At 42.1% G+C, this 144,179-nt stretch overlaps 4 protein-coding genes and 1 long non-coding RNA gene across 6 annotated transcripts; all 5 read left to right on the forward strand.

The window, feature by feature from the left end:
* Positions 1 to 21,559: 21,559 nt before the first annotated feature.
* MDM1 (Mdm1 nuclear protein) lies at positions 21,560 to 57,755 on the forward strand. Of its 2 annotated transcripts, XM_067564067.1 has the most exons (15): positions 21,560 to 21,685; positions 24,018 to 24,132; positions 31,047 to 31,420; positions 32,044 to 32,178; positions 33,619 to 33,798; positions 36,995 to 37,134; positions 38,900 to 38,999; positions 44,774 to 44,812; positions 45,191 to 45,366; positions 46,989 to 47,273; positions 48,687 to 48,835; positions 48,936 to 49,060; positions 51,862 to 52,111; positions 54,544 to 54,612; positions 56,613 to 57,755. In XM_067564067.1, the coding sequence occupies exons 1-15, from the start codon at positions 21,668 to 21,670 to the stop codon at positions 56,720 to 56,722; spliced, it is 2,265 nt and encodes a 754-aa protein (XP_067420168.1). In that variant the 5' UTR covers positions 21,560 to 21,667; the 3' UTR covers positions 56,723 to 57,755. The 2 variants fall into 2 exon arrangements, with proteins under 2 accessions (XP_067420168.1, XP_067420169.1); XM_067564068.1 differs by lacking the exon at positions 44,774 to 44,812.
* A 16,501-nt stretch (positions 57,756 to 74,256) lies between these two features.
* Positions 74,257 to 77,739, forward strand: IL22 (interleukin 22). The gene is made up of 5 exons (XM_067564059.1): positions 74,257 to 74,457; positions 75,083 to 75,148; positions 75,244 to 75,387; positions 75,697 to 75,762; positions 76,966 to 77,739. The coding sequence occupies exons 1-5, from the start codon at positions 74,257 to 74,259 to the stop codon at positions 77,092 to 77,094; spliced, it is 606 nt and encodes a 201-aa protein (XP_067420160.1). The 3' UTR covers positions 77,095 to 77,739.
* Positions 77,740 to 81,234: 3,495 nt separating this feature from the next.
* Positions 81,235 to 93,578, forward strand: LOC137163632 (uncharacterized). The gene is made up of 3 exons (XR_010922743.1): positions 81,235 to 81,324; positions 91,451 to 91,681; positions 93,104 to 93,578. It is a non-coding gene; the product is annotated as an uncharacterized lncRNA (long non-coding RNA).
* A 6,374-nt stretch (positions 93,579 to 99,952) lies between these two features.
* On the forward strand, positions 99,953 to 107,717 carry IL26 (interleukin 26). Its single transcript, XM_067563942.1, has 5 exons — positions 99,953 to 100,123; positions 100,548 to 100,604; positions 101,607 to 101,738; positions 107,177 to 107,242; positions 107,327 to 107,717. The coding sequence occupies exons 1-5, from the start codon at positions 99,953 to 99,955 to the stop codon at positions 107,411 to 107,413; spliced, it is 513 nt and encodes a 170-aa protein (XP_067420043.1). The 3' UTR covers positions 107,414 to 107,717.
* A 26,063-nt stretch (positions 107,718 to 133,780) lies between these two features.
* On the forward strand, positions 133,781 to 138,075 carry IFNG (interferon gamma). The gene is made up of 4 exons (XM_067563943.1): positions 133,781 to 133,897; positions 136,311 to 136,379; positions 136,871 to 137,056; positions 137,941 to 138,075. The coding sequence occupies exons 1-4, from the start codon at positions 133,781 to 133,783 to the stop codon at positions 138,073 to 138,075; spliced, it is 507 nt and encodes a 168-aa protein (XP_067420044.1).
* Positions 138,076 to 144,179: the final 6,104 nt, after the last annotated feature.

The following is a 144,179-nucleotide window of genomic DNA, read 5'->3' on the forward strand; positions in this document are numbered from 1 at the left end:
CCCGGGGCCCGAGCGGAGGTGGCAGATGATGGAGGAGGGGCAGCCACAGGGACCGCATGGCTGAGGGGGGGCGCTGCCGCTGGTCTGGCTGGCATCCCCCCGTGTCCCGGGGGTCCCGGGCTCCCCGCTTTGCCGGGCCAGGGGGCAGTCCCTCCGGACGTGCCCCATCACCCGGCAGAGGAAGCACCGGGCCTCACCTATGCTATAATGGACCCTATACTGGGCCCCTTGATGGGGCATCAGAAATGACCCCTCTAGTGCCTCTCCACCACGTGCCGCTGTCGGCAGCTGGAGCTGCACCCGCCGGCAGAAGGAGAGGATGTGGCGGAGGGCGGGGTCCTTGCAGCCAAGGAGAAGCAGGCTGATGACAGAGATAGGCTTCCCCAGGGCAGAGAGGAAAGGCAGAAGGGCGGCATTGGGGAGGAAGGGCGGGACGGAGGTGAAGACCACCCGTACGCCCAGGTCTTCCAGGGGCTCCACTGGGACGTGGACGCCCCCTACCGCCAGGCCCATCACCACCGCCTCCCGGGCGGCGGCCTCCGATGCCAGGAAGAAGACCACCTTCCTGTACATCTTGGAGGCCACCACCACGGCCGTGGGCCCTACCACCCGTGCCAACGCCAACACATAGGTTTCTACGTGGGGCGAGGCAGGCACCAGGAGGCAGCGGACCCCATGCCTCCTGGTAAGGGTGGGGAAGGGGCCAGGGAGGCGGTGATCGGGCCAGATGACGGGGTGGCGTGCGGAGGACTCTCAGTGACCTGGGCGTACGCCCTGGGAGCGGCGCTGCCCTCAGAGATGGTGGAGGGAACAGCGGGGGAAGGAACAGCGGGGGAGGGAGCAGGCCCCATCATGGGTGGGGGCGCCGCCCGGGCAGGGCTTTTGCCTTTTTTCTTCCCCTGGCCTTTCTTCCCGTCTGAGGGCGCTCCCCCCTGAGCGGGGGGGCGGTAGCTGGAGCAGTGGCAGAGTCCCTAAGGCAGAGTCCTGAGGTTTCCGCCGCCGGGGCCCCAGGCCCGCCGGCCGGTGGCCCGGTAGAGGTGGCGGGGTTAGACGCCTTGGGCGGGAGGGGGGGCTCGGGGCAAGGGGCAGGGGCATCCAGGGAGGGGGTCCCAGCCCCAGACACGCACGCCATCCTGGGGGAAGGTAGGAACGCAGCGGGAAGGGCGGGAGTTAAGGGGGGGGGGGCGGCAAAGGAGGCAAGAGGGAGGGGAATTAGAGAGGGAGAGGCGTGGGAGCAAAGTCGGAGGGGCGGGGGGGTAAGGGAGACGGGGCGGTTGTGGAGCGGGGGAGGAGAGAGGGTGTGGGGGGAGAGGGAAAGGATTGGGTAGGTGGACCGCTCCTCCCCGCTAGGCTGAAAGCAGGGGAGGAGGGCACCAGGGCAAATGAGTATTGGGGGGTGGGGGGAGGCAATCCAAGCAAGGACGCAAAGAACACACTCACCAGCCCAGGTGGAAGCACCGGCTCCTCCGGCTGCACTGGGGACAAGGGCTATTTCAACTCGGGGGGGGGGGGGGGGTGCAGTGCGGGGGGGCAACAAAAACAGGGGGGTGTCAGGTAAAGGGGGCCATGAGCACCACGGTGCGGGAGTACTGGGCCAGGGCAGAGGGGGAAGCTGCAGCAGAAGGGAGAGGGGGTCGGGGCCAAAGCAGGGCTGGAAAGGCCCAGGGGCAAGCCCACTGAGCCTGGGCGGGGCAGGGAGCAAACCAAAGCAGGGCCAGGGCAAGTCAAAGAAACAAACAAACCAGGGCAGGGCAGGGCAGGGCAGACAAACAAACCAGGGCAGGGCAGGGCAGACAAACAAACCAGGGGAAGGGCAATTCAAACAAAAAAACCAACAAACAAACAAACAGACCAGGGAGGGAGCTACAGGGTGGGGAGAGCTGCAAAGGAAGCAGGGGGCAGTAGCAGGGAAGGGGGAAGAGAAGGGGCAGGGGTGCCCCAAAGGCTGGGGCCAGGGGGGGGGCAGCAGCAGCAGCAGGGGAAGGGTGCTCACGGCAGCAGGGGAAGCAGCAGGTCGCCACAGCCAGCTGGGGGGCAAGCAAGCAGGGTGGTTCTCTGCAGGCAGAGGGGTAGAAAAGGAGACAACCCTTGGCTGCAGCCTGCAGGAGGGAGCCACAGTAAGGTACCTCCCCTGGCCCTGGGGGCATGCTGAAGGGAAAGGACAAGAGACTTGTTCAGCCTGGGGAGATGGGGTAACTGGTGACTCCCTGGCCCACTACAAGGGGTAGAAGTGTGAGACCCACTAGGGTGAAGTTGGCTGTTTGCCACACCACCTAGAAAGATGATGGGGATAGTGAAGTGGATAACTTACACTCAAATTGATTTGTTATTTGACATGGTTGTGATATTCCCTTGCTGCCTAGTGTGACTCCAGAGCTTTCAAACTGAAATACAGTGGGAAGTGGTTCATCAGAGAATGGAGATAAAATATTTCCCAATGCATTAATAATACTTAAAGAGCTCTCAAAATATTTGCATGTTCAAGGAATTCTTTTTAGCTTGCAGTGATCCTGTAACAACAGAGTAGCCAAGTTATGAAATTCTTAGTCTTTATTCAGGCAGATTCTCATTCAGCACATTGCAAATTGTCACAGAATTAAAACTCCAGGCTAGATTGTATGGTGCAATTGAAAGTATTCAGGACTACTTTTATAGTAAAATATCTGAGTAATAAGGAATTAGTTGTTTGGCCTTAAGTGTTTTGCCCAAGATAATAATTTATCTACACAACCACTAGAGATCAATATGTATTGGAAGATAATTCAAACCTCAGAAACAAATATTTAGAATGAAAGTATCAAAATTCACCAATTGTCCCAATTTGAAATATGCAGAGATATACAGAGAATGTCAACTCCTATACACTTCTGCTTCCCCCTTTAAAATGTTTCATTCTCAATTAAATTACTAGCAAACCCAGTAAAACAATTTTATTTAGTATAAGGCAAGGTTCCTTCGCCACTAGTCACAATTAGAAAAAAAAAGTTTTAATTTTCAGCTGGACAGATTGGTAAAAACTGTTGTGTACACGTTTGATTTCTGATTCTAGTTAAACATCTGCTTTCTTTGTTTCGCAGCACTGTCACAAATAAAAAATCTTGGTGCTACAAACATATGCATATGCAGGCGAGCCGTGGCCCACAAACATTAAGCTTTGGTGTTATTGTGGAAGCATGGCAGTATGAATGGAAGAAATATATTTCCTTTAAAAATCTATTTTAAACTATCCCTTATTTAAACAACTCTGTAAAAAACAAAAACAAAAAAACCCCCACAATACTACACTATTCACCCAAAACATTTCAGTATCGCTACAGTGAGTTGCTGTATTCTGGATCTTTATTGTACTACAAACATTAAAGGCCAATTCTGCTCTCAACAACAGATAAATGGCTTTTTACATTTTTTTTAAATGTATTTCTGTGTCTATATTATTAGTTGGGGTAGCATTCTATGAGGAAGAGTTTTTACCTTAGTTCTAAATATAATCTTATGAAAGATAAATGACAAATTAATCATATGCTATAATAAAAATAAGAATGAAACTAAAGAGGTTCTAAAGAAACTGATTTTGTGTGCACCCTCATAGTGCGTGCGCGCACACACACACATGCTGGTGTAACTCCATGGGGCCAGATTTTTTGGCATGGTGTGTTGGAAGGGGGCATCAAAAAGCCGCTTGAAGGCTATTCTACTCTCTCTCAGTACTAGTGCCAAGGGATCATCCACAAACTGAGGACTATAGCACAATGCACTCTGGCCACATTCCTCCAGATCCCTTCTCATGTACTATACTGGGTTATGCATGTATGAGCAAAAGTCAGGTATTTGGGCTTTCCGTCCGCTAGGTACTTCCATACACTATGGGAATTACAATTGGGGGAGAAGAGGCTAATTGATTTCTCCTTTGTGCCACTAGAATGACACAAAGCAGGGGAGAAAATCTGCACTCTTGAGTTCAACAGAATTACCCCATGTTTACATTGGTCTAAATGAGAGGAATTGGGTCCATAATTTTTAAACAGCCTTTTGAAAGATAAAGAATATAGTCTCTTTTGTTAACATTAGAAGAACAAATACATTTTCCTTCCAATTAGTTTGACACAATGGCCTTTGCCAGTTGTGTCCAAATTGTACCTTGTAGCTGTAACTTTTTAAAATTATGGCACAATATCATGCATAAAGATGGGCCTGATTCCCAGCAGTCTTGGGTTGGGTCTGAGTTCACAATGTGAGCTTCTCTCTACAATGGGTCAAATCCCAAAGCCCCGAACTCTAATGGAGATTCTGACCTCAGTTACACTGGCAACATCATAGCAAGTCTGGACAAACTCTGCTGATATCAATGGAGCTACCCATGTAATTGAGAGAACAATTTAGCTTGTGGAATTTGATTCTGGTTCCAGTTTGGATCAGGAGTTTTGTCCTCAGGTCCATATTTAATTTTGAAGACCTGAATTTCATTAGATTTCTGCCATTAAAGAAAATCTTCAAAGTCATGTTTATCCATGCCCCTAAACTTATTTAATAAAGTAGCAGCTTGTTGGTCTGCTAAGTAACTATTCTGGCAGTTCTTTCTTTCTGCCTTTGTTGTTGTTGTTGTTCCAAGGTTTTGAATCATTAGAACAACATTGCTCTGCAGAAGAGCAGCAGATGAAAAGTAGCTGTACTAAGCTAGGGCCAGTCTGATATTTACATATGCATTAGAAACTGGTGGGTAGGGTGAGAATAATAGGTGGGAAGGGAATTAATTGGAGGTCAACACAAGCCAGACTTACATAAATGATAGGATGCACACAAGTAGTTTTAGGAAATTAAAGATGTTCGGGTAGGGAGGAGAGTTTAAATTGGACTTGACCCTGGATGTTTCCTTATGTTCATGGGTGGGCTGGCTGGGCTATTTAAAAATGCCTGGTTCACATTAACCCCACCCAGTGTTTGGAGACGGTTCTCAGTGCAAAGCAAATGAGCATTTGAATACTGATCCAGCACCTTAGCAGTTAATGGAAACAAGTACAGATGTTTCATGTAGCACTTCAGATGTCCTTATCATGAAATGTTTTGACATTGGAAAATATTTTCATTAAGGAAAATAATACTAATAAAAACAACTCCTGCTACTAAGGCAACAGCTTTCCAATTGCCTAGCTACATGTCATTTTAGAAGAAACAAAAACTGAAATACAATAGTATCCATTAAACAGGGCAGTTCTCACACAATGATCTGATTAAAGTTAATCCGTGTTCGTAAACGTGTGTCAAAACAAAAGCCCCATCAATAATAGATGAGCCATGTTGTCTAATAGATCAGGAAGGCTGCACACAGAAATAAGGCATACATTCACTCTACTGCTTATTTTTGGAACAGCTGAGGTTTAGGTGGGGGTGAGGTGTGTGTGTGAAAGGACATGGAACTGGCACAGACATAACCTGATTAGTCAAGGAAGGCTAGGACTGTGGTTTTAAGCCATAGCTACTGCACTAGGAGCCCTTCACTCAGCTGGAATTTCTCCTGGCTCTCTAGGAGAGGTGCATGCAGGAACATGAACTCCAACCTCCTTTAAAAAGGTTCAGCACGAGTACTGGATATTTTAAATTCAAGCTGATTTGAGTTGCATAAAAGTCACGTCACGGGGTATGCTTCTCTCTCCTAATTGGCTGGCTGATTAACTGTCAATCAGATTTCCAACACACGTATTTGCAGTTACCAGTTCAAAAGTGGCTGGAATTATTTTCCAACGTCAGCTTAAAATGTGTTGCTTCATGAAGGTGTGGTGCAAGATCCACCCCCTACTATAATTAACTTCTGTAAGGCACCATTCTCTTAGCTCATCTGGAAAAGCTGCTTCCTGTGAATGAACTGGATCTTGTGTCTAAGTTCAGCTGCAGTGGCATGTATTACAAACCCAGCATATCTAACCACAAATTGGGCGAAACTGATGATTTAGTGGCTAAGTCCTTTCACAAGGTCTCGCTGTTGCAAAATTCATTAAACAATGTTTTCTACAATCATCAAGATATGGGTATTGCTTTTGTGGGTATATTGTGTGATCAAAAGTGATATGCACAATAAATTAGTACAAATTAAAGGGCATAGAAATCCAAATTGCAAGTGAACGAGATGTTTACTTTCTGTCTATCCAAGTACTTATATTAGGGATTGTCAAAAAGTTTCCATTGAAGCTTTCTTTTTGAAGGAACACTGAGGTTTTGATTAAATGAAAATTCTCATGGAAATTATCAGCTTTCTGTGACCAAAATAAAACAAACAAAAAACCCCCAGTCAAAACCAAGAACCAATACCCACCCAAAAATTTCCCCTTTGGACCAAAAAAATAGGGAAGTTTTTAGTTCTTTGGCAAAAACTCAACGTTCACAGTGAGAAACCTCCTCCCTGCCCTCCCATTTTCTGACCAGCTCTAATCTACAGAGTACTCATCACTACAGCATCTGAACATAGCATCACTTCCAGGAAACCAAACCAAACTCACATTTGACACAAATGACTCAGGATCTTGCATAAGAGTAATTTATAAAGACGATAAAGCATGAATCAAAACTGGGGAATTTTGTTCCAAGTGTTACAAAAGTTCCTTTCTGATCTTATGCATCCTGCATCCTCAGATTCTTCTTTAAAATCCATCTATATGACTCACTATTTACAGTCAGCTTTGTATTGCTAACCTCCACCAAGGCCTTTTTTGTGGATGCTGTCCGGAAACCTTATTCCTCTCAATTTAATGTATTAAAAAAATCCAGAGAGGAAACAACATATGGCCATATCATTGTTTGACTGTTCACTCTTGCAATCCTTTCAACCTATCCATTTCTTTATTGTTCGTTTGTCTTGTTAAATCTCATTTAAATTGTAGGTTCCTTGGAAAAAGGACCAGTCATTTTCTGTAACTTTAAACCTACGCAGCTGGATAAATAATAATAATTTGTTACAAAACCTTAAATAGAAATTGTATTAATGAATTGAAATATATTTCTGTAATTTAAAAAAATGCTCTACAGTAGCCAGGTAGGTCACCTTCAATGTATTTTTAAAAGGAGTGTCCACTGTGTGCACAAAGCTTGGCCAACAGAAACTGTGAAATGTCCAACTCCAGAGTCGCAAAATGATTTATAAAGTAACAAGTTAGATACTGTTAATGCAGAGACTGTCTTATACACTTAGACATACATTGAACCAAGCTTCAGAGATTGGATCCCACTTCCCTGTGGAAAAGGAACATTAACCAGAACTTTAAACTATCCTTGATCTTTTTGAAAAGATCTTTAACATCTACCTGGACAGTTACCTGGAACTTCCAGTTTAACATTTCATTCAAAAGACACTACCTCTGTGAGATTAGTACTCCTTAGAACTGTAGCGCAGTATCAGTACAGGCTTGGATTCCAAGTTTTGGAATGGGACTTAAATTTACAACCACGAGGCCTTAAAGGAAAGGTTGTACCAAATGAGGCATGCTGACATGACCATAGGGAATCAAATAGTCATAGTGGCCAATATTCCTAATTTTTATGGCGCAGCCCCAGATGTCCACATAATTGGGACAAGAGACAGAAGAATTTACTTGTTTTAAAGATTTAGCTACAGAGAAATAGAAGAGAAACTTGATTGTAGCAGTGTTTTTTGTTTTATTTGGAGGGAGGAAGTCATACTTCAGTTCAGAACAAATTCCTCTTTTTCTATTTGTCTAGTAGGGCTTTTTTTGCAAAACTGAGTAGGAACCTTAAATGAGTCTAGCTTGATGACTTTGTGTGTAATCTTTTTTGACTTACGGGATATCAGTTGTTCAGCAGTGCATTAAGTATTGAAACATTTACATATGAAGTATTCCATGCTGTATCAGGTTCATGCCACCTAGTGGTGATAGTACATATTTGGTTTATCCTAAATCTCTTCCTTCATATATATAAAAAGTATATCTTTGAGCAACGGAGAAATACTTCCAGAGGGGTAGTCGTGTTAGTCTGTATACAGCAAAGACAATGAGAGTTCTGTGGCACTTTAAAGACTAACAAATTTAATATTTGTAGACATAAGCTTTCGAGAGACTTAGCTCTCTTCTTCAGATGCAGTAATACAGAAAATAGGTAACACAGAGGTATCTTATAGGTATCCAGGTGCATTGAGAACAATGGAGGAGGTGGAGTCCAGTACTTAAGACCTAATGACAACCATTGAGTAGGAGGTGAGAATGGGTGAGCAAAGTAATTTACCTTCGGTAGTGAGATAGCCATTCCAAGTCTCTGTTTAAACCCAGTTTGAATGTGTCAAGTTTGCAGATCATTTCTAATTCAGCAGTTTCTCTTTGAAGTCTGTTTTTGGAGTTTTTTGGAGAAATACTTGTTATTAGACCCTAGCCTGCACATGAAAATCTTGTCTTTCACCCTCAGACACCATATTAACTCTCAGAACATTGAAGACAAGGCCCTCAGTAAAAAGAACTGAAGGCAAGTACAAACATTTGTAAACTGATCTGTCCACTATAGCCTAGACTGTACTCCCATCTTAGTTGCTGAAGCCATCAGCAACCAAGGTAAGAGAGAGAAAGAGAAAAAATGTCAGTGCTCTACACAGGCAATTCTCATTTGTGTTGCCCACAGCTGAAGCATCCCTCACTTGGCCAAGCCATAATCTAACCCTCAACACCCCAAGTGTTCTTTTGAACCGTTCAAGAATATTTTAATAGATATATTTTGAAAGTGTTATAATTGGAATTCAATTGGATTTTAACTTGTCATTTAAAGTTACTAAAATTGATTCTGAATAGATGAATCCAATGACAAATTGCTAGCAAATGTACAGTAAGTTTTAAATTAAATTTCTCCTTTTGTCTTTATCATATGAGATTTTGGCTTTGCTTAAATAAGGTTTTTTCAAAGCCTTGCTATCCTTTTGACCATACAGTGTCATTTCTAGGTCTGTCTGTTTCAGAATTAAGTGGCCAATTGCATTCCTGACATAAATCAGTTGACTTAACTGGAGTTAAACCAAGGATGAATTTCGCCAGTCTGTTTATTGATAAAAGCAGTATAATCAAGGTTAACTTTAACCTTCCTCTATCCAGCTGTCCTTCCAGATGCTAAATAGACTGAAATATCAATCAAGAGATTGCATTTGGAGCTTTGTGGTAAAGTACATTTAAGAACTGCTGGTTTAATGGATTCTTTCTGATGTTGAAAAGAAATGGAGCAGTGAAGTCTTCAGAGAAGCCCTGATGCCGTGAAACATTGCCCATATTCAGAGGCTGATTTTGCCTGGTGAGAAGATGGGATGCAATTTGAAACTCCTAGCTCTTTTAGTTGCTGTTCCCACACAAATGGTGGGATGGTTGTAGTGCTTCTGCTGTCATCCTTCCCTGGGAATTCTGCTGAGGAATATAGAGGAACCCAGCCTTAATCTAAGGCTAAGAGTCTTGATGAAAGAGGCAGTCAAGTAAAAAGATTGAATTAATAAATATCCCTTCTCAGCTGGGCCTGCCCACTTTGACACGCACAGGCTTCTACTACTAGTCCGTCTTCCAGGAGTCCTTTCTGCTGCTGGGTCCTGTGGTTCTGCTGGTGCCATTCAGGGAATAAATCAGGCTGCTGGCTTCAGCAGAAGAGAAACTGAGCAGATTCTAGATCTTATGCCTGATTCACAAATAATTGAACCTAAAACAAAGACTGCTGGTGGTACAAACCTAGCACTTGGCCCTCACAGTCATCATAAAGACATGTTTTTGGTTTTTTTTTTAAAAAGCAAGATTTATTTAGCATTAAATGTCCCATATACAGAAAAAATAATTAGAGCAAGCACCCATTTTTAAAGTATATAAAACTTGCTCCAACCCCTGACACTTACAGAAAGTGTTAAAAGCAAGGACAACTAGAAAGGCGGGAGCTGCAAAAAGTGACTGTGGAAGAGCTGTTGTACTAGAATCTGCCTGTTTGGTCTTCATCAGTATAGTTGTGTATTATATTTAGGACAGAAGCAGCATATTACCTACAGGAACTAAAGGCACCATTTGTTTTGGATGAGTTGAATCTTTTGGTACTCGACAACAAACCATATAGCCTATCATTTGTTTGGTGTGGGGGTGGGTAGGATGAGGGGAGTGGGCAAGATGCTGCTGTGAGTGGAGAAAAAAACAAACAAAACACTAACTCCCAAAGCATTTTGCCAAACCTCAAAGGAGACAGCTGCACAGAGCCTGCCAGACACAGTGTCTGTACAAAGTAGAGACAGAGAGAGGAAGAGACACCAGGAATATTGGTTACACAGCTTCCCTATGTTAGTCCAATATACTAACAATGCCAGTGGAATTAAGAAAGATTCCCTTGTGGGATAGCATGAATACTGGTCAATGCAAAGTGATTCTCATATTTGCTTAAATACTATTTCTAGTGTGGCTCGATTCCGAAAGGTCCAGAACTCTACTCCCATTGACAGGTTTTAATGTAATATATAGATTTTACATCAGAATATTTTTAGAAAGAAGTCCTTCTTTGTATGAAATTGGGTTTTAAAAGTGTAAACAAGGACACCAGTGTCTGTATTTGCATCCATGATCCAGCCAGACTCATGATCTGAGACTTAGGGAAGTGTGAATTTTCCCCATTACTTTAAGGATTGTTAATTCTGAAGTTGAATTGTGACCACTTAAATGCCAACCCTGTTAATAATTTTTGTAAGAGGGCCAGTGGAGCACTGTATGTGCAAATCAGGGCCATGCTCACACATATGGCCTCGCATACCTTTAAGGAAAAACAGGATGTGGCAGGGCAGGGCTTAGACTAATGCCAGGCTGAGAAAATAGAGACCCAAAGGAGACCCTAGTAATAGTAACTCAGGTTCTACAATTTCACTGCTTACAGTTGTACAAGAAATATCCAGCTAATGTATTTGTCTAGTGAGGCTGTCACATCCTGATGTTCCACTAATTTGAAAGGATACTGCATAAAATCATAGAAAATAGAATTCGGAAATACCTATTAGGAAGAAGGCTGCAAGTTGTGACTATGCAGATGGGATATTCCATTATCAAATCTTCTTTTAGTTATTCAGAACATTGAAACATTTGTTACAGTCATTACAAAATTAGGGTCAATGGACTGGGCTTGATGCTGATCTCACACAGATTTTACATAGAGTGATGTAAAATTGACTAGGCTAGAAGTTCTTCAGGGAAACCAGGCTGAAGGGGTCCCAAATAGGTTTTGGGAAAAGGAGGGTCATGCCCACCTTCTCTTTAAAAAATGTTTCTAGCCCTTCTGGTTATCTCTGAAAACCTTCAGTTTCATGTTGACCAAAGCCCAATATATATAATATAAAACTATATTTGGAACTCCCAGATCAGTTATTTGGGCACCTGTTGTCATGATTCTGAAAATGTGAACCAAGCATTAACTGACATGCTGATGCTTATTCAAATCTGCAGCCATCCTGAAACAGCTCTAAGAGATGTTAACTGTCCCATTCATCTCAGTCGTGGCCCAGTGGGCTCTGCACTTCTGCACCTACGAAATATGGCACACTGGAAAAATACCACGGAATTCACCAATTTGCTACAGCCAGGAACTCAGGGATTATCTACACATACAGTGCTGCGGCAGCACAGCTGTCCCAATGCAGCTGCACCACTGTAGTGCTTAGTGAAGACGCTATCTACGCCGATGGGAGAGCTTCTCCCATCCGCATAGGTACTCCACCTCGCCGAGATTTGGTAGCTCTCCTATTGACATAGCACTGTCTACACCAGGAGTTTGGTCAGTATAACCATGTTGCAGAGGTGTGAATTTTCCACACCCCTGAGAAATGTAGTTACACTGACATAAGTCTGTAGTCATGGGTTACCAGCCCTCCAGGATTGTCCTGGAGTCTCCAGGAAATAAAGATTAATCTTTAATTAAAAATCATGTCATGTGATGAAACCTCCAGGAATACATCCAACCAAAATTGGCAACCCTAAGTGTAGACCAAGCCTCAGTGTTTTGTTTTCTGTGTCCCAGCCCTGCTGGGACCTGCTTACAGCTGCATCTTGTTTTCCAGCTTCCTCCACTAGGGGGAGTAACTATTGTATTATACTGCATGCTCCCTGCACAGACCCTGGAGCAAAGCATCAGGGCGGTCATGACAACGGCTGGCCAAATAACTGTTTGTCAGATTGCTGGCAATTCCAAATGTAGTTTTATATTATAGGTATACTGGGGTTTTGGTCAACATGAAACTGAAGTTTTTTCTGTGAATCAAGAAGCTGGGAAAAAATTGTTTCAGGTTGGACCCCAAACAGAACACTTTTGATTTTAGGATTGTATTTATTCATTTATAAAAGCAAGTGAAATTTTGGGCTAGATTCATAAAACCAAGGAGGAGGGGCAAGATGCCCTTTCACCCAATAGCCTACGGTATGCACCTGAGATGTGGGAGAATTTTTTCCTGGGTGTCTTGCTGGTGAGTCCTGCCCACATGCTCAGGGTTTAACATCCCCATATTTGGGGTCAGGAAGGAATTTTTCCCCAGGGCAGATTGGCAGAGGCCCCGGGAATTTTTCGCCTTCCTCTGTAGCATGGGGCACGGGTCACTTACTGGTGGATTCTTTGTATCTTGAAGTCTATAAATCATTATTTGAGAACTTCAATAACTCAGTCATAGGTTAGGGGTCTATTACAGAAGTGGGTGGGTGGGTGGCGTTGCACAGGAGCTCAGGCTAGATGATCATAATAGTCCCTTCTGACCTTATAGTCTGAGTCTATAACAGAGGACCCTTTTGCCAAGGTGTCTCTGGGTCACAGTGAGTCAGGACCAGCTTGCCCCTCCCATATTGCTACATTAGAGAGAGAGAGAGAGAGAGAGAGAGAGAGAGAGAGAGAGAGAGAGAGTGCATACATGCACAGAGGAGGATTAGAAAAGACTGAGAACTAGCGGATAGTTCTGAAAGTTTTGGCCTTGATTTTTGGGTGTCCAATTTGAGACACTGAAAACCTCACACAGTTAATGGAAACTTCTCACAGTGTTTGGCCTAAGCCAACCTAAGTTTATTTTTTAGGTTTCTATTTGTATGGAGGGAGTAAGCTACTCCTGCAATTTCAGCCAATGATGGACTAGAATGCTAAAATTGATGGGATGTCTGTGACTTAAGACTTAAAAACATTATATTTTCCCCTTCCTTGTGAATAATCTATTGTTATTATAGGCCTGTTCCTGCTCCTGTTGTTATCAATCAAAATTTTGCCCTTGATTTCAGTGGGAGCAGGATAGAGCTTTAACTGGACAATCTAATTAGAACTTTATTTTATATTTCTTCATCAGACATAGTCATCAGGATAATTGTATTTAGATAGCTGATTAAGATCTGTAAACTTGAGATCCAGCATATTCACTGGTTAGGGAATCTACATTTTGAGGATATGGACAAACCCCTTCATTGATATCCCAGATTTTAGATAAAACAATTGAAGAAATTCCTTAGTATTTTTTTAAAAGGAGAAACTTGTCAGAATTTTCACAGACTTTGATTGTCCCTGGTAATGGCATTCAGCCACCACTAACTTTAGCCAGGTTCATGTCGGGGCCCAAGACATGAAAGGTTCAGTATCCCATTATAAATCCTCTAGGTCATTCTATCTTCTACGAGGCTTATAGTTATGGTGTATTTATGACTTTTTTAGTTTAGACATTTTGCTGAATATTATAACAAAACCCAAAGGCAAACACAACCAAGGGCTCTCAAGTTATAAAAAACCCCACAACTACAATGTGATGATAGGGCTTGATCCTGTAGCTCAGTAAAGTGGCATCGGTAATTTGTCTCTAGCAAAAACAGAGATCTTATAAACATCCATGTGATCAGTCCCACCGATTTCAATAGAAACTACTTACAGGAGTAAAATTTGGAAGAATTGGCCCCATTATTGTTACAGACAAAGAGACTTCCTAATAAAATTAGCTAAGGAAACATTCAACTGCTGACTAGATAGAGGTAAATTATGAAACGACTCCAAATCATGATATTTAATATTTTCTCAAATCTGTGAAATGTTGTAAGTGCTAGTCTAATTGAAATTAAAAATGCATCCAAGATCGAAAACTAACTGAAACTTGATTCTTGGGCTTTGAGAGACTGAGCAGCTGTGATGTGGACCAGACTCTGGCTGGGTAGCACTTTTATTTCCCAAAATAGGTAGGAACTTTAGATTTTGCTACAAATATAAAAAAGACAGCAGAAAAGATTACATCTGCAGAGAAAGAACACAAGCTTGGCAATGTCTATTCCCCACCCACTTCACTCTTTCAACTGAGGTCATATGTGCCACACTATAAAAGGAACAAGTCCTGCGGTACTTTTTCTCAGGAAAACCTCCCACTGAGGACAGAGGTCTAGAGTGCTAGTTTAAGCAGTCATCCACATTCAGGGGGAGGAGTGATTGTACACCAGCAGCAGTTCTGAGGGATTGTGCCCAAGACAAACAGAATATCTCTGCAAGTGCTGGGAAAGAATACACCACAGTGGCTGCTGTTGCATCCTCCAAAAGACCTCCTGGTCTTTACATGCAACAACAGTGGCTGTGCCTGGCATCTGCACTAGTCCACTAGGGATAAGAGGAAGGCTCAACTCCACAACTGTGCCAAGCTAATTCCCACTCCCAATCCCACTGAAGCTGATTGAAAGATTCGTAATAATTTCAAAGGAAGTTGCATCAGACCCCCAGGGAAATATCGAGCTTCTGTCTATTGAATTTATCCTGGGGTTTTATCTGGAAGTTTGATATTTGTGTTACAATGATGATGATTTTGTCTTAGTAAGGAGTGCATCATTTAGCTCAAATCCTGTTGATACAGTACTATATTAGAGAAGTGTCTGGGAGAATGGGAGGGTGCTAGGAAACAGTCCTGCTGTTTAATATTAGATTTCTTTGTACTCATCTGCACGTGCAGACCGAGTATGTGAGATGATCAAAAACCATGGTTACACTAACATTCTCCCATCTCAGGGAAAACTAAGCCTACTTTTCTCTCAAAAAGTGTGCTTCTTCTAGATCCTCTAGTTAGTCTGGCATGAAGCTATGACATTCCGTGTCTGAGAACAACACCCCTGAAACTCCATATTCACCAATGTCTGTAATGAGGACAGGTTCTGTACAAGGTATGCCTTGTGTGGTTTTATTTTGGAAGTCTTGATCTGCTGAAAATTAATATCTTGTTAGATTGTGTCTGCTACCATAGTATGTGAAGTTATAAAATATTGCTGAAAATGCTGCTAACACAGGTTGCAAGGTGGGAAACTCCCAGAAACAGTTTTCAGGCACAACAATGGAGTAGCCAGATAGCGTTGATAGCCATTCCATTAACAGGGATTGTTTACAGTGGAACTTCACCAAGAAAGCATGTACATGATGAAATACTGACTGACCAATGAGGATGACCCCCTTTCCCCCAGGTCCCAAACATCACTTGTCCAGCAAACTGGAAAAGATTATAAAAGAAGGGGAATGACATCATGACTTGTTCTTCTCACTCCTCTCGTGACTCAACACCTGGAAGACAAAGACTTGGAACTATGGGAGGAGATCCCAAGCTATAGGAGAATTCCAGCCTGTGTATGGAAGGTCTACTATAGCATGCTTGAACTGTGTAACAGGGTGAGACACTGCTTGATTCAAATCCAGTCTAGTTAATAGAACTCAGATTGCGACTTTACCTTTATTTCTTAGGTAACCTACTTTGATCTGTTTGCTTATTACTTATAACCCCTTACAATCTACATGCTTTTAAAAACACAAAAAGATTACTATATTATATGGACTCATGTGAAGGGTAATGAGAGAATATCCTGTGTTGTGCGAATATCACATAGTAGTGCTTCCCACAAAATTAGTGATTATGTGTTTTTAGCTACAAGCTGTGTATGTGCTTATTTGATGGCGTACGAGCAGCTGCTGTTTTGCTGCACTCCCAAGGCAAACATTAGCACAATAAATGACATATCACCATTAGCTGTCTTACTTCCCTCATTCTGCTAGTCCTCAGAAATGCAGCCAGCCCCTACCTTCTTTGTAGCATGGCACACCATACACATGTGAACTTTATCCTATGTCATGGGGTGCACTCTGAATTGCATGGTTCTTCCACTCTAACATACCCTTGTCTGTCCGCCTGGTTCTGCAAGAATCTGCTACTTCAAGCCTCTTTAGCTCTCTGGCCAAGTCACCTCTCTGACCAGTTCCCTTCTGTGGTTAACAGAAGAATCCAAAAGATTTCATGAAAACCTGCCAGTCTAATAGACTCTATGGCAGACCATCAGCCCCCATGTGAGACTCATCATTCTTGACCTCTTTTGCTCTTGAAGCCTGTACTTCCCCACTTGGTCTGGGTGAGAGGCAGGGGAACTCAGACCTGGCCTCTTCTCTTGGTTCTAGCCCAGGAACCCAGCTTTAAGTGGTTAAGGACACTTCCTTCAATCCCTCACCACTTCCCTGAGCCACTCCTACTTCTCCCTGCTTATCAGCATCTTCCACTGGTCTGCAGACTCTGTTGTTCCCGCCATGGATTTGTGGCTCCTCATAGCTTCTTCCCAGCTGGCTGCAGAGGAGCTCTCTGCACACTGCATCTAGCCTCTCTGGCAGCCCCTGGGCTGTACTTCACACACTCCCTTTGGTTTCCCTCTGTAAAATAGGTGTCCCCCCCAGCACTTCCTTACAGCTGGGGTTGTGGTTCAGGCATTTAATAACTCTCTCCCTCCCTGAAACAACCCAACCCTCCTGCTACAGTTGCACTTCAGACAGCCAGTCCCTCCCTCAATTCAAGAGTCCCCCTGCTGTCCTCTTCAGAGATGGAGTTGTAATTTAGGCCAGCTGTAGGACCTTAGCCAGCTTCTCCTTCAGCGCCCCCTGAGCTACTTCCCAAACTCAGAGGATTGGGTTCAGCAAGGCCGCTCTCTCCTCCTATGCGGGAAGTGGCAGCATATATGCTGGTCTCCTTCCTAAAGTTCATCCCAGTCTATTGGGAGAGAGGGGAGCCTTTCCCTACTCACTTTCCCAGGCTCCTGGTTCCAAGCTCTTAAAGGAACAGTAATGGGATTTCTTCCCAAATACTGCTTATTCCCCAGAACAATTTATCTCTATCAATGTCTCTTAGGTTCTTGTATATCAGACCTCCCAAAATCTTAAAAGTGGCATGCCACAGGCTTGGTGGACTAACTCCTAGGCACCACTACCTTTAAGGAGACAGATCATCCCATCACAGCTTACTTCCTCCTTATTCCAGGCTCGTACTGACTCCACTGTTAATACCAGTTCTGCTTTTCTTGGTGTGACGTACTTTAGAAATAAAAATAGTTGAGCCACAGATGACAAAGTATGTTACAAGAGTAAATAAGCATTATCACCCAATGCATCTCTTCAGAGGTGCTAAACACTCCTCTCACTAACTTTTGGTGTTACAGGTGTTCAGCGCTCATGAAGACCAGGCCCAAGGTGTCTCAAGTTGGCCACCCAAAAAATGGAGTCACCCAAAAACAATAGCCACTTTCAAAAAATGTGGCCCAATGGACTTGCTCAAATTATACAAAACGTTAGTGGATAAGTTGAGAATAGAACCAGGGTATCCTTACTTCAAGCCCATTTCTGCAACCAGAAAGGGGGTATAGTGGGCTCCCCCAAAACTCTGAGTCAAACTATCTATCAGCTGGAAGAGAGTGTTTTAGGAGTAAGACAGTTTGCACTTTCCCCTGAAGACCTAGAACAATACTGAGGCATCAGGCCAGGATTACCGACTACTGAGGCTATTTTTGAATCCGGAGTCCTACATGGCAACAAAACCCACTCTTCTGATGACCAGTGGAGCAACTCCACAACTTAAAAAGAAGTGTGACATATAGTAAATTGTAAGTTATTAAATGAAATGTAAAATAAACTGACAAGCTTGTCTGAGAAACATTGGCTATTTAAAGTATAAAACTATGGGCCTTAGGACAGCCAGCTGTGTTATTGCTTTTCCTTTTCTCCTGTACCAGTAAGTGCTGGAGGCTACAGACACTAGAGGAAGAGAACATGTCTCATTTGACCCCCCTGAGGTTGACACATGGAGTGGAATTGACAGGCTCCAGAGCAAGCTGTGTCTAACCCTCTTTAGCTGGAGGATTACTGAGACATGGTGCGTTTGAGTAATGGCAAGAGGGGCCACCTTCTGTGGAACTGATCTGTGAATTTCTCTTTAAAGAAGGTTATCTGTAATTTATAAGCAACATGAGTAATAGAGAAGCTCCTAATAAAGATAAGCATTTTGCTATCAAAAAAGCTAACAAGCAAGTGAAAGGCAGCTCAGGGCAGATCTTGCTTACTCACAAATCTTGTCAGTTATTAATGGGCCAAATGCTGGGAGACTTTGAGCACTTGCAAACCTTATTGAAATCAGGACTCTGGAGGCAGGTCAAGGTCAGAAGATAGACCAGAATAGAACCAAGGCAAGCGTCAGAATATGCAGCAGGAACCAGTGATGCTGACAGGCAATCAGATGGGTGAATGTTGGGGGAAAAGAATTTGGACCAGAAAAATATCCATTATATAGTTGAGAGAGAGACACACACACACACATAACAAAATAAAAATAAAGCTTTATGTGTGATTCATCCATAGAAGCTGAATGTTGATTCTGTGTGAGAAAAAGAATCCATCAGAATCATAAAATCTGTCCAAACAAAATAAAATGTGTATGTGTATATCATAGAAAATAAAAGGAAGGGCTGCTGAGATTTGATAAACGCTTGGAAGGCAGACGTGTCTTGTATTAGAAGATCTACAAGTCCAAAAACACCTAATTTTATCATGTACTAAGATAGACAGGGAATAATCATACAAACAAACCATGTGTGTATATCAAATATAGTAGCGGCACACTATTTTTTATGCAACTAACATATTGATCCATTGAATATTATAGGCATAATGTATTCCACGTTTTCAGTACCATATTTCTGTAAGTTTTGGGATGTATATTACTGTTCTAAACATTTGGATCCAGAAGACCATAAATCATTTGTATGTTTCCAGCATTCATATAATATCTGACTAGTCTGAGTGCTTCAACACTATTGCATCACATTACCTTGTATAACCATTTTATTATTTACTACTGTTTATGGGTTATTCAGAGGCAGATACTTTGCATCATGAAGCCTAACACAGTTGCCTAGTTAATAGCATTACAGAAACAATTATGATGATTCAGGAGGTTCAGGGTTGGACATATAGCTGCAGGACTTCCTTGGTTAACTGAGAATAGCCTTGATAGATATAATGAAAGTGATGTTTTGATCCAGTTTCAATATATTTGAGGAAACAGACACCTGGTCACACTTGAGGTCTGCATTTTGAACAAGGAACCTGTTGACCAATAGGAGGCCATACATAACCCACAGATAGGTTAATGGGTTTCAGCCACTTAACTGGCTCTTTAAGAAAATATACGGAGGTGGAGCTTCTCCAACAATACAAAGAATCATGACAGCAGAAAACCAAGTTGTTTGACTTAGTGCACCTCCTGGTTTCAAGTGACTAAAATATCCACTGGGTATATTACATAGGAAAATTAGGATTTTTTGGCTTTTGATATCCTTTAATACAAGACGTGAAACTTGCTGAACATTTGGAATGCAGAACATTTCTTCCTCCTTTATTTCCTTGAATGTACACAAATGCTTTATTTTGTTCAGAAGGTACTTATTATAGACTGATGAATTCCCCATCACCCTACACCAATCAACAGTTCCAAAGGAATTAATGTTATTTACCTTTTATACACGGCCGCCCTAATCTAACTTCCAGTGAAATCAGTGGGAGCTGGATTGGGCCATATTTAGCTGGATTGCAGGGTGCTTTACACACATATAGACAAGGTCCTTGCCTCAAGAAGCTTAGTCTACATTAGACAGACAAATCAGTGAATAACAGCAGCAGATCATGCTAGGTATGGAGGTGGAGAGGGTCAATAGTAGAGGACAGAAAGGGCATGAAAAAGACTGCATAAAACTTTTTGTTTAATATTTCTAGTATATTGCCTTTTTCCCCCTCTCCCCATGTTCTTTTTAATTCAATATAATCAGGCACATATAGTGCCACAATGGAGATTAGCAGTGGAAAGCTAGTCAAAAGAAGTGACCCTTTAGCAGAGATTTGAGAAGAGATGGATTAAGCTCTGCTGGCTTCGTAAAGTACAGCAAAAGGCCCTGAAGAGTGGAGGAACAGCAATGACACAGTGTCTAAATAGGCTTCAGAAAGACACAAAATACAATTTTGTTCTTTATTCTAAAACCTGGTCTACTTTCAGGTTTGGTAGTGATGTAACTATGGGTTAGTCTACACTTAAAACTTACAGCAGCACAGCTGTACCAATACAGCTGTGCCGCTGTAAGGGCTTGTCTACACTAGCGCTTATGTTGGCAAAATTTATGTCACTCCAGGGTGTGTGTTTTTTCACATCCTTGAGCAACAAAAGTTTTGCCGGGATAAGCGCTAGTGTAAACCAGGCCTAACTGGCAGATTAGGGATGTGATTTTTTTACCTATATAGTTAAATAGGTATAACCCCCAGTGCTGATTCAGGGCAGGTCTACACTTAAAATGCTGCACCACTATAGTGCTTCAGTGAAGATGCTACTGGAGAGCTTCTCCCATCCCTGGCTGTAGTTAATCCACCTACCTCAAGAGGATGGTAGCTATATAGATGGGAGAAGCTCTCCAGTCAACATGGTGCTGTCTACACAGGGACAGCATAACTACATTGCTCAGCTATGTGGATTTTTCACACCCCTGAGCCATATATGGACGTAAGTTTACCGTGTAGACCTGGCCTGGGTTGCAATGCAGACCAGTGCACCTTGGTCCAGTTACAGCTTATTTCCTTTCCCGGGTGCACGTGCAACCTTGGGACCCTCTTTGGTACAGCCTGGGATCCCCTCGGCTTTCTTTGACGGGAAGCCGGGTGCCACCTATCTGCACCGCGCTCCCACCCCACCAGCAAGCCGGCTCGAACGCCCGCATATCCCAGCGTCGAGCCTTCCCATCCCTACCAATCCGCCAGCGCAGCGCAGCGCGAGCGGCGGCGCGAGGCGAGCGCGCGCCTGGAGCCCTTCGGCAGCCGGCGGCCTCGCTGGGGGCGGGAGGGCGCGCGGCAGAACGCACAGCTGGGACGGGAGCCAGCCGGGGAAGCAGAGAGCTGGGCCGCAGGGCGCTACCATCTCCACCCGAGCAGCGTCTCGCGCGGCTGGGCGGGCGCGTGCTGGGCGCTGACCTGCCTCTCAGGCCTGAGCAGCCCGGCAAGCGGCGGGACCTGGGGCGGGAGGTCACCGGGCTCCAGCAGGCCGGGCATGGAGGGGCGGGGCCCGGGCAGGCTGCCGGACAGTGACGGGGCGTAGACTGGGGAAGCCCCTCCCTGTCCCTACCCCCAGCCTGCAGCGGCGCCTCCTCAGGGCCGGGCGGGGCCGGGCCCCTCGGCTCCTCCCCCAGCGCAGCAGGGGGAAGCCGGCTCCAGCCCCAAGCCTGATGGGGCCGCTGTCCGCGCAGGCGCCGGGGGAGGGAAGCCAGTCCGGGGGCTTCTTCGCCAGGGAAACGGGGAGTGTTTACACGCAGTCGCCGCCTGCGCCGGACTCAGCGGCCACGGCCTCGCCGCCGCCGCCGTCATGCCCGTGCGCTTCAAGGTGAGGGCGGCCGCCAGCCCGGCTCCCCCGGGGCGCTGCCTCCGGCCTTGCCCCCGTCCGTGCTAGTCTCCGGCCAGGCGCGTCCCCTCCGCCGGGCCGGGCACCGGCGCTGTGAGAGCCGGGCGGGTGATGAGGGCGTGGACGGGGGGCGGCACACGTCCCGCATGGGCACTGGGCGCGGCCGGCTGGGGGGCGGCACAGGTCCTGAGGGGGGCCCGGGACAGGCACGGGACAGTGGGGTGGTATAGGACATGCATAGGTATGGGGCCGGGCCAGGGAGTGGCGGTACAGGACCTGAGTGGGCACCGGGCCGGCTTGGGTCGGGGGGGACGGTACAGGGTCTTTGTGGGCACTGGGGCAGGCCAGAGGGAGGGGGCAATAGAAGTCCTCTGTGGGCACTGGGCTGGCACAGGACCCGTGCGGCTGCTGGGCTGGCACTGGATGGCACAGGACCCACGCAGGCGCTGGGCTGGCACAGAATTGTGTGTGGGCACTGGGGTACTGAGCTAGAGTGCAGGATGGCGCTTGCGTGCCGGTACAGGTACTGCGTGGGCACCAGGCTAGCACAGGATGGGGGTGGCGTGTGGGTGCTCACCCAGTAGTGGGTCTCTTAATTGAGATGAACTAAGATGCCCCAGCACCCTACTTTTATTTTACTCCTGAGGGAATTCTGCACCAAAAAAAAAAAAAAAAAAAAAAAATTATGTGCATAATATTTTAAAATTCTGTAAAATTCTTCAGATTTTATTTGTTAATATATAAGTGTGGAGGCTCCAGCATGGCAGCAGGGAGCACAGGCCACTGGCTGCATGGAAGTGGGAGATCACTCTGCAGCTCTCCGCAGTGAGGCTGCATCTGCCCCTGACACAGTGCAAGGGCTGGGCCTGCCCCCAAAACACCCTGGGGTGCTGCTCTTCTGTGCCAGGTGCATCAGGTGTGGGCAGGCAGGCTCAGCCCAGCAGGATCCAAGTGTAGAGTGGAGGGATCCAGGTGTGGAGTGAGAAGGTTTTGTGTGGTGCAATCTGGGTGTGGGTGGCTAAGTGGGGGATGTGGATGCACAGGAGCTTGTTGGGGAGTCTGGGTGCAGGGAAAATGGAATTCTGCAGGGGGATCCAGGTGAAGCTGGTTAGGGCTCAGCAAGGGGTATATGAGTGTGGGGGGATAGGGCTCAAAAGGGGGTGTCTGGATACTGGGGGAGTGGGGTTTGGTGGGGTGGGGGTCCAGGTGCAGCTGGTTGGGGCTCAGTGGGGTAGGGTTCTGGGTACAGGGGGCTTCTTGAGTGATCCAGGTTAAGGGGGGTGGCACTCTTTGGGGTGGGGGCTTGATGAGCCCCAGTTCTTGCTGCCGCTGAGGGGTGCCACATGGTGGGATCCCACTCCCCCCCGATTCCTCATTCCCTTTCTCTCCCCCATCCCCTACCCTCCCCACAGTCTCCTGCCCCTATTCCCCTCCTCTCACTCCCACATCCCCCTGCCCTATCCCACCCTCTTCTCCACTGCCTATTCCTCCCCACCACACAGCTCTGCACCCATTTCCCCCATTCTCCTCGCCCTGCCCACCATGGGTACTCACTGTTATACAGAAAACAGGATGTCTCCCAGCACACAGAAAGGGAGCACAACTAGCAATAAGACCCAGAGCTGGGCAGTACTCTCCTTCAGCTGGGCAGCTCTGTGCTCACATAAATGTGGGGGGAGCGTGCAGTGGCACGTGACCTCCCCATGCCCTTCCCACACCTTGCCACTGTTTGGGGGGCAATGCCCCCTCTCAAACTACTCCCATGGGGGCTTCCCTTTGCTTTCCCCTCATTTTCTGCAGGGAAGCAAAGAAATCTGTGGTGGGGGGAGGTACATGCATTCTGCATGCGTGCAGTGGTGCAGAATTCCCCCAGGAGTATTATTTATGTAGTACAAGAGATGTACAAGGTGTTCATGTTCTGCAGAATACATTGAAGCAAGAACATTATTTTTCTGTGAAGATTGATTCGGACAAATATGATCCAAGGAACAAGTTTGAGATGAATTGGACCCATAATCTTTATTTGTAAAGATGTTAAAACTTAAAATATTATGCAGATTTTACGTGGTATCCTTGGCAGGTGAAATGGTTCTATATTTGCACTATTTCTGACATTACTGTCAGAAAACAGAATAAAAAGTTTTTGCTTACTTTGATCAAGATTGTTTTAGAAGATGCAGAGTTACCAACCTGCTTATGTAATTGACTGTGCTTTACAACATGCCTGTGAATGTTTAAGTGCTTGGAGATCTGTTGCTGTTGGGAACTAGGTGGAAAAATGGCACTATTCATAGTGTATGTCCATTTGCTATAGGGATTGAGTGAATATAAGAGGAACTTCAAATGGAAAAAATCAGATCTGTCAGAGTTTTGTAACCCTTCACAAGGGCAAAAATCCTCATGGGCTGGACTTCAATCTGATCAACGAGGTAAGAAATAACTGCCATAAATCATATACTATCTTTGCATAGAGCCCAAGTTTTGCAGAGAGTGAACTTCGGGTTTGAATTATTTATATAAAGCCAGAAATGTACATGTTGTTTAACAGTGTATGCCTAGCACTAAACATGAAACATAGGCACACAGTTAGCACAAGATGGTTTCTATTGCAGGAGCATAGGGTGGAGGTAATCAATCGAATGAGTTATTTCAGATGATTTTGATCGTATCCTGGTACAGGATAACAAGATTGTGATGAAGACTTATCATTGAGAGGCTTGCTGGAAAAGACGGGCTTTCAGTATACATATGAAGGGAAGTGCAATAATTAGGCAGTATAGGTATTTGCATGAAAGAAGACAGATGCAGGAATGGGAAAGGATGACAAAGGAAACTGCACATTAGGTGGAAGGCAAAAGAGAGGGAGGGTGTAGGAGGAGTCCAGTGCTTTGAAGATGAGTAGGAAAAGTTTGAACTATTGTATAGACAGAAGAGATTAACTTTTATCTATATCCATTCTTTAGTCTGCAGAGTGTATATATTAGAGACAGGGCTTGTCTACACTTACCTCGGAGATTCAGCGGCAGTCGACCGGAGTTACGCAAACTATGCAAAAAACTTGCGTAACTCCCATCGACTTCTGTGCGTCTGTTCTGCGCTCCGTCTTCAGTGCTCTGTGCCACTTGAGGAGGTGGTCTTAATACATTGATTTCTGGATCGACTGAGCGGGTCTTCACTGAAGACATTGCCTAAGAGTGGTTGCCTTGTTTGAGCTTGACATTTAAGCACTGTAAGAGCCATCTACTGGTAGTAAAATTGGGTGTCAAGGTAAGCACCAGGCAGTTTGATAGGATTGTCTTGCCAAAGTTACCTTCCACCTCACCACCTCCTGCTCTAAGTGCAAGGTACTGTCTTTGACCTTGCCTTCTCTAAAAATCATATAGCAAAGTGTATGGTGGTATTAAAAATATTCCCCAAACAGACACTCCATAGTGCACATTTATCCCCCTGTTGAGAGAATAAACTTCTGACAGATGGCAGTCATGTTGCTTAATGCACTACTGGAAGTCACTCAGATATTATGGTGATGAGTGCGATATAGGAATCTGCAGAGAATAGAATAGAGGCGAGCTACAATGAGATTTCATGAAGCTGAATTACTAGGCTCCTGGGACTCAATTCTGTGAGATGCTGAGTGTCTTTACTATCAAGACAAGGGGTTCCATTCTTCATGGAACCAAGGTTTCATGGGAGGTGCTGAGCACATTCCGCTCCAAAGATAACTTCATTAACAAGCAAATCAAGGTATAGTTAAATATCTACTTTTGGAAAACGGCAACCTTTTTCCTCTTGAACTAAAAATAAATTACCATCCTTGTTAGCATAGAGAGTTAATTTAACAGTATCTGTTAAATAATTTAACTTCATGAAAGAGCAAATCACAGTATAGTTGAATATCTACTTTTGGAAAAGAGCAACCTTTTTCTTCTTGAACTAAAAATAAATTACCATCCTAAGCATAGAGAGTTAATTTAACAGTATCTTATGTCAGTTCTCTTAAAAAAAAAAAAAAGTGCCATTGTTGTACAAGAACCAACATTTATCCTTGCTTTTCCTTATTAAGGAAAAAACCAGTTACTAAGCTTGTGTAACTGTTGTTATTTGAGATGTGTTGCTCATGTCCATCCCAATGTGTGTGACTCCCAAGCTGTTGTGCAGGTGGAGGGTTTGGAGTTATTGGCATGCTGATTGTAATGCTTGGCTGAAACTCGGGGGTCATCTCTAGCCTGTTGGGTGATGGCATAATAAGATGCAAAGGTATGGACTGACTGCCACGTTACTACACTGCAGATATCCTGAATAGGAATGTGAGCTGTGAACGCTGTCGAAGATGCGTGAGCCCTGTTGGAATGCGCCATTTGGGCAGCAGGAGTGGTGCACGATACAGGAAGTGTTCCACAATGAGATTCTCTGGGCTGAAACTGGGAGCCCTTTCATTCTGTCACAGGCCACAAAAAGCTGTGTAGATATTTGAAATGGTTTAGTCCTTTCCATATAGAATGCTAGTGCATGTCTGACATCCAGCGAGTGGAGTCTTTGTTCCTCTCTGTTGGCATGTAGCTTGGGCTAGAAGTCCGGAAGGAAGATATCCTGGTTACTATGGAATTGGGGGACTACCTTTGGAAAGAAGGCTGGTAGAGCAGAGAGCACATTACCAGCAGTTCAAATGGGGGTCCTGTCAGCCGCGTCAACACCTGGTTGATGTCTACTGGTGGTGGTGGGGAGACTATCGCACCTGGGAGTATAATCTCTCCAGCCCTTTAAGGAAATGCCCACAGATGGAGCTCGAGAAAACGGAACGGCCATTTACCCATTGGTGGAAAGCTGAGATTGCTGTTAGATGGACCCTGATAGATGACACACCCAGCCTTGTTGCTTCAAATGAAGCAAGTAGTCCAAAATGAAAGGCAGTGTTGACAATATAGGAGAAATATTCTTCTGTGTGGACCAGACTGAGAATCTCTTCCACTTTGCCAAAGTAAGTGGCTCTAGTGGAGAGCTTTCTGCTCCCTAAAAGCACCTCATGAACCAGCCCTAAGCATGCTAGCTCTGTGGGGTTCAGCCATGGAACTTCCAGGCCATGAGATGAAGAGACCCAAGATTCGGATGACATAGACGGACGTTGTCCTGGGAGATCAGGTTTGGAAACGGAGATAGACGGAATGACGTCTCCACTGAGAGACCCAGGTGGGTGGTAGCCCAGCCTGGCCTCATCAGCACTGGTTCATCAGGATAAGACACATCCTGTCCCTTCTGACCTTCAGGAAGACCTTGTGTATGAGAGGAAACAGATAGAAGAGCTGGCCCATCTAAGGAAGGGGAAAGGCATCTGTACGTGACTCTGAGCTGTGGCTCCGTAAAGAGCAGAACTGAAGACCCATCTGTTGTGCCTTGTCACGAACAGGTCTATGTGGGGAGTCCCCCACTTTTGGAAAATATCTTTCATGACATCTGGATGGATGGACCTCTCATGATAGCTGGAGAAGAGTCTGTTGAAGTGAACCACTAGCTTGTTCTCTGACCCTGGCAGATAGGTGGCCTCGAGGTGAATTGAGTGGGCTATGCAGAATTCCCACAAGCAAAGAGCCTCCTGGCACAGGTGAGAGGAGCGCGCCTCCATCCTGCCTGTTTATATAAAATGTCGCCGTTATGTTGTTTGTGAAGATTGACACACACTTGCCCTCCAAGTGGGTTAGGAACGCCTGGCAGGCTAGGTGAACTGTCCTGAGCTCCCTGACATTGATGTGTAACAAGAGCTCCCCTGGAGGTCAGAGGCTCTGAGTTCTCAGGGGCCCTAAATGATAAATTCTATCCTTTGAACTGGGAAGAGGATAGACTTTTGAATATTTTTTAACAAGCCCAAGTCCTGGAAAGTTGACTGTATTCACTTTACATTTTCCTCTACCTGGGCCTTGGTCCGACCTCTGATCAGCCAGTAGTTGTGAGGTAAGAGTAGATCTGAACTCTTTGTTTCTTCAAGAAGTCCATGAAAACTACCATGCACTTCATGAATACTTGAGGCCGAACATGGGAGCTTCGTGAACTTTGTGAACACGCTGACAGGCTGAACGGGAGCACTGCGAATTGGTAGTGCACGTGATTCATGATGAATCTGAGGAAACTTCTGTGACTTTGAAAGATCAGAATATGAAAATAAGCATCCTTCAAATAGAGGGTGGATCCAAGGATGGAGGCCAAGGAAACCATGTGGAACTTCAGTTTCTTCATGAACTTGTTGAGCTTCCGCAGGTCCAGAATTGGCCTGAGACTGCCTTTGGCCTTCGGGATTAGGAAATAATGCGAGTAGAACACCGGGCCCTTAGCTCCCGTGGAACCTCCTCCACAGCTCCCAATCTTAGGAGTGACTGCACCTCTTGAATAAGAAGTTGCTTATTCAGAGAAGGGTCCCTGAAGAGGGACCGGGTGGAAAGAAGGGGGAACAACTAAACTGCAGGGTATATCCCAGTGCTTGTGTAGCATCCACTTGTCCAAGATAATGTGTGCTCACACCTGATAGAAGAGGGATAAACGGTCCACAAAAACTAGGGAATCTGGATCCATGTTTTGGCATGGTAAATTGTCCCGAGTGTCACATCAAAAGCCCTGCTTGGATCTAATAGTTGCCAAGGCGTTCCTGACAAAAGCGGAAGAACTCAGTGCCAAGTCTGAGTGACTTGGCTCCGAAGGAGGACAGAAAGCTGCCTCCATGAAGATGAGCCTTAGTCTTGTGTCTCTGTCTTGGTGCGAGGCCTGAAGTCCTTGCAGATCCTGCAGCACTTACACATGTGAGCTTCCCCCAACCATTTAAGGCAGCTGGAAAGGGGGTCACTGACCGGCATAGGGTTGTGGCACAAACGACAAGGCTTAAACCGAGGCATGCCCTGGTGCTGGGCAGGGACTAACTCTACAACGTGGGGTACCCTAACCTAAATAACTAAGTATTCCAACAACTAAAACTTACAGCTATAATAACAGTAACTATACATACACAACAAGTTAGAGCAAAGTTCCTGAGGAGTATTTGTGAACACAAGGGCAAAGCAGTTCCAGTGACTGCCACGGCGGTAAGAAGGAACTGAAGGGGCGGCAGGGCACTTTATAGTGGCGCCATGAGCATGTGAATCCAAGGGCATCAGAGCCGATGTGCTGGATACCACTGATGGAAAATCTTTCTAGCAGCGGTGCTCTGAGCAAGCACCCACCTACACTGGAATGAACATGAGCAAACGCTTGAAGAAGAACTGAAAGTTTCTAGCCATTGTTTTTATAGGAATACTACATTTTAAGTCCTTAAACTGGTACTTGCATTTTAACAATTTATAATTAACAAGTTGACTCCATGTTAAGATTTTATTCAGTCAAATTATTTCCAAAACTTCATTTTGCAGAATCATTTGCAGTGACTCTTTTCAAATTGCTTTTCCATTCCTTGTCTGTTGGACAAGATGGAGTTTAATATAACCTTGTATGAATTCAGCAGTGTTGATTTTTAAATTAAATGGCTTTTTTTTCCCCTTTGGAAAGTCCTCAGATGGAGTTATGCAGGTGGCATTTAGGAATCAGCTGGCCATCAGAGTCCTCTCTGTGTGTGTCTGTCTGAGGAACGCAAAATCAGAGGTCAGAACTATGTCATCTTGGCTGATTCTCTCTGGTCTCTCAAACCAACATGTCCTCAAGTGATCACCAACAGCAAGACTCTCAAAGCAATTCCAAGAAGGCTATCAGCATTCTCCTTTATCTGAATCCTATTGCCAATGCCAAACATTCAAAAATCATGTCTTCGTCCCAAAGTCACAGAATTGGTTAAAATCTCAATTAAAAAATTGGGTAATTTAATTTTTATTTCACTTCTGATTCGAGCCTTTGTGAACTTGTCACGTTTTCAAGCTTTTCTCCATCACTGTGAGGGCTAGAAACTTTAAACTAAGATTCTTATCTAATCACATGCTTCTGGAAGCTAAGGCTTTAAAATAAACATCAAATATCACAAGACTCAAAATCATGTGGTTGGCAAAAAAGCAATCCTTTTTCATAGCTGTTGGAGTTTTATTGTGCTTAGGTTATGTCTGCCATGCCTTTGCTTCAATTTTATATGCCCACCTCTTTTTCTGGTCACATTTAAATCACACACATCCTTGGAACACCATTCAGACACAGACTGGTGTCACCTCAGACTGCTAGTGTACGGCTCACTCTTGGCTCTTTCTGTTGAAATGCATACTTATTCGTTTTTCTAAACAGACTGTGGCAATTTAAGAATACTCCTAACACTTATCCAAACAGAAGGTATGCTTGAATGTTCAAAATTTCCTTCTGCCATTTTCCCAGTGCCCCTCCAAAGGTGACATTAATACTTGTGGCATTTGTATGCTACAGCCCAAACATTCTATGCAATTGACATTTTATATGCTAACTTCTGCCTGAAAAATAGTTTATTCTCTTTCCAGCTGGCACCCTAGTTCCTCATAGATTAGTTTTTATACTCTGCAACTATTCCTCTTAGCCAAAATAGAGTCCTTTGTTAGCTGTTTAACACTCTCCAGCAGGATTCTGTTGCTACACTTTAATTATGCTTAACCACCCACTTCCTCCTTGAAATGACATCGTAACTTTGTTCTTATTTTCTTACATTAGTCACCTATTTCTTTTATTGTTTAAAACCATCTCCGATTATTGGTCTCTCTCTTTTGTGTAAATATGAAAAGATATTTCCTAAGCTTTAAAAATATGATGTAATGTATTAAGGATGTTAAGTTTTTTTTAAAGACGACTCTAGAAGATTTTTTTTTTTAAAAGAAGGAATCTGTGTAGGTGTCTGTGCAGAATGTTATTACATATATGGTGATAGATCACTGCTCTCCAGTGACTGTACAGTGAAACCTATACAGCCATGCACCTATTCAACATGCATAAGTAGTTTAGGAAGTTCCATGCCACACTTGGCCAGTGCAGGTTGATGATGATGTGAAAATTTTAGTGAAATTAATCTTTTTACTAACTGTGGGTTAAAGTTCTGCCCTCAGCTACATTCACATGACTCCCATTGACTACACTGGGAGTTGCAAAGAGGTAAAATTTGGATTGTGTGGTTTGATCCTGTAACAGGCTAAGTACCACATCTTTCACTGACTCCACTGGGAATTAAAGGCACTCAGCACATATGTTAAAGAGCTCAACACTTCATGGGACCGCAGTTGTAAACTGTCTTTGATCAAAGATATAAAAAATCAGTCTTGTGATATATATTCAGGTTCTCATCCCAGCATTCTGTTTTTGTGTTCCAATGTCTTTAAATCATAAGAGATGTATTTTACTGTGCTCAAGCTTAATGCATGTTTTGTAGGAGTCACAAGAGAGCCAAACTTCATTTCCAAGAGAAGGGTGCCTTACTTCAACCCACAGATTTCAAAGTCCTTTGAATGGAGAGGGGACAGCGATTTGGAGGGATACTTGGATGACGCACCAGAAGCTGAAGGCGCGGGGCCTGCAGAGTCACACACAGATAACAAAAATAATGATATAGATCTGGAAAACATTGAAACACCTGAAGCACCCAGGCTTCCTAAAAAAATTCGGTCCCATTCTGCAGATTCTAGAATTGAATCAGCCATCTCCCTTGCAGAAAACAATAAGAAGAAGTTGCCACCCCCAACTCCAGTGAACCAAAATGCAATATTTTTACCTTCAAAAAAGCACTTAGAAAAACTGGATAATGGGGTAGGAATCATTAGAAAGACTTTTTCCCCTTTTTTATAGTCCATGGTTAAAGTTAGGAATGTGACTATTACACTAAATTAAATACAATTAAGTCAGCTTTCATGCTAAAAGCTATTTCTGCTTTTTGTTATAACTTTGTCTCTGTGCAGCTCTGTATTTTGATATTAATCTGTTAAGTCCCCATTATTCTGGAAGAACTGTTTGTTAGGACCAGATTCTTTTTAGCATTTGAGCAACATACCTCAGGTGGCACGTGACCAGTATTCATCACTGAATTTGGTCTGCTGGTTGGATCATTAGCTTGCCCCGCTTGGGCCGGGTACTGATGGGGAGTGCGACGTGAAGATTGATCCATGCCACCTGCCAGATTCTGATTCTACTGAAGTCCATGGGAGTGTCACCATTTATTTCAATTGAATTAGACTTTAGCCCATAATTTGTAGTCTTTAAAGATGTCCAGATGAGAGAGTGTATCTTTGATTCAGTTATTTGGACTAAGCAAAGAGCAACACTGATCTAAGGATGTGGATTATAACAGTTTAGTTAAAAGAAAATTGCAGCAACAGAAAGTAGAGGAGTACAATAAATGGAGGTTTTTCTGATTCGTTGTTTTATGTTGACAGTTTCACAGAGTCCTGCAAAAGAAATCAGGCATGAATATTTCACCTTCAAATAGTTTCCTCAGAAATTCTGAATATCAAAGGCAGTTTGTATGGAAAACCCCCCCAAAAAACTCTCCAATACTTGCAGCTGACCAGGTAATTTTAAAGAAATCTGAAAAGGAAATATATAAATCAGTTTATAAATCAAGAAAGTCATTTAATTACCATGATTTCCTTATATTTTGTTGTGGTAGACTGGTATGTTATTTACAGTGCCACTTTTGTTTTCTAATATTTAAAAGCACTTACCTTTATGTTCAAATTCATATGTGATCCCTTATAAAAGGATCTGATCCTGCAGCCCTGTATGTAAGCAAAACTCTCATTGCAATTTCATGTACTTCAGTGGGAATTTTGCTTGTGTAGAATCTGTAGGATTAGTTCAATAATAGGTAGGTGTTGTAATATCACATTTGTTTAAATTATGAAAGATTTCACAGAGAGCTCCTTTTTATTAAGATTATATTACTAATCTGTATGATGCTCTCCTAATTGGTGCTCATTAAAACTGCTGTTCCATAGCAAAGAACAGGAGGTCTGAAGCAGCAAGTTTTTTTTCCTTTTTGTGCAGTTTACTCCAAAAACATAGATTGAGGACCTTAATCTGCACATGTTTACACATATGTTTAAATTTATTACTTTTGAGTAATCCCATTGATCTCAATGGGATTACTCAGAGTAGTAAAGTTATACACATGTAAAGTGTTAGCAGTATCAGGATTTAAGATTGAATTTTTTAGCATGAGATTCTAATGTTATTAACAGAGTATTGGATCTTGACTTTGTTATATCTATTAACAGCCTGATGAAAAGCATATCTGAATATTACAGTAGTAGATACCTGATCCTTGAACAGGTGTATTAAGAATGTCCAAATTATCTTGACGTCAGGATAATTGGTCTAATCCAAGCCCATATAGCAAAGCAGAGGAAAATTTATCTCTGTGACATATGGCATGTCCTTTAATTCTCAATAGTTTGTGGGAAGATCAGGTCTCACCGTTGTAGTAGTCAAGCAAAATTCTACATCTTAGTTTATAATGCAGAATTAATTGCAGAACAGGGAATGGATCAAATTACTATCCAATAGGAGTCTTATTTTAAACCATGAAAGTATTCATCAGTACTTGTTGACAGGCTGGAATTACTGTTATGGAGGTTTTATGGTGTATTGTTTAAAAAATCTGTGATTCCGAGTACAAATGTAAAGGTGAATCGCAAAGATTTGTCAACCACCCTATTCCCCATCCAAAGAAAATATGCTTTTTAAAATAAAGTCACAAGGGCAAATAGTTGGGCTAGACTTAAAAATGTCTCTGAATTACATCCATACAAAGAAATAATTTAATTAATTATTTTTAAGTTTAAGTCACTTCCCCATTCATCGTATAAATCTAATAGGTAACTTTTCCAGATGCAGTATTTGCGCACTCTTTGTTTTTTTGTATGCGTATTGGATGAGTCACTAAGGTAACTGATTTAAAAAATTTGGCTTTAAGATCAGCAAATTAACTTTTTTGTTTTTTAAATTCAAAGGTTATTCACAATACAACTAAATCCATTCCTCCATTTAAGTCTCCTGCAATTACTCCTGAAACTGAATATGAGAGAAATTTCAAAGTTTCTCCTCCAGCTAAGGGACCAAAACTGAGGTGTGATTTGGAGGAGAGAGAATTTCCTGTATGTGCACCAGTAAATATCTCCCCTGAAAGAAAGGTATTCATATACTTCAATATCTTTGATTGGTATTTCAATATTCTGATTTTAGTGGTTTTTCTGTTAAGGTTTATAATTACTACGTATGACACTGTAGTCCATTGGGAATGGTTCTGCTCTAGAAAGGGACTCTAAAAATAACATTGTGGGGCTCCGTGGTTGTGTCTCTCTGATTTCTGTGTCAAGTACATTCAGTTTACAAGTGAAAAGATGTTTGGGTTTTTTTCTAAATGCCAGCCCAAATCCTTAGCGTGGCTCTGAGATTCAAACTGGGTTCTTTCCTTTCTGTATACTGCTGCCAGCAATAAGGATTCTGCCAGCCAAGTTATGCCCTGCTTGCCACCTGTGTAGTCTCTTGATGCTCAGGAGGAGTAGAATTCAATTAATTTTCTATTGGGTGTGCTGGTTCTCTAGGTCTAACAAGAGTAAAAAGCAATAATTTTTTGTAATCACAAAAGTCCAAAGCTGTGGATTTGAACATGTACAAGGAACAAATCCAATGTACCAATTTTACAGTCAATTTTCAGACTACAGTTACACTTAAAACAATTCCAGCATTTTTTTTTTTTTAATTCAATTTACTTTTTAAGTTAATAGGTGAATGCTGTACTATGACAGCACACCATGTAGTATACACTGACTCCAGTGTATAGTTCAAACATTAGGGTGTCTTTTGCAAAGCCCAGACAGCAGTCAGCTATATTTTAGGCTTTACATACGTAGGTTATTTTGCCAAAGATTTCCTACCATTGCTATTGCCAATTCAGCTGCACTGGTGGTAGTGCAAGTTTAGAGAAGGTGTGGGTTGCTGATGGCAGGTTTGGCACCAGTTCATTTTGAGTACGTTTAGATAATACTGTGGTAAAAACATAGACTTTTTCTCCAGCAGCAGAGCTGAACCAATTATATCAGTAGTGGAAAATGTTTAGAAAAAAATTCGTGTAGACAAAGCCTTCAAAGAACATGATGATTAGTCTTTTTTATTAAATTCAGATCCAATGGAACAGTGGAATTCTGTCAGGCTGAAGAACCTTGAATTATCAGAGGATGATAACCTCAGTTCCAAAATATATAAAGTCGAAACTACTTTGCACAGTAATAGGATAAACACAACTTTTTTCTAGCATGATGCTCGCTGTTTTACTCCATTTTAAAGTTCTACAGAGTAGGCTATATGCATCCTCTAGCAATGAGATCTGGATGGGACTCTGTTCTGTCCATCATCTCAATTTCTTGATAAACCAGCAGGAGTCACTACCAGAATGAATCAAGAGTCTCAGTGCCTGATGAGCTAGTCACTAGAACCATTATCCAGCAAAGTGCATGCTTAGCTTTAAGCACACAGGTAGCCCAGTTGAAGTCAGTGGTACTTCTCTGCTTAAAGTTAAGCATGTGCTTCAGTGCTTTATTGGACTGCGGCTTAGACCAATCCATTACTTTAAAGGTGACTTTGAAAGGACAAATATTGAGCTTGTGCCCTCTTTTGCTTCTTTAGCAAATATGAAGAAAGTCTAAAAAGTGTGGCGTTGGTTGGTTGTTTTTACGTTTTCTGCTTATTTTTTAAACACTGGAAATACAGGTCATAGTGTACCCTGCAAGGGAACTGCAGAATTAATTATAATATTACAAGAATGAAGAGACAGATGAGCAAATGAGAGAGTAAGGAATTTTTAGTTACACTGTCTGAAACATTGTTTTCTGTTTGTTCATATTTATCTTCAATGATGAATTAATATTTTGGAGAATAGTGTGTTTTTAAAGATTCATCACACCTGCCCCTTCAATTACAGTGTGCCCTCACAATATGCATCTGAGAGCCTATAGCAAAACCAGACAACCATGACAAAAGAAAAATTTGAACGGGGGGCGGGAAAGGGAATCAACCTCCTACAAATCACAGATCAGCAAAAAAGGGCACAAGCCAAGTTTTCTAAAAAATCCTAAATTTCTTCTCAGATCAGTTTCTCATAATATAATAAAAGAAATGCAAAACTTCCCCCTACTTTAGTGCAACATTAAAGATGTACGGTATTTTTAAAAATGTCACAAATGCATAAGTTAAGACTTATATAGCAGAAATAACTTAGCCACCTTGCACAGTTGTAGTGCTACTTTGTTCCTGTGGTTTCTTATGAAATGTGTAGTTTTATTTTAAATGTATTCCATAAAGAAATAGGATGTATGATGTGGCTGAGTGAGTGTTGCAGTAGGAACCTGAATTTTGGTATTTCCTGGCTTTGAGATTTTTTTCTAAACAAGCTTAATGCATTCTTGTGGAGTTTGCATTAAATATGTGTGTGAGGGCTCATCTACATGACGCGTTAGTGCGCATCAGCATGTTGTGCACTAACTGACCATGTGGACCCTGCTGGTGCACACTAAAAGTTCCCTAGTGTGCACTGAATAGCTGGCTAGGCAGTAGTACTGCAGAAAAGGATTGGGAGTTATAGTGGATCACAAACTGAATATAAGCCAACAACGTCATGCAGTTGCAAAAAAGGCTAATCTAATTCTGGGATATATTAACAGGAATGTCGTATGTAAAATATGGGAGGTAACTGGGCATTGGGAGGCCTCTACTGGAGACTGTTCAGTTTTGGGCTCCACACTTTAAGAAAGGTGTGGACAAACTGGGGATAGTCCAGAAGAGTGCAATAAAAATGATAAAAGGTTAGAAAACCTGACCAATGAGGAAAGGTTTAAAAAACCTGGCCATGTTTAGTCTTGAGAAAAGGAGACTGAGGGGGACCTCAGAACAGTCATCAAATATGTTAAGGGCTGTTATAAAAAGGAGAGTGATCAATTTGTTCTCCATGTCCACTGAAGGTAGGACACGATGTAATGAGCTTATTTTGCAGCAAGAGAGATTTAGGTTGGATATTAGGAAAAACTTTCTAACTATAAGGGTAGGTAAGTTCTGGAATAGTCTTCCAAGGGAGGTTGTGGAATTGCCATCCCTGGAGGTTTTTAAAAACAGGTTGGATAAACACATGTCAGAGATGGCCTAGGATGGTCCTGCCTCAGTGCAGTGTGCTGGATTTGATGACTTCTTGAGGTCTCTTCTAGCCCTACATTTCTATGATTTTATCTTCTAAAATGTTAAAGTAAAAGGCTAGTGTCAAATAGAATTTGAGTTAGCAGAGTTCTTTTTAGTTTGTTAGCTAATATGATATTTCTAAAATTATCTTTGCCTTAGAATGAAAGGAAAGAAATATTCCTAAAGCCAACGGGAGATTCATCAAAACAAGGGAAATCAGAAACAGAACAGAAACAACCTAAACAAAAAAATAAACAACATATTACTCAAAAGCCCCTCTCTTTACATACAAGTCTTGGGTATGTATAATATAGGAAAATCTAATCTAGAATTTAGGTATTCAGCACCCTAATATTCTGAGGAGGGGCGGGGGGACATTCATCATTTTGATATTGGTATCAAATGCATTACCTTAGCATAGCTGTATAATACCTCATGTCCACATACACCTTTTTTCAACTTCACTCCAGCATTGTGATTGTGCTTGCTGTGGATAAACCTAAACACTGCAGCATCCTCCACCAGCTCACTCTGAACCATTGCAGTGCTGGAAACGAAAGCTGTGCAGCTGCAAGAATTCAGTTAGTTGTCCCAGTGCAATCCTCCATTGCTGCTGCTTATCTTTCAGTGACTGCTTTGGAAATTTAGACTGCTGACTCGGTCACCTGTCAAGCTGTTGACTTATTGGCTGCATGAAGGCCCTGAGGTACTTAGTTGTTCTCTGTTCTGCCCAGTCCCCACCATGCCTCATCATAAGAACATACACAAGATTAACAAGAAAACTTTCCTGAGCCATAGAATCATCTGAAAAACATGAAGGAAAAAACCCCAGAAAATGGACTTTAATCAAAAATGTACAATCCACCCCGTCACCTTCATATTCTCTAGTAAATCCATGTGCCTCCCCAATTGTTCTCATTCACTCACTTTTTTGAGATTTTACTTGGGTGAGAGTGACTCAGTGTATTCTGCCCAGTCTGGACCACTCCTGTCGCTAGACTTTGGAAGATAAATTTCTTTAGCTACAAAGGAAGAAAAGAGACAAATGCAACAGATGCATTTATTCATGGAAAAATAAATGAAAATAATGAGATCAGGCTCTTTAACTCTTTGGTTATCAGTGTTTTGGCCTTCAGGCTTAGAGTCAATTTGACAGTGACTTTTGAGGGAAGACTGGTGATCCTCTGTCATGATATCTGCTGTTGCGAGGATGTAGCCTCTGTCCCTCATGATCCTACAGTGGCTATTCATGCAGGACAGAAGCATTTGAAGTAGTCACAGAGCAAACCCAAATTGTGAACACCTGCAAATGTACAGCATTCATCTACTGATAGAAAGAATCTGCATTTGATGTGTGTCAGTGCTTTGCAGTATAGACTCCTGAAATAGAATAACCAATGTGGATGCACTGCAGTGTTGCCTCTTGAACTGGTTCAATCATACCATTGCAAATAGAACATAAGGAAACAAGTTATGTCAGTTTCAGGGAAGGGAAAACAGGACTCTGTTTGGCCAAAAGTTAGGAGAGATGTCAACTATGAGTCTTCCCTCCATATTTATATATACTAGGTTAATTTTACTTTCTAACTTTTGCCTTTTATAGTCTATATTCCTGAAAAGTGTTGAACAAAAGGGTTATTTCAAGTTTTCGCTGAAAATGTGAAAATGAAGTTAGTTGTATTTTGGACCAAGATTAAAAGAGGGTACCTGAAGTGCTCAGCACTTTTTTTAGGATAGACAGACTAATTTCTGTATATGAATGTGTATTTCACATGAGAGAGCATGTGAAAACCAATTCATTTTAATAAGTGCTGAGCACTTTTGAAAACCATACTACTTTTTAGGTGCCTAAATACAGACGAGTCTAACTTGAGGCATACATTTTTTGAAGTTTTAGCTTTGGAATTAGTCTTTAATTGTTGTCATGCAGCTCTTACCGTGCAAGAGTGCGTGTATTTATATTTATGTAATTATGAAATTTGTTTTTAAACAGTCTCCTAGATGATCAACAAAAAGTCAAATTTTACTGTTGTTTTATTTCCCTCCCTCCCCTTAATGTTCTAGGAAGGTGAACACTGAATATAGATCAAAATTTTTGTCCCCAGCTCAATATTTATACAAGGATGGAGCTTGGTCATGTATCAGGAAAAACATACCCGATCAAGTAAGTATCCATACAATATTTTCTAAGCATGTAAATATTCTTTTAGTGTCTCAATGAGGCAGGTACTGAGGGTCCTCATCTCCCATTGAGGAATTCAGGATTCAACCCCTTTTGTAGAAGGACCCACCCCAAAGTACTCTATTCTACCAAATTTTTGGAATATCCTTGTATGGTCTGTGGGGCAGGTATTGTGACTCCACAGTGGGACCTCTGTGCCTAGGGTATGCTGAGAAGGTAGGTTCCAACCAGCTATGACCAAACCAGAATTGAAATGTAATTGAGGTGGACTGTGGGAAAGGCCTCTGATTCTGAGTTTTTGCAGAGTTTTTCATTGAGAAAGTAATGCAGAGGGAGTGTAAAGGGATTGTGTTCCCGACCCCCTTGCTTCACTTGCTATACCAAGCAAGTTTATTTTGACGTTGTTGTTATATACATTTCTCCTAAATGTGCATATAGTATTGTATGGGAAACTAATTTTGTAGTTTGTTGAGGTGTGCCATGGTAATATATTACAACTGTACCTCATATATGATTATTACTGTGAAACCAAACTCATGAAGACCTAAGAGGACTAAAAACAAACAATATTTTTTACCTTGGGTATGTATTAAACCTCAGCTTAATACAGTCAAAATTTTAGGGTTTTTTAAAGTTATTGAGCACACGCTGACTGCAAGTGTTACTGAAACCCTTTGCTTTTAAAGTAAAATACCATTTTGTCAGATAATGATGTCCTGTGTCTGTAGGATTGGAGATACTTTGTAGGCAACACTCAAAACTCAAGGAGGGAGTTTGAGACAGTGTGCAGCTGAAGGTGACCTGAACTGGTTGTGGGGTGGGTTAGGACAAGGAAATAAAGTGTTTATCTTCTAAAATCTTTTTTGCTACTACTTTTTAGTCTAGTCACTGCAGTACATAGCAAAGTCAAAGATGCTGCTGCTGCTAATGGAGAACTAGTATTGTGCCTTATTAGGCAGGAGTGATCCTTATTGGGATCAAGTAGAGAGTTGTAGGAGGTAAATATGTGTGGCCTTTCATTAGAGTTCAAGAGAAACCAGCCAATTCCCACACTCTGGGACAATAGACCTGTGTTTCCACTTGTCTGGTGTTTCCCAGAGATTTTTTGTTTATGGGGTGTCACAGAGGAAGCTAGTTGGAGGTCACATGGGAATGAAGAGGTTCAACGATGAAGTATGCAAAACAAAACTGGTGGGATTTCTTTTCTCATGGCATCCTAACTAAAGGGTTTAGGTTGGATGGCTGAAAAAACTAGGGCCTTTTGATACTAAAATGCTATTAACTATAGTGAAATATCTCTATTTATTACTAATTTCATGTTTATACATATACACATACACACTCACCCACTCTCTTCTCTCGACCAGTTTCTCTTTTAGTTATGACAATATATTTTTATAATGTATACTTCAAAAGTTGTTTAACTTTCCCTCTCATCTTCCTCGACTAGGCTCTGCCATTTAGATTCTGATTTACACTTTACCTGTGATCATTCCAGACTAGCTCTGTATGTAGACGGAGAGCAGTATATAGCTCTTAAAGGGGTTTCTCATCTTGCTTTGTGGGGCTTTAACTGTGCAGCTTTTATTACTGCTACTGTGTCTGATTAATATCCCCATACAATGAAATAAGAATACAGTATAACCCTTTGTGTCTGAAATAGTTTCACTTAGGAGACTTGCAGTCATTTTAATTATACCTTTTAAATAATTAAAAATGAATTGGAGTAGTAAAGGCTGAAAAGTAAGTTAAAGCTGGGAATTTACCAAGCTTCAGGAGAAGGTCCTAGAGTTAAAACAAGTTAAAAACTCTTATGGACATGACTTCACTGTTAGTTTTTCTTGAGTTAAAGACTGCAGGGTCAGGCCCTATGTGACAAATAATAAATAGAACTAAATAAAATACTTCAGATACATTTGCAATTTAAAAGCATTCCACCATCTGAGAAATGGATTTTCTGCAAATCAGTGAGACAAATATAAATCCATAACTGAAAGAAAAAGTGAAGCTATGATCAGTTATTTATAAAACAAAACAAACAATTGCCCTTCCCTCTCCCAAAAAAACAAATAAAAACCAGTAACACAAAGGTGCCTCGGCCCTACACAATTTAGCCCTCTTCTGTCTAGCTGATCTTTTATCATATCTCACTGTCATCCACCACCTTTACTTTGCCAGCATCCCGAGCTTTTACTGCCCCTGGCAGCTTCTCTTCTCAACCACCGTCCTGCTTTGATGCCACCCTGTATGCATGGGGAAAAGAGCTATATAACCACTACCTTACCACTTTCAAATCTCTGCTTAAGACTGGCCTCTGCTCAGATGTCTATAAAACATTGCTTGCTGATCGTAGCTAGGTAGGTGATGAGTTGTGACTGTCCCTATTCCCCCTTCCTTCATTTTCCAGTCTTCATACTCTTACTGATTCCCACATTCCTGCCATTCCTTTTACTTTACCTCTACCTTCAATTTGAAAAGTGTAACAAAACTGTGCCAGTCACCCCTGTATTTATTTGCTTGTGTGTTATATCCCCATTCCGAGTCCTTTGGTCAGATCTACACTTGGAAGGTTTTACCAGTATAGTTATATCAGTATTCTGTTCTGGCAATATGCTCCTAGAGTGGATGCAGCATATGACAAAACTGGCTTTTTACTGGTATAGCTTGTCACAGGTCATGGCAGCTGCACCTGTATTTCCCCTCAGTGGCCCAGCAAGGGCACCCATTCTCAGGCTTCCAGATCCCCAGTTGGTTGCTTTTCTGGGTGGAGACCTTCATCTCTTCTCCTCTTGATAGGGCTATTTCTAGAGTGCATAGTTCCCAGCCTTCACTGTGTTATCCCCAGCACAGACAGGTTGCTCAAGGACACATGCTTGCTTTCTCTTCAGAGATGATTAACAGGTATAAATGCTACAGTTATAAGGTACCACACAGCACTTCCTATGCAAGCCTACTTTATTCTTAAGGTAAAAAGCATTACAAAGAAAATATATTAAAAACCACAGAAGAACCTAAATGCATGCTAATAAGCTTACTAGAGTTCACCCTAACATGGATTCTGACAAGAGCAATCCTTCAACCCCTACCCAAGGGAATTCCTTGTAGTTACAAGTTCATCTCAGCTTCAGTTCAGAACAAGCATCCCAATTTATAAGGCCTTAGTAGACCCAGTTCTTCCAACTATTCCAAAAGGAGAGGCGCTCTCCATGGACCAAGGGCCCTGTCCATTTGCTGGATTAGGAATAAGGCCATGAGCCAGTTTAAAACCAGGGTATTTATCCAAAAACCCTTTCTTTGTCTGTTGTTCCCTGGAGATTCCAATTTGAATTAGTATAGGTACACTTTACCAGGAGGGTCGCCTCAAAGGGTTGATAATGGAAGAAGTACACTAACATCCCCCTCTCTTCTAAAGAAGATACATATAGTGCCACAATAACACATACACCGTTGCATTTTTAATAAAGTAGAAATTCAGAGTTACAAACATCGCAGGAATGGAGGTGTTCGTAACTCTGAAATGTTTATAACTGAACAAAATGTTATGGTTGTTCTTTCAAAAGTTTACAATTGAACATTGACTTAATACAGCTTTGGAACTTTACTATGCAGAAGAAAAATGGTGTTTTTAACCATCTTAATTTAAATATAACAAGCACAGAAACAGTTTCCTTACCTTTTGAAATCTTTTTTTTAAACTTTCCCTTTATTTTTTTAGTAGTTAATGTTTAACACAGTACTGTACTGTATTTGCATTTTTTGGTCTCTGCTGCTGCCTGATTATGTATTTTCAATTCCAAATAAGATGTGTGGTTGACCGGTCAGTTCATAACTCTGAGGTTCTACTGTACCATCTACCCCAGAGGTGCTAGCCCTGATTCAATAAGGTTTATCCCAATTCCATAAGATTTGTTCAGGATATTGTCAGCATGCCAAATGGCTTATTCAAGAGTCTCTTGAGCAAAATAAGCCATAATGGCAAAAGTGCAGTTTTGCTGGTGTAACTGCATGTACACTAGGGGCTCTTGACAGTATGTCAATCAGGGATCACACTTCATCACACCCTTGACCTGTATAGACTAAACTGTTTTTCACTCTTTAGTAACTCAAACAGCTTGAAGCTGTTCTCAAATTTTGCACAAAATAAAATAAAATAAAATTCCCTTGTGAGCTGAGGCCACACGAACAATTTCAGCCCAAAAGGAGACTATCTAAAGCATGTGAAAACAAGGGCTATAATGAAAATAGCCTTACCTATAGTGATTACCTATAGTGATTCTGGGAGACTGTTCTAATATGTATTGTTAAGGGTTATTTTTCAGCAGTAGAATATTTTGAATGATCCTTTTAAAAAATTACTGAGGTAATTCATAATCATAGTAGGACTGTCTAGGGTCTATTTCCTGCTGCGATAATGCTACCTCCTGGGTCATTGAAAGAGCTTGGTCGTTCTTTATACTTCTTCACAATTCACTGTAGGCAGCACATTCTCAGTATGCCTTTCCTCCCCCTGCAATGTCCAATTGCTCTGAATTTATATTCTGCCTTTTATAGTTCAGCCTATCAATTATCATTATTAATTTTCATCCCTCTACTTAAACTAAATAATCTTACAAATTTCATTGCATCAAGCATGCTGTAGTCTTAAATGACAAATTCCCAAAGAATAGTGTTTTGTTTTGTTTTTTAAATTGAAAGGCCCATTGAGCCAAAGTCTGCAGTTACATCAATGCAAGCCCAGTGAATCTTCACTCCTGTATACAGTTGTCTTCAGTGTGATTACATGGGTGTAACAGAAGGCTGAATTTGGCCCCTTAGTATAATTCTTCCAGCAAATAACAGAGAAATCTAATATGTGAATGAAGGGTAAATAAAACAAACTAATTGAGATTTAATAGAAAAGTATGCCAAAGGAAGTGATAGAATTGCATGCCTGCTCCCAGCCATTATATATATATCCTACTACATTTTCATTAACCTTTTTCATGAGCCAGAATCAGTATAGCAATAATGCTGCTATCAAGGACCTTTTTTAAATATTAAGAAAATAAAAATGTATTCAAGATTTTTTTTGCACTGGCTATTAGCAAACAGTATTTCAGTGGAGGACAAAACTAGGAGGCGGGGGGAAGGGGAGTTCACAAACTAATTTTGTGAAAAATATTTTTATTAATAAAATGATGACAATATAATGTGTAAAGCTAAGAGTTACAACGTTTGTTTTAAGACCAAAAGTAATTTCTTCTTGTTATTATAATGTATGTTTTCCATCTCATGCCTAGATGTTTCAGTGACTGGTGTCTTAGCATGAATGCTTTAGCTGTTAATATTTATATTATAGTAATATCTAGAATCCTAAGGCAGAATCAGTTCCCCATTGTGCTAGGTTCTACAAACATACAGCAAGTGACTATTGCAGTGCCAAAGAACTCACAGTTCAAGGTCCTGATCCTATACGCACATGCTTAACTTTGTACATATGAGAAGGTCTATTGACAAACATCCACCCTTGAAGTATTCAAAAGTTAGATTTAAAAGTGATAGGCTTTTTGACTGTTAGACTAAGATGTTTGAATGCATCACTGCAAAAAATGCAAAATACTGCAAAAATATAACTGATTACAACATTTTTTGTACTTAATCTCTAGGAGGCAGCATAGAGCTACGGTGACAGTTTTGAAATGGTTCACACAATAGTTTTGTTAATGTGATGTCTTAGAAAAGAAATATTAAGACTGTTTTTGTGTTCCTCCCCTTAGGATTCTCAAAACATCCTAAATTACATGTGGTATATGGAGGTTGGTTGCACCTAAGTTCTTGTTATAACGCTTGGAACAATCACATTATTTCTGAACATTGAAGAAGAAATAGAATCCAGCACTAAATTTATTCATGGATGCTGCATAATTTTTTCATGCTTATTGAATAAGTTATCAGTAACGATGCATTGGCTTGACTGCTTAAACACATGCTTTCTAAATAAATATAATTGCTATTTTGGCTTAACTTTTTGTTTTGTTGCTTTTATTGCACCTTACAGTATGTTTGCTGTGTCTGGTCTTGTACTGTGTAACGTGCCTTTCTACTGTAGTTAGCATTAGCTAGTGCAAATACTTCACTATAACTTATAACTGAATTTTAAAATACCAAACATGCTCTGACGTCTGTATGTGCAGGTGAAAGAACTTCGAGAGAAAGCGGAGGCTTACAGGCAACGAGTACAGGGAACCCACTTCTCTCGGCACCATTTGAATCAGATTCTCTCAGATAACAACAGACTTTGGGATGTGTCCTCAAATTCCAGTTCAGAAGAAACCATTAGCAACACCATCAAAGCTCTAGATCTTGCTGGGTAAGGTGCTTATTCTGGATGTGAATGGCATGTTATACTGTAGCTTTAAAAACTGATTTTTTTTTTTTTTAAATTAAATTGAGATTTAACACAATTTTAAGATACCTAATATTTACTAGACTTTGCACAAATTATTTTAGAGCAGTGGAATGTCAAATATTTATCTGATAAGAAGTTTGACAACATTTACTAAAAGAACAAGATAGGGTACGCTTCCCCCGACCTTACGTCTCACTTGGCACAGAGTTCTTGCACACTCTGGCGTAACAGACCAGTGTTTTATTTGTCTTATACTGCAGAGACGAAACAGTACAAGACTTTCCCCAAGCTTCACCCTACTCTCTAGGTACCTTCACCCTACGTTCTAGGCTGGGGGTGGAGAGAAGAGATTGATGGATCGCCTCTCTCTGAGATTCTAGGCTGCTTTCCCTTCCTTTTTCTTTCCTTCTCTCTTCTTGTCTTCCTTTTAACCACCCCATCTGATGAGCTGAATTCCCTTATTAACTGGTTAATCACCCAGTCCTTAATCAATTGTCTCTTAATTTAGCCCATGCAGGAAAGTTTACAGAGTGATGAGTCAGCCTTAGGCTACTCCTACTCTATCACAACCATATATTATGTAAATTGTATCATGCCTACATAAATTGGTTTTTTGTAGAACAAATCAATAGGCCTATGATTAGCAGATCTTGTCCCAGTGCACTTCTGTTTCTAAATTAAAAGCAAGCAATTATGCATTCATGTTTTTTTGCCTCTGCTCTTTGAGGTCCATAAAGATGGATTGAGCAGATACTAAATCTTTCATTTTTTGCTAATAAATGTTAGAGATATTAATAAAGATTGCATGGGTAATTATTCCTAAGTCCAAAAAAAAAGCAGTTTGTCACCTGATCTTAAATCTGATTGTTCAAATCATTGCATGGGTTACTACTATATACAGTCCACTTTCTCCCAGGCAGTGTCTTGGAGGGCTTGGCGGGGGGGAATGATCCATTTGTGTAATTGTAGCCATAATAAAACCAAGTTGAAACCATAATATCTGATGTAAAATACAAGGCCATATCTTCAAAGCTGGCTGGTTTGTTTTTGTGCAAAATGGATCCTTGTACACTAGTCTCTTTTGCATGCACAAATGCCTGACTTCTGTGAACAATTTAAAGACCAAGATTTTCAAAAGATGGAATCTGAGGGTAGGCTCAAGTCTGTTTTACATTAGCCTAATTTTCAAAAAAGTGTTCAGCACCAAACAACTCCCATTGACTGAGGTCAGCTAGGTGCCCAGCGCTTTTGAAAAATCACTGAAGTATTGAAGTATGGACTTAGAAGCCTAATTTAAACTCTTTAAAAAAAAAGTTTTGGCCTGAAAAGAGTCTAATCTTGAAAATTTAGTACATATCTGGATGGTGTTCAACTCTAGTTAAAACTTTAATTTACATTTAAAGTTAATGGTACCTCATATTAGAAATGACTGATTAATCTGTATTCCCTTTTTAATAACTAAATTATTAACTTCTGTCAGGTGCTTGAATTGGATGCAGGCAGTGAATAGAGACCCATACATAGTACATTGGAAAAAAACAAGTGAATATTTGGTGTGAAATACTGTGTGGTTTGTTATATAGGGTTCCTGAGAAACAGATATCTGCAAGCCAAAATATACTGCAGCAACCTGACTCAAGAGAACAGTCCGAACAGAACAATACCGGGAAGTTAGGCATGTCAGATGCCTCCACTGTACCAGTCAGACGACGTCTAGTTTGGGGTGAACAAGACAATGCTGGACAAGTGGAAAATCAGCCACCAGTATTAGAGGAAGATGAAGAAAAAGAAAATAAACAGGAGGCAGCAGAGGCTCAGAAATTGGAAGAAAATGATAAGGATTCTACTGTGGACAGCAAAATAAAAGGGTACATTTTAAAATTTTAGTGTTTTTTCTTTTTTCCAATCTTTCTTTATGGGGTAATTAAAAAATTAAAAATAATAAAATTAAAAAATAAACTAGACTTTACATGCTAGTGCATTTAATAGGTAATTTGCTAGGGCACTAATTTGGATATGAGTATGTATGTTAATAAATAGCAGCAAGTGTCTTAAATTTCAGAATAAGAGAAGATTTGTTTCTCACAGCAGTTGCCTTCAGAAGTGAAGGCCAAAATGGAGGGAGAAAGAGACCCTGAGCTGCTTCACAGATTTGAATCAGCAAATAATTTCCATCAAAGAAAATTAGATTTTAGTAATGCAAAACTTTTAAAAAAAATGTGTAGAAACTAAACACAAAATACTATTTTGATTAAGATGAGTAAATTTAATGCATAACATTTATTTACAATGTTAAAAGCTGTACAGAAGGCCACTCAGAGTAGGCAAGTGATAACACAACATGTAGTCATGTGGAAAATTAAAATGTAGGACTCTGCTTCTGACTCATTTTTGTAGGGTTGGTAGGACTGAAAGGATGTACAGTCTATAGTCTGTTGGATGGAGTGCATAATGTAGTGCTTAAGAGTATATCTACACAGCAGATGGAAGGGCACCTCCCTGTGTGGAGACAGACATGCACTAGCTCTGCTCAAGCTAGCGCTCTAAAAATAGCAGTGTGGCATGGCAGCGCAGGGAACAGCATGGGCTAGCAGCCAGAGTATGTACTCAGAGGGTCAGGCAGGACTGTACTCAGGTGGCTAGTCCAAGCCACTGCTCATGCTGCTGCATCCACACTGCTTTTTTTTAGCGTGCTAGCTTGAGCAAGTTGAGCTCCATGTACTGGGAAGCACCCTCCCAGTGGTTGTGAAGACATACCCTTTGACTTCTTCAGCAAACTTGAACAGTGTTGCTGGGCTTTGTAGGAAGCTGTGTCCTGACACAGAGGTGGCGTTTCCTGACACGGGAGAGGGAGGGAGTGTATTGGCATCCTTGGTTTTGACATCTCCCATATGTAGGAATATACTTAGAAATATTGAGGACTGATTTGAGTACAATATTTGGCAGTTGACTTGTCCATGTCTCCTCTAATTATAATAGAGTTTTAGGCCTTTTACCATGCATGTTTTACAAACTCAGTTGTAGCACAAGATGTTTGATCACATTTTCTATCTTAGAAAATATTTTTATGGCCCCCATCACTGTAATATCTGAGCATCTCTGTCTTTAACATATTTATCCTCACAACACCCTTGTGAGGTAGGGAAGTGCTATTATCCCATTCTACAGATGGGGAACAGAGATCATAAGTGACATGCCCAAGGTCACACAGGACGTCTGTAGTAGAACAGAGACTTCTGCCAGTGCCCTAATCGTTAGATCACCCTTCCTCATTTTTGCAGAGAAAATGCCTCACTACTGAATCGTTCAGCAGATAGGTCAGATTCTTCTTCAGTATCGTCAGGAAAAGGTGGCAGGCTTCCTACTCCTGAGTTGAAAGCACTTGGTGGAACCCAAAGAACTCATCATGATCTTACTACACCAGCTATTGGTAAAAAATATTTAAAATGAAAAGCAACATTTTGAGGGAATTCATTAATTCATTTAATTGTTTAATTAAAAACTAAGTATTTTTTCTTCTGTTACTTTAGGAGGTGCAGTTTTAGTGTCTCCACCTAAAATGAAGTCTTCATCCCCAGAGCAGAGAAAGAAAAAGTCTTTAGAAACACACTATTCTGCATCTAAACAAGCCTCAAGAGAAAGAAAATCCAGAAGGGTGAGACAAAGCAAGCATTTATCAATATGCAGTGTAGAAAGATACAGATAGGATATCTTTTTTTTATGTCAATCTGAATACTTGTTTTAACCCTGTTTAAGGATTGATATGTCTAAATATTCAATGTTATCTGTGATGAAGAGAGGCTGGTAGTTACATAATTTTGTTAAGCAACAGAAACTAAAGGGGACTATGGAGTGAATGCTACATTATCTCCTATATATATTTCTGCACTGAAGCATGCGGAGTCTGGAGGAAAGCCTGCTGCTAAGAGCATCTGCCTACTACCCTTAGCCCAGCTCACTCCTGAATCATGCAGAGCTCCAAACTCCATGGGCTGGGTAGGGAAGCATGCCACATTGGCGTCACTCTCCCCTTCTATTGCCTTTTGGAATTTTCTGCTTCATTTTACTTTAAATTTGCTTTCTCTGTACATCCTAGTATAGGGGTCAAAAGATATTAAGACAGTACTTAGTTTCTCAGGTCTTCATGGATTATATATTTTAAGGCCAGAAAGGACCACTGTGATCATCTAGTCTGATCTCATGCATAACAGGTCACAGAACTTCCCTGAATTAATTCCTGTTTGAACTAGAGCATTTATTTAAGAGAAACATCCAGTCTTGATTTTAAACTGTCAGTGATGGAGAATCCACTACAACTCTTGGTCAATTGTTCCAATGGCTAATTTCACTCACTGTTAAAAATGTACATTTTATTTTCAATCTGAATTTCTCTAGCTTTAGTTTCCAGCAACTGGATTTTGTTATACTTTTGTCTTCTAGAGCCATATATTTTGTTCCCCATGTTAGTTCTTATAATCTCTAATTAATTCATCCCTTGGCCTTCTCTTTGTTAAGGTAAATAAATTTAGCTCCTTGAATTCCAAAAGCCTTCATGGTCCATAGTCGCATCACTTTTTCACAAGAAGGTGTGTGATCTCAATTTCTAAATATGTTTCAGATTTAACTGCAGATTTTCCCTAGTGTGATAGGATATATAGTAGAAGCAGGAACACTAAGTTTTTGTTTTTGTTTTAAATTCACAGTTCACAACTTTTGTCCCATAAGTGTCGGGTGACAAGATCACTGTAATTATGCTATGTCTTTTGGTTTCCTGTTAGGCTGCCTCCTAAAATTTATTCAGAATCATAATTCCTTCTCTTTTCACATCCTTCACTATTTACCCTCATGGAAATAACATATTGGTTGTTCCCTTTATTCAGGATTTTCCTCAATATCTAAGAGTTAGTATTAACAGTGCCATAAATATAGCATCCTGTCTCCCAATTTCCTGGTTGGGATACCTAGGATCATCATGTCACTTGTTCCTGGCTTCCCAAGTGTTCCAAACATCTTTTAGTTGCTGGTTGGCTTTTAGTAGAGTTTTAAATCTTTTAGGGGTCTTGTGACTTAGGGTACGTCTACACTAGAAACATAAGACTACCAATATTACGTTGACTTATGGTTCATGTCCACACTACCCTCCTTGGGTTGGTGGTGCGTGTCCTCACCAGGAGCGCTTCCACTGACCTAAGAGGGGCAGTGTGGGGAGCTGAGAGCCCAGTTTCTCAACTCTGCTGGCAGCTCCCTGCCAGAAGCCTGGCTACCCCAAAGGCTCCTGGCAGACTGCCCCCCCGCCCATTCCCTTTAAGGAGTGGAGGAAGCCACCAGGGTTCTCTCCTCCCCATTCCCCACTGGTTGCTGGGGAAAGCTTACTGGGGCTTTTTGCCTCTGGGGAGCAGAGTCCAGCTGCCTTGGCTTCTCCCCCCCCCCCCGCCCCCGTCGCCCCCTCCCTACAGGAGCAGGGCAGTCTTTTCAATTTCACTGCTCACCAGCCCAGACTTCTCACCCCAGCTCCCAGCTGAGGGGGGGTGGAGGTCTGAAGCCACCCAGCTCTCCAGGGAGCAGGGGGTAGCTGAGCTCTAGCTGCCAGGCTTTGCAACCAATGGCGGTCTACACAGACACCGTCACCCTAATTACACAGACATAAGCCTTATGCCTCTCGTGGAGATGGAGTTATGTCGGTGTAGCAGGGCACTTACATCGATGGGAGAAAGACTAGTATAGACTCTGACGTAATTAGGTCAACAAACTGCTTTATGTCAGCCTAACTGTATAGTGTAGATCAGCCCTAAGTTAATGCTGTTTTATTGTCAGAAAAGAGTCAGCCCACTTTTCAAATTCCTACACTGACCTTCATTGTTAATAATAGTGAGCACTTCATAAACATTAACTTTCACAAAGCTCCTTCAAGGTAACTGAGTATTAATCCCCATATTAATCTCATAGTCCCATTTTGCAGCTGAGGAATCAAAGTACAGAGGTTGTGACTACAAAGTTATGGTTAGAGGTAGGATTAGAAACTCAGGCATCCAACTCCCAGGCTTTTGCTCAGTCCAGTAGTTTGTACTCTCTCCACGTTTTCTCTGCTCTTAGAGATGGTCATGGAAGCTTGGAAGTGATTTATTTTCCAGAGGAAAGAATCTAACTTGGTACTGTGTGTGAATGCACACACGGTCTAATACTGCAGGTCTGGGCCAGATGAAACTGCAAAAGCAGTCTAGTGCTGTTACAAATGTGTAAAGCTTTTTTTTGGGTCATGTTTAGGTTATCCTTAGTAATGTGAGCTTTGCTTAACACTGTCCCAAAGCCTTAAGTCGCTTGCATGCCCTGCAAGCTCCAACAAGACACAGCCAATACTCACAACTTGCATGCGCCTCTGTACTTCGTTTGGTATAACTCAAACAAATTTGCAATTTTGTTTATAAAATAACAGCAGTCTTTTCCATGGTATTTCAGTTTGAAGGGGAAGCAGAATCTGTGTCATTACTTGCCACCCCAGCTGCTGGATTGAAAACATTAGATCCTTTGCCTCTGAGGAAGGATACTTGGCCCACTATCAATGCTTCTGATGAAAGACCTTCTCCAACTTCAGCACATCCAACTACAGCTCCTGTGCAGAAATCAGTCAAACGCTCTACTCCCCCCTACTGGAATCCATCCTGTCGCATTCAAGGGAGTCTCAGGGATCCAGAGTTCCAGCATAATGGTTGGTGGTTTTTTTAATAGGTTTTTTCAATTAACTGAGTTTTTTTATCAGTGTGTGCTAATAGTTTCCTTGAAAATGTTCAGGGCCCAAAGTTTTGTGACTTCCAACAAAGAACGACAGTGCTTATTGCAGAGAAAATCTTTTCTACCAGCATGTTTCATTTTGCTAGAACAACTGCATTATTCTCCCCCTAAATGAGTTACTTTTATGCTGCTGTAAAAAGAGTTGGCCTTTCTATGCTTAGGTTCCAGTATCTGTTGTCTAATAGAGCTTTCATGATTTCAGTAAGGAATTATTAGATACATGAAATAACTAACACTGTGTGAACAGTTCTCTCTCTTCTGTAGGCAGCAGGAGGAAAACCTAGTACATTTCCAGTTAGGGTTACCCACGCAGATGGGTAGTTGGACAACTCCACAACATCATCATACAATTCTACTGTATGGGGGGAGAAGAGCAAGGACAATAGGCTAGGTGTGATACAACAGTTATTTCCCCCTTTCACCATAGCTTTCCAGGGAGAATCAGCTGAAAAGCTAACACAACTTGAGGCTGCGATGTTTACATGCTCTTTTATGTGCTGTGGAGCACCCCCCTTTGTGGAACAGTGATGTTCATGAGAGAGTTGCTGGAAACCCTGTAAATATCATGGTCCCACCAGAGCTATGTTAAAAGGGGGTAATGTAGCGAGTCAGGGTCTCTGTGAGGATGGTCCTGGCCTCTATAAGATCACCAGACATTTATGTGGATTTTGAGAGAACTCTAGGTTTTGAGGATTCTTGTGTGTGGGGGTGGTGAGAGGAGAGGGAAATCCAGCCTTCTCTATCTTTAAAAGATGTGGTGGAAGTTCTGCAGCATTTTCTGCTCCCTGCGGGTATGTCTACAATGCACATTAAGCCCAGGCTCTCAGGTTTGAGCCCAAGCCACTTTCCATCTTTACACAAATCAGTCTGACTCAGGTCAGCAAGCACTCAGGATCCAGGTCTTAGGAGCTGGCTAGGAGGGTAAGTCAGAGCCCTAGTGCCTGCTGTGACTTGGGTCTAATGCTTGTCATGTTGCAGAATTAATACACCTGAAGCCAAAGATTAGAATTGGAAGGTCTCTATAGTGTAGTATGGATGTGTTAGGACATCTGTGAGATCTGGGTTTAGCAATTGTAAACCTAGGCTTACAATCAGTGTAGACGCTCTAATACAGGATTGGAAAACTGAGTCCACAAGCCTAGATCCCACAGGCCCAGGTTTACAATGCACTGTAGACATATCCTGTGTGAACTCTTCATTAGAGGAGCAGTTTGGACCAATGTGGCTCAAAGTAGTTTTAACAACACTAGTAACCATACAGTGGTGGTATCTATATGATAAGTAACAAAACCCCTTAGATATCAAAGTAAAATTTGTATAGCTAAGTTCCAGTTCCACAAAGACTTTATTCACATACTTAAGGTCCTACAGTTGAAAAACATTAAATTCCTTGCATCTTCAGAGATGGATAAAGTAAGGTAATTGCTCATTTTACAATGGAGCAAGTGGTAAACAGCTTCAGTGACTTGCCTAAATCCAGAGAAAATCATTATTAGAGCTCCAGAGGGGTAGCTGTGTTAGTCTGTATACAGCAAAAACAACGAGAGTCCTGTAGCACTTCAAAGACTAACAAATTTAATTTCTACAGGCATAAGCTTTCGTGGGCTGTAACCCACTTCGTCAGATGTAAGGAATAGAAATCACATAGGAGGTGTGTATATATACACATATCCAAGGGTAAGTAACAACAATGGGGAAGGTAGATAAAAGCAAAGTCCATTCATTTAGAGTAGTTGAGGCCCATTCACAACCATTGATTAGGAGGTGAGACTGTGGACTTTGCTTTTATCTACCTTCCCCATTGTTGTTACTTACCCTTGGATATGTGTATATATACACCTCCTATGTGATTTCTATTCCTTACATCTGACGAAGTGGGTTACAGCCCACGAAAGCTTATGCCTGCAGAAATTAAATTTGTTAGTCTCTAAAGTGCTACAGGACTCTTGTTGTTATTAGAGCTGGGATTAGAAGTAGGGCCATATCCTACCTGCAAGTCCTAAGTGCAAACCATTAGATCTTACTTCACTGTATAACTATGGTAACCTCCAAAGATAGCTGCCTTGAAAAGAATACAGTGGAATACACTTATTCCATCCTCATCTCAACACCATTTTCAGAGTACTATGTCATAAGAAAGGTATTACAATGGGAGTTGTTATAATGGGGATAAGTAAGGGAGTCTCGGTCCTGTAATTAACAAGTATGCAGTATCCTAATTGTAGTTACATTTTTAGAAGTAATGTTTTAAATAATTTTTGACATGAAGTGTCATCCTGTGTAGACTTCTGATTCAGAAACAGCTCTCTTTTAAATGGTATAGAAATACACCTGTCCCTTTTCTTCTAGGGAACACTGTGAGTCCGAAGATGAGCCATTTCCAGTTACCGCTGCAGGAAAGAAACTATAATGATGAAGGTATTTTTCATTATGAAATATTAAACAGTATGTATCATATGGATGAATTCTGACTTTATCTGCATCCCAAGAGATGGGTGTATGCAGGACATAATGCAGCCATCCCAAGCCTAGGCCAACAAAACCTTAATGCATAGCCACATAATTAAAAAGAAAGCCAAATATTTTTCTCTGCTCAGTAATCTGAAAAGTTAAATACAAACCACTATGAAAAAAACTGTAAAATGTGGTTAAAAATGAAACTGATCATAACTGTGGTTCAGTATGGCTAATAACTATTTGCTCCGAACTCAAGTTTAACTACCCTCTCCACCGCCCACATTTTCACCAGCCTTTCTGGTTCCAGCTTCGACTAGAAGCAAAGTGCAAAAGTACTATGCCTGAGGGTGTTCTGGTATTTTCAACCTAGCTAGAAAATGGAAGTATCTGTAATTTTATGGGATAGCCTATTCTCATGAGAATATGAATCCAGGTTCTATGTATTCTCCGAGGGAGCTTTCAAAATCGTGTCTATGCCAGGAGACTGCCTCTCTGCCATGATGCACTGCTGTACTTCCATACTGTAATTACAGATTTTGTCACTGCTCTAGTAAGATGGTTACTGTCAGTAATAGCATTAGATGCATCAGTTCTCCAGACAAGGAGAACAAATAGTACTGTGACTTTTCAGAAGTCAAACACAACTTGAGCCCACACCCTACAATGTGCTGTATTTTCTGTGAGTTTAAATCAGATTGTTTAACATTTAATAACATCTCTAAAAGCTTGCCTTAAGCCTTTGAAAGACTTTTTTTGACTAAACATTCTTAAATAGGTTCCCAAGTTACACATACAAAAAAATCTCTTATGAGCAAACTGCTAATTGTAGCTGTGCATGTAAGTGTGTGGTTGAGCTCTCAATCTATTTGTATGCATAACAAATTTATGCACTCAAGATACCTACGTTGGGGCAGAATTGAGTCTCTTTCTGACAGCTCATACTGTGTCACTCATTGTTTTTAGTAACAAAGCTGCAGTCTGGTACAACACTTATCTAAAATGTGCGGTGAGATTGTGGGATGTTGCAGAGTACTGTGGAATTTCACATGCTTTATGTAGACATATAGATGCTTTGCTGAGCACTTTGCACTGCCCACACACTTTCCAGCCAACTGCAATGACTAAAATAAACAGAATTGCCTTGCTCCTCAGCTACAACCAAGGAGCGCATAATGCATCTGAAAGGTAGGGGGTGCAAAGGAGCTACTTTTACACTACTTTCATGCTCCCAATTCTAATTTGGCTGTGCAGCAGCTGGTCCTCTTGAGTAATGTAAAGCAACCTGAGGACGGCTGTAATCTACACTAGCTGCCATAAACCCCAAGGGACCAATACAGCTCCCAGGGATTACTAGAACACACATGAATCAAAACCACATTAAATATGCTGAGAAGGGGGAAAAAGCTTAGGAGCTGCTCTGCCAGTTTTGTACCACTGGAGGATCATTTTATGCTGTAAAGATGAGCACAATGACTCCAGTTTTCAAAGGAGCCAAAGAGAGTACAGTGTCCAACGCTCATTGCATTTCACTGGGAATTGAGCACCTCACTTAAAAATCCCAGTCACTATCCTTGTAACTTTCTAATTAGTTTCCCCTGCAACAATAAAGCTAACACGTGATTTAGAAGTTTGTTGGTATTTGATTTTGTAGCATCCATTGACATAAAACATGTGAACTAGCTAGCATGTGTGGTAGTGCAAATCGCATGCCTGCCAGGGAGGAGAAAGATCTACCCATAGCCGTTAGCACAGAGGAGACCCCTGGCGAGATCACATAAGAGGGGCAGAGGGCCTGGTTCTAACCCTTGTGGCTGTGGGGTGTCACTGCTCCTCCGGGACATGCCCTTTGTGCAGTATTTTTTGCATTTGAGAAGTCAGCTGCAGCTGCTTTGCTTGTTTTAAATTGGTCTAATCTGTGGATTTAGTTATAGATTTGTTTTCCTTGTTGCATTCCCTCTCAGATGACAGATTGTCCCAGATCTCCGCTCGCTCTGCAGCCTCCAGCTCACTTGCATCTCAGGTTCTGGAACGAGCTCAGAAGAGAAAAGAGAATTTCTGGGGCAAGTCGTAATATGTTCCATCAAGGAGTTGCTGTTTTGAAAACTGTTTTGTACAATGATGTATTTTTATTGCACACAGTTGTGTACTTTTTTGATTTCTGGCAAATTTTGTACTGCATGCTTTCACCTACTGGTAAAATGGCCTGACCCAGAGGGATATCAAGCATTTGCCACTCCTATTGAAACAGATGGGAGCTGTGGGTACACAGTATCTGCCATTTTACAAGAGCCCTTTTTAATCTTTTGGTTATGGCATCTTTTGAAATTGAAAGTAATTCTTTTTATACAACTTGTATATCATTTTAAAAGATGTTTTACTACAAGAATATAGTACACCAAGAACAGTATTATGGGGGCGATACCATCATTCACCAGTACTGTTGTACCTCAGACATTTGATTTCAAGCATGACTGAGTTAGGAAATAGTTACGTTAGGTGTTTTGTTAATAGTGCTGTATGAATTGTGAACAGGGCTGTGCTGTCATGAAGTCATTTAGCAGTATCTGACCCTGTGAAATATGCAACAAGTGTTGAGCTTTTGGTTAGGACTCCAGGATTGTTCAAGTTTAAAATAAATAATTTTAAAAAAATCACCCACTTGTTTCTTGCCTAGAAGACTTGAGAGCTCACTGTATGGGATCACTGTTAGCCATGTCAGGAGTATCCATATATATATGGCTGTACTGTTAAGTCCTGTTTTTAACGTTTGTTTTAGATACTGGGGGAAAAACCCCTAAAGTGCTGGTATTCTTAATTTTAAACACTGGTATTTAATTACCTGCTCCTGCTCCTCAATTATCTCTTCATTCTCCTCTTCTACTTGTCTGTTTCTGGGTGAGTGAACTACTGTAATGATGGTCACAACTAAAATTGTGATTTATGCTGATGACCTATTTTTTCTTTTTATTGACAAAAGTTAATATGAAGTAGGTGAAAATATTTGCTTAATAGCCTGTTTTTAAAAAATTTAAGTGTTTGTTTTTAAATATTTGTACAAAGAAGAATTTGAATTTTGTATACATTTAAAAATTAAAAAAAAAAAATCAAGTTTGCCGTGTTTCCAGTCAGCTTATTATACCCAACATGGGGCAGCAGCTTGCCTTCCAGCAGGTCAGAGTCCGTCTCTGTGGACCTCTCTCTTCATATGGACACAGGCAGCTGTTCAGACTGAATCTCAGTGGCCTTCTGGAAGATAAGCTGCTGTCCTGGAAGAGTCCAGAACTGCTCTTTATAAAACAGTTTCTCATGCACTGTACATAAGCTGACATTTGGAATCATGATCAACTGGACCCAGAGCCAAAGACCATAGTCCAAGTTGAAAGACTGAGGCTTTCTCTGAACTGGGCCCTCACAAACCAGCTGGCTGCTATATGTTAGTATCAGGAATGAGAGGTAGGCAACTTTTGTGCAAACCACAGGGGAGATTGTCTTAAAATATAGTTTCCTGTCAGTTGAAAGAGTTCCTCTAGAAAAGTTCACCCTTCAGCTCTTCATGCCTATTTCATAAGGACTCTGACATTTAAAATAGGGTTGGTTGAAAATTTTTCAGATTATTTAATGGAAAACTGGATTTTTGATAAAGCAAAAGTGTTTTCCACCCAATCTTTCCATTTTCTGCCAAAATGGAATGGCTGGAACCAGAAATACTACTTTATGGAAATAGCAATGTGTAGTGCCTTATAGGAGTTGTAGTTCAGTGACCTTATTTATTCTAACCTTTCGGCTGGACTAGGTGGCCCATGATGAATGCACAAAGGTCAGGGACTCCCATGATGCACTGCCTTTTCATTCCACAAGGGGACAGTGTGGTGCTTCTCTCATGAGGTACTGTGGCAGCATCTCCAAAATTTTTCTAGTTTTGGCCAAACTTTTAGTTGTCAAATTCCCACTAGGGAAATAATCAAGTTTCCATAGGAAAATTTAGACAACACGAATGTTCATCAGAATTTTCCACAAGTTATTTTTGGCCATCTTTGAAGCTTTTGGGAGATACTTCTCTGATCTTCAAGGCAGCCACCAAAAGCTCAATGCACACTTCCATTCGGTAATACTATTGATACCACATTAGCAATTTGGCTGATAGTTTGAGTTAACTGAAGGCAAAAACTTACTGTTAAGGACGGTCCCTCCTGTTTTGAAACAAGCTGGATATTGAGGCAAGTTTGAAAATAAAACAAACTTAGTTTTACTGACTCAAAGATTAAACCTGTTTTGTTGCCAATAGCAACCCCAAGAGAAGGCAGCATGTCCCCTGCTTCCAAGAGTTTACTCAGCATAATCAGCATCTTATTTCTTGTCATTTTTATATTCAGTTTAATACTCTGCACCTAAATGTTCAGTGTGTGCTGTAGCACTTCAGTGTAGACACAACATGACAGATTTGTCACTGTAGTAAATCCACTGCTGAGAGATGGTAGCTAGGTCAATGGGCGTTAGTTCTGCTTACTACATTTCTCAGGGTTGTGAATTTTTCACATCTCTGAGCCGTGTAACTGGGTCAACCTATCTTTCTACTGTAGACCAGCCCCAAGTGTTGACATTTGTGATTTTTGGATTTAATGCCTCACTGTGATGAAAAGAATAATCGCAGTAGCACTCTTGATTCAGGCTGTCAACACTGCATTAGTTAACTTTCCAACTTATAGTAGTCACCAGAGCTAGAAATTTTTTGAAAAATGAAAATTTAGATTCTAAAGCATAGTTCTGAAGCAATAAGTACATTCTGGGGTAAAGTTCACAGCCATAGACTATTTTGTGCTCTCCCTATAATAAATCCCCCACTTCCACATTATCTTCTAAGCAGCGCATTGGAGGTATTGCTTTATGGCAAATAAGTAGGCATGGTGGGGAGGAAAAGTGTTGACTGCTTCCATCCATCCCTTCTGTTAGAGCAATAATTCTGTAATGCTCTCTCTATTTCATTACCAGGAAACTAAACTACTTGAAAAGAGTTTCAGTAACATAGCGTCCTTTGAAAATAGGCACTGTGCGCTTCATTGCATGATGCCAAATTCTTAGAGTTACATGAATCCCCAGCTTTCTGCTTCATGCTTGACATTCTATCTCAGCTGTTTGTAGTGTGTGATAAGTTATAGGCAAAGAGTCCAAGCCTTCATCCACAGAAGTAAATGGAAGCTTTGCGCTTAAGTTTGTTAGCCAAGTTTTAGCAGAGTTAGACTGGAACAAAATAGTTCTACTGCTCAAACACAAATGAATGATAAAGGAAAGTCTTAATGGGGATTTAAATTGTTGATATATTTTTTAATCGATTGACTACATTTTCTTGCAAGAAGTGTCTCATTAGATGTGACACAAATTAGCATGCTGATTCCATGCAATTATTCTAACCTTTACAGAAATGAGTCTCCATAACAGGAGATGAAGACTATGCAGAAGTCTGTTTAACATTTTGTAACACAGTACAATCTCCTGTTCATGCAGCTAGTGCTTTTTTCTTAAATATATCAGATGAGGAAAGCACTATTTCAAATGCTTTCTATTAAAATAGAAAGCAGAAAATAGTGAGGAGTACAAGAGATGGAAGCTGTTGGGAGAGCTAGGAAGTTTCCTTTGACTGCTTTGAAACAGCTGCTACTTATGACAGTGGATATGTCCAATTTTTTTGGCTGTGAATCTAATAGATTATCCACTATGGTAAAAGGATTATTGGGAGTTTTATGTTAAATATTTATTAACATTACATGAGTTCCCTAAATATTTTGATGTTAACTACTTCTTGGTTAAATGTAAATCTATGGTAATGCAGGTAAAAGCATCAGTAAGTGAGCCCGAGACCTACCTCTGGTAATGTAGGATTAGCCCTACTCACTGTACACTTAAATTTTCCTGGCATTACTTTATTAGTTAGGATTATAGAGGAAAAAAACATTCCCCTCTAATGGGCGTAGCTATGCCAGCAAAAGCCCTAATTTAATCCTTTTGCCAGTAGAGCTTATTTTGGTTGGGGCATTGGTATCAGATACACTGGCAAAAGGACTCTTCAGTTGGTATAAACTGTCTCCAGTAGGAGGGTGTGCTTGTAAGCCCTTTCTAATGGTGACAAGGCCTCTGAGGGGAGAAAGACAACAGATGAAGTTGTCTTGTAGAACATCACTATTCAGATCCTCCAGAGATCTTGACAGGGGTCCTCCAGCAATGTGTATGAAGGACCTAAACATTTCTATTTTGTTTAATTTACATTAAATGGAGGCAATTAGCAAGAGGTATTTTTTGTTTTTCAATTGACCTTTTGGGTCATTCTTTAATCGCATACGTCCACTGGGACTTTGAGTCTGTAGAGAGTCACGTGGCCAGTCCCTCATGGCCCTTGGGGTTCCCCTCTTGCACAAACAGCTCACAGCCATCTGCGTTGCTGTCACCCGTGCTTATTTATTTACAGTGCACACAGTCAGTTCCCCGCTCCCTGCCCCCAGTCCTCTAGGGACCCCTCCTGGCCAGCAGGGAAACTGACTTGCAGTCCTCCCCGCCTTGCTTGGTCACACCTCACCCTTCTGCTTTCCTGCGCAGGCCTATATACCAAGGTAGCCAGCTTCTCCATCTTTGTCTTATTAGTCAGGACTCTGGCTTAGCCTAGTCAGTGCTGTCAGCTGTTGCCTGCTCCCTTTTTAGTTCTTGGCTCCGCTGACCTGCACTGCCTCAGCCCAGCTCACTGGGTTAGGGGTGGTAGAGGCACCTGAGGGGTTTGCCACCCTCCACTCTGTCATACACCTCCCACCTTTAATGAACGAGCCGGTTCACCCACTCCCTACCTGTCTTTGGCGAGCTATGCAGAGTGCTACGAGGCAGCTCATTCTCTTCCTGTTGGGGACGCATGGAGTCTTTGTCCCTGGAGCTCGCTCCTGGCTTGCTCTGCCCATCCTCCACACGGGCACGCTGCTCCTGTCCCTTCAGCCCACAGATCCAGCACTCAGACCCGTGCATGGGCTGGTCATTTCCCTGCTCTCCCAAGCTTCCCTGCTGGGGTTCCTTATCGGCCTTCTCCTCCCCAGGGGTTCCACTGCCCCCACCTCCACAGGAGTAACACCTGGGGGGCCCCCACCCTGCTGGGTCCGGCCACTGCTTCCACTGTTGCCCCTTCCCCCCACAAGTCCAACATTCCCATGCACTGGTAGGCTCTGAGGGGTCTGGGCTACCTGTCTTCGCCTCCTTGTCGGTTTCCTGTCCCCTTCTCTCTCTCAGGTCCTAGGGGGCTATTTGCTTTTTCCTCTCATTGCCTGTGTCTAGGGGTCTAGTCTTCCGAGGGGCCCTGAGTCCCCTTACTCTTTCCTTCCTCCTCCTGGGGACCCTCCTATCCTCCAACTCCCTGGAAGGGGTCCCCAGTCTGCCCCCAGCAGGACCAGGTAGGGCAATCCCCTTACTACCCCAACCTGCTGCCAATTAAACTGCCCATTGGCCTCAAGGGGCACCTGGGCCAGCAGGTATCGCCTGGTCTCCCCATGGACTCAGCGCACTCTGGCCCCTGGGACTATCCCATAGTGGCTTCACCAGCCCCCAGCAGATCAGCAATTGGGTGGAGGCGGGGTCCACCAAACCCTGTTGGGGTTTCCTCTCCAGCTGGCTGGGGGCCCAATGGCTGCCCCCTCAGCCTCCCCTGGCTGCCAGCCCACCCACAAAAGTCCACTAGTCTGCATTCCATATCAGGGCAGTCCTGTTTCTTGTGACCAAGGCAGCCACACTGCCAACACATCAGTTCCTGGCCCCAGCCATGCCTCTGCTCAGGTCCTTTCTTGGGCGTAGACCCCGGGGTCCTTCCTCCTGGTTTCAAGTCCTTGGTGGGTTTTCCCTCCTTCCTAGGCGCCTCCGCCTCCACATACTCTTCTGTTAACCTAACCACCTCTGCCACCCAGCCCGGCTGGTGCCATTGGACCCGGACAGTCTCTGGTAGGCTTTGTAGGAACTGCTCCAGAATTATGGTGTTGAACACTTTTTCCACCATCTGGGTGGCCAGTCGCAGCCACTAGGTAGCCCAGTCCGGCAGCGTCTGGGCAAACCCTGGGGTCATAGGCTCCCAGTCCACTTAGCTGTTTGGAATTCTTGCCGGTACCGTTCTGCCAACAGTTCGACTTGGTTCAGGATAGCAGCCTTCATGGTAGCGTAGTCCTGGGCGTGGGCTTCTCCCAAAGCCATATAGGCTGCCTGTGCCTCACCCCCTAAATACAGCAATTAGCATAGGTTCCCCTTTCCCAGCTGGCTGCCCTGTCCCGCTCACGGGACTCACCACTTGCTGGATCAGCTGCCGTTGGGCAGTGGCCTGTTCCTTTATGAAGTCCTGGAGGCTCCTCTGCTGGTTGGCTTGCCAGGACAGCAGTGCCTGCCATTCCACCTGGTGGGACTGCTGCATCTCCCGCACTGTGTTCATTAGCCACTGAAGAGTCTCCTTCATTTTGGCCAACACTTTTAGCAATGGCTATGATTCATGGTCCCGGACAAGTCCTCACTTGTAGCAGGCCATGCCACTGGGCCCCATTTCTCTTGAGGTTTCACTCCCCAGATACAAAGGACTCACAGCCATCTGCCTTGCAGTCACCCATGTTTGTTTGTTTGTTTATTTATTTATTTATTTACAATGCACACAGTCAGTCCCCCAAGCACTTTAGGGGGTCAGAGGCTCAGGGTTGCTCACCTCTCCTAGCCGGCAGGCAGGCACGTTGATTCGATTCAATTCAGTCCAGTCCTTGTCCTCCCCATTTGGCCACACATCTCTTTCCTGCTTTCTTGTGCAGGCCTATATAGCCTCCCTGGCAAGGTAGCCAGCTTTTCCCCATTTGCCTCATTAGTTAGGGCTCTGGCTTAGCCTAATTAGTGCTGTCAGCTGTTGCCTGCTCCCTTTCTAGTTCTTGGCTCTGCTGACCAGCACTGCCTCAGCTCAACCCACTGGATTGGGGTGACAGAGACAGCTGAGGGGTTTACCACCCTCCACTCTGTCACAGTCCCTGACTTTATTCTTTATTTTAAGCTGTTTACATCTGATTTTGTATTCCATCCTATTTCTCTGAAGATGACTCTACCAATGCTCTTACCGATGACTAAATAATCATGTTTGTTTAGTATGTTTCAACTGCACCTTTCCGTCTAGCCTCAGATGAATATGCAGTGTGTATTTTTTTAATTACTGCTGCTGCAGATACCTTGGATGATTATGTAGTAAGACTAGTCTAATGGATAAGCTTGATGTGGGCAATATTAAGGCATCACTGAACTTCAGATTTTAACACAGCTTTGAAAAATTCTACTCCCATTAACAATTTTGCATAATATGTCAGTAATTCCACCTTGCCAAGTCACTGAGTCACTGCCTTGCAATTAGAGCAACCACCACCACCACCACACAGCAGGAAATACATAAATTTCAGCACTCCTGACCTAACTTCTCAAGAGTTGGATATATGTAGGTCATTAAATAGATCAACAGTATCTCATAATTAGCATGCTTGGTTTTAATTTCTAAAAATCAAAGGAATCATACATGTGGTGAAACAGCCAATGAGGGTTTAAAACTTACATACCATAAAACTGTAAATAGGTAAAATGAGATTTCTGGTTTCTGTTTGTAAGCCTCTACTTCTACAGAGGGATGGCACTGACCACAGCAAGTCTTATTAACAACTCTTATCTATGCATTGTACAACAGTAATTGTCTGTGGATGTATAATCAGATAATGGGCCAGATTCATACCTATTGTAGCGCCATTGAAATAAACTGAGTCCAGTTTTGTTTGCAAATTACGTGGTAAATCTTTATGTCACTCCAATAGAAGTTATAATCACATCTAAGTTTTGCAGCTAGCAGGAATACTACATGTAGCACCCTCATACTGATATATAAAGCTGGCTCAGCATGGCCTTCTATTGAGACCACATTCATCTCAGTGCTTTTGGTAGAAGAATAAGAAAATTTTAAAAGCCCCACATGGTTATTTAAAGTTTAGTCCACAATTAACTAATCGTTCCTCTCTATTTAGTTGCTTTATAATTATTATAAAAAGCATCACTTTGGGACCCTTTCAAGAACAAAACCTTTAGATTATAATATTTAATTAGCATGTCTTATTTAACATACCTAGAAATTACATAACTGCACCAAGTTAAAGTCAGAGAGAAGTCAACTTTTAGAAGAACCACATTAGTACAAGAGAAAATAAAAGTGCTACAACCATGAGAAACGGGTGAAACTCATGCAGTGCCTTAGTACATAAGCTCTATGCCAAGGACCAGCCCAGGAACTGGGGAGGACTGAATTTCTCAAATCCAAACCTAGTAAACTACAAGCAAATTCCTACATGACTGTCCTGATGGTGTGCGTAATAGATATAGATCAAAGTACGATATTGGTTGTTTACCTGTGGGTTGATTGAAAAGCAAGGAGGAAGCTTTCGTGGCTTTTGGGGCAGAAGTGATGTAGTCCTCCCCAAAAATGATATATGGGTCAGTAAGTCATTGTCGAGAATGTGAAACCACGCTGGTTTCCCAGTGAATTAGGGAAACTCCATATGTAATTACACTTTTAGGGTTATCATTGGAGGTGGTCAATGCTGGGGGACACTACTAATTTCTGAGATGTCACTGGAAAAAAATGAGGTTAAGGCTATGGAAGCTCATCTTGTGCAGTTTTAATATAGCTAGTTTGGCTGATTTTTCAAAAACGTTATGAAGAACGTTTTACTGAGGATCAAAGATCTTCTGAGATTTAAGACAGAGTTACCACGGATCCATTTACTTGATTTAGATGCTGTTATGGGGCCCCTCATCCCTGGAGCACCGCCCTGGCAGCCCAGGGCATCTCTGCCTCAGTTTCCCCAGTGGGCTTTCAATAAATACACTAAGGCTTATGTCTATGAGCAGTGCCCTTTCAGGGGTCTACTTGAAGGTGAACCTTCATACAAATAGGCCTCACCCCAGCATCTCAAGCAGAAGGGAGAGGGGACTGAGTTACCCTAAGTCCAACAACTCCATTTTGTCCAGGTCCCTTACGAGTGAAGCCTTCCTGACCTGGAACCCTTTTCTGGAGCCAGGGCCTCTTGTTATCAGCTGGGGAAGGGTCTCTCCTCTTGGGTCTAGGTCCCCATAGAGGGGAAACTGGGACAACCCTTCCTCAGAACAGCATCAAGATCATCCGATCTGGAGATTCTGCTGCTACCTAGTGGAATCCTTCCATGGGGAGCTGTGATGGAGTCCCACAGAACAGTACACTGGAACCACTCTGGGTGAAGTCTAATGGAGTGGCTCTCCCCTCAGGCCCCTCTCACCAGTGCAGCCGCTTCCTGAATCTGGCCTCGGAGCATTCAGCACCCCTGTTCCACCATGAGTTCCTCTCTGCAAGTCCATCTGGATGGATGCCTGGGGAACACTTACATGGCCCCAAGGGGGCCATGCACCCCGCCTTGCAGTCAGAATTGATTTAAAGCCAGCGTGCAAATCAGAAGGGTTTGTTTGTCCTCGGGAACACAATGTGGAACAGAACTTGTTAGCAGATGAATCAAGAAGTTACAACAAAACCCATCTTGGGGAGCGCCAGAGCCCCCATACCTGGGCCCTGCTCCCTGGGCTCCCACATCGGGGACTGCCCGCTTCCAGCTGCCCAGCATCAGACATGCCCTGCTGCCCCTCCTCCTCCTTTGTTCCTTTCCTGGGCAAAGCAGGTCCCCTGGTCTTTTGTTCTTCAACACCTCTGGCTGGCCCCTGGCAAAGGGATGGGCTCTGACCATTGTCTGTGTGCAGGCAGCTAGAGTCAGCCACACCTGCTCTCTAGTGGTAACTACAAAGATCAACACACCCTTAACCCAACACCTAACTACTTGAATAATACATAGGGGAAACTGAGGCACACACAGTGTTCATTAAGAACATTCCCACTTCGTCACAGGAGCACATGTGGCTCAGACTAGGCCTTCATAGCTTATCCCTTTCAGAACTTGTCCTGCCTAGAAGCATTCTGCCTTAGTTTCCTTCCCTAGGGAGCCCCCCCCTTTCACATGGTTCCTCCTAAGAAGCCCTCCTCTTGGGAGCGTTCTCATACTGAGGACTGTTCTTTTCCTTCCCCTTCATCAAGGCCGGGTACTTCTCTGTCCAATTAACTGCCACCCAGTTACTCAGTGAGTTAATTAGTCCCATGTGAACCTGAGTTGTCTCCTTCTCCCTAGTGGAGCCTATAAGAGGCATGTGGAGCCCCTGAATGCTTCAGAAGGCCAACTACCCTCTGACAGACACATTTGCTAAACAGGGCAGCCAACCCCAAGCATTTAAAATTATGAATCAGGCCATGCAAAAAAGTCATGACTTTATTATGGTTTAAATTGCAATCTTTTCATTTGCCTTTTGTTTTCTGAGACTTTTAGGGTTCACACTTCCAAGCTTTCCTCTGCCACTGTGAGACCTAAAAGGTTGGGTTGATATAGTCCAGAATCCTGGGCTCCAAGATTAGAGAGTAAGAGGGATTTAGGAATGTCATAAAAGAGGGTACGGTGCAACAGGAAGTAATGAATATGTGGATGAGACTGTCAGTATAGCCAAATTACAGATGAACTCTGGAGGTAGGACTAGGCAACGTGGAAGGAAAGAGAAAATTCATAACCAATTATGACACAAGATTTCTGATCAGAAGAGCAAAGGAGGGTGACTATGGAGTCAGACACGTGGTGCAAAAAAACTTTTATCAGGAAGATGTTTTCAGTCTTTGGAGGACTCAGCAGTAAGACATTATGGTGTACCCAGGGGATGATATGATTGAGACAGGCACTTACTACACAGATGGAAGATAGAGGCTCATGAAGCATTAGCTGTGTTATCTGGAAAAAAAGCATATGTACAAGTTTGCAATTAGCAATATAGGCGGAGACAGGTGGAGAAAGGGATGAAGGTTCTAACCTTCAATTACTATATAAAAGCAGGGATGAAAGAAAGAATCAGGATCCAGTTCTTCGCTGCCTTGCACCTCATGTCATCATTTACATCTGTGCCATGTCAGTGGCAGGTGCATGTAAAATGCTACCAAAGCTATTTTGCACAGGTATAAATGATGAAACAAGGCCCAAAGCAGTGAGGAACCAGGCCTTCAAAGCCTTCAGCAGAAAGGAAAAAGACTGACTAGGGGCTGGGCCAAACGGTGAAGGTGGGTGCAGTTCCATTAAAGCCAGTGGAGTCACTTATAGAGCTGATGAGTAAGGCCTGCAGGACTCAAACCCAGAGAGGAAAGAACCCAGAGAGGAGAGTGCAGGCAAAATCGAGTCCTTGTCTGGCATGCTCACAGAGATCGTGAGTGACAGAACTAACAGAAGCCCAGTGTGGAGTCAGGTCAGATCAGAGGAGAGAGATGCCAAGCCAAGGTGTCAGTAGTTAACTACTCTGAAGGAGGAAGTCTGAGTCCTCATTGACAGTGCTCAGTCCCTGGTGGTTCTGTTGTCAGAGGTGGATGGAAAGGTGTGAGAAGACCACCAGCGCCTCACTAAAGAAATGGGAGTTGGCTATGGGACAGCAATTAGAAACTGGGACTCGGTGGTTGAAGAAGGAAACTTAAAAGGAACTCAAGCTTCATACCCAAACTGCCTTTGTAGCTTTCCTCCCACTCTTCTTGCTGCCTTTTCATATGCTGCCAGCCTTCGAGCACCCTCCTTCCGCTGGACCAGGTTTTGCTCTTGCTGAGCCAACTCACTCTTTAGAGCAATTCTGCCTGAGCTTGCTCAAGGAATGCCAGTTTCCAGTGACATTAGCTGCTTTATTTTAAGTCTTCTTAACAAAACAAATCAAACCTTGCAGACTCTTTCCTCAAAAGTCTGTGCAGGCTGAGTAGACCCTTCCCCAAGTCTGTCCCTCACCACAACAACTTCAGCAACCCAAAATTTCCTGGCTCTTACCTCACAGCCTCAACAACAAAGGATTTGATGCAGTCACCCTTCTGTCCATTAGGCTTCTGGAGCAATTCTTCTCAGCAGTAACTCCAGTAGCAGTCTATTGGGAGCCTGGCCCCTCCACTTTCTGGACAATGTTGCAGCCTCCTGCCTCCATTACCTCCATAAGGGTCAGCTAATTAAGTCCCAGCTCTTTTCTCAGATGCAACAGGTAGGGCTAATCAGTAAGCCAAACAGCTGCAGGCCTCTGATCCCTTATACCTTCACATACTTGTGTCCCACTCCCACCATTTGAGTGGCCCTGTAGAGGTACTCACCACAGAGCCCCCTGCCTTCTTTAGTTCTTAAAAGAAAATCTGCTTTCCTGGGCCAATGCTCTGTTTGAAATAGAAAAGGCTGTAAAGCCAAGTAAGTACCAACTTGTCTCATAGAGGCATTCTAGTCCTTCATGGTTTGGAGCTACCTTAATGCTACATGGTCAGTGATTAAGACAAAAGATGTTCCAACCAGGAAGTATCTCAGTGCCATTACGGCCCAGTGTATGGCATTCCTTCTCAAGGACAGAATACTGAGTTTTCTGGTCTAAGAGTTTTCTACTTACGTAAAGGAGAGGGTGGAAGGTTTGGGATAGCACTGCACCCCACGTATCTCTTTGTAGGCTGAATTCTTGAGAGAAATCAGAGCTGTGCAATACTGGCTTGCTGCAGAGAATCTGTTTAATTTTTTGAAATGCTTGATCACACAGGGGGGCCATGTGACTTGTTGCGGGGCTGATTTTTTAACAAGGTTGGTAAGAGGTCTAGGAAGGCCTAGACCTGCTTTTTAATTTTTGGTATGGGGTGTTTGTAGAACCTCAGCTTTGTCAACTAGGGGTTGTACAATACTGTTCCCTACTAGATACCCCAAATATTTCTTTTCCCATTTTCATACCTTGCACTTCTTTGGGTTTGCTTTTAACTGGGCCTCCCGTAGAGTTTGAAGGACAGATGCTAGGTTCTGGAGATGCGTGAGCCAGTCCGGACTGTAGAAAATCACATTATCTAAGTAAGCCACGGCATAGTGATGGTGGGGTTGTAACACCTGGTACATCAGCTTTTGAAAGATGGCCAGACCCCATGCATCCAAAAGGGAATGGTAACAAATTGGAATAGGCCCATCAGCATAGAAAACAACCGGGGTGTTTTTTTTCAGGAGTTGAGAATAAGAGGAATTTTCCAATAGTCCTTAGTTAGATCTAATGCTGTGATAAAGTAGGCTTGATTGAGGCGATCCAGCAGATCATTAACTTGGCATTGATTATGCATCAAAGTCAGAAATGGCGTTATCTGAGGAAAATGCAAAATCGGACAGTTCCATCTAGCTTTGATACCAAAACCACCGGACTACACCAGGGACTCCGGGACTCCTCAGTTACTCCCAATCTTCATAGTGTCAGTGTTTCCTGAACTAATAAGGGTTTTACACCTTTTGGGATTTGATATAACTTCCGAATGGGCTTGGCGCTGGCCTTATGTGGATGTGGCAAGTCACCAGAAAGATTTGTGCCAGTAGTGGGGAGAAGAGAACATCGCCTTGTAAGTTCTGTGCCCATTAGACAGCCCTTCTCCATGTGGCTCCTCCTCTATCCCAATTTTGGTCCTCTGAGGGAGCTGAGACCCCAGATTCTCTTCTCCCTCTTCCAGGTGGATGAAGAGGCTTTCCTTTACCTTCCAGGATTTTAATGCATTTATATGATGAATCTGCTTTTGTTTTTGTTGGTCTGGGCAATACATTTTATAGTCTACCGGTCCCACCCCATGGAGCACTTCATACAGGCCCTGCCATTTGGCCAGGAGATTTCTCTCTGAGATAGGAAGGAATAGGAGCACTCAGTCTCCGGAGAGTTATATTGTCATATCTTGGTCTGTTGGACAAGTGGCCCAAGCTTTCTAACCTTTCCCTCATTTGAATGACACAGTGGAAGACATTGTTAGAGCAGGTGGGGTGAGCTTTCCATGACTCCTTAACCAAGTCTAACACTCCTCAAGGCTATCTCCCATGAAGAAACTTGAAGGGGGAGAAGCCCAGGGAGAACTGTGATATCTCTTGCACTCCAAACAAAAGATAGGGAAGAAAATATCTTTGGCCTCTGTTCCCACAAACTTATTTAACATATTCTTGAGGGTCTTATTGAGCTGCTCCACCATATCATCCACCTGGGGAAGGTAGATTGAGGTCCAAAGCGGTCATACTTTCAACAGTGCCTAAACTTGTTGGAGCACCTGGGACATGAAATTCATCCCTTGATCAGTGATAACTTCCAATAGAAGGCCAATCCAGAAAAACACTTAGAGCAACTCTCACACCAGTATGGAGGCAAAGGTGTTTCATAAAGGAATTACCCTGGATATCAGATAGCATAGTCCACAAGTACCAAAATACACTTCTGACCTTGGGTGCTCTTCTCCTGAGAGCCTATTATATCAATCCTCACCCCCACCAAAGATGGTTGCAATGAGAGTAGTGGGATGATGGGGCCCAGCCCTGTTCCTTTGGGGGCTACTTTTGGCAGCTGAGGCATGATAAACAGAAATTGGCTACCACTTCATATATCCCTAGCCAAAAGAATTGGGTCAACAATCTTTCTTGGATTTTCACCTTATCTAAGTGCCTGATGGGAAGAGTATGGATTTGCCATAGGAGTTCCTGCCAGGTAGGCTTGGGGACTAGTTGTTGATATCTGGATTCTTTAGTTTGGGGACGTCTCTCTAATCGATACAAAAATCTCATCCTGTAATTCAAAGCAGGGAAACTGGTGAGATGCATGGTGAGTGGTGACCACCCTGTTGATTGTGGGTAGTTGGTTGAAACATTCCCAAAGTGTCTGGTTGTTGTGTTGAGCTGCCACAACATCAAAGGTGTCACTCAGGATGCTGTAGTCTAGAAAGGGAAGAGTCTCCGCAGTGTCACGATGTCCCGCAGTGTCCGTGGATGGGGGATAACCTACAAGCTGTTGGGATGTTCCCTCCCAGGGTCTACCCTTTGAGAAGGTTCTTCTCTAGGCTCCATGGAGTTCCGTCCACACAGGCCCAGGCTCGTCCTTCCATCCAAGACGTCTTTTGCTGTTTTTCTACGCCCTGGGATCTTCTTGAGATTTCAAAAAGATCAGACCTAGCAATAGGGAAAGAGGTCCCAGGCATTCTGGGGGGAATGTCTTTTCTTGCGTCTGAAGGGGGTCTGGCGTGGAGGAATAGGGTCTCTTCCCAGGAGGGTCTAAAGATGTTGCCAGTTGAGTCCCAGGATCAATGGCCAGGGTAGGCAATCCGCCACTTCTACCCAGCAGCACCCTAGCTGGTCTGCTTCCTACAAAATGACAGAGGCCATTGGGTTCATATTGATTTCTCCATGGATGCAGGTATACAGGATATATTTCTCTGAATCCAGGGCTTTGGGTAAGACCAAATCCCGTTGAAGTAGAATTTGTCCACACCCCAAGTCTATCAATCATGCCTCCATGTTTGGCCCTTTTTCTGTCAGGACCATGAAGTACCTCAGGGTCAGTTCTATTGATTGGTTTGGATTCTCATCCACTTGGCTGAAGAGGCATCTTAAATAGTCACATTGAATCACAGGGCATTCCCATTGAATGTGCCCACATTGCCCACAGTTATGACATACCACTGGCCCTTTGTGGGAGGGTGGTGGTAGTCTCTCTTGAAAATATGGGATCTTGGGAAGACTGGGATGGGGGGAAGTGGTGTACCGAGGAGGTGGTGCGGGGGGCCAGGCCCCTGGGCGTTGGCCTGCAAGGGGGCCCCAGGCCGGCCCTTCACCATGCACAGGAGGCGGGGGGGGGGGGGGCGGCAGGAGGCTCTGAGGGCCATGAAGGGCGGACTTCATGAAGGGCTATGAAGGGCTGACTCAGTGCCCCCCCCCCCAGGCTCGGGGGGGTGGGATGAGGCTGCCCCATCTGAGCCAGTGCTGTGCTGCGGAGCTAGAGCAGCAGGTAAGTGTGTGTGTGTGTGTGTGTGTGTGTGTGTTGGGGGGAGGGGCGCTGGGCCGGCCCTTCCCAACTGGTAAGGGGGGGTTCAGGAAGCTCTGAGAAGCACCCCTCAGTACCTCCCCCCTCCTGCATGTTGTGAAGGGCCGGCCAAGCCCTCCTCCCCAGGCCAGGGGGTGAGGCTGCCCTACCCAAGCTGGCGCTGGGCTGCCGCTACAGTGGGAGAGGCAGGTGTCATGTGGCAGGTAAGTGTGGGGAGGAGGTGGACCCCTCCCCCGGGGCGCCTCATGCCTTCCTGCAGGTACAGGCCCACCTCCCCCAGGGCAGTGCTAGGATCTCTCCTGCCCTGCACGGGGGGGCGTGAGGCGGGGGGCGCAAATGTGGGTTTAATGCATAATCTAAGTTAACTCTCCTTTCATTCTCTCAGTTCATCTTGTCTTATCTGTGTCTGTCTTTTATGTCTCAGTTCCCCAGTGACTGCACATGGGAACATCCCTGCACCTGCTCCGGGCCCAGTTACAGGGATGGCCACCTTCACAGTTAGTCTCAGGACTGACGCCTTAGTTTGCAAGCTCCTCAGGACAGAGACGATCTTGATATATGTTACTTGTGCACATTGTCGGTGCCTCATACATAACAACACATCTTTCTTGCCATTTGATTTAGGGTTATATTTCTTTTACAAAAAGTTAAATTCCCCCCTTAGTTTGCTGCCCTTCTCGTCCCCGCACTGCTTATTTTTTAAGCACAGACAGTACATTATTTGTGCTCTGACAACCCTGGTTTATCTGAACAGAACAAGGAACATGGAATTCACTTAGATAAGCAGTTGTACAAATGTAAGGCTGTTCAATGCAAATGATGCTCACTGTGGGACGTGTTTCAGTTTTGGAAGATGGGGATTTGGGGACAAAAGGGGGGGTCCAGTAAGTGAGGTCTTACTATTTTGGTTATATTTAGACCCTGATCTTTCAAAGAGAGCTATGTGGATATAGGCAGAACTCCGCTGAAGTCAGCAGGGCTTTGGGCAGGTGCATGGACTGAGGACTATTGGGGGCAGGGACAACTTCTGACTGTGTGTTTGTACAGCACCTAGCACAAAGGGACCCCAATCTCCACTGATGCCTCTTGGCACTACAGTAATACAAATAATAAATAAGTATAAATGTAGGAAGTGTTTACAAAATTGAATCAACTCCTAAAATCAAACTGCTGATTTAGCTGGCGTGATGCGATCAAGACAGAGGTCACAAAACCTGTCAACTTTACAATAATTTTATTTTCAAAGAACCTTCAGGGTTCAATACAATAGGAAAAGCCTCTGTCTACCCCAACATTAAAAATGGGGTTACTTTTTATAAGAAACGGAAGAGTGCAAAGCCCTTGCGGTTGTGTTCTGTGTGGGTTTTGGTGGTGGTTATTCTCAGAAGAGCATGCTGGAAAGTAAGAAACTTGCTGATGTCATTTTTAATTCACCACCAGACACCCAGAAAAAAATGCTGATGGGTCTATATAAGATGCACCTAGACTCCTGCCTAGCACAACGAGAATCCCAGCAAAGGTAAGATTTGAACTCTACCTGGCTTCCTTGCTTTGTCTTACTCAGGCTCTCTCTCTCTGATGATGGCCTTCTCTCTTTCTCATTGATTCAGAAGACTGTAACTGCGGACCAGCTGAACTCACTACTTTGGATTGTGAGCCATGGTGTCCCTACAGAACTGGAGGAGGTACTCCCCGGCAAGGATCTTTTTCTGCTGCTGCTGTCTTCCTCTCCTTCTCCTTGCCCTGCCCATGCCTCCAAAAGAAGCAGGAGTTCTTCATGCCAGTCACTCCTGCAGACTCAGAAAGACAAACTTTCAGCAGTCCTACATCAGGAATCGCACCTACACGTTGGCCAAACTGGTATAGTAACCTATCTATCTCTTATAGTAATACTTGAGTGTCCTCTCTCCTCTCAATTGCCATGGGTCTCCTCTCCCATATTCCACTTTCTTTTCTACCCTCCCTCGCCCCCTGCCTAGATGCATAGTGGTGCTGCAGTGATGCTTTCAGATGCGGGTACAGTATACTACCTGCAAAGTACATAGCTCTGTGAAACCACAACCACTGTAACTCCCCCAGCTACGTGTGGAGGGATAACCCACTGGTGAAGCACAGCTCATTTCTAATGAACCGCTGTGTACTCTACTAAACTTCGTCTGCTTTCTATGGGACTGGCAAATTTTGAAACGAGAGTTTTAATTTCTCTCTCTCTCTAGCCCCGTTCAAAGCTGGGTAGGGACATGACTCCTGAAATAACTAGTAAGCTCTTAAAAATGTAGCCTCCCAACGCGTCTTCTGACTCTCCCCCTCCCTAGTAGGCTTAGCCTTCTTCATCCCACCCGGGGTCCCTTTTGAGGTATAATCCCCGAATCCTGCAGCTGTCACTCCAAGCAATGTGTCAGTGGTAGTGCCCTGGACAATTGTTGCTGAATACCATCAATTAAAAAAAAAAATAAGGCTCTTATCTTCATCTTCTACCTCTCAGGCTAGGCTTTCGGACCAGGACACAGACAACAGACTCATTGGACAGCAGTTGTACATTAACGTCAAGGTGAGGTTTACATATTCTGCACTCAGCCAGCTGCACAAAAAGCTTTTATTGCCTTTTTATTATTTAGTGTGACCCTCCTACTTTGTGTTTTGCAGGAGACTAATCGCTGCTACCTGATGAAGAGGGTAGTAGATATCATAGTGAAAGAAGTACTTCTGTCTGAGCCCAGGATCCATTATCCATTCATCCATGATGTGGCACAGTTCTTAGCAGCACTGAGCACAGAGCTAAGTGGCTGCGTAAGTATGGCACACTTTTATAGACCCTGCTGTTTCCCATCCCCAGATCCTACCTCTCCTGCCCCTTCTCTTCTCTGGTTGCCATCCTTAGTTCTGCTCTGAGGTGGCTTTTGAATTTCAAGTGTTGCCTTAGCAGTGTGCTCTAGACAGGCAAAGTGACCACCCACTGGGTGCTGAAATCAAAGGAAACCTCAGATCAAGATACCCAAATTTAGTTTTGTGAAATCAAGTTGATTAATAGAAAGGTGTGAAACAGAAAAACCGCACTGTCACACATTCACCAACCAAACCCTGGGTTATGTCTTTCAGAAATTCTCAGGACACAGAGGACATATCGAAAAGAATCTGGAAGAAATGAAACACAAAATAAAACAGGTACGTTTTTTCTCAAACATTTAACAAGACCAGTGCCAGACCCCCAGGTAGCTATTACAAATAATTTACTTGCTGATTTAAGTCTACCAGATTAATGAATCGGCCTTGGTTTGCCAGATCATTATTTTTCACTGTTGTTCCAATATCCCTATTGAGCTTGATCCAAAGCCCACTGAAGTCAGTTGGGGTCTTTCTGTTGATTCCAGTGGACTTTAAATCAGGCCCATTATCAGCTGTGACTAATGGTGAAGAAAAAAAGCATTTCAGTTGCCTTTGTATAATCTAAAGATATGAACAGTTTAAGGCAGAAAAAACATAGCTATGAAGCAAACCTTCTAAAGTGATCAGAGATTATTTAAGGGGTGAGGGTTGCAATGGTGATTGGGGTAGGGGGAGAGGGATATTTCCAGTCCCTCTTGTCTTGTTTTATTTAGATTGTAAATTCTTTGGCATAGAGATCATATCTTATCTATAGCCCTGATCCTGCAAACACATAAGTGATAGTTTCACTGAAGCTAATGAGATTACTCACTTGCATAAAATTACTTACGTGTATGCGCTGGCCGGATTGGGGCCTGTGTTTGTTAATGGTGTTAAACAGGTATGTTCCTGACGTGGTAACCTGGACCTTATGTTTTTATATTGCCCAAACTGAGTTTCTAATGATATGCAAACTGTCAGAGCTATCACCATGTTAAATTATTTAAAGTTACAGAAAAAACATTGCAATTTTTAATCTTAAAATGAAACAAATACATTTTTAGAACTGAAGAACTTGCCCCACCAACTGGTACATGGTTGCTCTAACACAATGTGATCTTTTATTGGAAAGAGACCGTACACTGGATCAATCACTTAGGGACAACATTGTCAGATGTCATATTAAAAGCACCATAAGCCAGAACTCAGCACTGTTATGGTGCTATTGTATATTGTGTGAGTCGTATGTTCACTGGATACATCTCCAGAGTAATTTAAAATGGAGAAAGTCCTGGAATATAGACTATAGAGAACGATCCAGTATTGGCATGGTTTGGACTAGATAGTTTCCATCTTGAGGTCTAACTGACGTTAACAGAATTATTTGTAAGAGTAAGGTGTACAGGATTTGGCCCTATTTCTATGTAAATACTATATTCCAATCTAAATCTTTGGTGACATAATGAGATATTAAGAATTTTCTTTTTTCCCCTATATATATAGCTGGGAGTGAGTGGAAAGAATAAAGCAATTGGGGAGCTGGATTTGCTCTTTGATTTCATGGAAAATGCATGCACTGAAGCACCGAAGAGAATTGGCACTATTAAGGGAGGAAACAAGATGAAAAACTGAAAGAACCTCCATGAAACCACTGCTATGGTACAAACCGTTTCTCTATTCAGAAAAATCAGCTATAGGAATGGTAGTTCTTTAACAGTGCAAAATACAACAGGCCAGATTTTAATTTTGAACATGTTGCATGACATATATTATTGCCTATCTTGAAAAAGAAAACTCCATTACAAGGTTTATGGCTCCAGTTCAGCAAAGCACTGCTAAAAGCATAGTTAATCCCTTTGAAGTCAATGGACCTTCCAGTAAGTGCTTAAGTATTTTGTTGATTGAGGCCTATGTGCCCGGGATATTTTGAAAGCGATGCACTGATGCATGCCTGCATCTGTCCAAAGGTCTTTAACTTGAAAATCTTTTTAGGAAATCTTGCCGTCTTTTTGTTAAATTGAGCCTTCTCTAGAAAACAATTATTTCAGGTGCTTTTAGCAAAACGTATTGACAGTCTTTTAATATTTAATGCTAATTTATTGAACGGCAATAATTATTCAGTGCATTTATTTATATAAATTAATAGTGTGAATTTATTTATAAAAATGTACCAGCAGCTTTTACATGAAATTTGGTATAACTTACACTGTTACTGTAATATTTAAAGAATGATACATTTGAAGGAGCTGCTTATTTGATATCTTTCATTTTTATTTATTATAATAAATACTTTGGGTTTCCAAATATTGCAGTTTCATGGGGTTTTCCTTTCTAACTCAAACATTGGCACATGCAGGAAGGTGTGGCATGGCTGATGGTCTATTGGCCACACAGTACACTATCGTGGGGGATGCAAGGTCAAGGATTGGGACATACTTCTCCCTCTGTGGTGAGAATTCAACTTGGAACAGTACAGGGCCTTACAGGGGCAGCTTTGCAACTCCCCTATGCAGGGGTAGGCAGGTGGAACCGGATCAGCCCCCGATGGTCATTGCAGCAGTAGGTAATAGACAGAGTGAAGGAATGCCCTATGATGGGGATTCCTGCTGCACAAGATATGAGCACAAAGTTGGTGTAGCTGATGCTGCATGTCCCTTGCGCCAGGTGCAATTCATCCAAGGGACCTGCCCCTGCTTTGCTGCCACCTAATCAGCTACACTGGCTGTAGCACAGCGATTAATTCCCCCCCACCTCCGCCCTTTTGTAACAGATTCACACTGGCGTTTGGACATGAACTTCAGCGGACATAGTCCTGATTTACACTGGTCAAAGTGAGAGGGGACTCAGGCTCCTGAGATTGATCACTCACTGCCTTAGCTGGCAGGGTCCCCTGGAGGACACAGAGGGAACATTTTGCATTGCCTACTGGTGAGCCTTAGTGGGTGACCCAGGTATAGCCCATTCTTGGTCTGGTCCTAATTTTTCTATTCATTCCAATATTTATTTAACTTTAAAATAATAAAGATGCCTATTCTAGGCTCTAGGCCTCCTACCATAATTAATTGTAGCATATACACAATTTATTTTAAACCTCAGCAACACTGAAATCCGTTGTCCAGCCGGCCTGTCCTCTGCATCACCATGGGATGCATATCCTTAGCCCTCTGCAGATGGTCTCTCAAAAGCTGTCTTCTGCAATATGCCTGCAAAGTCACATATAAGCTATTTTGGACTGGGGGAACAATAGGCAACCTCCCCTCTCTGAGACACCTCATCACTCTCCATAAGGGACTAGCCAGAAAAGACATGGATCTCCTGGATCCAAAGCACAGATTGTGATGAAGGTCTTCCATCAACTCAAGGAGCATTCCTGGCTGAAACTCTAGCAGAGAAGACAAGGCCTTTATCCCCTCAAGAGCTTGCTCTGTGACCAGAGAAGAAGAAAACCCATCCACTTTGTAATAGTCTTTTCAGCAAAATTGCAAACAATTTCCTCACAATAGGAAGGACTCAGACCAGCTACTGAGTTGAGACAGCCTGGTAAATCCGGACTCTCTACCACCTAAAACAAACTTGCTGCAATTTTGCAGATGCTATGATGGAGGAAAAAGACTTTTTCTTTGTGCCCCAGAGTAGTCACTACAACACAGCATAAAAATATCTTTATGTTGCAACTAATCAGCCTTGGCATGAGACTTCCACTACCGGCACTCCGTCTCCCCTCTTGCTTCATTTGTCGCAGATCATCCATAAACCAAGGTCACCTAGGAGAACAAAGCGGGGGGAGGGGCACCTCAGAATACAGTGCAAACAGACCTACTTTTTTTGCTCATAGATAATTACAAAGCGGTTGAACTTCTAGACGTCACATAGCCGAGATAGGGAAGCCCAAAGATTGGAACGCAGTTTCCATATCCTGCTGAGTAAATATTGGTGACAGCCAAAACATCTTAGTCACAGGGTTTCTCAACGGTGACGTGTCCATGCTTCACAAGTGACCCAGAATCAATGAGAACACTGACACATCTAATATCTGCTGTTGCTGGAATCAAAAGCAATAGAAAGGGGAAAGTATCCGGAGTACCACCCATCAACGGTTCTATCATGTAAGCTTCTGGCTTGAGATACAAGCAATTGTCCAAGCGCAGATCTGAATAAGGCATAGAGTGAGCTGAAAAAGCATACATCTTCCTTGTGGGGGGTCCCTAGTAATACATACCTAGGATATGTATTGCTCTTACTCCAATGTAACTGAAGAGTTACTGAATTTACACCCCTGTATAAAACTGGGGTAAATGAGAGGAGAATCAGGCCCCTAAAGTGATCTAATATTGGCACGAATGTTACAATCAATCTCAGGTCTATGAATCATGTTGTCATGAGAAACATTATAAATATGCAAAAGAATAAAGCCTGAAATACAATCCTGAGGGATTGTACAGTTTAAAGGATGTCTGCACAATAACATGTTATATATACAAATATAAGCTGGAAAATAACATAACATCCCTGAGATTCCAGACCATGACTCAAGAAAATCTAACAATGTTGCTAACAATGCATGATAAGTAAATGGTGAAATTGAAACTATGGTAGGGGTGATGACAATTCTCTATGTCTTATTACACAGCTATCAGTTTACACATTTGTAATATATTTCTCTCTGTGTGTGGATTGTTTGTTAACATGTAGCTTCAGAGATAGTCAGATGAGAGTGTCCTTGGCTGATGAGGCATGTTCATCGCTAGCAAAAAAGTTAAGCGTTGTAGAAGTGATGTAAATAAGAGGAGTCTGCCTTCGTTTAACATTAGATACCAATCCGCAGATAAAATTTACAGATTTTGATTTTCTTAGTGTTATCGGGAATATATTGATGTATGTTTTTACAAAGAAAAGTATTCCTAGCCCTTCCCACTTCCAGGGAGAAAATGAAAAATATCTTGAAATGAACCATCCACCTATCTTCAGCAAAAATAACCCCAGCCAAATAAATAAATAAAAGTAGTCTTTAAACATATCATCACTGTTTGAGGGGCTGGATTAAATACTGGCAGGATCAGGCCAGTTTGCTTTTACAAACTGGGGTATAGACAAGTGGCCAATGTTTCTAAACCAAAATCACTCACTCTTTTACTAAGATCAAGCTGCATTGCAATGTTGTAAAGAAATTAAGTGAAAGATTATATTTGACTATTGCTCCACTTAAAACTTTAGGGTATCCTTTTCTAAGAGAACTTGTGAGACTCTAGGATGGAAATCTGAGCCACAGTTTCAGAATGACTGAATGTGAGTTTTCTGAGAATTACAAAGTTGCATTGATTATAAACTTATCATTTTAGCTTCGTTAGTTCTCTAAAAAGGAGTACCAGAGGGGTAGCCGTGTTAGTCTGTTTACAGCATAAAAAAAGAGATGACGAAGTGGGTTTCTACCCACGAAAGCTTATGTCCAAATAAATTTGTTAGACTTTAAGGTGCCATAAAACTCTTGTTGTTTTGCTAAAAAGGAGTAGTTGCCTACCTGTGAGTGCATGTGGCTTATTCAATTTTGAAAATGTGCAGGGAGCCCACTCATTTAGCTAGTATGATAAAGTCAGGCCAGAGGGTCTCAAAAGGGCATACCAGGCCCAGTATGTAAGCCCAAGAATGCCAAAAGCCCTTTTTCCTGCAAGCAGAGGGGAGATGATTGCAGGGCAATTAGAGACACCTGGATCCAATGAAGGGCTAGTCCAGGTGTACTTAAACCCTGCCTCCCCCCTAAAAGGGGGAAGCACAGGAGAGGGAAACGACCAGCCTAGGAGATGGTTCTCTGCAGCCAGAGGAGACAACCCTTGGCTGCAGCCTGCAGGAGGGAGTCACAGTAAGGTACCTCCCCTGTTCCTGGGGGCATGCTGAAGGGAAAGGACAAGAGACTTGTTCAGCCTGGGGAGATGGGGTAACTGGTGACTCCCTGGCCCACTACAAGGGGTAGAAGCGTGAGACCCACTAGGGTGAAGCTGGCTGTGTGCCATACTAGTCAAAAGCTAGTCCGTTGTTTGTGATTCGTCTAGTCTTGAGGTTTGATTTTTCTGGATTTTGTTTTCATTATTCATTGATGTATATGACTGGTCTCAAACTAATCAGGTCCTTAAGAGCTCATATTAGATCCCATTGAAATTAGTGACAAAACTCTCACTGATTTCAAAGGGTGCAAGATCAGGTTCTTAATCTGTGTTTATCCTGAGTGAATTATACGGCAATATTTGGCACATTTTAATTCATTTGTTAAAGTGGCAGTGAAGAATCAATGTAGTCTTATGGGAGGTGTGCTCCAGAAATTCCCATGACTGACCACTCTTTGGGGAAGTGGAGTCATTACAGAAGACAATTCACTAATGTTAAGATTATATACAGACTTCCATCATACCACCCTGTTGTCTGGCTGTACCAAAAGAAGGACACGAGACATTATATATAGTTTTAATTTATTATTAGATGGCTGGAACTACTTGGCAGATAAAAGTGTAAGGTGCAGGTAACCTCATGTTCATTCAATAACTTCCTGGGGGGGCTTCCACCAGCCCCACTCTATTTCCATCCAGGTACCCCAGCCAATCCATTGCTGGGACCTTACCATCCATCCCCCCTTGTAGAAGGGTTAAGGTGGGCTATAAGAAAGGGCGGTTGGCTCCCTGCTGTACCAATAATAGTACATTCCATTCCTTTAACCAGCACCTCTTTTTTTTTTTTTTTTTTTTACCAAGTCATTTATCTGGTCACTGTATACCTTCCCTATGGAGTACCTGCACTGGACATCCACCACAAGGAGGCGCCAGCAATTAGCTTGGCTGCCTCCTCCCGAAACCCAATCAAGTTCCCAGACATCTCCCAATGCCCTCTTTTATATCTGCTAAAAACACATCAGCACCTAAGTCTAACAGGTGAACCCCATCCTCCCAAAATAACTCTGGTTCTCCATATACTATGCCAGGATGCAAAATTACCACCCCTTCTTTGGTCCCAAAGAATTTGGCCATCTCCCTGTTTACATATCGCCTTGCCTTGTCCACCCTGGGTGGCCTTATGGGTCCCCTCCAGGCCCTGCATTGAAGCATGTCTGACCATATAATTTTAATTCCTGGAAAAAGTTCAAAGATCTGCCTCAAGTGCCTTCTTGCTCGGACCATTAATTTGACCCCTTTACACATTCCCAAATTGTTTTCCCTAACATGTACCACAGTTATATCTGGTGGCCACTGATAAGCCCCCACAGCATACAGCAGCAGTAGTAGCAGCTGATTTCATAACATTCCCCTCTTTCCATGCCAACTCAGTATTGCTTAACTGCTGAACCCCAGCTGTGAATGCTCAGGCAACTTGGATGCATGCCTATGCACCCAAAAGACAACAATGTGCCCACAGATCCACACCGCTGTCTACATGGTCAATTGTCCAACATTTGGAATGAGATTACAACAAATTAATGCTGTCCCTGGAAAAATCATGGAGCAGTCCTCAATCTATTTTGAAGCACTTGAAAGAGAGGAAGGTGATTGTGAACAGTCAGCATGAAATCACCCAGGGCAAATCATGCCTGATCAACCTGATTGCCTCCTATGATGAGATGACTGGCTCTGGGGATGTGGGGAAAACAGTGGAGGTGATATACCTTGACTTTAGCAAAGCTTTTGATACAGTCTCCCACAGTATTCTTGCCAGCAAGTTACAGAAGTATGGATGAATGGTCTATAAGATGGATAGAAAGCTAGCTAGGTCATCGGGCTCAGTGGGTAGTGATCAATAACTTTGTCTAGTTGGAGCTGATAACAAGCAGAGTTCCCCAGGGATTGGTCCTAGGACCAGTTTCTTCAACATCTTCATTGATGATCTGGAGGATGGAGTGGATTGCACCAGCAAATTTACAGATGACACTAAGATGGGGGAGTGGTAGATATGCTGGAGGGTAGGGATAGAATACAAAGTGACCTAGAAAAACTGGAGGATTGATCCAAAAGAAATCTGATGAGATTCAACAAGGACAAGTGCAGAGTCCTGCACTTAGAACAGAAGAATCCCATGCACTGCTAGCTGACTAGGCAGCATTTCTGCAGAAAAGGACCTGAGGGTACAATGGAAAAGAAGCTGGATATCAGTCAACAGTGTGCCCTTGTTGCCAAGAAGGCTAATGGCATATTGGGTTGCATTAGTAGGAGCAATGCCAGCAGATTGAGGGAAGTGATTATTTCCTCTGTTCATCACTGGTGAATATTAGGAGTATTGTGTCCAGTTTTGGGACCCCCCATTACAAGAAGGATGTGGACAAATTGGAGAGAGTCCAGCAGAGGGCAACAAAAATGATTAGGGGGCTGGGGCACAAACTCTCCTCAAAAGTCATAAGGGAACAGGGCTTGTTTAGCCTGCAGAAGAGGAGAGTGAGGGGGGATTTGATAGTGGCCTTCCCCTACCTGAAAGGGGCTTCCAAAGAGGATGGAGCTAGGCTGTTTTCAGTGGTGGCAGATGACAGAACAAGGAGCAATGGTCTCAAGTTGCAGTGGGGGAGGTCTAGGTTGGATATTAGGAAAACCTATTTCACTAGGAGGGTGGTGAAGCACTGAAACGGGTTACCTAGGGAGGTGGTGGAATCTCCATCCTTAGAGGTTTTCAAAGCCCGGCTTGACAAAACCCTGGCTGGAATGATTTAGTCAGGATTGGTCATGCTTTGAGCAAGACGTTGGACTAGATGACGACCTCCTGAGGTCCCTTTCAACCCTAGTCTTCTATGATTCTATGACTTGCTACCGGAGATCTCACATATGTTCAGTACGCTTCCAAATCCCAATGCCAGAGTGCCTGAATTGCCTCTGCTCCCTTACCTAGCTGTGTTGCTGCTGTTGCTGTCCCAATTCTGAATGAGTGGGAACCAAATTTGCAGGCTGGAAGCCCCAACTTCATCAGTCCTTGTCTCAACACTGTAACGAATTGATACGTTGTGAGGGAACTCCCATCACAGTGCATAAAAAGGGCCCTTTCCCTGCAGCTGTATCACCACGTAGGCCCTCAAAGCCTGCATGGGGAAGATCCTAGGCTTACCACCATCCTGTAGGATAACAGATAGCACCCCAGCCTGCTTGATCCGTCTTTGACCTTCGCAAGTGTGATATCACTGAATGCTCATGCCATTGTACATTATGCAGGTCCAAGACCCTTCCTGTAAAATCCCTACCGGACCCAGGTACTAGCTCGCTGATCCTGAAAACAACAAAAAATGCTATCTAGAATGCTGCCCTGAGCAAGGCCACCTCCTATCCACTATGACATATGGTGTCAGGGATCTGCACGAGATCCCTGAGCTTGTAAATTGTGATGGGATGATGTGAATCCTCGCTGGGACCACTGGTACGTGACCACCTCGCCAAAAACCTTTTGAACTAAAAAAACACTGCGAGGATCTGGATCACCATTTAGCCTACTGACAAAGGTAATGGCAGACAGGTGATTAGAGATTGTTGAGGACTCCAGTTGATGGGCTGCCAACGAGAGCATGTACCACAGCACCTGCTCCTCTGTAAGGGGCCATATTGTTGACCGGCCTTCCTGATCCTGAAATGGCATGAAATCGTTAAAACTGTGCATCTGAAAATGAGACAAGGCATCCGGTATGCCATTATCAACCCCTGAAAGGTGATGAAGTAATCTAGATTTCTTGGAACCTTCTTCGGGGCTAAGCCTCAGGGGGAAAACCCCACCAGTGCTCCACAGGCAATTGCTAGAATGGCCCTGCCCCTCTCTGTTGCAATTCATTCCTGTAGAATCATTATCTTAATAACATAGACAAACCCTGCCCCTGACTTTTATTATTATTATTTTATTATTATGTTAAACATAAAGGGGATCAGAACCCCTCATTAAACCCTGCCTACAACTGTGCCCCATGGGCTTTGTCAGGGTAGTCCCACAGGAGCACCCTTAACACCTCCAACTTAACTGGAAATGGTGTCTGCTCCCCCATGCTCAGCTTGCGTTCTGTCCCTTATGCCCCATTCCTGCCAAGCCAAACCTGCGGCTGGCATTTGCTCTACCCTCCCTTCTGTTTCCCCCTTGGGACCTGCCCTCACCATCCTGGCATGAATGTGCTGTATGAGCCCCAAAACGTATTTCGCAAGCATGCCTGAACTTACAGATGCTGCGAAAACAGCTGGTATCATTAAATGCCCAGCAAATGTTATGCGACCCAGGCCCCTGCTGGGCTTGCTATGGAATGAATAGGCCACTATCTGTATGGGCACCAGGACCCTGTGGTGTTATCCATTCCAACCACAGCGTATGATGGTATGTCCTGCCGAATCCTGGTTTGTATTGCCGCCCTCAATCTAAACTGCTCACCGTTAACACCTGCATAGATAAGGAAGGCAGCCTCCCAATTTTCCCATGTTCTAGGGTCCCTCTCTCGGCCGTTTGGACATCTTTGTTCTGTTTACACAATCCCTTCTTATTGTCTGCCAACAGCTTCAGTATCACAACAGTGATAATGTATCCACATATTGATCGCTTGGGATTGTATTACCAAGTAGTATTGAGAAGATGACCCATAGGGTCATCCACCCTGGCATAACTATATTCAGGACTGACCATTGGGGTACCCTCATTGCCCCGTTGCACCCCGCTACTCCCAGAACAGCAACTCTGTCCCATGAAGTTACAGTCCTTGATAGTGGAAGAGCAGAAAGCTTCCCCCTGCTCTCCCCCCACACCTGGGTGATGGCTACCACAGCAGTGCAGGCAGTCTGCCCCACCTGCCTATCACCTGTCACCACAACGCCTGTCCTCCCTCTGCCTCCATCACCACTCCTGGCAAGACAAATCTCCCCTGGGTGTCCCATGCTGTTGCAACCACTGCAAGTTACCTGCCTGTAGCAGCTGTGAAATACCATGAGATGGTACATGAGATGGGAGCTGATACAGCTTCTAAGACTTTCAATCCTTGCCTGGCCCATTCAATATTCCGTCAGGTCCATCCCCATTTTCCCCCTCTAAAGCGTCAGAGTAACTGGTAGTGCCCGGATGCCTCACCTCACAGAGGCCCCTGCAATCCCCACCTGTTGCCACATTGTCTAGTAGGCGCCCACCTGTACAATGGGTCCCTTCAGCCTCCACCCAATGCCGATCCAAGCACCCCCACAATCTGTTCACCCCTGTCCTCAGCATCTCCACCATATCCTGCAATCACCTGAGTTGAACGTCCTGGCTCTGGACCATAGTTTCTCAACCTGTGGTATGCGTACCCCTGGGGGTATGTGAGACACAGGCAGGGCGGTACGCGGTGAAAAACCTAGTGAAGGGAGGCAGGCAGCAGCCACCAGCTTCCCGCCCGGTCCCAGCTCCGAGCTTGGAGGTAGACGGGAGCCGCACCAGTCCTGGGAAGCTGGGCGGCAGTCACTGGCTTTTTGGGACACCAAGTAGCAGCTGCTGGCTTGGGCAGCAGCTGCTGGCTTGGGCAGCAGCTGCTGGCTTGGGCAGCAGCTGCTGGCTTGGGCAGCAGCTGCTGGCTTGGGCAGCAGCTGCTGGCTTTTTGGGAAGCCGGGCGGCAGCTGCCTGCCTCCTGCCCAGTCACAGTTCCCAGGTGTGAGCCCAGTGGCAGCCTCCTGCTCCGCCCGACCTGGGCTCGCACCTGGGTGGCTGTCACCAGCACCCTGGCTCTGAGCCAGGAGACAGCCTCCTGCGCCCTGACTTGAAGATGGGCAGCAGCTGCCTACTGCTTGCCCATATCCTCAGGTCCCAGACTGCGTGGACGCCTCCTCCACCCCAGCTCGGAGCAGATGGCAGTCGCCCACCTCCCGGGCTGGCAGCCAGGCAACAGCTCCCCTCCCCAGCTCGCAGCCCAGTGCCCAGAGAGCCAGGCAGAGAGCCCAGCGGCTTGCCCAGCCCTGGAGCCAGGCTCTACCCGCAGGCTTAGTTGTCATTTTCATGGCTCTAGTTGAGCCGTAAAATTGACAACTATGACAGCCCCAGATTTAACCAGTATAAAAATGTTAAGAGGGACCCACACAGTGTGATTTGCCCCTCGCTCACCCCCTCCCCCCCAGGGATAGCTATGGGGAGTGCTGCTATCCACTCTGGGGGGGCTGCTAGTGCCTGCTCAGACCTCACAAGGTCCCGCCTGTGTGAGGAGAACACCATGTGACCCTGTCATCAGGCCATTGTGGCCTGACCTTTGTGGCTGGCATTGACCTTTGCTCATCTATAGAGGAAGGGGAGGATGAAGGATGGGAGAAACAGCCACACAGCACTGCAGAACTCCGAGCCCTCCTGCTTTACGAGAAATACAGTTGTCCAGCAGTAAAGGGGGAAAAGATTGTATTTATCAGAGTGGAAAATTGAGTGCTGGGGTACTTATTAAAATTTTCAGAAATTAGGGGGGTACTTGCTACTTAAAAGGTTGAGAAACACTGCTCTGGATGACCCCTTACACTTTGTACGTCCTGTAATGCTGCGGAAACAACCTCAGAGGCAATCTCCCTGACAACTGGCATCAAATCCCTGCTGACTGTCCCACCAGCAAACGTAGCCAGCTCACTTGCAAGGGTGTCTGCTTCACCTGGAGCCCCCACTTCCATCAGCCTGGAAGGCTGCCTTTGGTAATCAAACACACTACCCCAGCCCCTTGCCCTTGAGGTGAGGATCCTGCCTCTGGCTCACCACAGGCTCCCACACCCCCTCCCCCTCTGTCTGCCCTGTGCAGGGTTTGAATCTCTCCACCTCCCGTCCCAGGGAGACCAACCTCTTTGTTTCTATACCCGGGAACAGAATCTGGCTCTGGGCTGCCTCGCTAGTCAACTCCCCTTTCCTTTCTGGAACTACTCTCCTTTGCCTGCCTCGCCCTATCCAGTCCAGGGGAAGAGGGAAATCAACTCTCCCCTTCCCTGTTCTCACTGCCCTGCGTCCCCGTGGAGCCAAGCTGAGATGTACTGAAGTTCTCCATGCCCTGATGCTGTGTCAGCCTACTCCATGTGAAAGGAGGCTTCGATGCATGGACTGCCCTTTTAAACCCTTCCACCCATCCGGATACCAGTGGATGAGTCAGTGTCACCCCTTGTCCTCTTTTGCAGCAGTTTGAACTCTCCCTCCCCCCCCACCCCCTCCCCCCAGCTATATAGCACTGTTCCCTTCATGCGGCCAGCCAGACAAATTCCCCCCTCCCCCAGCCCCTGCTTAAAGGTGGAGTCATTGTCACTTACTCCTAATTTTCCAAACTCTCCATACCTCCTATGTGAGTGTAACTCTTCTGCCAAACAGAGTCGGCCACAGCAAGGGCCAGGTTCTGTATCTAGGGGTTCCTGTGAATGATACAGCACCAAATTGGCTTGAGCCCCCACCCAATCACCTGGGAAATCACACACACTTCCCTGGGTGCCCCCAAAAGGCAATAGTTCCCCTCTCACAAACACAGAGTCTGACTGTAGAAAGTAAACCTTTTAATAAAAGCAAGGAAGTAACACAGCACTGGTTTGGGAAAACAGTGCAAACAGAATTCATGAACACAACAAGCAGAATCCACCCCACCCCAGAGTATGTGCGGCATGTCCTTCGCCTCTCGCTTTTCCCTGTAGTAGTTGCACTATCCACCTCTCAGTTGTGGGGCTTGACCGGCCTCCTCTGCTGGCTCCCACCACCTGTGGGCTCTGACCACTGCTGGCTCCTGCTGCCTGCAGGCCTCCTCTGCTGCTAGCCGGGGGCCCCCTCTGCTGTCAGTCCCTCGAGGTTTCCCAGTTCCCCCAGCAACTTCAGTTCTAGTGAGTTTCAGCTTTCTGTGATTTCCACTCTCAGTCCATGGGAAACCCCCTTGCCAACACAGGAGCTCCGTCCCTGCTATGAGTCCTGGGGCTCCCATCAGACAGACGGATCCAGCTGCCATCAGAGCAGAGTCCCTGCTCTTTAACAAAACAAAGACTCCAAGAGGAATCATTAGTTCTACCTTTTAGCAGTGGGAGGAGATAGTCAATTCGTGCCTGAGGGCAGCCCTTATTCAGAGCTGTGGTAGTCTCAGCAAGGTGACCCCCACCCCTCCCTGCTTGCTCTTACGGTGCTCTAGCATCCGGACGCCACCTTTGTTGAGATCTGTTCAGATGAGAATGAATCTTTCATCAGCACAGGCTAAACAGAGTCTGCTGCCATTTGTTCGTACAATAGAAGGACAACATTCCACTACCTCTGCAATTAACGCTACAGTGATTTGTAACCCAATACCAGCCAGACTATCCATTTCCCATCATTCTCAGCACCTAGGTGTGCTCATGCAGATATAGTGCAGTCATACTGAGCACCTAGTTGTATTCATGCAAATACAGAGCCCGTGCAAATAAAGTGCTCCCCTTTCAGCTGGCTGAGTAGGGAAAGGCCACTCAGACCTTGCTTACATGAGTAAAACCTCTTCTGCCATTTCTGAGCCAGGTCAGTGGTTTTCAAACCTTTCTATAACATGAACCGCCCCGTGTTTGACGAGAGAAAACTTCAGTCCGCCCCTTACTCAGCTCCAAAGAAAGGGATGATGGTTCTGACCCCAGGATGAGAATCCCTGAGTTAGGTAATTGCACTTTCTCAGTCTCATTTTGCACACCGATAACTTAAAAATGGCTGAACTTGAAAGATTCCCACTTCGCAAGTGACTATTCCCCAGTCAAGAATAGTGGCTTTACTAAGTGCAACATTTGCAAGCAATGTAATAAATACATACAGAGACACTTTTAACATTCACACAAGTGCAGTGCTACATTTTTAACATTCACACAAGTGCAGTGCAACGTTCTACTATTTCTGGTAGTGCTATGGTGATGGTCAGAAAAAAACAGCTGTGCAACTCCATGATGCTGTGATAAGGGTTCATGCACATCTAAGTGGTATGCTTGAAATCCAGGGGGATGCACAAAGCTTTCTTGCACATCTCCCTGGTGGTGCAACTGGGGGTATGTTTCTGTAAAGGGGAGACCTGCCTAGAAGGAAGCAGTCAGAGACTGTCAGCTCATTTTGTATCTTGCAATGATGTTGGCCATAGGATAATGGCTTTTGGACACTTCAGTATGAGTCTAAATAAAACCAGTGACTTAGGCCTTGGTCCTGCAAACGTGTACATACCTGCTTAACTTTACTGACATGAATAGTTTCATTGACTCCAATGGGACTGCTCATTTGTATAAGTGTTGGCAGGACTGGGGCATTAGAAGTGAAAGGCTTTATATATTGTTATGGATTTTACTTTAAAAACATCTTAGCAGTAACAGTGTGAATTCATATTTCCATTTTACATTTTTCTTAAGTTTTCCATTTCTATTTTAAAATTAGTCACAGGACATTCCCTGCATACATCCTCTCATGCTGGTGACAAGGTAATACTTAAATGAATCTGAATATTAAAATTTGCATTTTATCTGAGAAAAGCCAGTGAAGAGTCTTTTAAACTAGGCTATTGGTAGCAACTCACCCCTTCCACATTTTTGAAAAGCAGAGAAGCAGTCTGAATTTTTGCTTGTGACTGTTAGGTTTTGTATGTAACCTCATTATCTGAATCAAGATAAGGGAGAAGTTGCAGATTTATAAATTACCTCCCTGTATTTGCTGTGGTTACAGGAATATGTGATAAATGTGATGTTATCATGCAGTGGTGACAGATTAACAAGAATAAATCTCAATAGGTTTGAAGTTTTGGATAAACATCTAAAGACCGGAGGTTTATTGGAGGTTTGTTGAACGTACTGAAATAATTTGGTTGAAAAAACAGGTTGGAAATCTTGTGAGGACATCTTTCTTGTGAGATTTTCAGAACTGCCAAGTTTGGCTCAAGAGAGATGCAGGGGGAGAAACACCTTCCTTGAGTGATTTCCACCTACAATAAGCAGAGATGTTTGAGAAAATCTAAAACTAAAAAAGAGCTAATCAAATGTTTGGTTTTGGTCCAAAATGGGCTAATGTTTGGGTTTATTCTTACTATATCTGAATCATTTCTGTTGTCTCCTTACAGTGATTACCACTTTGCCTGAAAGCTGGAAAGAGATATCTTTAAAATCAATGCAACTGTTAGAGGACTTGATCTTATCACTCAGTGCACTGCGGTACAGCTTTAACTTGCCTCTACAGATGTAGAAGAGAAAACCAGCAAGATTAAGAGATTTTCTGTACAGAATGACAGCATTGAGGCCTCAGAGCTTGTTGAAATTTTTCCACTGAAAATTATTTCCTGGTGCAAAATTAGGTTTGTGACTAAACAAAACTTTTCACTGAAAGGGCCTGCTTTCTTACTAAAGTTTTTTAATTATTTTGTTGTAAAATCAAAAAACTGAAAACTGAGCATTTTTGGCCAAAAGGTGAAAATATTTGTTTTCTTCAGTTTTTGGGTAAAAATTTTGTTTTCTTTTTTTGATGAAAGGTAAACATTTTCTATAGAAAAATCTCTTTTGTGACCAGCTCTAACCTAAGTTTTGCAAACACATATGTTAACTTTGATCACATGAGTAAAGTTAGATGCAAGCATCTGTGTGTACTGAATTGGCGCCGAAAGCTCTAATCGGAACATTTATCAAAGATAACTTGCTTGTTTGCTGTAAATTAGAACTCACTAAAAACTTCATTAAATCTACAAATATTTAGATTTGGAGTATTCCTGAATGTATTGTTACTAAGAAGTTCTTAGTTAAACTTTCAACTTTTTAAATTTTAATTGGCTGCAATTGACCTCTTTTAAACATACTGAAGTATGTTATATATGTTTTAAAACATGCTCTTTTTTGTAAAATACTTATGCTGTTGTGAAAACGAGTATATTATTTCTAGTTACAGCCAATCACAAAGATCAGATAATTAGGCCTAGAAATGCATAAGCCATCTGCAGTTAAATGAAAATAATATTTTACTTTTTCCTGATATTGCTAAAATAACTCACAATTGATGTAACAAATATTAATTTATCATCTGAATTATATTCTCTGGGATTTTAGATATCAGTGTTATCATTACCATAAACTATGTTTAATTCAAAATAAGTGACATATTTTTCTATGATAATGCAAAATCTCTATTTGTATTAGTTTAATAAATAAATATACTTATAGGTGAAGAATTGGATACAGATTTTGAAAGATCTGATGCAGTCTTGGTATCTAAATATCAGTAATATCTTGTGATACTTTATTTTTCTATAATTATTTAGGCTTTGTTTTTTAGTTTACTCTATACATAAATGATAGCTGAAAGAAGCTGTTTTTTCACTACACAAGTGTTTCTATGGTGCTCATTTTTGTGGACTAGTCTTGTTGAATTTTACATACTTTTAAAAAATTAATCTCTTTTGTGTGACTCATCATTCAATTCCTGTATTTTGTCTTTTGAAAGAACATAGACATGTAATTATTTCAGAAGATTAATTAAAATAAATGAACTCTATACAGCAAAAAAATGTAGGATCAAAGAAAGCAAGTCATGTCCCAAATAATGAGATTCCTTAAGATGTGCTGCTAACAGAAAAAAAAGGAATGCACCAGTGAGAAGTGGAGAAGACAGAGGAGAGAAATATAAAGACCGGTTAACCACAAAATAGAGAAAAGATCTAGAAAACCATCACATTTACCATGTGCCGTTTCCCCACTCCCTTCTTAATCAGATCTTTCCCTTTTTCTAGGCCCACCACTGGAGAACAGGTTGTGGGATGTTTCTAATACTTTCAACATTCACCAAGCGGACGTTTAGCTTCTGGAAACACATTAAACATGGTTCTTTTCAGCAACTAAAACCAGAAAAATTTCAGAACAAAATACAAAACTGACCAAAACTTCTTTTGGTTGTCAGCAACCAGATAGTGATTTTTGGTTGGCTTTCAGATTTTTGTTTTTTTTAATGAAACTTGAAAAATTTCTTTGCAAATGGACATTTCCCATAGAACTCTCTATTTGGATGAAAAAAGCCTTCTGTGTTAAAAAAACATTTCAATGAAACAAAAAATTCTGTCAGCTCTAATTATTTTCCTCAGGGCAGTTTCTTTCTGTCATCTGCTTTTCACTTGCCCAGTACTGGCTTAGAGAATCAGTTCCAACACTTTCTCTAGTATCTGGATATATCTCTCAAGTTTCCCTGTATATACTAAATTATCACTGTAGTTTCAGGATACTTTTCAGAAATTATATTTATTATTATCAGAAATTATATTCCAGAATTTCTTCCTTGACAAAGTTTGTATTAAGAATGATATTGTCTTTTCTAAAAGTTGTCTATCCTACTCACCTCTGTAATGTTGTTTCCTCCATCACCTAAAGTCTTTGCAGGATTGAGGCTTTAGTCACTGGAAGGTCATCGTTTTTTAGCTCATCTCTCAGTTCACCTCAGCCAGTAGCCCTCCTATGGACCCCCTTCAAGAGTTTGAAGTTGCCCTGGTGCCGAAGTTGCCCTGGTGCCTTGGAAGAGGGAGCCAAGAGGGAAAAAAGAGTCAGATTAAGAAATGGGTGAAAAATAGAGCAGAGAGTGGGCAGCCTGGAAAACAAATTCAGAGAAAGAGAGTATGAAAAATGGGGCAAAGAGGGGGAGGAAGAAAGAAAACATTTCTAATGAAAAATAGGTAGTGTGTATTGACCCACTTCTGCCAGTCTAGCTGCTGCATACATGCTGGAACTAAGGGTGCTGGGGATGCAGTAGCACCCCCAGGCTTGAAGTGGTATCCATCATATACAAGGTTTACAGTTTGGTTCAATGGCTCTCAGCACCTTCATTATACAAATTGTTCCAGCACCCCTGAGTTACTTTGTGGATTCTTCTATCCCTGATACACACCCAAGCTTCCATTTAGCTCTTTGTTAATTTTAATACACTTTTCAAAAACCCTATTGAAATTACAGAGGAAACAGCTTCACACATTGGAACTAGTGGTGAACATCCATTCAGTTTTAAAGAAAAGAGAGCTAGGAATAGCATTATGTCTATTGGTGGAAGTTCAATATTGACGTCTTCTGTTGCAGGGTATTCTCACAGATATACTTTGCTCTGGGATTTTGTTAATGTGAATTTGGTGGCAGAAAAAAAAAAAACTCCATAAGGAGTTTAGAATCATTGTAGTTAGCTGAGTTGATGATGAGGATAGCATGCCCACACTTGAGCACTATCTTTCCTACCTCCTAACTGTTTCACCTAAATAGACATTTATTCAATAGCCCTTAAGAGTATGGAAAGTAAAATCAGCATAAGTGAGTGTAGTTCTTAGCCTGTAACAAGGAACTTAATTTTCAAAAGTGATTAGTGATTTTGGGTGCTTCCGTTTTTTGATGCCAAACTTAAAATATTTAAAAGGGGCCTGATTTTCAGAAAGTGCTAAGCCCTCTGAAATGTAGATGTTATGTTTGGATTCTTGGAAGTTACTTGCACGCAGAGAGAAACCAGCACAGGAACAAGGAGAGATATAAATACACTGGCAGGATTTATTAAACTACAACTAAGACCAGCCAGAATTGACTGAGCTATCCCATAATAGTCTAACTCTGTTGCTATGGCAACAAGCGAGGCTCTGTTGCTGCAGCAATCTAGCTAACTAGGCAGGACACAAAATACACTGCAGGAGACACTTCTAAGGCATCCAAAATTGGGCACTAAAAATTACCAGTCATTTTTGAAAGTTTAGGTTCTTACATTTGTATGATTGTGGAAGGGAAGGAGACTGATAAAGGATGCACAATAGGAAAATTTTAATGTTTGTGCCTTGGAGATTTCAGACTTGAAACCGAATATAACTTGTAGACTGACCCTGAGAAGTCTGATTGATCTGAGATGATTGACGTAAAACCTACAGTAGTTACCGAGTTTGAAAGAAAGCTGTTGACAATCAGTTGTTCTAATAAAAGGCAAATGGAAATAGATCAGCAGATTAAGGTTAAAAAGATTAGACTCTCCAACCAATTGAAACATGACAGGCTTCCAAAGGAGGAGAGAAGGTAACCAGAGTGTTTTAAAACAATTCACATTCTATACCACTGATATGTTGTTGTTTTACATAGTGCAAACAGAGATAAATATCCAGCATTAACATAACTATATTTTGTTTTCTTTCCCTAGGTTTAAGTCTTCATTCTACTTTATTTAATGCCTTTGGAATGTTCTGAAGTTTCTCTTCAGACAACAACCTAAAATATTCTGGATGTGGTATTTATATAATCCCAGATTTAGTCATTTGCATTTTTTCATCTCATAATTGCATATGTATAATTGTAAACACCTCCTTGAGGTCAACTAACACACTGCATTTTATGTATTATATAAAGGTCTTTGCATTGAATCACCAGATGCTCGGGTGCAAAGTATGCATGCATAATTTAGGCATCCATGTCTGAAAACTTGGCTCATAATCTTTAGTAATTATAATAACATATTAACTCATATGGCTACTAATATTTCATAAACGTCATAGATGGTAACTGAAGGCTACAGGGAGTGATATATAAATGTGATAGATATAGATACACTAGATAGGTATAATATACTATCTACCTATGAATTGAACTGAAACACTTCTCCTAACAGCGTTAAGAAGCTTGCAGAACCAATTTTGGATGCTCACTCACTTCTTGCCATCCTAAAGCCAAAATTGGTGCTGCCATCTACAAAACTGGGGAAATTCCCACAAGAATCCATCACTTCACATAGTCTTGCTGAGAACTAAGATTACAGCACTCTGTCATTATGAGTTTTGCAAGTGTTCTCAAATTGGCTCTGGAGATTTTGCAGCTCTCCTTAGCATGGACTATTAGAAGTGCAGGTATTGTGCTAAAAAGTTTGTGAACTGAATTTTTTCTCAATTGAATCACATACATTTAAAGTACTGAATAGCTTCAGTATTCATATACGTACCAAGAGTGCTATCAATATTATTTATTATTGGTGTTATGGGAGCGTCTAAGAGCCCCAATCAGGCATTGAGGTACCATTGTACTGCGTGCTGTATGAATACTTATTACGAAGACAGTCTTCATTCCAAAGAGTTTACAAATTAAGCAGGTACACTGACTTTAGTGCCAGTTCTTTGATTTTTAATGGGCCAGTAGCTTAGTCAGCATCTCAATAGGATGTGAGCACTGTAGTTGGTATTCCAAGGTATGCTATGAAATGGTACCCATCTACATATCTGTGATTAGAATTAAGCCCTAAATGTTCACTTTATTGAACTATAACGCTTTTCTGAGGGGAATTTCACAGAAGCCCCATTATGTTTAGTTTTTTTAAATTATTGGCATGCCAGCCTTCTGCACCAGTTAATCTAGGTCTGAGCTGGACTCAAATGCTAGTTCCATGGCCACAAAAAGACTGCTCTTTGGCTTGCTGAGTCATGTGGAGAGCTCTGCAGAGGTGGAAAAGACCAGCAGAGTGAAGTCACTAATGCCGTCTCACTCTGTGGCAGGAGCATGCGGAAAATGGAAAATGAAACTTCCGGGCCCATGAGTTTTTCAGCCATGTATGAAGTTTCAGTGGTGCAGACAATCATCAGACTTCTTGCGAAAGCCCATCGCTGCTGGGCTACGTGGCCCATTTATAACTGGAACTCTACTGACACTGCAGGCAGCGGGGAGATGCAGATGCGAAACTGCAGCAGAGTTCTGCCCTTTGAATACATAAGTCCTGCTCCTTGAGATCTACTTCCAGGCTCAAACTAGGAGACAGCTGCTACAATGCTTAAAGCTATTTAAATGACAGGCACTGTAGTGAAGTTCACTATGTCTAATCCATTACGTCTATTCACTATGGTATTTAAACAGTAAGCACAGAACCCAAAGCTCATGGTGGCACTAAACACTCCCAAGAGACCTTGGCTCTCCTCACTCTTCATAATTCCAAAATGTGAAGCGATCCCCCATTACTACCTCCTCTTCTTCTCTCTCCTTTTTAAAAAATCGTCCTAAACCCTAATCCCACAAAGTGCTTCATCACGGGTGCTGCTTCAAGCAAGTGAGTAATCCCTCATTGAAGAATACAGGCCTCACTGCTATTACAGCTGGGGTGACCAGAAGCAGAGAAGAGTCCATCTTGACTCAGAGGCTGCCTGTTACCTTGTCAATTGGTAGTCAGATTCCCTCAAACCAGGTTAAGGTGAGTTTATTTGCCACCTCCTTACAGTGTTTCCTTCTTCCTATCAGCGTCCTGTCTGCCCTCTGTGTCTTAAATTTGAAGCAAGCTCCCTCCGTTTATTTCCCTCCGTTTATTTCCTCCAGCCACTGGGACGTCCCGGTGATGGCTACATCAGAATGTAATGTTGAGAACAAGAAAGTATGCTGATGACCTTCAGATTTACAGGGGATACTGGAATTCATGGCATCTCATGATCTCTCTAAGGCCTGGTGTACACTAGAAAATTAGATCAGTTTAACTGTGTCAGTCAGGGGTGTGAAAAATCCACATCCGTGAGCAGTGTAGTTAAGCAGATCTAAGACCCCTTGTAGGCAGTGCCAGGCTGATGAAAGAATTCTTCCATCAACCTAGCTGCCCCCTCTCTAGGAAATGGATTATGCTAACAGGAGACTCCCTCACATGAGGGTAGGTAGTGTCTACAGTGAAGCGCTGCAGCCGGTGCAGCTGTGCCAGTGTAGCATTTTAAGAGTAGACAAGCCCTTTGTGGTCTCATATACACGTCACGTCATTTTATCTGGCCTGCTCAGACCCCTTTGGGGTGCCCCAGCAGCATAAAGGGGGTTAGAAAATGATAAGATCTCCCAGTTGGGTATTCCCAGAGTCTGTTCCAACTTCCAATAGGGACTGAACTGGCCCTAGGATCAAATGTCTATAAAAGTGGCTGAAAGCTACTTTCTCCTTGCCTCTGGCCTTATACTATACACAGCTCTGCCAGATTGGGGAGCTGGACCATTGGGGAAAATTCATCCCTGGTGTAACAACTTCTCATGCCTGGTTTAACTGCATTTACTTTAATGCAGTTCTATATTTATCCTTAGTATAACTTTATTTTACACTAGAGATGAGTTTGGTTCATTGCTCCAATTTCTACTCAGATCCTGACAGTTCTAAACCCTAAAGTTTCTGGCCAGATCCAAAACTTGTGTAAATTGGCATTGCTCCATTTTGCCCTCTGTGCAGAAGTAACTATCTTACCCATAATGCTTTTAATTTTTCCACCCTTCTGCCAAGTTGTAACAAATTCTGAGACCTAACAGGTAGATTTCCCTCTGGTTATATTCTTAGTGCAGCCTCTGAGTATATTCTTAGTGCAACTTCTTTATTTCACTCTACAAGCACAAGTCCTTGAACAGAGGTGGTCACAAACAGTATCCAGGCAATTCCATCTTTTTGGGATCTTCACTTAGGGCTTGTCTACACTTACCTCTGAGATTCGGCAGCAGTCGACCGGAGTTACGCAAGTTACACAAAAAACTTGCGTAACTTCTGTCGACTTCTCTTCTCCTCCTCTGTGCACCATCTTCACTGCACTGTGAGGACAGGAACCATGTTCCTGTCGATGCAGTGCTATGCCACTTGAGAAGGTGGTCTTAATACATCGATTTCTGGATTGACTGAGCGGGTCTTCACTGACCACTCAGTCAATCCGGAGAAATTGATCTGACGGCGGCAAATTTGCTGCCGTCAGTGAAGACATAGCCACAGACACCAGTACTTGGTTCTCAGGGAGCAATTAGAGAGATTAAGGCAGAGCGCAAACTCCCAGGCTACCTGCCAGAGATACCCCAAAACAATATAAACTGTGCTTGCATGCTAAGAAAAAGAACGGGGAAAACTACACAGACCAGCACAATGAAGTTACTCCTACTGTAACAATGTCTTTCACGGCGGTTCATTGTTACACCTTTATATTGTCAAAAAAGTGACACCTTAAAAAATGAAAAGAAATGTTTTATGTATTATGACAGAAGTTATTTCATAATGTACTTGCAGCTCTGAAAGAATTCACTAGCTCAATCAGAATCCTTACCTATTGTAAAATGCCAGCTCACAATTGTGATGCCAGATTAGTACATTTCCTGGGAATAACTGGCTTTCTAATGCTTTTAGAATAGTTTCAAATGATGGGTCCTGGTATGTATTTTGGAAAAAACTACTATCACATTTTGCAAAGATCCTTTACAGCTGAAAAAGATTCAGAAACCCAATACCTATTGTCACAAAACCAGCCTAACCAATTTAACCATTTTTTCTTCAGTAAACTACCACTTAGAAGAAAGAAGCCTTTCAATGTGAGAGTGAAGCTCTTCTTCTTTGAAACCTAGACCTAACTGCCAGTAAATATTGAGATGTCTTTTATGAACGTCACAGATAGTGTGGTCAAACTAGTTGAAAGTGGAGCAAGATGTACAAAAATAGAGCAACAAAAGTGATTTACCAACACATCAGCAATAAATTATCTATATGAACATCTCAGCATAGAAGCAGCTTTGAGGGTTAACAGAATTAGCTTAACCTTTGTCATCTAACCAGTCTTGCTATATCCCACAGGCTGCTGTGACTATAACACAGGCAGGAAGGAGTGGGGATAATGAGACTGTATTCTCTTTTCAGGGCTGGCTTTTGTTTAGTTCTACTGGGTCTTTTCATTGTTGGAGGCAAAAAGTCATCCTCAGGCAAGAACAGCTGTCGAAAAGGAATGATCTCCAAAATGACAGAGAACCTATATGTCAAGGCAACTACTTTCGTAGCATCTATTCCAGTAAGTTAATACTATTGGTTGGAAAGATTATATATTAATTTTTACTTATTTACAGATTTTTTTATGGCATCAGAGTATCTGAGCACCCAGCAATTTTAATAAAATAATCCTCACTACACTGCTGTGAGTAGGGCAGTATTATTATTGCAGTTTTAAAGCTGGGTAAAATGAAGGGTCGCAGCCAGGTTAAGTGACTTTTCCCAAGAGTAAGAGCTTCCAAGTTCTTGTCCTATGCATTATTATTATTATTAGTTATTTGCATTACCATCGTACCTAGGAGTGCCAGTCATGGACCAGGACACCATTGTGCTAGATGCTATACAAACACAGAAAAAAAGATAGTCCATCTTTTCTCCTTTTCATCTGGAGGAGAAGGTTAGCCGCATATTAATCTAAATTAATATTAATTCATTATGCTTTATAGAGAGATCTCATCAAGAACAGAAGATTGTTAAAAAAGACAACAAAAACGTTGTTTATGGTAAGATTTGGATTATTTGTTTGTATTTCATTCTGATCACAAGGAATGTAGAATTTGGTGAGTTGTTTAATTTTGAGGGACAAGATTAGGCTGAAACCCATATATTTAAAAACTCCCTACAGATGGTATGAATTACACCTTGGGCTGTTAACACTGAAAAAGATTCTCTTACAGGTCATGCAGCAGTGGGGTATAGGAGGTGGGAATGGGAAAGGGCAGGGCTGAGTAGCTGTAGTGCTGGGGGTGGCAGTTGGAGGCACTGCGTCCCAGTATAAGGTAGCGGCTGGCATAGTGTCTGGCAGGACAACTGGGAAGACCAGTAGTGGTGCTTTGAGGAGAGCATGCTCACAGAGGCACTTGCTACAGCAGTGAAAGCAGTAGAGCAGGTGCTCTTCCCCAGTTGTGCTTTCCAGGAGTTAGCTAGTTCACCTGAGGGTCAAGACCATAGTCAGACCCCCAACCTGCCCTTCTGTGCCCTGTGAGGGGTGTGTATTATGGCAAGGGGGCTAGCAGACCCACCCAACACTCAGGAAACCCAATCAGCTGTGCTGCACTTCCCCCTCTGATAGTGCACTGGAAGTGGAGAAATGGATCCCTGGTGCTCCAGCCCTGCAGTGAATCCACATCAGGACACCTATAATTTGGCCCAAATAATGTAATTTAGTATTCACTATATTTGTTACATGTTTATGTTTTGCATTTGAGGGCAGAAAGTAATAGATTCCATTGATTTTACTTTTTTTAATGATCAGTCTCTGGTGTGTTTCACTGTGGAGTTGTATTGCTTTGGTCTGGGTTGCAAACACCCCAGGGGAATGTTTAGTCATTCAAAATAAAAATAAAAGCAAATGGGTGTCCATTGGGATGTTAAAGGAATTGACGAACACATTCCCATCGCCTGCACATCTTATAAACGCTGAATTTTATGAAACATAAATTTTAGGCCAAATTTGACTTGACAGTTTCACCTTTAAATTCATTTCTTCCTTAATTGTTTTTCAGAAAAATTGCAGCGTTCGAGATCAGCTTCTCTCATTCTACGTGAAACATGTTTTTGGAGGCCTTAGTACTGGCAGTGACAAGGTGTACATGACTATTGCCTTTCAGACCCTGCAGGAGAACCTGAGCAAGTGTGTGAGTACCCTCCTTGAAGCTAAGTGAGCCTGGCTATCCAGGGCACTAGAAAAGGGCTAGATCAGACTTTTAGCGCGCAACTCCTTGGAAAGGGTGATTCAGAGTCACAGCTCCCCGGGTGAGCACCAGGAGCTCTCTGAGAAGCACAGAAGCTTTCGCGGGGCTTCCCAGTTGTGCAAGGGAAAATGTTACCTCACTTATTTTGCATACTGCCAGAGCTTGCTCTGCTTTCTGTGCGTGCATGTGAACATGTACCATAGAGCCTACTCCCAAGCCACTCTCCACCTATTGCTGCCAGCGGGCACTGACTCTGTGGGTGCTCTCGGGCTCAAGTACCCACTGAAAAAAAATAGGGGGTGCACAGCATCCACGAGCCACAGCATGGGCAGCAGGTATAAGAAGTTTGGGGAGTCTTTGCTTCCCCAAACAGGGCAAGAAATGCTTGAGGTGATGCACCTCCCTTTGGAGGCGCTCTGGCCTGCTGCCTTTGGAACACCACTGCCAGAAGCTCCCGAGAAGCGGAAGGTCACTGGTGCCCGGACCATGGCCCCACCTTCGCTCCACCCCCACTCTGCCCTGAGGCCCTGATCCCACTCGGCCTCTTCCCCTCCCTGAGGCCCTGCCCTTGCTCTGCCCCTTCCCCGAGGCCCCCTTGACAGCTCACTCCTCTCTGCCTCCCCCCCCCCAGCTCACCGTTAAGGCAGGAGGGGGCAGAAAGAGGCAAGCAGTGGGTGCCTTGCGGGAGGGGCCAGAGAGGGGCATCCACCGACAAAAACGAAAGTCAGCACCTATCCTGGAGATTAGCTGGAGGTTGTCTTGTGCCAACACAGAAAGCACCATATGTGAAAGAAGACTGAAGACAGGCTTTTTTTCCCTCACAGAAGACTCCTAACTCCACTGTCCTCCATTATAACTAGAGACGCTTACACAGCATAATACCTGCTATGTGTTCCTACTTCAACAAAGTACCTGTGTGTGTCTAATTCTTACCCACACTACTTTACTCCAGCAAAAAAATATTTCATTTTGAAACAGCTGCTGATGTTTCATGAAAAATGAGACAAGAATCCTGAAGTATTTTGAAACAATTTTCACTTTATCGTGAAACTTCTGTTATTTACTTTCATGGGTTTTATATGTATGAAAACAGGATGCTTGGTCCTTAGAAATTCATACTATCCATCTGCTTTTCTCACCTGAAGTCACAGTCCCTCGTCATGTCATAATCTCTTCCAGGATTGCCAGTTGTGGTGTAACACATAGTGGATTCTGATTAAAAGTCAGAAATGACTAGCCATTTTTTACAGCTGTCTATAACCATTTAAGGAATGCAAGAGAGAAGAAATGTATGACACAAGTTATAGAAGCAAAATGAATCTAATAATATCTGTGAATAAATATATAAGAAGTAGATATTAGTTCCAAACAAATATTTGCAGTACAAAATAATCAGGTGTAGAGAACTCCTTGCAGCACTACAGCTCAATTAAAATACATTCTAAATGTTTGTACCCTGTGAAAACATTAGAATATCAATGGGGAAAACCCCACCAGTACTCAGTCTCTATAGGTAAGGACATCCTAGGTTATATTATAGCAACGTGTGTGTGTGTGTGTGTGTGTGTGTGTGTGTGTGTGTGTGTGTGTGTGTGTGTGTGTACACACACACACACACACACATATATATATGCACTACATATGTGCATGCACATGTAGTGTGCCATAACTGGATGTGTCTTTGACATGTGCAGTTTGCCATATTGCATATAAAATTTAAAGAAATTCCACTAGTTTTTTTTTTTTGAAAAGCAATTATGCCATTACAGGCACCAACACATTCCAAGAAACTCAAACTACCAGCAATGATTGAATTATGAATATCAGTTACTACTAAATAATTGCCCTCTTTGCAACCTGTAGCTCACTCTAACCTAACCTTGGATCCTGTACTGTATAACTATATAACTAAGACAAGATAAACTGGGTTTCTGAATGTTCTTGTGTTGTATTGCGCATTTAAAACCAGTGCTTATAAGATAAAAATCTAAGTATTTTAGAGTTTAGATTTCTGGATATTGACAGGAGCTGAACTGAAAAAATATCAATGAGGAAAAAGTCTCCCTCTCCCTTACTAGAAAAAAACGGGTATTTGAGGAAAGATTTAGCTTTAGCTTTCAGGATTTACTATAGGGCAAGATTTCTCATTTTTGTCATTTCTATAGTACTTTTAAAAGTAAACACTACACTGATTTTAAATCTGTGATACAAAACTATACATAAGAATAACAGAAAATGTGGACAAAGTACAAAACCAATTAATACTTTACACAAAGTCCTGGATTGCTATACCACTTCACTGTCAAGTAGCTTAGCAATCTCATATTTCTCTTATCTGCACATCTATTTTCTCCTTTAGATAACATACATTCCTCCCATGTTACTTAAACTCTTCCTTTTTATGATTTATCTTATGTACAAGATGCTCATAAGAAGGAATTTCTTCCCTGGCAACATACCAATCTCTGAGGAGTGGCATGCAACGGTGATACCATCTACTGAGTATCAAGTCCTTTGGACAACCAAGGGCAATAGTAATCCATTACCAAACAAACACCTTGTATAGTCCCATGTACTCCAGAAAAGTCATATAACTAAGCTAGTTCTGACTCAGCTAGTAACATATGATTCCATATTATATATAAAAACTTCAATTTTTGACCAAATATTTCTGATATAAAGGCATTGCCAAATAATATGCGCTATATTACCATTTTGATTCTTACACCATCATCTTAACTCACTTAGATGCTTGTGAGAAATTTGCCTATAGCCAATTGTCCAATTTTTTCACAAGCATCTAAGTGATTTAAGAGACAAAATCCCACTTTCAAAAGTGACTTAGGTACTGAGGCCCCTAATTTCCAATGGTTTCAATGAGACTTGTTCTCCAGAGCCTCAATCTCTTTGAAAATGGATTTAGGTTACTACGTCACTTAGAGCTTTTGAAAATTTTACACTAGATTTGAACAGTGCGCCGAAGTCCAACAAATTCATTCCATGATCTGAATTGTTGCGATTTCATTTTAGATTCACTCGCAGATCTTACTCTGGGGCCAAAATATTTGACCAGTCTCTCCACCTAAACATACAGAGAGCTCGCTTCCCCTTCAGTGGAAAGAATAGATATGTATAATAAGTATGAACACTTTGGGCAAAATTATTCTGTAGGAATTCTTTTGGGGGAAGTTCTATGGCCTATATTATACAGAAGGTCACAGTAGAACATCACTATGGCCCCTTCTGGCTGTGGAATCTATGAATCTATGAAAAGACATTGAAAAACTGAATTCAGTTTTGTGTCTTTGGCTGCCTTACCTCTGTGGCACATTGTATCACTGTTTAAAAGTATAAAGAATCATGACTAATTTGCCTAAAAATAGCCTAAAAAGAAATGTTTAAATATTTTTTATAGAAAAGTTATAGCATTAGCCATTAAACTTGCCTTTGTTTACATTTTCACTTTCCAAGGTACCTCTGATAAAGGTTAAAGGCAATCTGGACCTCTGTAGTTTTTTTGCTTGGTTTCTTAAAATGAAATATCAGCTTATGTCTATATTTGCCACCAAATTCGGTGGCAGTCGACAGGAGATATGCAAGCTATGTAGAGTAGCTTGTGTATTTTCCATTGACTTCCTAACTCCTACTTACCGTGGTGTCTTCAGTTCACTGCGCTGACAGGAAATGCGCTCCCATTGATGCAGCGTTACTCCACCTGGCGGAGGAGAATTAATAGCGTCGATTTCCGGGTCAATTGAGCGGGTCTCCACTTCTGCTCAATCGATCCGGATAAATATAGGCATAGTCTGATCTTGACTTCCTCATTTTCAGGAGACCTCCTAGAAGTCTGATCTTGACATAGTCTGATCTTGGCTTCCTAGTTTGCAGGGGAACGCCTAGAAGCATTGAGAATTAGTGGAACTATGATATCAGAAAAGATTTTCACCTGAAGAGCTGAGAGTAGTGGGAATGTCTAGTCAGTGTCCCAATTTTTAAAATAATTTTTGCATCACTTGGAGAAGTTTTTTTTAAATGAACATTGACAGTAAAAGACACTGTCAGTGACTTTATGCTCCTGACTTTGGCTGCTTCGTGATTTGTGTGTGTGGGACATTATTTTTTCGTGTGACTCTCCCCTAAGTTTGTCATCTAGTCTGCTACACACATTCCAAACCTGGAATCCCTACTTTGCCATCAACTTAATCCATCCACATTCTTATTATTTGTATTGTGGTTGCACTTAGGGGTGCCGGTCAGGTTTGGAATGCCACTGTGCCACATGATGTACAGACACAGCATAAAGAACATTCACTGAGCTCAAATGCTCACAAGAATCAAAGCCAATTCAACAGGGATAGCCCAGTGATCTAAGCATTTCACAGGGTCCCTGCAACCATAGATTCAGACCTCAGCTGCTCAGCCCTTCATCCTTCTAAATAAAGGTTCTGATTCTGCCATCCTTATGTTAAGCAGTACTTTACTCATGGAGCAGTCCAACTCACCTTTTAATTCAAGCAGAGTTTTGACTGTTTTTCCTGAGGAGTCAAAGGTAACAGGACTTGAACGTTTTGCTGCCAGCACTCTAGGGCCCCATCTGCTGGTGACTGCTTGTGAAGGTCACTGCAGGAGTCACCATAGGCTGCTGAAGGGAAGAAAAGAGCATTCACAATGATAAAATCAATGTACTGGAGCAGTATCTTACTGAATTCCAATCGTTAGACTAAATAAACCCTTTCCCTCCACACCCAAGTTTCATTTTGATCCTACAGTGATTACATAAAGCTATATTTCAGATATCAATATGTGGCTGGTTGGATACCACAAATAGAAACTTACATCTATGGCTTCCATGCAGGATTTAGCTGGAGGAGAAAATAGTTGTCAGGCCTTATTCCGGCAAAACTCCCAATGACATCAATAGGAATTGAAGGTTTGCAGTTAAAGATTGCAGGATCGGGCCCTTAATTAGTACTAAAAAAGGGAGAATCATCAGTCGTGAAAAGCACCAGATGGAAACATAAATTAACGTTGTAAATAGCTCTAAACCAATTTTATGTAACCATGCAAGGGAACAGAATTGTGCTCATTACTTTGCAGAGGTCTTTTAAAACAAGAGGTTGCCTAATAAGAGTGGTCCCTTGTACAGGTTTCACTGTTTTATGTTTTAAAGCATTCCCCGGTGTGATTGCATATCTTCCAAAAGCTTACACAAACCAATCCATTTACAAGAGCAAGTATGGCCTAAACGCTGCTCCCTTTACACATCTGTACCAGGAGCCCTGAAGAGGCCATATAATGGGCTCTGTTCTTCCTTATTACCATTTGTTAAAACAGAATCCACATTACAAGAAGTTTTTCTGATTTTCTTCTTGTCCCTTCAGCTACCATGTGCTCCATCCACTAAAGTCACTACCGCTGTCAAAAAAATAAAGAAAACGTTTGATAAGGTAAAGCCCTGACAGTGATTTCAAAGTTGCATTGTTTGAAAACATGTCTGAATTCTGCTTTTAACATCTGTCTTGTATTGACAGCTTGGAGAAAAGGGCATCTTCAAAGCCATCAGTGAACTTGATATTCTGCTTCCTTGGATTCAGACTTACATAGAAACCGTTATATAAAAGTCAAGAAAAATGCCACCATATTGAGGGAAAGTGCATGCTAATCAAGAAGTACCTGCAATCATCAAGAAAGAAGATTATGGAATCCGCCTGGCAGTCCTTGTATCACACTGAAAAAGCGCCTTTGTTCCATAATGTCATAAAGGCTGGGATTTTTAAGAGCACTCATAGCTGGCCTAATTGTTTCCACGGAAATCAATGGTAAAACGCCCATTCACTTCAGCAAGAGCAAATTCAGGCCTATATGGAATACTTTTGAAAATTCCACCCAAAGACCATACTGATTCCAAATTCCACCCAAAGACCAGTAGAAGTACCAGCAAATTAGTTCAGTAGCACTGGCAGCTGATATAGTCCTCGCTAGTACTTCACTCATTGCTTTGTACTTTGGAATAAAGTATTTTATCTAGTGATTTTTAGTTTGAATACAAGTGGTTCTAATTACCTCACTGGTATTTATTTTTAATGATTACTTTTGTGCTTTGTTACAGATGTCGAAACAAATGTGTGTGATGTTATACATGTAAATGAGACATGTTAAGTATTTGTCATTATTGTTAATTTAAGATACTTCATGCTGTCTAACACATATATACCATGTAAATGACAACATATCTGCCTATTCCTCATGCATATTCTTTCAGATGCTGCTAGCTATCACTGATATAATCCAATGCAAAAAAGATACCACAGAATGGAATGCTGTGCTAATACAATACATTAATACAATTACTGATCTGGGAGATTGGGTTTGCAAGGGTTTAGTCTGACTTAAGTGTAATTATTATTAAAATGAGGCTAAGCATTTACAATGAATTTTTCATTTCCTGTATAATTAAGAAAGAGCTTTGGTCTGAAATAGAACTGAAGATACATATTTTTAAAAAGGTAGCAGTGGAGACTAGTCAGGAATTCAAAATCATTTTAATTCATAGTATAAGGTATGTATAGGTTGGTGCTTGCACATACATGGTGAGATATTTCTGCAGCACACAGCTGCACAATAGCTAATGTTCACACATCATTTTTACCGACCTGATGTTACATAGGGCCACAACTTGCCTTGTGTAGTGACACTCCCTAACCCCAGGGATGTGTGGTTTGTTGACTTAGGCCAATAGATAGAACAGTTTGGGGGCAGGAATGATTTGTGCATATGCACTGGTACTGAGGAAGAGCATGGGATTCCTTTAGGGTGTGAGCATGAACTCTCCTAGGTTCCTGCACGTTGCCAACCTTCCAGTGCAGGTGGGTTGCGAGTGGGCAGACAGGTGAGGAGCAGGTGGAACTTTGGCCCTGTTCCCTCTCGCCAATGCACTGGTCAGCACCCTGGAGCCTATGCAGAGGAGGAAGCCCTGACTGTGATTGAGTCACAATCTGGCTTGTGCTCTGCTCCTGGGAGAGCTACATGCTACCATTGTACCGGTGGTGGGGGGCAGAAGGCAAGTGTCCCCCCCCTCCAATTATTTCTGCCAGGGTTCACATCAGAACATGGCCAGCAGCAGCCTTTTGATGCTGTGCAGGCAGGAAGGGATGGGCGCTTCGTCCAGCTGTAGGGAGGAGGAGAGGGAAAGGGATGACCTGGCTCGTGTCTTTGCAGAGCTCATTCCTTGCCCCTCACTCCTCAGCCCTTCGGGTGGAAGCAGCCTCTGACTCTCCTTCCTGTCCACACAGAGCCAACTTAGGCCTCCAGGATGCTGCTGGCCACCGACATAACCCACAGCTGCCTCCAGTCCCCTGGCTGCAGCGTAGGCAGGAAAGGGTTAAGCCTTAAGGAGGCATTGTGCACCAGGGCCCCAGGGAATCTGACTGCAGCCCCCGAGCCCAGCCAGAGGTGGCTCAGCAGGGGAGGGCGCCCCCTGCAGGAGGAGTGGCGCCACACATGACTGCTGAATTGGGCACAAAAAGCAGCCCCGCGCTCGCTAGGGCCAGGACCCAGGCCGAGTGGGATGGGGGCAAAGAGGGTGCTAAGGGCTGGGAGGGGGCTGCCGCAGAGCCTGCAAATTTGGAGCAGGAATGGGTTGGAAATCACTTCTCTCCCCCATTGATGTTTAGGACTGAAATTGTCTTGTTTTTGTTTGTTTGTACTATTGTTATACCTTAAATATTATAACATGGCTATATTTTGTACTCTGCTGTTTTATGTTGCAGTTGTATGCTGTGGGATATTTAAGTAGTATTTTAATTCTTCTGCCACTTTGGCCCCCACCTCGTACACAAAGCTTCCGGTACCATTGCCTGCTTCCCCACCCCTTACTGAAGCTGGATCATAAGGTTCCAATTCAGATGTGGTCCATACTGCCTCTCCACACAAGCCTTCTTTGTCTTGCACGGTCAGGATGGCTCACGGACCCACTGCATGGCTGGCTCTATTCTGCCTCTTCAAACAGCATCGCTATATATTGTAAAAGCAGGATTTTGCCCCTAGTATAAAAGTATCAACAAAATATCATGAAATCTGAAGACAACCAATATGTAGTGGCAATTTGCAATGCTCTCTAATTTTCTTTAGCATCAATTACTTCATTTTAAAAACGGATACCAACATTTTGATAGTTTTCTGGAAACCTGTCAGTAATCACAGCGGCATTTACTGATGACAAGCTATTGTTTTCAATCAATGGGTTAATTATGATGATTGATCTCAGACCTACCCCTCTGTCACTCACACATGAGAACAGAAAACAATCCCTTTATATTTATATGTAGCATAAAGAAGGATGAGATGAAGAAAGGAGCCTTTCAGCACAAGCAACAAACTGTCATAACATTGGCTTGTCTGCTTTGCATTCTGGCAATTAACTTTCAGCAGTAGTATTTACTGTACACTGAGATATGGGGTGTTTTTTTTCTGTTAAATTAGAAAGACTTCATCGCTTGAACAAATAGCACTGATTGAATAGTGCATTTTTACAGAAATAGAATACATTTCAGTGGCAGAATATATTTCAGTTTTCAGCTATAATGAGTGCAGTGATACTGGCTCAAATTATTTGCTGGCATAAACTGATGCAGGTCTGTTGACTTGAGTGGAACTATGTCAGTTTGCACCATCAGATAATTTGGTACACAGTGTTTAAAAAGGAGCTGAATTAGACACTTCTGTTAAGACATCAGAACCAATGGCAAAGCTGTGTTAGTCTTGTAGTTATATATAGTGACATTTATATTTCCTAGACTTGCATTTATCAATCCCCCAAATCATCTTGAATAATACAATATATATTTCAGAGGTTTGGTTAAAATAAGAGAATCTAGAGAAGTCTAAGTAGAGGAAAAATCTCAGCAGTTTCACAACTATGGCCAATTTACAGGTAAATTAAACTTTTTTTTACTGCTCTATACCCTCAAATATAGGAAATGAGATGCATTCACAGGAGAAAATAACAGCTTTGAAAAAAACCCTTTGGTATCTCTCTTGACGTTGGTCAATGGATGATTGAAAACCTGCCAATGCTTTTCAATCCCTATCAACCTTTTCACGTCATTCTTTCATTACACTGCTGGAGAAATCTCAGAACAGTATGATTTTAAGTACCCAATGATAGGATGCATTAGCTAAGTTAAAAAGATAAGAGAAAAAAGGCGGAGTGAGGTGCTGGATGATGGAGAGGAGAACACTGAAGTTACTAGATTATGAGAGTTTAATTCAGCCACATAATGTCTGTTAAAAAACCTAATAAAATGAGCCGTCTGATTTAGCTGGAACACTTCAGTTTAGCGTGGATTAGAAATACCTGAAAATCATTCTGGATAAAATAAACAGTGAATATATCACCCACCAAAAATGACATCAGTTTACGATATTTTGGCATCACAAACTCAGTGAGGATAGTAAATAAATCAGAGTCACACATATCTTCTTATTCCACTAGGGGGCAACTTTGTAATGGCATTATACATTGTGATTTTAACTTTTGCAGGCACCAGGTAAACCAGAATATATGTATAGCTGCCACAGCAATATATTAAGCAAGAAACACCTGGCCCAATAACATACATCTTCTGTTTATGATTTGAGGCACATAATGTACTTTATTTTGGGTTAGATCCTGGTCTCACTGAAGTCAATGGAAATATTGCCATTTACTTCAATAGGGGCAAGTTGGATTTCATCCATTGTGTTTAGGCATCACAGGTGGTTGTGCTATTGGAAAGATCAGTGTCTTCAGCAGATAATTATATTTAAGCACAACATAATATAAAAGAAAACTATGGACATAGTATTCAGGGCTCTGAAGCCAAATGTTTTCTCCAAATTATTAATACTTTATTTTATAATGGATTTTCATCTTTCCTCTTTTGGAACGATCTCCTTTTCCTATGCATTTGGGGCCTGCTCCTGCATGCCTTTCACTAAAATACAGTCTTAACTCTCTCTTTTATTTTAGTATAGAATGCTTCATAAATGGATTGGAGAGTATAAATAAAAGAGTATGTTCGGGGAAAAGGAATGGCAACCAGGTGCAAACAGAGAAATAATGAAACCACTGTTACTTCATTAGTAAAAGGAGGCTGCAGAGAGAATGCACAAGGGACACAAATTACTATTGCTTTGGATAGGGTCAGAGATTCTCCCTGTTCTAGTGAGTTATACCAGTCACAGCACATGCTCAGGTAGACCAGTGACCTGAATGGGTCTGCAAACCATAGATTCTCAGACACTATGGGTGATTGGGGCAGTGTAAGAACCTGAATAGAACAGAAAATCCCATGGCCCACTCCCTGCACAGCAGTGGAGCTAGCCTGGGCTCCTGCCTAGCAGAGTGCTATGTGGAAATCCTTGATGTTATAGGATGGGAGAAGCCACCACAGGGCAGGACTGGCCCCTAGTGTATTTTTATAATTCATTCAATTTGATGTTGAAAAGAGCCAATCGTTTGAACATATCTGCTGAGGATTAGGAATGATGTACTTGTTAAAGAAGATATTTGCTTTCTCACTTGTCAAACCTCATTACAACAGGTTGCAATGGCACTCACTCACTCACTCACTCAATGCCACTCTGCTATGTGGTGGGGCTCTCTCAGTCTTTTGTGTTGAAGCTGTTCCATTCTACATAAGTAATTCAATAGTCCTGGGAGCAGAGGGGCTGGAATCTGGGTCTCCCACCTCCCAGGTGAGTGCCCTATCTACTTAGGCACCTAGCTCTGAGAGAGAGTTCACAGCCAGAATTCCCAGAAGAGATAGGCGCCTCCCTCTGGGCCAGACCTAGGTGCCTAAGTCCCATTGAGAGGTGGGGCTTAGGCCACACCCCTCTCCTTGGCATTCCTTAATGGCTAGCTCAGCATGCTGGCTTTTGTGGATGCCATTCTTACGTGTCTCTCTCTCCTCGTAATTGCCTAGGGAGTCCAGGCGTATGACTTGGGGCTGTGAATTCCACTGGGTAGCCAGGCACCTAAAGGTTGGGAGTCACAATGCTGAGAGTTGCAAAGCCTAAGCCCCTTTGTGGATCTAGCCTTAAGTTACTTAGCAGGTTTCAGCATCTTCAACAATGATTTACATGGTGCAGCCAAAACAGCATGACTAGTGTAGGCATTCTGTGCCATTGGCATTTAGATTGGCGCTCTGCCACTAATTGACTTCTCTAGTCTAAAAGCATCCTTGGAGGTTAATCAAGGATCCAGAGCCAAAATTCTCCAGAGCTGAGTGGTTTCTGATGCAGAAGTGTAGTTTAGGCCTGTCTCTCTTTCAAAGTGACATGCAAATTAGATTATCTGTGAAAATAATTTTTATATACTGTGTTTAATAAATCTACCCACCAGGAGGGAGTAGTTCTAGCAGTTACGGCACAGGAATGGCAGACAGGAGTCTGTGGTTCTATTCCTAGCTCTGCCACTGATTTGCTGCATGACTTCAGCATAGTACAAACTCCTTCTCAGTCACCTTATCTGCAAAATGAGTGAGATACTAGCACCAGGTGTGGTGCTCAGCTTCAATCAATCAATCAATCAATCATTTGTAAAACAAAAAGATAGCCTTAGAATAATGGCATTATAGAACTGCAAAATAGGAATAATTATTTGATAGAGGAACATTGCAGCAAAAACAAGTCATATAAAAGTCACTTAACAATATAGTATTTTCTATAAAATTTTCATTAAAACACATAGCAAAATAATTATAAAATGACATTACAAAATATTACGTGGCCAAGAACTCACTACTTTTTTGCATCATATGAGTAAAAAAATGGCATTTTATATTTCTGCTGAAACTCTAGCTGTCACTCTTGGAAAACAAGACTCAGACAGGTGCCAATTTGCTTTTGCTTCCCGTATTAGTGGAGAAAGTGTTAGTCTTTGGTCTGGTCTACATTGCATAGTTAGGTCGATGGAAGGCGGCTTCCATTGATCATATAAAATATGCATCTCCACTGGCAGGTCCGTTTCACCAACCCAAATCGTCAGAAACTTTGACTTAATAAAACCACCTTCATGGGAGGCATAGTGCTGAAGTTGAATTGGAGGGGTCAAATGAGCGGCATTGTAGGCGGAGTGTTGCATAAATCGACATAATTGGCCCACAATGGTCTGTTATGACTGCTCTGGACCTTTGCACTCTGCTGCAACACAGCCACATACACAGGAAACAGACTCTCCCCTCAAGCCCCAGGGAATGCTGAATTTCCATTTCCTGTTTGGTCAGTGTGAAGAGAGCTTGCCAGCAGAACTGGTCATGGTGACTGCACGCCCCAAATGCACTCAAGCCTGGAGTCGACCTGAAATCTTGGATCTCATCCGTCTGTGGGGAGAAGAATCTCTTCTGGCTCAGCTCCGATCCAGCACAAGAAATCTGGATGTCTATGAAAAGATATCTCACGGCATGTTAGAGAAGGGGGCGCAACAGGGATGAGCAGCAGTGCCCTGTTAAAATCAAAGAGCTGAGGCAGGCTTATCAGAAAACTGGCTCATCACCAAAGACGTGTTGCTTTTACAAGGAACTGCATGCGATTCTCGGCAGCGACCCCACCACTGCCCCCAACACAGCATAGCTGCCTCGGGGGAATCCAAGTGTAGGATGAATGATTATGAGTCTGTGGATGAGGAAGAGGAGGATGAGGAGAATGGGGGGCAGGTGAGTGAGATATCCATTCTCCCTGAAAGCCAGGAGCTGTTTGTTATCCTGGAGCAGCCCAGCCGAATGCAGGAAAGCATGACTGTCCAAGATGCCGGGCAGGCAATCTGGTGAGTATGTACTGCAAATTACATTTCTGGGGTTGTATCCCAGTCCAGGTTCAGGTTACAGTGAAAAAAATTACAGTGTGGTGTGTCGGGGATGGACTTCCTTGTTGTTAAACATTTAAGCATAGGGTTGCCCCTGGAAAAGACTAATTATATGCACGGGGATGGCCTAAGAATCCTCCTTGGATATCTGCGGGAAACCTTTATGCAGGTACTTTGCAATTCTTTACAGAAGATTTCTGGGGAGGGCAGTCTTATTTCTTCCACCGTGATAGGACACTTTCCCCCACTACTCTGTTATTATATGTGCAGGCATCATCACGGAACACAACATAGCAGCATAATGACCAGGCCTGGACCCAGATGCTTGCAGCAAATCTTTCCTTTCCACCTGTGTTACCCTCAGGAGACTGATATCACACATGGTCATCTAGGGAAGAAGGTGCAAGTTTACAATACCAGCCGGAAATACACAGTGCATGCTATTCCCCTGCCATGGATGGTTTCTTAGGTCTCTCCACCATAGGTTCATTGACATGAGGTTGTTCTGAGTGTAAGGGATCTGGGAACAGATACCAATATATTTTCTCCAGGGACACTTCCTCCCCCCTTTTCCCCCATATCCTTAGAACCAGTTCTTACAAAACCATTTTTGGGAGGATAATCGGAGCCAAACAATCTTGTTGCTTGTGGACTTGTGCAGTATACACAATGCTCTGGAGATTTCCCAAAAATTGATGCACCAGCCTCTTACTCACCATGGCTGGGACGCCACGCCGACCCATGCAATAGTAGAGACTGGTATGTGAAGCTAGCATTCATTTGGGAATATAAAGGGGAGTTCTTTTTACATTGTAACATTGCTTTTAATCCATGGGACAAGCTAACAATAGGGTACCTTGTGTTTTGCTTGCCTTACAGTGGACAGTGTGGCCTTCAGCACAGCCTCCACTCCTGCTCAGCAGCTGTCACAGATTAGAAGTTGGAAAAAAGGACTTGGGATGATATGTTCAATGAGATAATGAATGCCTCCATGGCTGCTGGCACAGAGCTAAGAGCCTGGAAGATTTCATTGTCTGAAAAACTGAACATGGACATGGAGAACCGGAAAACAGCTCAGAAACATGAGCAGGCAATGCAGGATGAGATGTTGCGTATTATGGGGGATCAATCAGACATGATGAGGCATCTGGTTGAGCTCCAGGAACTGCAGTGGCAGAATAGATTCCCTCTGCAGCCCCTGCACAACTATCAGCAACAAGGACATTCTTTCCAAGCCCCCACCTCCAAGCATTCCAGGAGGAGGTTGAGCAGGGTGCAGTATGTGCTCCACTGACATCTGTTGAGGGGAGCAGGAAGAGGTGGTGACCTCTGTAAGAACTGAGAATGTGGGGCCTTTTCTGTTTGCACAGACAACCATGGTTTTGTATCCCCTCCCAGCTCCATGAGAATGCTGCCAACTGTTGTTATTTTCCTTTCCCTCCACTGTTAAGGATGATTAATAAAATTTTACTTCTTTGAAATCCATTAATCTTTATTTATTACAAGCATGGGGATGGGTAGTGGGGGAAGGGGAGGTGCAGCGACAGTGCTGCAAGGATGGGGGATGGTATGGGAAGGCACAGCACAGAACATTGATGCCTATTACTGTGTCTAATTACAAACATGGGTTTTCAATGCATCCGTGAGCACTGGTATCTGGCTGCTCAAAGTTTGCAGCCAGCCTATCTGCCTCCATGGCCCAACACAACAGGAACTTCTTTCCCTTTGTTTCACAGACATTATGGAGCACACAGGAGGCAGAGATAACTATTGGGATGTTGCTTTCACTCATGTCTAACCTAGTGAGCAAACTGCGCCAGTGAGCCTTTAAACATCCAAAGGCACATTCCACCATCATTCTGCACCTGCTGAGCCTATTATTGAACCACTCCTTCTCGCTGTCCAAGTGACCAGTGTATGGCTTCATTAGCCAGGGGAGCAAAGGGTAGGCAGGGTCTCCCACGATCACTACTGGCATTCCAACACCATTAATAGTTATTTTTTGGTCAGGGAAGAAAGTCCCTGCTTGCATCTTTTGGAACAGACCTGAGTTCCTAAAGAAGCGCGCATCCTGCACCTTTCCAGATCACCCCCCATTGATGTCAGTTAAGTGTCTTCTGTGATCCACAAGGGCCTGCAACACCATGGAAAAGTATCCCTTGCGGTTTATGTACTCTGTGGCAAGGTGATCCAGTACTAAGATAGGGATATGCAGGCCATCTATTGCCCTGCCACAGTTTGGAAACCCCATTGCAGCAAACCTTTCCACTATGTCCTGCACATTTCCCGAAATTACCACCCTTCTTAGGAGAAGCTTATTAATGGCCCTGCACACTTGCATCACAGCAGCTCCCATGGTGGATTTACAGACTTCAGATTGATTCCCAACTGACCAGTAGCAGTCTGGTGTTGCTAGCTTCCACAGAGCGATGGCCACTTGCTTCTCCACTGTCAGAGCTGAACTCAAGCGAGTATTCATGTGCTTCAGGGCTGGGGAGAGCTCTGCGCAAAGTTCCAGGAAAGTGGCCTTATGCATCTAAAAGTTCTGCAGCCACTGCTCGTCATCCCAGACCTTTATAACCATGTGATCCCACCAGTCACTGCTTGTTTCCCCGGATCCAGAAGCGGCACTCCACGTAGTGAAGCTGCTGTGTGACAGCCAGAAGCAACTGGGAATTGTTTCATTCTATGACTTGTAGCAGGGCGGCTTGAGTAACATCGCAATTTTCTGTGATGCTGCTCCTGTTTCAGCTTTGGAAATACTGCAGGATAAATTGTGAGGTGTTTGTGATGCTCACAGCTGAGCGGGCTCCATACCGCTCCGGTAATGGCATGCATGCAGCAGAGACTGAAGGGTTTTGAAAAATGGCGTGAAAAACTGTTTGTCTGTTTGTTTAGGACACAAAAGGAGGGGGGGGGAGCAAGGACATTGCATCATGGGAGGACGAAGACCTTCCCAAAAGCCCCTGCAGCTAGTTGCACTGTGGGATAGCTACCCACGGTGCATTGCTTTGCTTATCGATGCAAGTGCGGCTGGTGGGAACGCAATCCCCCGACGCAATGAGCGTGGTGTGATCATGCTTCTCCAACTTCATTAGTTTGGTGGGTGAATGTTGACTGAAATTAAATCGACTTCACTTCTCAGTGTAGACATATCCTTTGCTTCACAGGTAATCCCTGTTAATGTAACACTGAGGTGGAAGAGTCCAGTGATGCATTTGAAACTCTCATATATGATTGCCACAAGTGGTCTGAAAATTGAAATTTAAGTTGTAAGGGAGGAAGAATTAAAGTTAAGGACCAGAACTAGTTGTTAAAATTCCCAGCTTCACCACAGACTTCCTGTGTGACCTTGGGCAAGTTACTTAGTCTTTCCCCACCTCACTTTTCTCATTTGTAAAATGGGAATAATGATGCGTAAGCATCTACCATTAGGCTAAATTAATTAATGTTTTCAGTGTGTGCGGAAATCCTCAGATGGAAGTCAATATACAAGTTGTGTAGTTTCAATTATTTTTTTTTATATATATATATATATGGTCTTATTTGCATAGTTCAGGTCACCTTAGTGCAGTGTTTCTTAATCTTTTCAGATTGGTGACCCCTTATTCAAAATCAAAATTTTTTGTGACTTACATTTATTATAAAAGTGAAAGCAAAAATATATAAGTGTTAACAACAATAAGCCTACATTATTTGTGTGTGTGTGTATGAGTGCATGTTTTGAGAAGTTGTCAGAGAATACTTGATCTTGAAAGGTAAATTGTGCAGTACATGGGAAAAGTGCTCTTCTTTGCTTCAGAGGGTAATAAAATGTTCAATACCTCACACCTTCCCTGCGAATCATGACTGACCAATTGCAAAATATTGCACTGGTGCAAAATGACAGCATTGCATACATTTCAGGCACTATTCACAGAAAATAACAACTATAATAGTAAGAGGAAATCCACTGAAGCAAATGTGTCAGCATACGGTATTTCTGACTTTTTCCCACTCTTTGTCTGTCTTGTCTATTTAGAGTGTAAACACATCTGAGCATAGACTGTCTCTTGGTACATGTTCATATAGTGTCTAGCAGCGTGGGACACTTATCTCAGCTGGGGACTCTAGGTGCTACCGTAATGCAAATCACAAATAACAATAATGATAGTTTTCCTGAGACTATGTTACAGGGGAAAATCATTTGCCTGATGCACGGGAATGAGAGTGGGGTTTTGGACACTGATTATTATAATCTGCGTTTTGGTTGGCTATTTGGTCACTGGTTTTCATGTTACAGCTGCACACCAACCTCCAGAGAGCATAACAACTGGAACATCATCACAGGTGGGAAGGTGTGAACAAACTCGAAAAAACTACACCTTGGTCTAACGTCCAGAAAGATGCTTCCCCAGGCCTGCCTCCTACAGCCATCATAGGGTGATCCTTAAAAAAAAAAAAAAAAAAAAAAGCCCTCCTTATTGTTTCAGAGCTCTCAGGCCACCTTCTATTTATCAGCCTCTCCCTTATTTCCCATGGATTTGAAAGTGACTCACTCTCTCCTCCTGAGACTTTTAATTTATTTCTTGTTTTTGGTTGGAATTAGCTAAACTCAAGGGCAAATCCTGCTCCAGTGGCCAGGTGAGGTCTCCTGCTAATAGAACCTGTGCAGTTCCACTGTGCAGGGAATGGGGAACGCGGATAGCTCCCCCACCTTTGTGCAGCATAGAGCTCAGCTCCCCTATGGCCAGCACCCCATGGATGGGCCAAGCAGGACAAGGTGCAACACATATTCTATCCCACAGTCTCTACTTCATGATGGCGAGTATGAGATCAGACACGTGTAGCACCTGATCTATTCAGAGAGAAGGTGCAACTGCAGCTGTGGAGTGGCTCTGCAGTCACTCCCTGGCTTCAGGTTGGAATCCTTTTTTCTGGTGCATCTCTCCAATTTAAAGTAAGGCTTCCGTGGTAGCACCTGCTAATGAAAAGCAACCATAGATGTAGTTGATAGAGGAGCATAATCCACAAACAAATAAAACAAAACAATAGGTGAGAATCTTCTTACTTACCTTAGCTAATTTTTTATCTTTGAAGCTAATGTCTGGCTTACTTTTTCCGATGTTTAAGCCTAAGATTACAGAGAGAGTTGGAATTTGGTGAGTTGCACTAGGTATTATTGAAAGGAAAACAAAGACCATGATATATAATACAATACAGATTGAAGTTTGGAGACTGTCATGGTAACAAAAAACTTGGTGACATTTTACAGTGAGTTGACAGTAATGCTAAATTAGAGGGGAATTCTACGAATACCATTATTTTAACCACAGGAATATCAAACAAGCTTATTCTACATGGCAGTATTGGAGTGACTCTGAAAGGCATTAATAATGATCAGTGAAAACATGCTGTTGAAAAGTCCAAGCTATGGAACTTTTTAATTCAATATTTTTAATTCAATATCGTAGAAACGTAGGGCTGGAAGGAAACTTGAGAAGCCATCCAGTCCAGCCCCCTACACTGATGCAGGACCAAATAAATCTAGACCAGCCATGATGACAGCTGTTTGTTTAACCTGATTTTAAAAATCATTAATGATGGAGATTCCACAAACTTCCTTGGTAACTTTGTGCAGTATTTAACTAGCCTTATAGTTAGAAAGATTTTCCTAATAGCTAACTTAAATCTCCCTTGCTGCAGATTAAGCCATTTCTTCTTCTTCTACCATCAATGGACATAGAGAACAATCGATCATCATTCTTGCTATAACAACCCTTAACATATTTGAAGACTTTCAGGTTCCTCCCTCAGTTTTCTTTTCTCAAGACTAAACATGTCCAGTTTTTTAAACCTTTCCTCATAGGTCAGGTTTTCTAAACCTATCATTTTTACTGCTCACTTCTGCACTGTCTCCAATTTGTCCACATCTTTCCTAAGGTTTGGTGCCCAGAACAGGACACGTACTCCAGCTGGCCTCAAGTAGAGCAGGACAATTACCTCCCGGGTCTTATATATGATATCCTGCTAATACTCCCCAAAATGTTATTAGCCTTTTTCACAACTGTATCACATTGTTGACTCATATTCAATTTGTGATTCATTATAATTCCCGGAGTCTTCCCTCATTTTGTAACTGCACATTTGATTTTTCTTCCCTAAATATAGTACTTTGTACTTATCTTTACTGAATTTCACCTTGTTGATTTCAGACCCATTCCTCAATTTAACACGGTCATTTTCAATTCTAATCCTGTCCTCCAAAGTGCTTGCAACCCCTCCCAGCTTGGTGTCATCTACAAATTTTATAAGCATACTTTCCATTCCAAGACATTAATGAAAATATGGCATAGTACCGGAACCAGGATTGATCCCTGTGGGACCTCATATGATTATTCTTTGAGTATGGTCTTTCAATTAGCTGTGCACCCACCTTATAGTAATTCCATCTAGACCACATGTGCCTGGTTTGCTTATGAGAATGTCACGTGGGACTGTGTCAAAAGCCTTGCTAAAATCAAGATACATCATATCCATTGCTTTCCCCCATCCATTAGGCCAGTAACCCTGTCAAAGAAGGAAATTAGGTAGGTTTGGCATGATTTGTTCTTGATAAATCCATGCGGGCTATTCTTTCTAACCCTATTCTCCTTTAGGTGTTTACAAATTCATTATTTAATAATTTGCTCCAGTATCTTTCCTGGTATCAAAATTAGACTGACTGGTCTATAGTTCCCTGGGTCCTCTTTATTCCTCACTTTAAAGGCAGGTGCTATGTTTGCCCATCTCCAGTCTTCTGGGATGTCACCAATCCTTCATGAGCTCTTGAAGACAATTGCTAATGGTTCTGAGATTGCTTCATCTAGTTTCTTAAGTACCCTTGGATGAATTTGATCAGGCCCTCCTAACTTGAATACATCTAATTTATCTGAATATTCTTTAACCTGTTCTTTCCATATTTTGTCTTACATTCTTTCCTCCTTGTTGTTAATATTAATTGTAATGAGTATTTGATCACCAGTGAAGACTGAAGCAAAATAGGCATTAAACACCTCAGCCTTCTTGAAGTCCTCATTTATTAGCTCTTTTTTGCCACTATGTACATGACCTACACTTTCCTTTGTCTTTCTCTTGCTCCTAATGTATTTTAAAAAACCCTTCTTGCTTTTTATGTCCCTTGATAGGTGTAACTCATTTTGTGCCTTAGCCTTTCTGATTTTGTCTCTACATGCTTGTGCTATTCTTTTGTACTCATCAGCAATTTGTCCATGTTTTCACTCTTTGTAGGATTCCTTTTTGATTTTCAGGTCACTAAAGAGCTCCTGATGGAACCATAATGGCCTCTTACTGTTTTTCCTATCTGTCCTTCACATTGGGATAGTTTGCAGTTGGCCCTTTAATATTGTCTCCTTGAGAAACTGCCAGCTCTCCCGAACTCCTTTAAACCTTACATTTGTTTTCCCATGGGACCTAACCTACCAATTCTCTGAGTTTGTTGACATCTGCTTTTTGAAGTCCATTGTCTTTATTCTGCTGCTCTTAACTTTCCTTAGAATCATGATATCTGTCTTTACATAATCACTTTCACCCAAATTGTCTTCCACCTTCAGATTTGCAACCAATTTCTCCTGGTTGGTCAGAATCAAGACTTCAATGAAGTCCTCCTGGTTACTTCCTCCACTTCCTGAAACAAGAAGTTGTCTCCAATACATTCCACAAACTTATTGGAATTTTGTGTTTTGCCATCTAACAGATGTCTGAGATGTCTGATTAGTTAAAGTGCCTCATTACTATTGTGTCTTGTGTTTTGGATATTTCTGCTATTTGTTCTAGAAATGCCTCATCCACCCCCTCTTCCTGAATTGGTACTCTATAGTAGACCCCTACAATGGCATCACTCCTATTTTTCTCCTTTTATATTCACATAGAGATGTTCATCTGGTTTGCCTCTCACCTCCTTCTTGACCTCAGAATAAGTGTATATATTATTGATGTATAATACAACACCTCCTCATTTTTTTTTACCTGGAGTTGTGCCATTGATTTCAATGGTAGCAGGATCAGGCGTCTAAGACAATATGATGCTTAGGGCCTTATTTAGTGTCACCCATGTCAATGGGGGGTCTTTCCATTGTCTTCAATGGGGTTGGATTATCCCCTAAAACTGATGGTAGGGTATTAGTGGAAATTCCAGTAGACTCTATTGGATCTTCAGATGGTGCTGATTGATTTCTAACAGTTACTGATGGCTTCCACTACAGGATCAATAGAACCAGTGGACTAACAGCCCCATTGTATTGTTCGAAAATCTAGCTGCCAACTGTAATTGGTAGAAATTGGTTAAAAAATGTAAATGGGAATATCCACTACAGCATTACCAGATCTTTGGATCTCCAGTTGTGTACTGCAGGAGCTTCAAACTGAACTCATTTCTTGGGACCAATATGGAAACCAACTTGCTGAGTATACCACTTTTGCTAGATTCTAAATCAAACAAACTGAATTATACAAACACTGTAGCCATAACATTTGCAGGTGATAGGTGAATACCAATATGTCTGGAGGTTTCATTTGGAACGTCATCAAGGTACCCAAAAGTTCCTCTGAACTTTAGTTCATTTTTTAAAACTGCCTTATAGTTGATTGTCATATTTTTAAAGGCACCAGTGCTCTTTAGACACATTCTTACAGAAATGCAACATTTATTATTATTACATACGATTTGTTAATGTTAACTGATTGATATAGTTAAGAGTCCCCTCCCTCCCCATTTTTCTTTTAAGGCTTGTTGGTACTTGACGATAGAAATATATCTAATATGTTTTCTACTCGGCAGGGCGGGGGAGTGGAAAATAACCTCAGTCGCAGAATATAAGGAAGTAGTAAGTCATTTCTGTTGCTAACTACTATAGTTGGTGATTCAGTTACCGCCAATCAAGGATATAAATGTTAGTTATACAATTCAGGGTCAATGTTTTGTGAAAATGATGTTTAATGGCACAAATCTAGTATCAATATACCGGTTATTTCCTTCTTTCCAACACCCCTGAAAGAAAAAATGGTATGCGCCACCACAGCTCTTAGTCCCTAACCACAAGTGAAGAAACAAGTTACATTTCCTAGACAAATTTTATCATGTTAATGCGTTTCTCTGTTCCTGGGTAACACTTAAGGAATAACCAATGGCACTTTCCAGATGATAAAGAGATCAGAGTGATAAACCACAGGCTTGGTAAATTACTCACTTGATAGTATATTTGCAAAGTAACCCTTTACATATTAGGAATAAGAATTTGTGAATAAGAAACCACAGTGTGCTGTGTCAGTGGAAAAGACAGTTTGTTTTTCTCCCTACAAGAGAGGAAAGTTTGTTTAACGTAAAATTCTGTAAAATGAATTAGAGTAGATGTGAATTCCAAACCAACGTATGATCAAAGCAATGACTGGAGAAGAGCAGCCTACGTGAGTTTTAAATTAAGAAGTACCTAGTGCACATACAAGGTTTGTCCCCCACATGTACAAGCCATCTCTGTTCTACCTCCTACCTCAGCTGTGACAAGTGGAACTCAAACATGGTGGATAATCAGGGCCATAATACCGTTTCTCAACTGCATTCTATTTTTCTACATTACGGACCCATCTGTAGTACCATTTGCAGTATATTTTTTACTCCTGAATATTTAAACTACTGACTCACCACAATACTTCACTGATAATGGGGAATTGTCAACAAGTGGGAGCCAGCGGGTTCTGGTTCCCAGTCATACACTATTCATTATTATCATCAGTGATCTGGAAGAAAATATAAAATGATTGCTGATAAAGTTTGCAGCTGACTGGTGGGGTGGTAAATAACGAGGAGGAAGATCACTAACACAGAGTGGTCATAACTTCTTGGAAAACAGGACACAACCAAACAACATGTGTTTTAATGCAGCCAAATGCAAGGTCAGATATCGAGGAGTAAAGAGTGAAATCCTGGCCTCATTGACGTGAATGGGAATTTTGCAATTGAATTCAATGGGGCGAGGATTTCACCTAAAGAATGTAGGCTATACTTATGGATGGGGAACTGTAGTCTGGTGAGAATGATGCTGAAAAGGACTTAGGGAATCACTGTTGATAGTGAATGTGATACCATAGTAAAAAGAGCATGAATCCTAATGAACATGATTTCTGTGCACATAAATGGGACTACTGAGCAGGAGGAAATAGCTGATATGACCTGTGTACATGGCACTGATGAATTCTCCACTAGTATACTGTGTCCAGTTTTGGTGTTCACATTTTTCAAACAATATTAAAAAACTGGAGTGGGTTTGGAGATGAGGTATAAGAATAATTGACAGGGTCTGAAAACATGCCTTGCAATGAGACACTAAAGAAGCTCAATCTATTTAGTCTATTGAAGAGAGGGTAAAAAAGAGGCAATTTAATCACAGTTTTACAATTACCTGCACAGGGAGAATATGCTATAGGGTTCTTCACTCAAACAGCAGAAAGCACAAGATCCAATAGTGCAAAGGTCAACTGGCAATAAAATGTTAATTTTTAAGTGAGGGTAATTAGCCATTAGAAAAGCTCAACAGGCAAAGTGGTACATTCACTATCACTTGGAGTCAGAAGAACACAAGAACGGCCATAGTGAGTCAGCCCAATTCTCCACCTGCCCCAGCATCCTGTCTTGCAACAGTCTCCAATGCCATGTGCTTCAGAGGGAATGAATAAAACAGGTGATCATCAAGTTATCCATCCCGTTGGCCATTCCCAGCCTCTGGCAAACAACAATCCCTGCATATCATGGCTAATAGCCATTGAGTCTGTAAACAGTCTATAAATTAAGACATAATCTCTTGCTATATGTTTTAGGTTGACCACAAGTTGTTGGGCTCAATGCTGGAATTGCTGGGTGAAATGCTACGGTCTGTGTTATGCAGGATATCAGACTACATAATCATAATGATCCCTTTTTATTTTTAGAGCATTCTATTTATGTGTAGCACTGTAATATATGTGATCATTTTGGCTAATGTTACAGAACAGTTTCCATTCTGAGACCCTGCTTTTTGTTGCTCAGAACTTTTCAAATGTTGAAAGGTAAATATTTCTGAAGTAGCTGGACAAAACTGATTTGCCATTTTTCATTGTGAGGGAGTGAAAAAATCCACACTTTTCCCAATTATAACAATGTCTTGTGTCCTTTTCCAAGCAACCATACAGTCAAAATGTGTGGGTCTTGACAGCTGAAACTTGGCATGGATATAGGAGGGCCTTTGAGTGTCTTGGTGAAAAACGATTTTGATTTGACTGAGTTATGAACCTTTAACAATCTGAATGCACATAATTCGATTTGTACATGTTTTTGTTAGGCTTTTAATCTTAGGAAGGGCTGTACTTTACATTGGTGTGTGGCTAACATAGCAGCGTAGCGTACTGAAGGTGCACAGTGACTGAGACAAGAGCCCTGCAGAACTTTTGTTGTATATATTTAGGTAAAAAGTGGTGGAGACCAAGCTAAGTAGCAGCATGCAAATGGATAATGTACATGTTTTTTATAGATATCAGCTAGGATTTCCTACATATTAACTAACCATTAAGTAACTGATGAAATATAATCTCACTCACAAAAATCTAATGAAAAGCTACCATCATTAGATGACTAACCATGTCATAGTCAGCATTTATACATTCCCAGCAAACCAGAAGGATCCCATTGCTTACGCAGATTTCCTGACAAGTTACCAATGTTACCTTCAGCATAGTCAGTATCCTGTGATATAGAATCCATTCACGGGAGGGAAAGAAACAATAGGATGTGACCTAATAGTATGGGCTCCTAGCCTGGTTATATTTAGAAAGGTCAGCACCTCTGAAAAATTTGGCCCTGATCCTGTAAATACTTAACTTTACACTTGTGAACAGCTGCACTGAAGTCCATGTAACTACTCACATGCATACAGTTAAACATATGTGTAAGTGTTTGCAGAACTGGTGCCTACATAAGGAAAGCTATCCAATTCCAACCAAATGTTTAATTCTTACAGATGCTTTTAAACATTAAAAAAAAAATCTTGCCACATGCAACCAGTGCTGCTTAGGTTTTCATAATATTAAATTCTGGTAACTAATTATTTACTTTGTTCTTCTCCACATTTGTTTGTTTTGCCCACCTGGTGTTGTCTCATCTTATGAATAGGTCAATATGCTCTTTGGGGCAAATACTGGATGCCATGCTCAAAGAAGCAGAAGCCAACTATTTACACTAATTCTCTAGCATTCTAAATGTGATTGCATATTAATTTGCCAGTTAAGGTTGTTTTCATTTCGTTTTAGGGATTTTCACAGTACCTAAATCAGTATATTCTCAAGAACTCACCCAAGACATTTCAACTTCAGATGTCTGAAAAGGCAAGAAGTGTAACTTAAAAAATAAAATGTATTCAACAGGCAGCCCACAGTAGCTTTTCAATAGGCAGCTTTATTTCCTGTCAGATCAAGAGGAAACACACCATGGCTGCACAGTAACGTTAGGTTTTTGCACAACATCTAAAAACTAAAGTTGTTGCACACTGCTGGTTTGCATTTAAAATTCAAAATTGAACTGGAAATTCTGTGCAGCCAAATTGCCATTAACAAGACCAGTTTAAGGTAAACTGTCATCTGTGGCTGGATTGATGTACGACAGATTTTCTCACCCACTTATACGTGATCTGGAGGCAGGACAGAGGGGTAAGTCTGAATTTGCATACCTACCTTTGCCATGGGAAATCCTATTTCGGTGATTAAAGAAAAATGGTTTGCTTAGTCACAGTGATGAAAGTGCAGGGAGAGTGAGAGGAATCCCCACTGAACAATATAGTGGATCATTTTAAAAGAAGTGATTGCGTCACACTGCAAATACCAACTAGGAAACTCCCTTATGCATTTCAAAAATGGCTTTGACAAGAAATGTCCACTCATTGCTTTCAGGTATTTCATGAATATCTCCTAATAAGCTGTTCTTAAAATTAGTAATTAAATTACAAACAAACATAAACTCATATTTACATGGGGACACTCACATTATTAAATTATTATACAGAGCCACAAATGGTGTTTTTTGAAACAAGTAAACAGACAAGATGCATAGCTGACAATCCAATTAGACATGTATTACTATGTATTATACTTACTGGTAATATCTTATAAATGTAAATACACAAATGAATAATTAATTACACAAATCTGTACAAGTAGGACATTTTTAACTATGAAAACGGAACTGTGCAAATATACACAGAGAATGGGATGGAGACTTTTTTAATTTAAAGAATGGAAATAAAACGCATGGACTTCAAATAAAATCCAACCCAACAAAAAGGAGTGAATCATCAAACCATTGACACATGAAGAGTGTACAGTAGACTCATCATGTTAGGAAAACGAGTGGGACTGTCTCGCTGAGGGGGTAGAAAAGCCTAAAAGATCGGCAGATGTTGGGTTTTTTTTTTACCAAAATTCTATTTGAAGTGAAATCTTATGAAAGGTGCTTTATTGACAGCACCGGAAACTGAAGTTGTCCGTTCAATGTTCAGTCTCTTGACTGAATTTCCAACATGGTACCAACTATTGATCGTGGTTTTTGTGATGTGGACACCTGTCCACTAGGAAGTTAACAGTGTTCTCTAACTTGTTTCACACGGATCCTAAAATAACTGCCATGTGCTAATGACTTTCACTGGACAGGAATATTCATGAGAAAGGATCTTGTAGCTCATTATTAACCACTCAAGAAACTCTAGTGTATTTTTTGTCATTTTTTGTATTTAAAAATAATAGAGTATTTAAAGTGAGGGTATCACAGAAGCTGGAAGCTGACATTTAGGTGGCATTTGTTTGGAAAATGGATAAGATCTTGTGAAAATGAAAGTGAATATTAGATACTGAGATACCTCCAGAGCTATCTGTGAAGGTAGCAACCAGCTCTAGTGGAAAACTAATACATACTCACACTTGCTTGGGATCTGGAAAAGTGGTCATGAGCTCCTGGATGGACCTGGGCAATGAGACTTATAGTATTATAACAAGGCCTGATCCTGCAACTGGATCTATGCAGGCAAACCCTTGCCCCTCCATGGATTCCCCATTGACTTCAGAAGGGCTTTGTGGTAGTGCAGAATGTGCTTACTCAGATCTCCTTAAAGGAGTTGGCTTTTACAAAGCTAGCAAGAGAAAGCAAATGTAAATCACGGCTATGTACACACTGACGGTGGCAAATTTGCCGCCGTCAGATCAATCTATCTGCATCGATTGAGTGGCAGTGAAGACATGCTCAATCGATCCAGAAATTGATCTAATAAAACCATCTCCAAAAAAAGTATAGTGCTGTGTCATTGGGAACACATTTCCTGTCGGCACAGCGCAATGGCGACAGCACACTAAGGGAAGTTACAAAGTTGACAGGAGTTACGTTGACAGGAGTTCGGACATCAGACTTCTGACATCAGAAGTTTTAAATTTTCCTGCCAGACCTAATAAAAATTATATTCTTGCTAGAGTTATTGTTTCTGAGCCACAAGGAGTGCCAAAGTAAGGAAAGGAGAATTAGGGCAGAATGTTAAAAAGGGTGTTAAAAAAGGTTAAACTTCAGGGAGAAATGCACAGTTGCTTATTGACTCGCAGACTCATTCAGACTTTTCGACAAGAACCAGTTGCAAGGTTGAGAGACTATAGTCAGGCTAGATTACAGCAGCATTGGTTACATGTTTATTTTCTAAAGTATTTTTTGCTGTTAATTAAATAAATGTCTCCCTAAAACCTACATCAGTCTTCATGGAAATACCATAGTCCTTGTCCCAGCCAGAGCAGTGTTAATCTGGGAAGGACTAGCAGATCACAGAGGATATTTTTAGGGGATAAATAGCTTTAATAATAAGTCATTCCTCTGTAGAGTTCTATACATCCAAAAAACCCACTAAACCTAACTCAAAATTCTTAACTGATTAAAGCTAGTTTTAAAATTTAAAAACAATTTCCATTTGTGTACAGTAATGACTTTCAATGTGATAGTGCAGTGAGTGCATTTTATTTGGTATTCAATAAAAGTACAGAATAAAATGGATTTGTATATTTGTATATTTGCTCATATCACTTTACCATAACTAGAGAAGACCTACTTTTGCTAATACAGATGAAAGAAGGAACTCCTCTATATTATTTTTCAAAACCTCATTATATAAACTAAGTTTATAGGAAAATGGTTGCAAGATATATTTATTTTTCTTGATAGCAAAAGCAACCATATCAGTGCTGACTGTACTTTGGATAGCTATTATGACTACACTTGTACAGCTTTTCCATTGACATCACCTTCATCTGAAAATGACATGAAACTTGGGAATTCCTTCCTTTTTTTATGTAGTAGGTTTTCCACCGCCATGGTTAAGAACATAAGAATGGCCAGACTGGGTAAGACCAATGGTCTACCTAGCCCAGTATCCTGTCTTTCAACAATGGCTGGTGCCAGATGCATCAGAGGGAGTGAATGGAACAGGGCAATTTATTGAATGATCCATCTCCTGCCATACAGTCCCAGCTTCTGGAAGTTAGAGGTTTAGGGATACCCAAGAGCATGTAAATTATACTCAGAGAGTAAATTGTACACAGCATGTTTTTGGGTATTTCTATCTTTTCATTTGCTCAGCTGACCATCTTGGCTAATAGCCATCGATGGACCTTCCCTCCAGGGACTTAGCTAAGCTAATTCTTTTTTGAACCCAGTTACAATGAGTTCCATGGGCTGGCTCCATTCACAACACCCGCAGAAACTGTCCTATTTACCTGGAAAACACATGTTGCATTTTTTTCCGGAGAGCACTTAATCACTGAATTGATAATTTGAAGGCCAAATAGAGGGGGAAAGAATCTAAGTGAGACTGAGACTACAAGACTCAATACGCAGACAGTGTTACTTGGCAGACAGACTGCGCTTAGCACTAGTGCCTGTCATCATGGCATAACTGTGTCCATCTCCCTCACTCTCAAATGGCTCATTGTCACATATGACTACACAACAGCTGTATGCAATTGTGTCTTTGTTCTTAAGCAAGATCTGAAAAAAGGAGCAGCCCCATTTATCCAATTTCATTGTCATCTTTGGTTTATATTTTATACATTTGGTAGAACATGTGTTCTGTAGTAGAAAATCAATTTGCATTGACTTGAACATCGGCAGTGTGTTGTGGACAAGGGAGGTATGTTTCCCTACCTTAGCAGGCTGGGTCACCCTAGCGCTGCTGCTGAAGTTAAATCAGCTGTGTGAAAAAGGCAGAAAAGGGAAAAAGACTTTGCTGACTTCATCTTCCAGCCACTGGAACTTGTTATGTCTTTGTCTGCTGGATCAAAGAGTCATACACTATCATATCTTCTCCTTGGGTACATAATTCTAGAACACGATCAAGTTGTCTCCCAACTTCTCTGTTATATGCTAACTAGGCTGAGCTCTCTGAGTGTCTCATAATAAAGTCTACTTTCCAGATTACTAATAGTCTTGTAGTTCTTCTCTGACACCTTTCTAATTTTTCAAAATCCTGTTGAAAGTGTGGACAACAGCACTGGACACACTATTCCAGCAGCGATTTCAACAATGCCATATGAAACAGTAATATCACTTCCCTCCTTCTGCTTGATATTTCTATTTGTGCACATGATCCCGTAAGATTGTAGAAGGCTGCTCAAATTGACTTAGTTAGCTACGAAGACAACTATATCCTTTTCAGAGTCCCTGATTTCTAGAATACAGCCCCCTCCCCTCACCTTCTAAATGTGGTCTATATTCTCTGTTTGCACATGAATGAACTTGCATTTGGCAGTATGAAAACAAGTTATTTGACTGAGCTCACTTTATCAAGCAATCCAGATCACTGTTTATCAGTGACCCATTCTCAGTGTTATTTACCATTCCACCAATCTGTTGTCAGCTGCAAACTTTAACAGCAATGATTTTATATTTTCTTCTAGATCTTTGCTAAAAACATAGAATAGTGTTTGGTTGAGAACAGACCCCTGCAGGATCCCAGTAAAAATACTCCTCAACTAGCTGATAACTTGCCATTAGCAATTAAGTTATAAGATCCATCAATTAGCCAGTTTTTAAGCCATTTAACATGCGCCAAACTGATTTTGCCCGGTGCTAATATTTTAATCATGTTTTCAGTTAAATCATTTCGTTTGTGTGAGGCTACACTTGTGACATGCACTCTGAACATTTGAGATGGGAAGCATTTGCTAGTGCTGCTATCGTCAGGGAGTTTTATAATTTAATGTATAGACCTTTGTTTGCATGTAAGATCCAGCCATTGCATCATGCAATCCCAACACTGCAGAATCTCAACTATCCATTCACAGTGATAGTAGCAGTTTATGCCTACTTTGCACAGACACAAGTAACCACACGAGCTGGGCACAGAAGGCTGTGGGAACAGCAGAGCCTTACTGGTCCGTTGGGGCAGGTGTTGCTGCTTAGGAAGAGGGGCAGCTTACTCCATCAAGGGCTGTCGCTCACTCCAGCAATGATCCTGCAGGGGAGCTCAGAGAGCCAAGATGCCAACACAATCCTCATCAACACCTCAGCCTGAATTTTACAGAGGTTGCAATGATATCCTCCTCTGTAGCCTCTGTGAAGCACGCCCACACATATGAAGAGCTGGTTCTTCTTTTAATCTGGTCCCCACTTTCTTTTTCTCTTATCCCCCTCCAGCAGGCTCCCTCCATTCTCTCCCCTCGCTGCACTGCTGCTACCCTGCTCCTTCACTAAGGTGGACGCTACCCTACTTCTACCTGACATCGTTTCAGTTTCTTCACAAAACAGATTTTGCAATGAGCCTCATCCCCTTATTCATGTACATCTGTCCAAACAAAGCTTTGTTCCCATAAATGGCAATGAAACGTGAATGTGAATGCAGCAGATCAAAATTGAGCAGGTTTCCGCACAGTGCACCCAACTCTAAGCAGTAGCAAGGCCAACCAGGGAAGTGCATAGCTGAGCACCTCTGAGGAGGACTGTGATTAGGTCCATGTCTCCTTAAACATGCCCTTTCTCCACTCATGCCCTGCGGCTTTCATGCCTTACTAATTTTGTGCAAACAAAAAGTTATTTGAGGGGAGTGGAAGGGGGGAGATTTAAGTACCGCTCAGTGTTGAGGAATATGACCCAAGCACAATCTCCACCTGCAGCTGTGCTGTAGTACAACCTTGCAGGCCCTGCTGTGCACAGTGAAAGAACCTGCAGAGTCAAGGGCTTAAAAAAATACATCATCCCACTGGTATCAGAATTTCATTTTCTACAGTCACTGACTCTAGGCTGAATCTGGAGATGGAAATAAGGAAATATCATAAAATATTTCTGTCTTTAAAGAGAGGGCTATTTAAATTTCATAAAATATAACCTTGAGGTGCGCATTACTATAAACCTTTCATAGCTCGGAAGCATCCAGTGTTAATCGAAGTGGTTACTTGAAAACACCGCCACAAATGACTTGACAGTCAAACTGACCCCTTAACCACATGATAGGATTTCTTTGCTTTCTGATGGTTTGCAAGAATCTTATGTATGAGCCACAGCACCTATGCTTTGTAAAACTCCACTTCCCCAACGTGTACCAGAATTTCCTTTCCTATTTGTTCACCACCACAAACAAATGATTGAAGCATTTCAGCACACCGTGCAAATTTTACCTGTAAATGGAGTCGATGAGCCATGTGGAAAATTTCCAGTGCCAGGCTGCTGTTAAGTGAAAATGCTTTCGAGGGATCCCTCAAGGGTGGCAGGACTGGACACGTAACTGCGCATCATATGTTGTCACATGGGGGACCTAGTCATTTAAAGGAAACTATAAACGCTGAAATCCCACAAACCATACCTATTAATAACACCAATGAGCATCACGTCCTATCTAACACCATCTCATTTTCTAAAAGTTGTGAAAAATGTATAATTCTGATGATGAGATAAAAATATTCAACACCCAGGTATAAATACCACCAGCAAGACAGATGAAGTTCACTAGTCGGCTTTTTTCTAATAACAGACCTCACTGTTAGAAGGTTAGCTCATTGCTTTGGGTCTGATAGCCATACTGAGAAACCACTTCAGCATTTCTACTTCACTGACTCCAAAGAAATGAATCCTCAGACATCTCTCTTCATCCTTCTGTCTATCTCTTGTTTTGGATGTTTCTTTTGTCAATCAATTGCTGTTAGACTAGAAGGAGATATAGAAAAACTGAAAGCTGACTTTGTAAGTATAACCTTCTAATAATACACTCTTCCTCTCTTACTGCTTATGCTTTAGACACCATTTGGACTTGAATATTACTGAAAGTTGAATAGAGTTGGTTTCTGACAGCTATTGTAGAACAGTCCTGTCGCTACATGTGTAGGGTTGACTTTGCAGTTAATTGTTTACTTGAATATAGTTTGATATTAGACAATTCCTTTGGTTTGTGCTATTCACCTTTGTCACCAACGGTAAGGTCCTTCCAACTGAACTAATTAAAGTAAGTTAAATGTAGTATTTTGAATCTATCTGAGGAAAATTGTTATAACTGTTTATGCTTCATGATGGAGACGTTCTCCCATTTCCATTTAGCAATCAATCGCATGGAACAATGCAAAATGAGAAAATCTTGCAACAGTTAGGATATAACTTCCTGGATCATCATTAGTTTTAGGTTGATAAAGTTACATTTGCCAGAGATAGGGGAGTAAGTAATAGTAAATAATGTAAACAGGAATAAATGAAAATGACTGAGATGAAAAGAGACCCTTTCCTTTAGCAAATGCATCTGGTGCTTTTTTCTTGTTACGTTGCTCAAAGGTGGCCCCTAGTGCTTATTCTTTAGTATTTTTGAATCATTGCTACATTAATCCGTCACTGAGATTATGATTTTTGCAAGAACACTAAATCTGTAATATTACCACTTTTCAGAGAGATTATGTTAATTAATTTATGATCACTTAGAAGTCAATCAGATTACCTGTTGACTTCAACTGGGATTACTAATGGGAGTAAGAGCTATAGGATGGGTGGTCATTAATTGATTTTTTACATTTTTAATTCATTTCCTTAAACCAGTAGTTTTCACCTTGTGGTCCATTGAACCCTGGGGGTCCACAGACTATGTCTAAGATTTCCAAAGGGATCCACACCTGCATTCGAAATTTTTTAGGGATCCACAAATGAAAAAAGATGGAAAACCGCTGTCTTAAATTAATGAAAGATGCAGAATGCTCTTGTAGCCAGAGCAAAGAACTGGGGGTCTGGATCACTGGCTTCCATTTCCAGCTCAGCCATTGACTTTGTGTGTTTAACTGCCTGTAGAACAAGTGTAATAGTTACAGTAATAACTGAAAACGAATGTTGTGAGGCTGGTTTAATCTTTGCCAAGTGCTCAAAGTTTAAATGAGATATTAGTTTATATAATAAAATGACCATGATTACGTGAGATTCTTATTACAATATATGTGATTTTGTAGGGCCAAATCCTGGGAGGTGCTAAGCTTTTCCTATTTTCACTGAAGTCAAGAATTTAAGCCCACTGCTGATGCTCAGAAGTTCTCAAAATTGGCCCTGATTCAGCAAGGCCCTGAAGCAGCCTCAGAACTCAGCAAGTTCAGCAAGGCTCAGAAGTTCTCAAAATAGGCCCTGATTCAGCAAGGCACTTAATATGCAAATTATCCCACTGAAGCCTCTGTAATTACATTATTGAACAAACAAAACATGAAATAATTCACATTGTATTGTTAGAATTACCAATTTACCGTGACTAGTAAAAATAACTCCATTTCCCATAGACAAATATTTTTAAAGCTCTGTATTTTCTAACACTGCAACCACTGAGATACAGTATACATGGCACCTGTTTTTGTGAATGGCAGCTATGCAAAATGCTGTCTAGTCCACAATACCTTTGCATCCCTCCGTCAGATAGTGGGGTATTGGACTTTTCCCCAGTTTTTACAAACCTCTGATATTATAGGAGTTCTGAGTCTTTGAAATGACAGCCATAAAATTACAGTTGGCCTCTGCTAGAACTGGGCTCTTTGCAATTCACCCAAACAGGAATGGTTTATGTGCACTACTTAAGCCACATTCAAGCCCTTAACATGGGCCCTTTGCACTCTGATACAAAATTTTCACTAAGTTAAATGAATTCCCATTCATTTTTTGAAGTCAGGTGGAGATTTTCCTGAGTAAGTACTGTAAAAGGAAAGAATGAAGGATTAGGCCCCCTGATTTTGCACTGCTTGCCTCAGATCCCTCAGAAAACAAGATAAGATCAGATTGGACAATTCAAAACAATTTGCTATGTCTATTAGTTGGTTGTTAATGTCAGCATCCACAAAGAGCACATAGTAATATACACACTGTGAGTAGCTAGTAATTTATCAGATGAACTGCAGGTGGAAAAGGTACAGGTAAGTAGACTAATAACATTTGTTGTACAATTAACAGAGTACCAATGGGACTTGACAGTTTAGTGTATATAGTTATATAATTCCTGAGCGATGAAACCCTTAAAAACCCTTAAAGCAAAAATAATTCTTGTCTGTAGTTCACTAATACTCCCATTCAAGTTAGAGGAGGGTCTGGTTTGTTTTATAGTAAATCTTGTTGTCTACTTCTAAGTAATTTCTATTTTCCATTGCAGAATTCAAATCAGTCGGATGTTGCTGATGGTGGATCTATTTTCACAGAAAGACTGAAAAATTGGAACGAGGTAAGCTTAATTCCGGAGGACCAGATTTTGAGCAGCAGTGTGGCTGCTTTGCATTGCACTATTTGTGCAAAGTGGCTCTCAACCCAAAAGAATCACCTCAATGTCCCAGGTGCCTCAGTAGTTTAGAACGGACTTAGTGGCTCCTATGACATTTATCCACCTTCTCTGCTAGTGTTGGGGGCATGGCTGGGAGAAAAAGGGTGTAGCCATGGAGCTCCTATGAGCTATTGCTAGGTTGCTATAATGGCTTTTTGGGATTGCTGGAAGCTGGCACAAATTACAACAGCCCTCAGGATACTTTAGTTCATGCCAGGTGCTCAGCTGAAGGCACAGCCAACTCAGAATCAAGGCATAAGGCCCCCTTTACGTTCCCCTGTCCTGAGTTGCACTGAGTACTCTTTGACCACCGTGGAAGGCCTTCATTTGGATTTTCTACATTTCTCTGTTGATGGAAGTTCATTAAACCCTGTTATTTCCTGTATTTCTAACAGACAAATGAAAAAAAAATCATACTCAGCCAGATTGTTTCCATGTACTTGAAAATGTTTGAAAGTATGGGCCCAGCTATGAGTAAACCCCACATCAAGAACATAAATAATAGCCTACATACTTTGAACATTGACTTAAAGGACAGCTTCAAAAAAGTCAAAGACCTAATGGAGTTGGCAAATCTTCCGGTAAGGATATTTCTTTTCTTCCCCCCTCCCCCCCCAAATCCCCTTTTGTTTTGTGAAGGCAAAATATAGAATTCTTTCCCCTTTTGAGGCAGCACAGCCTCCGCTTCTTGGCTTTCAGGGCAAAGCCAAAGGCCCCTTTCTTTTGTAGGCTTTTGCCTAAGTGTTTTCATTCGGGGGTGACAGTCTAGTATTGCCTGCAGGGAAATTTTTTCGGTTATTTTTTTTATTTGTGTTTTTTTACCTAGTGTGTATGTGCACTCATAAAATAACCCAGCTGCTGCATTTTAACATTTGAAACATTTTAATCTAAAAATTGATTAATGAAAATAAAGAGCCAACAAGATTAACAGACAACCTTAACCTTATGTCAGATTATTAAATATTTAACAGCCTTGTGCCTCCTTAACTAGGTTGAGGAAGTAGTAATCAGTTCATAGTCATAGTTTAAGCAGGATTAAAAGACAGCCTCCAAAAGTGACATTCCGAATCAGATTCTACTGTTAACACCAGGGTAACTCCATTGATTTCAATTACAGCCATCAACGTGTGGCCCTGCATTAATAATCTGTCCTCCAATACCACAGTAACATAAAAATCATCATAATATACCACGATGAGCTACACAGTAGCTCAGTTGAATAGAATGCTGTTGACTTGTGCCATGTCATGAAATAGCTTGGAAACTGGACAGCAAAATTCATTAGAATTTTACGCTTCCTTATCTGAACAGGCTGATGGATTGGTGGGTTATTGCTATTCTTCATCAGTGTGTTAGTTTGCCGTACAATGTAATGCTCTATATAACCACCTAGACCATAGTGCATGCTAATTAACTTTTTACAGTTCTTTTTGGAATGACTTTTTTTTTTTGTCATTTGAAACAGATGAATCATTTGAAAATCCAACGCAAAGCTGTTAATGAACTTTTCCCCACCTTACAAAAATTACTAGAGGACCACCCAGCTACTCATGTAAAGAGAAAAAGGAGCCAAAATCAGAAAAGGAAATGTAGATGTTGAATGGCTTAGTTATACCTTTCATTATTCCATTTTTATATAAATCTATTTATTAATATTTAACTATTGCTTTCAGTCATTATTTATAATGAAATCCATTTTGTAGAAACACCAACAAAGTATTTATAATTCCTATTGCTGTGTAAGAAATGAATATGTACTGAATTCCTGTTTCTCTGTTATATGTTTATTAACCAGATAATACATTGCTGTGCAACGTTTACTTGATATTCCCTGTGCACTATATATAAACATACTGTGTAGACCCAATACTGTGCTTAACTGACCTTCTGGTACTATCTTTTAATAGTTAAAATTAATAAGATTATGGCTGATCATTGATTTAATTGGGCTGGAAAGAGGGCCCTGAATCAGAAAAGCATCTCAGTTCAGGAAAGCAATGAAGAATGTGCTTAAAGTTAAGAAGGTACTGAAGTTCCATTCTAGTCTATGGGATTTAAGAACATGCTTACAGATGAGCATATGCTGAAATGCTTTCCTGAAGTGGAGCCTTGATCACTGATAGATAATAACTATTATTTTAAATCCTGACACTGTGAGAAGGTTAAGTCAACTAAACATTGCCAGCTGTCTAACAGGAAGCGTGACTATATATCGTACATGCATTATGCCTGCATTTTGCTCCATTGATTTTTTTTAATGTTTCATCCCTGTATAAAAGAATGTAAAAGGTGCCAGATATATTTATTATATAAGTAGCATAGAAGTATTTTATCTCAGGTGAATATGCAAATAGTTGCACTACAATATTATTTAAGACTTTGATTCACCCAAATGACAAATCATTCCCTTAGTATTTTTCTATTTAACAACAAAAATGTTTGAATAAAAGTATAATTTTACATTTACTCATCCTCTGTGATGCTTTTTGTGAAAGGTTCCTAGATTGGGAGTTCCATATGATCCCAAGTTATGCAGTTATGCTGATATATGACAAATACATTTTATTTCCTCTAGTGTCAGAGGTTTAGTACACATACTGATAACTTTGTTGTGCTGAAGAATTGTTATCTCAGTAAAGTCTTAGGGCCTGCCTTTTTCAGTGTTTGCAAAGCTCCCCGCTAAGAGCTGAGCACAGAAAGGTAGTTATTTTGTGGAGGAATTTGATATTTTGAAATTGGGTTTTGTTCCAATTCATACCAAACCCACAAAATTTCAAAATGTTCTATGAAAAGCAATGGAGCCTCAGCTTTAGGGCAGTCCTCCTGTCAGGCTGACTCAGAGCCACAGACAGTGGTAACCCTGATCCCCGGCTCCAAGGCAGTCTGTATGGTGGCTGTCCCAGAGCTGTGAACCCTGGAAAGCCCAGGCTGATGAGGAGCTGTAAACCTGGGCTCCCTGGGCTTTGGGGCTCTTGGTTCATCATCAGCTTGCATAGAAAAAGGTCCTGAAACTTGAGTGTATAATATTACTCCCCAAATATGCCATTATTAGAATTTACAATATTGTAACACCTCAGATTGGGGCCTTTGTGCTAGGTGCTGTGTAAACACTTAGAATGACACAGTCCTGAAGAGCTTAAATTCTAATTTCAGACAAGACACAACTGCCTACATTTTGAAAAATTACCTGTGATTTTGGGTGCAAAACTCAAGGCACCTACCTTAAAGAGGCCTGCTTATCAGAGCATAAATGCTCAAGCCTGTTTAAGGTATCTCAGTTTGGGGCCTCCAACCAATATTGAGGCGCCCACTTGAAAATGGAGGCCAACAAGTAGATAGAACAATAGTAGGAGGGAAAGGAAAGAGAAGATGAGGATCACATCAATGAGTTCCCAGAGTGATATAGGTTAGAGGTGTGTGTGTGCTTAAAATCAGCTAGTACCAACTGCTTCCAGAAGCCTTCATTAGTTGGCTGATCTCTGGCAGGCATCACCATGTTAGAAGTGGGCCTTATGCAGGGATCTGAAGAAGGGGTAGTAGTTTTGCAGACTAGCTCAGGGAGGTCATTAGATGTATAGGGGACTATGTGGAGCTAAGCATGGGGACAGCTGTGGGAGAAGTGGACAAACAAGCAGGCAAGGCCGGTATCAGTGGGATGGAAAGAAAGATCAAAGCAGATAGGTAGGGAGGAAGGGGCAGAGTTATGAAAGGCCTTGAAGGTGAGGACAAGAACTATGAGCTTGCGGAGTGGAAAAAGAGGGGGCAGTAGAGGTATTTGATGAGCGGAGCAACAGGCCAGGAAGAAAGGAGAGCTATACAAGAGTATGTGCCCAGGAAAGCATGGTCCCTCTTGGAGCTCGCTGCTGTGTGGGGGTATTACGCAGGCTGCCTCATCCTTTATGGTGGTGCAGCTTTCTTCTCCCTATGAGCAAGGCCTGCTCCCTGGGCCACTGTGGATGACCATGGTCATGTCTCTACTTCCTCCCCACTCCCTTTGAGACAATGTGCTCTCCCCCAAAGGCACTTGGAGAAAGTAGTCTCTAGGCTTCTCAAACATGAAGACTGTGGAGAGGGTTCAGAGAAGAGCCAAGAGAATGATTAAAGGATTAGAAAATATGCTGTTTATGGATAGATTCAGAAGGTATGTCTACATTGCAATTAAACATCTACAGCTTGCCCACGTTGGCTGACTCAGGCTCGTCGGGCTGTAAAATTACAATGCAGATGTTTGACCTTGGGCTGAAGCCCAGGCTCTGGGACCAACCCTTCCCTTTTGTGAGGTCTCATAATTTGGGTTCCAGCCTGAGCCCAAACATCTACAGTGCAGTTTTATAGCCCCAGAGCCCAAGCCCCGCAAGCCTGAGTCAGTTGACATGGGCAAGCTGCGGGCGGTTTAATTGCAGTGTAGACATACCTTAAGAGCTGTCTATTTAGCTTAAAAAGAAGGTTAATGGCTGACTTAATTACAGTCTATAAGTATCTAAATGGGAAATAAATATTTAATAATGAGGTGTTCAAACTAGCAGCGAAAGGTATAACACAGTCCAAAGGCTGGACGTTGACACTAGAGAAAATTCAGACTGGAAATAAGGTGTACATTTTTAATGGTGAGAGTAAATAACCACTGGAACAATTTAGCAAGCATTGTGGTGGATTATCCGTCATTGACAATTTTTAAATCAAGATTGGATGTTTTTTCAAAAAGAGATGCTCTAGGAATTGTTTTGTGGAGGCTCTATGGCCTGTTTGATACAGGAGGGCAGACTAGATGATCAACGCAGTTCCTTCTGGCCTTGGAATCTATGAATGTCTGCAGCAACCCATTTAAAACAGTTGAGCTGAAGGTGGCCAAAGAGACGACAGCATAGAAAAGTTTTGCTGGCAATGGAGGAGATATGTACAGTTGTAGGCATATGTGGATAAGAGCAGCGATTTTACAGGCCATTAAGAATGTGTAGGCCACATATATACCTCCCAACTCTCATCTCTAGTGCAATGATGCAGATAACAACTCTGTAAGTCTTGCACCTATTTCTACACTTAAAAAAAAATTACCCTAAAAAAGTTGGCAGGGTGGAAATGAGAATCAGGCCCTTTGTATTTAGGAACTATAAGCTACATGCATATATATGTTGTAGGAGGAAATAGAGGAATAGAGGAATAATATACTCTATTACTGTTCAGAATATATTTGAGGAATACTATAGCTAATTAACCATGTCAGTTCCATGAAGGAAGTGTGGGGTCAAATGGTGAACTAATCATTTATCACATTAAAATGTTTTTATATAAAAACATGCAGTCATGGGACCACAGAACAAAAATCAGAATCCAGTAAACCTAGTCCTAGACTTTCACTTGTATATTGTAAAAACTTAGTAAATTCCTTCTAGGGTACGTCTACACTAGAGATGGAACATGCAATTTCCAGCATGAGTAGACCTACTGGTGCTAACTCTGATTGACCTAGTGTTCTAAAAACAGAAGCTCGGCCACCGTGGTGGGAGGGTCTAGTGGCCAAAATAGGTATCTAGGGTCTCAGATGGGATCATAGTGGAATGGATAGCCTGCCCTGGCTCTTGCACCACCCTGGCTACTTCTTAGTACATTAACTCGAATAGGTATTTCTACTCCAGCTGGAAATGACACCTTCCTGCTTCAGTGCATAATCTCTCAGATCAACCTGAGTTATGAGTCTGCACTGAAGAACGCAATCCCTGCTAGGCTAACTTTAAACCTGAAAGAAATTTAACCACTAATATTCTAAATCCTTCCAAAGAGATGTTTATAGCGAAACATTGACCAGACCTTTACTGAAGGCCACTACCTATTTTTCCAGACAAACAATGTACAATATGCAATAGGAAATTAATAGGTAAATAAAAGTCAAAAGATGTTATCTAAGTATGTGAAATTTATGGATAGAGACTCACAAAACATTGAAGAAATGACAAACACTGTCCAGGAAATGATTTCCACAACAAAATAATTCTTCTATGCCAGTTTCAGCAGGGATCTCTCATTCATTCATTCTCACTCTTTCTCTCTCTCACTCACAGGATCAAAGAGGAACATCCCTCCCCTGAGGCGAAAGTTTGCCCAGGTGAAATCCATCTGGCTCTCCTACAATTTCCTTTTCCACCACTACCCTGGGAACAGCCTCTTGTATTACTTCTGGTTCAACATGGTTCAGGAGTAAACAAGGAAAATAGGAATTGCTGGGGTGAAAAATAAACCAAGCCGGGCAAATCTTCTTGCCAAGCAGAAATTTGAAGACGGTGAGGGGTTTCCAATAGGTGTACCAAACAGTGAGATCCAGTGAGAGCATCAGCCCCCAGAGACTTATTCATAAGAAGAAGCAGCCACTCCTGCACTGCACAGGAAGGTCTATAGATTGCTGAGGTAGACGAGTAGCTGTGAAGGTGCCTATTAGAAGCAGCTGCTAGCATGATCTCTGATTAGACTTAACTCCTGTAGCTGCTCCCGCTTGCTGGTAGGAATATGAGACCTTTGGTCCCTACCCCTTCTCCAGCTCTCTCTCTCTTCCTCTTGCTGGGGATATTAATTTCCACTCACACTGGATACACCTGCAAACTTCTCCTTGGAAGGCACCGAGAGTGTGATTACTACAGCCTTGTCTATGTGAGAAATCTGGCTAAGGAAGTAAATACAGTGATTTCTTTTTGTGGGGCAATTTTTTATTTGTCCTTTCCATAGTTTCTTTCCCACCATGTGCAATATTTATGCTATGCTAGTACAACTGACTGCAGCTGAGTGTTGTTGTCAGTACGTAAAAGGGGGAGTGTCTCACAAGGGTCACAGACCTGGCAAAAAGAATGAAAAATCGAGCTGGGTCACTGAGGGGGACGCTGTAAGCACTGTCTTATCAAAGCTGCTCTTAGATTATGAGTTACCGCCTCCCCTTTTTTTCCTGATCATTTTAAGCCTAGTTGTTAATATGCTAGAGGGATTTTTGTTCTCTTTTCAGATAAAGATTAACACTGATGATCATATTCTCATGTATCATCAACATTTTAAAAAGCTGAAGATAAGCTCATTGATACTGCTTTATAACAGACAGACAGACAGACACACCATGTGCCAAATCTTAAGGTCCTTTCTTAAGCAAAACTCCCATTGACTTTAAAGAGTTCTGAATGAGGATCAGATTTACTATCTTCCATTCCAGGTGAAAGGTGCACTTCTTTTCAACTTGGCCGTTTCCCATAAAACACAAAGCAATGTGTAAATCTAATAAAAACAAACCTTACCAAAGCAAAACACTACACCAAATGCACAATTCTCCCCTTGCAGAGAGGCTAAAGGGATAACAAATGTACCCATGACAGATGTTAGTCACGTTACTGAATGCAGATACTGAAAGGTGTGCTCCAAAGGCAATTATACTTCAGAAGTAAGTCATCCTGAAAAGCATAATTTTACATTATCCACAGAGGTATTCTCTTCACCAGAGGCAGGGAAGTTCCCTCCCAGCCATTGGATGCATTCAAACACTGGATGTTCCCCAGACTGACACACCTCATGAGATTCAATGTAGGGCATTGTCCCTAGGTAATTCATTTGGCCACCTGTCTTAATAATGTGAGTTACAGTAAGGCTGTAGAGCCTGTATTATCCTTGGATAATTAATCCTTGGATAATTAATTTATTAACTTATGTCACTTCCTTCTTGCTCCACACTTA

This window comes from Emydura macquarii, unplaced genomic scaffold, assembly GCF_026122565.2.
Source record: "Emydura macquarii macquarii isolate MOO-44397 ecotype Brisbane River unplaced genomic scaffold, CSIRO-AGI_Emac_v2 contig_2636, whole genome shotgun sequence".
Taxonomy (NCBI): Eukaryota; Metazoa; Chordata; order Testudines; family Chelidae; genus Emydura; species Emydura macquarii.

Excerpts from the sequence above, each read along its gene's own strand:
- IL26 (XM_067563942.1), top strand. The coding sequence starts at position 99,953 with ATGAGACTGTATTCTCTTTTCAGGGCTGGCTTTTGTTTAGTTCTACTG. Across the intron at positions 100,124-100,547 it reads CTTTCGTAGCATCTATTCCA|AGAGATCTCATCAAGAACAG; the intron begins GTAAGTTAATAC and ends TATGCTTTATAG. Across the intron at positions 107,243-107,326 it reads TAAAGAAAACGTTTGATAAG|CTTGGAGAAAAGGGCATCTT; the intron begins GTAAAGCCCTGA and ends TTGTATTGACAG.
- IFNG (XM_067563943.1), top strand. The coding sequence starts at position 133,781 with ATGAATCCTCAGACATCTCTCTTCATCCTTCTGTCTATCTCTTGTTTT. Across the intron at positions 136,380-136,870 it reads GACTGAAAAATTGGAACGAG|ACAAATGAAAAAAAAATCAT; the intron begins GTAAGCTTAATT and ends TATTTCTAACAG. Across the intron at positions 137,057-137,940 it reads TGGAGTTGGCAAATCTTCCG|ATGAATCATTTGAAAATCCA; the intron begins GTAAGGATATTT and ends CATTTGAAACAG.
- IL22 (XM_067564059.1), top strand. The coding sequence starts at position 74,257 with ATGGTGTCCCTACAGAACTGGAGGAGGTACTCCCCGGCAAGGATCTTT. Across the intron at positions 74,458-75,082 it reads CCTACACGTTGGCCAAACTG|GCTAGGCTTTCGGACCAGGA; the intron begins GTATAGTAACCT and ends TCTACCTCTCAG. Across the intron at positions 75,763-76,965 it reads TGAAACACAAAATAAAACAG|CTGGGAGTGAGTGGAAAGAA; the intron begins GTACGTTTTTTC and ends CTATATATATAG.
- MDM1 (XM_067564067.1), top strand. Across the intron at positions 37,135-38,899 it reads TCTTTACATACAAGTCTTGG|GAAGGTGAACACTGAATATA; the intron begins GTATGTATAATA and ends TTAATGTTCTAG. Across the intron at positions 49,061-51,861 it reads GAGAAAGAAAATCCAGAAGG|TTTGAAGGGGAAGCAGAATC; the intron begins GTGAGACAAAGC and ends ATGGTATTTCAG.